Genomic DNA, 139,653 nt, shown 5'->3' with positions numbered 1-139,653 from the left:
ACTTTATTTGTATAAGTGTCGAGAGCTAACCCTTCCTCTTGCACCACAAGAGGAAACTTCCAGGAGTAATGTCTCCGGCAGGGTAACTCGGAGTAGGTCCAGGAACAAAGCCACTACCTCATAATATTAGCCCCCGCAGTCCCAGCACATCATGCAGCAGATGTACCAGGCAGGGTGGCTTCCAGATGGGCAGATGCCAGGTTTTACACCTGGGTATCAGCCAGGTTGGGACCAACCTCCACAGCCGCATGAAGCTGGAGGCTCGGGCTGACAGAACGCAAGCAACGCAGAGTGAGAGCAGGGCCGACAAGGACATGACACTTCATCTAGCTCCAGCGGTCCGGCCCCACTGTTCGGTGCACGCCAATCCTTTTCAGCAAGGTGACACCGTGACCTCATAGATCTCAGTCACCATATGAATGATCTAGAAGTCCAGACAAGTGAAATTCAGAACACTCTTAACACACATGTCCATGACTTCGCCACATGGCAGCAGCAGGTCGACACGCGGTTCAACACCATCAACACCACGCTGCAGCAAAGCCATGATGACCTATAGGCCTACTTCCGCTCCCAGGGGCACAACCCCCATCTAGGTCAATAAGCAAAGAACAAGCTTGGGGGAGGACACCTACCAAGAGAGGTAACATGTATCTTGTATGTTTTTCATTTCCTACATTTGCATTTAAAAAATCTGCTTATGACAAAAAGAACAAAATATTTACTTGCTTTCATATGTGTAGTAAGATTGTTTTAGTTCTTCCTTGTTGAGATGATGAATAGGTGCCCTGCCCTATTTTCTTCATGTGCCTTGTTTACAGCTTAGTATTCTCACAAGTTTTGAGTTTGTTGGCTTTCGTTCATCCTAGAAGCTTGAAACTGGTGGGTTGCAGGTGCATAATCTAAGTCAAAGTTGTTGCATGATATGATATGGTATAATAGAGTTTGTTATGATCTTGTTCCAAGTGAAACTTGACATCCAAAGTTTTATTTTTCAAAAATCATAAAATAAAGTTCCTCAATGATGATGATATGTCCTACCAAAGCCATATGATGTTACATTGCGCAAACCATACACATATGCTGCTTGTTATCATATTGAGCATTGTTAAATTGCTGTGACCCTTGAAAGATTCTCATCATGCTTTCATAATCAAGATCACGTATACTCTACATATAGTCATGCTGACTTCTAAACTGGAAGTTACGCAAAAACATGTCTTCCACCCACATAAAAATACTTCATCCCTATGACATGACTCCCCTCTATTCATCATGCAAAAAGATATGGGCTATGCAAAAAGAAGGAAAAGAGAAAGGAAATAAATATACATGCTCAAAAGCATAAGAGAAAAAAAGGGAAAAAAGAAAAGAAGAAAGTGTTCCCATCCATTACCGTTCACTATAGAAATGACACCCATGCGTTTAACGCTGCATGGACAGTGCAACAACTGTGGAAATAGGCCCCTTTGAATAGGACCCTATAACCGTTCGCATACTCGTGATGCGGAATCATGCGCACGTATCATAAATGTGGGCGAACAACCGTGATGATAGGCTCGTTGGAATCGAACCATACCACCCTTCACATGAATCATTATACGGAATCTTGCGCACGTATAATAAATGTGGGCGAAACAACCGCGATGATAGGTTCTTTTGAATAGAATTCCTATCACCCCTCGTATACTCGCGATGCGGAACTCTGCGCACGTAGGATAAATGTGGGCAAAAAGTGCTGGAAGTTAATAAAATAACCAATAGCTAATAGCCACCTTAAATAACCCAAAATTCCCCTAGGGCTTCTCGCACAAAGTTCATCCTTAACAATCGCACGAGATTTTTCAAATACATTTCTTGCAAGTTTTATTTAGAAAAAGGTGTTTAGGATCTATTGTTTTCTCAGTCCTGCTAACCTGCTCTGGTACCAGCTGTGGTGGAACCGCTCAAATTAACTTAGTTAAAGCACATTTAAGTCGCCTAACACGCAATCATGTACTTTAATCAAGTTAACTCGGCAGTCCGTCGGATTTCATCCGACAAACCACTTCACAGGACCGAGAAAGCATAGCTCACCCGAAGGTGAGTGGTTCCAAAGAATACAATAGATCATCCAAATTAACCAAGTGCATTAATTTATTACAGTATCAGGTTCAAAATTCAAACATAGTTTGTAGAGTTCTTAAGCAGCGGAAATGAATAAATGGAAGCTAACGCCGTTGCCGAACATCATGACGAAGCCGATCATGACATCATTGATCCCAGTCCTCGTCGTCCAAGGAAGGATCCCACTCGACCGTCCACCCAGGAGGAAGCTGGGGAAGCCAAGTGCCACTTGCAGCAAACTCAGGGGCGTCAACATCACCTAAAAGAGATATGCCAGAACAAGGCTGAGCGACTACGCTCAACAAGACTTAACTGACTGGTGGTCCTAATCCACCAACACCTAGACATGCAAGCTTTTTGGCTCTGGGGTTTGTTTTGCAAAAAGCGACTAGAGTAGGTCCTTACCTTCAATATTTTAGCCACAGATTCTAAGTTCATTTACTTATCTAAGTTAGCAACTTACACTAAACAAACATAACTTCTCAAACAATTAATGACAAGCATGAATATTAAAATCATCATCAGATCTATTCTTACTTAGTGTAGCATAGCGATCCAGTAGTCTCAATTTGTAAGAGGCAGATGAATCGATTCGAATTTCTTAACCATGCATGGCGAACCTAATCTCACGACATCCGCGCACCACGAGGGGTCGCTCCACATGCGGCTGCAAGGGAACTCCGTTCCAAAGACAGTGGAACGAACCGTCGTCCTGGTTCAATCAGGTACTAGGCTTCCCCATCCCATACTAGGTATGAGATTAGTACTTTCAAATACTTGATTACGAACACTATCACATCTCGACCTTAATCCAATTTCATGTAGACAGACGGGCCAATCCACCGACCACAAAAATAGTTCACAGAGCCCTACCCCATCCATCGTCCTTATAGTTGTAACAAAAAGGAGAACAAACAACTCCTATAACTCGCGAGTGACAGGCGATCACTCAACTTTTACCGAGTCCTATTAAGCATTGCAACTACTCGACTCAAATACTAGTGTTCATATCAAAAGGGAACTAATTCATGCTACGGTTTCAAGCAATTCCTAAAAACGTAAATACACAATCAAACAACCAAATATATTGCAAGTAGTTAAAGATAGGAATTTATGCTCCGGGGCTTGCCTTCAAGCGGGGTGGTAGCGAACTGGTCTTCGGTGTGCTCGGGCTCGACTCCTGCAGGCGGCGGCTCAGCTACGGCTCCTTCTGGCGCCGGGTAAAGCTCGTAGGTTCCGTCTGTGAGGTTCAGCTCTACATGAAATGCATTCTATCAAGTTAACTTCTCAACTTTTTATAGGATGTACACACGAGTTAGTGCTGAAGAATAAGAAGTTACATTAGGCTATATTCACCTAAACAAGATTCTGAACTTTCTTTATTTACAGAAAGAAGGTGGGGTGTGGTATAAGCCAGGGGTTTGTTTGATGGCGATTGTGTACATATATACATCTCCACTTTATTAAGCTTTAGATTGGAAAGTTATCCTATTTCTGAATGTTCATTTGTATCTCTTCCAATATAGCCTTTATTACCTTAAGGTAGCTTGGATTTAACAATTTTTGCAAAAGGTATCTTTTTCTATACCTTTACCTTATTTATTCTTCTCTAAACAGGAAAGTGGTTCACCTATTTATTCTGGTGGTTTCCATATTTTTCCCATAAATTGAGTTACATCACTGATTTTATTCAGAAGGTTTCATATTTTTCTCGGTTCCACATTAATTGTTATGCAAAAAGATGAAAACACCCTTAGATTTCCATGGCACAACTTAAACAGATGATTAAACTTCTGAGCTGGGCTCTAAAACATTTTTCCTAGCTTTTGCTGCTTGAAACAAACATATGAGAGTTGGATTTATCTTTTTATCATATTTCTAAGATTTGTTATGATTTAAATGGCTTAAATAAGAATTAAAACATATCACATAATTCCAACAGTGACATATGCCAAAAGCATTTTTATTAAAAACTAACCTTTATTCTGAACCTAGCTAAAGTGGTTTGACATTTTTCTGAATTTTCTATGAATTTTGGTGATTTTCCAAAGTTAAACACATTTTCTACCAATTAAAACATTTAAACCGAGGTAAACTTGCAGGACCAACCCCTAGGTCTAGGGTTTAATCATGTAAAGGTCCTGGGTTTTAACACTAAGGCCCCTAATGCAACTTTCCCAAAAGCAATTGGGTCCTCAGCGGGCGGGTTGGGGGTGACGGGGAGGCTCGGTCGGGGCGGAACGGCGGAAAGCTTCGGTGGCGGAGGAGTCCGGCGGCGTTCCGGCAGCGGTGGCGCTTCTCACGGGCAACAAGCAAGCTCTAGAGCTGCGCGAGAGGATGGAGAAGCGGCTGGTGGTGTCGGCAAGGTGCGGGGTTGGGCGGAAGGGGGAGCTCCACGGTGAGCTCAGGCGGCGGCGCGTGAGCGCGGAGCAGAGGAGCTTGCGGCGGCGGAGCTTAGACGAGCGGGGAGGTTCTGGACGGCTTAGAGGGAGCGGAGAGGGAGGCAAAGGGGAGCGCGGTAGCGCTGGCGGGGTTTTTATAGGCGTCGGGGGCTTGCGGCTGGCCGGTGGGCCGGAGAAGGGCGGGCGCGTGCTGTTACGGCCATTAATGGCGACGGCGCCATTGGCAGACAGAAGGGACGGGCAGACGCGGCAGGCGAGTTGACAGGGTGAGCGAAACGACGCAAGCGTGTGCGGGACGAGCGGCTCTGCCGGGGCACGCAACTGGCGAGATGGGGGAGGAGCTGTTGCAGTCTGCGCGACGGTTGGCGGAGGTGGCAGCGTTGCGGGACGCGAGCGGCAGCGCGACCGGGGGGGTTTGATGGGAGGGTCAGAAGGCATTGGGCGCGTGGCCGGAGATCCGGGTGGGACGGATGCGCGCGGGAGGCGAGGCGGCACCGGCGCGACAACAGCCGGCTTCAGTCACGGAGTGGCCAGGACGATAGCGGAGCCGCGGGTAGCGCACCTGGCGCGGCCGGCAAGGCCTCGGGCAAGACGAGACGGGGTAGAGGAGCTGCAAGCGTCGTCGCATGGTACTGGGAAGCGAGGCGCGTCGATCCATCTTGTCGCGGCCGACGACTGGGCGAGAAGGCTTCGCCAGTGAGGTCAAGCCACGTGGTGGTGGCGCTCTGGATCGCGACGCACACGTGCTCGGGCGCGCTCTGGCCGAGGGATCCGCGGATCATTTCACCGGGCCGGTCTTCAAGCGCCCAGATCTTTCGATTTTCAAACCGCACCACGTTGACTCCCTTTACAAAAGTTGTAGTACACAGACCAAAGTCCAACTTTTGTAATTTAACCGAGTTCAAAATCATGGTGGATTTGGAGATTCAAAACTTCAAAGTTTGGAGGAACGCCGGGTTTTTGGGACTTAGGCAAAAACGGCGGTTTTGACTGGTTTTCAGGGTTCTGGGCTGACTTGAGCTGCAGTTTTGAAAAGCTTTGGAAGCGAATTGGACCAAGGTCCAATTAACAAAGTTGTTGTAGAAACTTAGTTCTCAAACTCTCATAAAGAGATTTTCTGATGTTTCGTTCAACTTTTATGAGATAAAGCCGCCCTAAGGTTCCAAGTCGGGCTGATTTCTAGACTTGGCCGGGATTGTCGAAGAGGCTGAGTTGACCAAACTAGGGGGCTTTAACCTCGATTCCGAAGGTTTTCGGGGCAGATTTCAAACATGCGCCTTAAAGAAAAGTTGTTAAGATTTCGAAGCTCTAAAACTTTGGTACAAGGCAGCTCAAGTTGACATTAGAAATTTCGAAATAGAGAGACCCAAAGTTTGAACTTTGCCTATTTTTAAAACAAACAACACATATTGGTATCTCGGGTTTTTGAAGGGCTTCTGCTCAGATCCAAGCAAAACACCAAAAACAAAAGTTGTTCTGAAAGTTGAGTTATACAACTCTTAGTTGAACAGATTTTTAAGTTCTTAAGCAAAAATTTAAGTTACTATTTGGACAGCGTTTTAACCTTGTGAAGGCAAAAGGGTACTTTCACTTGCCTTTAATGTTGACAAAGTTCTTCCTTAAGCTCTAATGACTAGTTTAAAATTCTAAACATGGCTTACTTAAGTTGGGTTGTTACAAAAACCCCACAAAAAAACCTTTATAGTAGTAGAATGAAAAGAGGCAACTCATGCCTTGGTAAGGACTATACACATTGAGCGATCGAGAGCATCATTTGAGGAACTTGTTTACAATATAAAAACTTATCAAAAATCTTCAGAAATATAGTTGAATAAGGAGTAAGAGAACGGTGACTTTATATAACCGTTCTATCTTACAACCGCCCAAGACAAGGAAAAAGCCAAAAGTCCCACGGAACTAAGGTAAAAAGGGTGGACAATGCCAACTTATTCAATTCAAGGAAGAATCATTTTTCATACACATGGTACCCGGAAGAAAGAAGGCATTGTAGCAACTCCTGATCAACAACCTAAGCCTTAGCTTTTGCTTGGGATGAGCAAAGGGCGAGTTTGGGGGAGTTTGTTGACGTCCATATATCAAAAATCCTAACATTTCTTACTCGCATATCAATAACCTAGTTCCACATGTATTGGTAAATAAGTTATTTCAGGGATACAAGTATGTACAAGAGGGAAACATGCGCAAATGTGGACAAAACACACTGAAAAACACATAACGCATACACAATAGATTAGAGGGCCCACATGCCAGGAAAACCAGCCCAATCTAGTAGGAGTCCATAAGGAAAAGGACTAAGGCCCAACAAGCAGCCCACTAGACAAAGGCGATGGCAAGGCGGCCCAGTCAAGGGTCGGCCGAACCCTAAGTTCGGTTGAACCTGGATAGGCCCCGCTCGTCCTTATCTTCCACATGGCGGTCGCTGGTTGACTCCTGGAGGCGGTGGGAGAAGATTCCTCGGAGATACCTCCCGGGAACTTTCCTCAACCACCTGTAGAAGGAGGAGGAGACCCTCTCTCGCACACACCACACTTGAAGCCTCTCTCTCTCTCTAGTTACTCTTGTACTCCTTAGGCTAGTGGAGTTAGGCTAGAGCTGAATTCTTGTACTGCTAAGCTAGTCCTCAGGTCGGTTGGGGATGTAACCTCCATCTCTCGGTATGGCTTTGTACTCAACTTGTCGGTATTCTATCTATAAAAAGTATGGTTGTTATGCTATTTCGGTAGTATACTATGCCATGTTGTATGCTTTACTACGTTATACTCATATGCTTAGGCTGAATATATGTTACCGCATCAGTTCGTTGTGCCTTCAGGCTTGCTCTAGTTTTATGCCTGTCGATCATCATGGTCGGGTTCCGGAGGGGCTAGAGTAGTCATCACGTGTACGAGCGTGGTGCTCGAGCGTGTTGGGATCCATCGAATATGAATGTACCCCACGGTCTGAGGCGTAGGCAGCAGGTGGTGACAGTTATGTCCGTTCCTTGTAGTCCCTCACGTTCAGGTATGGGTTAGGAGTTTTGAAAGATATCTTGCTTGGCATATCAGGGTAGGGTATTCTCCCCATAATGTTGAATGCCTAGAATTAGTTCTAATCATGTGCTTGTATGGCCCTTGCTAGTATAGATGCGTGCCACTAGGACCTCTTGTATGCCTTTCCCGCTAACCTTAGGCTTATTCTTTTATTCTTTATTCATGAGATTGGCTTGTGTGTGTCACATTACCCTAATATATTTATCATGGCTTAGCCCTGTATGAACTTTGATTTATTACTTAAGCATATTGTCCTGAATATCTATCCGATAAAATATTTTACACCAATGTCATCCTTTAGGAAAAATATAAATAATGATAATCTGAATACTTTCCGAGTGAAATGCTACAACGGTATATCCGTGCGTGAGTGAATTTATCCGTGATATTAAAAAATACAAAAAGGCGGTGGGGAGGCGCGCGGAGGCCGACAGCGGAGGGAGAGCAGGGCACACGGCCAGGCTGGCGGCGTGCGTGGGAAGGCTTGGTTGCGTGGAGAGGCGCCGGGACTGGCAGTGCACGCTAGGGTCGTAAGATATGGATCAGCATCCGACGGTTCAAAATCACGTGCACGAATCTCAAATACCGGATACGGACTTCCGGAAGTTATATTGGTTTGCCGGATTTCTATATCTCCAAACGAACGAGCAGATGAATCTATGTATAAATGGCCCCGGCCCACTCGAGCCCGTTAATGAAATGGTCCAGAAAGCTTGCAGTCAGGCCCTCTTGGATGGCGCGGACACAACAGTCCTAAGAGCCCAACAAGACACATTGTTTTTGCAGTCCATACATGCTTCCTCTGTTTTGTTTTTCCTGACACCATCAGTGGCACGGGTAATATTCACCCAAGTACAGGAATCATCATGTCATCATATTAAGTGTATATATGTATATAACCTTGACTGTTATTAATGGTACATGGCAGAGACACTTCAACACATACAACCATTAGAATTCTGAATCCAGAACAAGATGCCGGCCATGGAGGTAGGCAGGCCAGCAGCATGATGAAGAAAGCAAATCAAGCAAAAGTACATGCACCAAGAAGACGACGACGACGGCGACGACCATCTCATCTCTCATCAACCGCAACTGGCACAGAGCTATACATTCACTTGGTGAACTCGATGGCCCATGCGTTGGCGTAGATGTAGGTGGCCTTGAACCCGGTGAACCCCGCGCCCTTGGCGAGCTCCCTGAACTCCCTCTCGTACCTCTCCTTGCCGCCGGGGTTGTGCGCGAGCATGATCATGTCGACGTGGAACACGCCCTGCGCCTTGGGGGTAGCCTCCGGGTTCACCGGCAGGACGCACTCGACGATGATGACCTTGCCGTTCGCCGGCAGCGCGTCGTAGCAGTTCTTGAGGATCGTCGCGCAGTGGGCGTCGCTCCAGTCGTGGAGGATCCACTTCATGAGGATGGCGTCGCCGGCGGGGACCGACTTGAACATGTCGCCGCCGACGTGCTGCACGCCGGGGAACGGCGGCGCCTCGGAGATCACATGGGGGAGGTCGAAGTTGACGCCCTTGATCTGCGGATGGCAGGAGGTGATGGCGTGGAGGGTGGCGCCAATGCCGCCGCCGACGTCGACCAGGGTGCCCACGCCCTCGAAGCCCGTGTAGAACTCGAGGAGCTTCTTGGTGATGATCACCGAGTGGTTCTTCATGCCCTCGTTGAACACGCGGTTGAAGCGAGGATCCGTGCCGTGGTACTCGAACGCCGTCATGCCGTACGCCTTGTTGAACGGGATGCCGCCGTCCAGAACAGCGTCCTTCAGGTAGTACCTGATTCATGATAAAGATAGAAATTATATAGTCTGAAGAATGAATTTGACGGATTTTTCATTCATATGGATTTCTGGTTCGATGCGATGTGCCTTCGGTCTGCCTATGTTTCATTTTAGTAACTGCTACTTGTAGCAATGCATACAGTGCTATCCAGAGCAATGACCAATTGGGGTGTACTCTGTACTGCCATAGTGCCCTGTAAAAGGTCTGAAGCCACTGACCAGTATGAACATTTTGAAAGATTTGCCAAACTGAAGATACTGCTACTGATGTCTAGAAGGAACAGGGCAAGAATCTATCAGCATCAGCCGATATGCCAAATGCTACTAGTCAGTGGCGTGTGGTCCATATCACACACACCAACCAGTTTGGCTGTCTGAAAATTCAGCTGCAGTTGGTGGCCCAGAGGCTCAGTCCATAACAGCACGGACCTGATTTTATCCTTTTTTTATTTTAAAAAATAACAGCAGGGATCATTTTCCAATCCTCGTGGTGGGATTGGGAGAATTTCTTGAACCATCTGAGCCGTCAAATAATCCAGATTTTAGAAAGGGATGGAGCTGGTCCATGATGTTCCTTCTCCAAGGTTCCCAAAAGTCTCACCTAATGGAGAGTGGAGACACAACTTTGGCGCCTGCTTACTTTTCTTTCCTATTTTTTTAAAGAAAAACTTGATTCTCCTTTCTTTCAGAAAATATTTTTGTATTCAGAGAAATATTAAGGATAACCTAACTATCATATGCATGCTTGTACTCGAAATTTACAACAACTACCATATTATGTGTTAAAAAGTGAAGAAAACAAAACTAAATCGATTGTTCGATCAGCTCATGCATCAACAAAAAAGTTAATCGAACAGCAATGATCAATTAACCAAGGCACACTCACCAGCTCTCCATGAGGACCTTGTCCTGGTTCATGAGCGCGAGCGCGGCCATGGAGACGCCGTCCTCGTTGGGGGTGAGCCACTTGCCCACCGGCGCGGCGGCGTACCGGCGGGAGTACTTGCCGTCCTTGTCCTCCATCTGGCACCTCACGACGTCGTAGGAGGCGAGCAGCCGCAGCATGCGGTCCACCATCACCGGCGCGTCGGGGTTGGTCGGCGCCACGGGGAGCCGCGCCACCACCTCCTCCGGCGACAGCGCCGCCGCGGGGTCCTTCTGGAGCACCTCCAGCAGGCCCAGCTCGATGGCGTTCTTGAGCGTCATCGGCAGGATGGACGACGACACCAGCTGCAGCGCGTACATGCACGCCTCCTCGTCGGCGACCGCGGCCACGTCGGCGGCGGTGGAGCCCATGGCTGGCTGGCTGGCTTCTGGAGCTGCTGCAGCAGGTGGCGAGGGGAGAGAGGAGAGGGGGGGGTGCGCTTCTCGCCGGCGGTGAGCTGAGACCGTGAGAGGCAAGTGGTGGCGTGTGCTCAGTACTGGGAGGTGGTTATATGGGGTCGGAGGCTTCACCAACCACCTCACCAACCCCTTTTTCTTCTTTCATTTTCTTCACCATGGCACTGAGAAAAAGCAGGTAGCTTATTAGCAAGGCGTAATGATGTTAAGATAAGTAGGGCCCATTATTTTGTTGGTGTTGGTGTTGGTGTTGGCGTTGGCGATGATTAACCATTTAATCTGTACTGTACCTTTAGGTTTTTGCGTGCGTGTCAAGTGCGTGGAAGATTTTGGAGATCGATCAATGTGCTCGGCCAACCACAGGTGAAGTGGTTGAGTTTGTGGGACTGAATGGTCACCACTGGTGTTGTTGCGTGGAGTGAGAAAACTCAGTGCACTCGGGTACAAAGTAGGATCAATGACAGTGATGCAGGGGTGTTTGGATCTTTAGTCCTGACTAAAATTTATGTCACATCAAATATTCGGAGGCTAATTAGGAGGACTAAATATAAACTAATTATAAAATTAATTACACAGATGGAGGCTAATTCACGAGACGAATCTATTAAGTCTAATTAATCCATCATTAGCACATGTTTACTGTAGCATCACATTGTCAAATCATGGACTAATTAGATTTAATAGATTCGTCTCGCAAATTAGTCTCTATTTATACAATTAGTTTTGTAGTTAGCCTATATTTAATACTCCTAATTAGTATCTAAACATTCAATGTGATAGGAATTTTAGGAGGTGCTAAAGAAACGAACACCTCGTAGCTATGGAGTGTGGACGTACATGCAATTGATTTTTCGAGGATGAAGAATAAAAGGAAGAATTTGACTGGATCCTTTTATTTGGTTGTGGAGATTTGGGTGAATTTTATGTGGGGAAATGAGTTTGGTTTGGCGGGTGGGGAAGGGTGGGGTGAGTGGACCCGGCGGTACGTAGGTCTGGAGTGACTGACAATGATTGCCGTGCATTGGCGCATGGAGCGAGTAGTTTGGTCAAGGATGGCGGTGGCAGGTGCGGTGGGTTATTTTATTTGGAAAAAAAGCATTGATTCTATTTCTTTATTTATATCTATATCTGCATCCCTACTTATATATCTATATCTACATCCCTACTTATATATCTACATCTATCTATATATACTATTTGAAAAATCCATACAGAGCAAGTAGCGACGGAGGGAGTACACGATAGATCATCCATGTAGCTAATTTTGGAATATAGTCCTTATTTAGTCCACCCCCAACTCCCAACTTTGGCACTATGCAAAAAGAAGATTTCCCATCACATCAAACTTGCAGTACATGCATGGAGTACTAAATGTAGACAAAATTAAAAACTAATTGCACAATTTTGTTGTACTTTGCGAGACGAATCTTTTAAGCCTAATTAGTCAATATTTGGACAATAATTCACAAATACAAACGAAACGCTACATTGTGCTACAGTGCTGTAGCACCTCCAAACTTTGGCACCTAAACAAGGCCTGTAAAAGTTTAGCTCATAGATTGAAGCCCGCACACTCGTTCAAATTAAAGGCACTCGGTCTATAAACATGTCGGTCGAGTCATGGAAAAGCTAGATTGGTTTCTAGCTTAAAATTACCGTCCATGTCTGTCCACTAGATGTGATCAGCCCCCTATTTTAGGTTAGACCAAAGTCGGGTTCGGACCACCCTCTACATTTACACTATACTCCCTCTGTCCAAAAAAATGACCTCAATTGCTCCTATTTATTAGCCATATTTAGTGCTAATTGACTTTTGTATGACTACGTGCAACATGCACATCTGCTAAATTGAGTATAATGATATGGTTTTTAGATAAATTTTGAATTCTAGAATGACATGTTTTTTTTAAGAGGAAGAAGTAAAAAAAATGCTCTTTGTACTATGTCTGAGCTAGGCCAAGGTTTTTTAGGGATTGCTTGGCACGTCCCAATCCGTCCGATAACTCAATCGGGTCTACTTTTTTGAGCATTTTCGGATAGGGCCTCAGTTGGGCTTCGGGCCACGGGCTGGGCAGACTCGAAATGCTCAAATATATTTTATTATGCACAAATTTTTATAAAAGAGAAAACTTACTGCTGATTTTCTTTTTTACAGGTGCGTAGGGCCCACCTTCTGCTCCGCCATCTCGTTCGCTCTCTCCCGGGCCGGTGTCGGTGGGCTACCCGTGCGCCGAAGGGAGACCTATTTTTTGTCCGACCCCAAATGGGCTGGATCGCGAGTGCTGCAGTGCGGAGAATGATTGCCACGCACGCACGTCACTTCTTTCACCCAACTCCATCCACCACACGCACACACCCAGCACCTAATTTTTCACTGGCGATATAACTTCTTTTTTAGTGCTCGTGCTTGTGGCTGGGGATGAAATCTTGCTCCCCTCTGGCCCTTTCGGTCAAATGCGTTGGGAAAAGTCGGCAAAAGGACCTGCAGGACGCTGCTGTTACTTTTCTTCAGTACTGTTATTTTCATAACGGCGACGACAGCTTCCCAACCTAGGCCTGATTTAGTTCCCAAATTAAGATGCGCAACTGTAGCATTTCGTTTGTATTTGTGAATTATTATCCAAACATTGACTAATTAGGCTCAAAAGATTTGTCTCGCAAAGTACAACAAAACTGTGCAATTAGTTTTTGATTTCATCTACATTTAGTACTTCATACATGTACCGCAAGTTTGATGTGATGGGGAATCTTCTTTTTGCATAGTGCCAAAGTTAGGAGAAGAGAAACTAAATAAGGATATAGCTAGTCCACACTCCACCTACATGGGATGTGAACGGCTCAGCGTGCATGACATATTCGTGCTCCTACTTCTCTATCTAGTTTTGCTTTTTCTTCAGAAAAACATAGTACTGGTGAAGTGAATATAGCTTACGTACATAACAGAAAGTGTTGAATTACACAGCTAGTTAGGTTGAGAGTGGTCTGTGGTGGAACCAAAATCCTCGACTTCGGTGTGTAAGCTTGCAGTTTACATTTTCTTGGGTTTATTTTAGAAAAAATAACTATGTTATGCTTTCGGTGGTAGATGGCATATTCATCGATGGTGAGACACCTACGATGATTTCCAAAATCTCAAGATACGCCGGTTCAATCTCTCGAAGGTGCTCGGAATAAATTTTACTAGGTCTATGATTTGCAAAGATAAAAAGTGTGAATTAGAATGAAACTGAAGAGTATTACTGAGCAGCGCTGACTATTGGGCAAGACCATCCAAGTGGCGAGTGACCTTCTTTTTTTTCTTGGTACTATTAACTAACTGCTTCATAAAAATATCTAACTACTCCGTTCCAAATTGTAGGTTATTATTATGCAAAAAAATAGTAAAAAAGTTGAAACAGCTTACAATTTAGAACGGAGGGAGTGAATCAGACATTTCAGTTGCTTTCTACACATCACAGTCCTCCTAATCTACGCCGCCTTGTTTAGTTGCCAAAGTTGGGAGATGCCAAATTACTGTTACAGCACTGTAGCACACTGTAGCGTTTCGTTTGTATTTGTGAATTATTGTCCAAACATTGACTAATTAGGCTCAAAAGATTCGTCTCGCAAAGTACAACAAAACTGTGCAATTAGTTTTTAATTTCGTCTACATTTAGTACTCCATGCATGCATCGTAAGTTTGATGTGATGGGGAATCTTCTTTTTGCATAGTGCCAAAGTTAGAAGTGGGGGTGAAGTAAACATGGACTTACCTCGCTGCAGTTGTTGAGTACGAGGACCTATCACGAACACGCTTCTAGAAGAAGCAATCAACTGCAGCAAAAGTTAGAAAAGCTTTCGCGATCCATCCACCATCTCATCTGTGAGGGAAGCATGACGTGTGGCAGACCGGCAGACATGGAGCTTCAGAAAAATTTATATACTAAAAGCACGATGATCCAGTCGCTTGACAACTGACCACCACACGATGATCAGCTTCGATCAGAATCCAAATCTTTGCGGTCGACGACGACATGGAGATGCGTGACGATGCATCATCATCAGACGGTGGTAATGGCCGACAAGGTGGCATGGAGATTGATTGAATTAGCAGAGCAAGCTTAATGAGTGGTGTGTGACCTACTGACCTCTAGGGTTAAAATCAGCATGTCTTTGCGTTAGTTTTGCTTCGACCCCAAGTCGTCGTCGTACTGACGTGGTGATGGCGTGGAACTGTGAACCTGATTGGTTCCGATTCTTGTCAAGTCAAAATAAGGACATGTCAAAATTGGGGTACGCCAAAATTAGAGCATGAAAATTTGGTATCCATCTAGTTTGGTGCCAATGTATGGCAATCAATATTTTCCACCCTTTTGAGTTCTTTCTATTGACTTGTCTTAATTTTGGCTACAAACATTGGCATGCCAATTTTTGGTAATGGACCAATTAATAGCTAAAATTTTTAAGCATGCTATGATTTTGGGTGGGCAAAAATTGGAATCCTTGTGTATCCAAGACGTAGATGGCGTTGGTTGGAGCTCCAATTCAGCCGTCATCGTCGTTGTCGACGTCGATCAGCCGTCGTCGACGTCGATCGCTGTTTGTTGCTTGCTGCAGGTCACCTGTCGCCAGTGACCCCTCAGATCACACTCCACTCCTTTCATCCTATGCCTGCATTCACCTAATCCGATCCCCTCTGCAGCTGCTGATGGTGCATTCACCGTTAATTCAGAGACATGCGTTGCGAGTTGTTATCATGCATGGCGTAAGCATTTGGACATCTGGTGCCGGCTCTCCGTTTGTTGGGTGTCAAAGCTAGTAAAGGGCCCTTTGGTGGATCAAATAAAGTACATAACGGAACTGGAGATCTGCGAGTTGCGATGGTGCACGCGGGCTAGCTTTTCGTGCATGCAGATCAGGTTTCCCTTTTTTTTTTCTTTCCAGATTCTTCCCAGTCCCATTCTTTTTAACGTGTTCACGTACCAAGTAGAGAACTCATCTTCCATGCGCCCCTTTTTATCCCGGTTTAAAGTTAGCCTGGGATAAAAGGTGCACCAACCGGGACTAAAGCTCGGTCATTGGCGGGGGGCTCACCAACCGGAACCTTTTATCCCGGTTGCAAAAGCTAGTGGAAAAAAAAACCTAAGAGGCCTTTTATCCCGGTTTGTGTTTCAAACCGGGATAAAAGGGTCCCCCACGGGGTGGCTGATAGAGGACTAAATCCCTCGAACCCTTTTATTCAGGTTTGTTCTTTTATCCCGGTTGGTGTTTCCAACAGGGATAAAAGGTTCCCCACGAGTTAATACAAAAGGATTGCATCCCCTAGATAGTCAGATGTGCTGTGTATGTGGGATGGCAAGGAAGCTACGTGCGAGGCTGGAGGTCGTGGGTTCGAATCCCACGCACCGCGCACACGCATATTTCGCGTGAAAAATCGCGTGACTTGTGAATTGCGACGAGGGTTAAAATAAAAGGGGTCTTTCGGGTCTTTTGTCTCGATTAGTTTATCCCGGATGGATTTTTGGAAAATTTGCTCCCTACCAACGGGGACTAAATGCGAGTTTTCTACCAGTGACGCCACGCTCATATGCATGGGGGTTTGGCCGACCTATCCAATATATATAACTTCATTTTAATTTATCCTTAGTCAAACCTTATCTTTTTTACTTTGTGATAGTAATACCATCTCCGTTCCAAATTGTTGGTCGTTTTGATATTTTTAGATCATAGCTTTTGCTATGTCTATAAACATAATATATATGCATAGCAAAAGTTATGAACTAAAAATACCAAAATAATTCACAATTTGGAACGGATGAAGTACCTACTAAAATACTTTTATAATGCAACTTTTTTATTTCAAATAATGTATTTTTATATATATTATTAGTCAATTTGTATTGAAAACCACAAACAGTGTTTCCAAAACCTTATACGACGACTGGTGTCGTACGGAAAAATTCTACTGTTTATGTGTGAGGTACATGTATGGAATTTAATACTCACTCTGTTGTAAATTGTAGGTCATTTTAGCTTTTCCACGATCGTTAGTATTATTATGCATCTAGATATAAATTATATCTAGGTGCTATAATACCAAAACGATCTACAATTCGGAACGGAGGGAGTAGTATATTTCCATCCTAAGTCAGCCAGTTTAGTTAATGATGGGGTTCTTCGCATGAATCTTTTTTTCTTGAGCGGCATCTCCATTGCACAATTAAGAAATTCTGTTGGGTCATTTCATTCACCTTCAGTTGCCGTAGTGTAGGGGTGTTTGGATGCCAGGGGCTAAACTTTAGCCCTGTCACATCACACGTTCGGATGCTAATTAGGAGGATTAAATATAAGCTAATTATAAAACTAATAGCAGAACCCCTAGGCTAAATCGCGAGACGAATCTACTAAGCCTAATTAATCCATCATTAGCGAATGGTTACTGTAGCACCACATTATCAAATCATGGACTAATTAGGCTTAATAGATTCGTCTCGCGATTTAGCCTAGGGGTTGTGCAATTAGTTTTGTAATTAGACTATGTTTAATACTCCTAATTAGTGTTCAAACATCCGATGTGACAGGGGCTAAAATTTAACCCCTCCTTGCCAAACGACTTAGGAAGTCAGACTTGACTGGGAGAGTGTGGAAGAGGTGCATCCAGAAAAACTGCATATTATTCAACTACTACTACTACTCTAATGACATTGACAGGAAAAATAAGGAAAAAAAGAGTTGGGCAATTTTTTCGGACCTAATATTTGATCACTTTAATTCAGTCATTGAAGCAACTTATTCTTGGTGACTATATACGGCGTTACATTACATATTCAATACTCCCTCCATTCCAAATTGTAGGTTGTTTTGATTTTTCTAGGTACATAAATTTTACTATGTATGTAGATATAGTATATGTCTAAATGCATAATAGCATCTATGCATCTACAGAAACTAAAAACGAAGGACGAATGGAGTATTTAACTGGTTTGTTGGTTCAGAAAGGATATTTAACTGGTTTGGTTGCCCCTGACCCATTCCTGCCTTTTTGACAGGTTACCTACTCCAACAGATTGCACGCAAGACCTATTGCGTTGATGTTAAAAAATTTCTCCAATCGAAGAAGAAGATGTCCTTGGCCGTCGTCAAGTCTCAAATCATGATGGGAGTGGCGAGAGGTGAAAGCAGGTCGGAGCAACGTCTTCTTCAGGAGGTTTGGTGAGATGCGTAGTAGTAGGTGAACCTAAGATGTCAAAGGTACTCCAATACTCATTAATTAAGCAAACAGAACAGGTAAACCGAAAGTCGCTGTAGCAGCTGGTCTGGTGTGAGACCGATGGAAAAAAGCACTTGATCCTTTCGATGTGTGCAAGCAGCAGCAGGCTGATTCCCTTGTCGACAACTTGGGCTTGACTTTGGGTGCAAATCCGCTGTATACTTTTTGCGTCCATTCGTCACTCAAGATGATCGGCATCAGTGGAAAACCCTCTCTGATCAACCTTTAGGTCATACAGTTGCAAGGAGAATTTCGCTTGGGATCATAGCAAAATGAGGCAACAAAACCGGTTTCGGTTTCAAAACGCCACTAGACAAAGGGAAGAGACAACACTCAATCGAGCATTTTAGCATGCTCAGGCTGCTCGATGCTACAATCCGCACATAAGGATGCTTCGTCTTCATCACCGGTGAGCTTAGGTCAACGTTTGGGTTGGAGGGGGGTTGTTTTTGGTGAAATTTAGAAAATTTAAATTTTGGTACGTAAAGAAATAACCCAATTCCGGTCTAAAATTTTTTCGTCCAGTATCTCGAGAGCAAGCCCAAATTGTTCAAAACGTGCTGATCTTGTTCAAATTTTGGTGAAATTTCATGAATATTTTACGGGATGGTTAACACCTTGATTTGAATTTCTAAATGGATTTCTGCCGAAATTTCGGTATTTTGATTGGTGTCGAACTTTTATGCTACTATGAGAAAAAAGAATAACTCTATTTTTAGCGGGAGAGGCACCGGCCTTAGTGGGATGCTTCGAGGATTCAGGTTCGACCCGATCAGTACAGGCTCGTTGCACCGTATTACCATATGTTCTATGTTCTATTCGTGTGGACCAATCACCTTGATGGATGAAAAATATAAAAAAATTATTTACTTTTCTTTCTAAATAGTTATTTATACATTATTTTTGTTACGAGTAATTTGCGTATAAATAGACCCTCAGGCATTACAGGTATTTTTTACGTAGCCTACAGTTTCACGATTGCTCTAATCAAACGGCATTCTGCTTTTCCCACAGCTGCTTTCTCACAGCTGCTTTTCTACAGCCCACAGCTCATAACAGTTTTTCCAAAAGCCACAACCTAACCAAACAGGGCGTGAATGACCCTGATAGATGGATGTATGCTCCAAGAAATTTTAGAGTGCTTGGAAAAAATAAGAGCCGTCCATCCGACGAAATCGAACGGTGAAAACAAAGAAAGTATCATGAAGTACCTAAAGAGAAGTACCAATTTGGTGGGACTGAGTGATGCCACTTTAATTATATGTAAATCTATTTAATTCTTTTTTAAAATACTTGTACTTTAAAAAGCAATGTAACGAGCTAGCATTGTAACAAAGCTCGTATGTTCCATCTCTTTCTCAAGGGAAAAAATCGAACGAGTGCTGGTCGCCCCAGAAATGTCTGTAGGCTTTTTTTTTCCCGAAGGTCCGTAGCCAAAACTTGCTACTCTCTCTGAAACCGCGAATGCGACAGTGAACTTGTCCAAAAAGTTGAGGTTGGACGCTTTGCTCTGTCGCATTGATCGGCAGTTTAGCGTTGCGCATACCGTGTGCGTCCCCGTGAGACCCGAAGAACAATGAATGCTCCCTCGCATCGCAGGCACGGCCCATCTCTTTTTGTCTGGGCTTAAAGTGGGCCAACTGGCAATTTTCTTAAAAATTCGGTTTAAAATGGGCCAACTTTGGCGTCTTGGGTGCTCCAACAGCGCTAACTTTCTTTCGCCGGCAGTATGTTTGGGCCGCTGCGGCCTTGCAGCAGAAGATGCCAGCCAGGGCCGGCCACTCTCAATCAAGTAAAAATTCCAGGGCCGCCGCGTTCGGTGGTTCTTAGGCGCTCATTATGTCTGGGCTTTCTTGAATGGCGCCCCGGGCCTCTGCCCGTTCGCACTGGCTGGGCCAGTGGAGAGAAAGTAGGCAGGCAGGCGCGAGCGAGCGCATTTGGCGCTGGGCCTCGTTCTCACGTCCCAACTCGATTGTTGGGTTGCGTCTGCCGCCGATTGCATTCCGAATTTCCGACCACGCCGGCCCGCTCAAGAACGGCTACAGATGCTGCTGGTTTGGTCATTTCAACGGCGGCTTCAACTCAAACAGGTCGTTTTAGCTTTTATAGATATATGAATATTGCTATGCATCTAAGTATAAGATTATATCTAAACAATTAACAAAATTTACATATCATATATTTTGAAACAGAGGAAGTAATTTGTGCCAGCTTAAGGAGGAAGGTAGCCTTGGCATCATCGACATCGAGGTTCAGAACACCTGTCTCCTCCTCTAAACGGTGAACAAGCTCCAGCAGGGCAGCGACAACCCCTGAGCAAACTAGGTTCGGTTATGGTACACGCCAGAACATGCACCACGCCCCACGTCCTACTGGCAGACGTTCCAGCATTTGCTGCCCATGAACAGGGGTGCTACCACCGTCGTCCTCAACAGTGGTGCAATGACCTCCTTTTGCCTCAACAATTGGACCTCACTTGGCCCCTTCAATCGAGCATTGCCTGCCCTGTTCTCCCACTGCCTCGAGCCTTGCATCACGGTCGCTGCCACCTTTACTGCAGGAGCCCTCATATTGCCGATGCAGGAGCGCCTCTCTCCCGCAGCCAGCGATGAGCTCGCGACCCTCGTCTCCAGGATGAGCGGTCTGCGCCTTGGTGTTGCCCTCGACACCCGCTACCTGGCTTGGGGGGATGAGGTTGACATACGCTCCGGCGCCCTCTACTCCATGCTGAAGCGGACGGGCTACACGGTGCCGCACTCCGACGTCAACTGGGGGAACTTCGCCCCGATCAAGGTTCGGGTCTTCTTTTGGATCTTCCGATAGGGGAACACGCGCACGCGGGACTTTCTCCACCGTCACGGCGCCACGAGCAGCTCCACTTGCCCCTTCTGCACTGACGATGAGGACGTCGTCCACCTCTTCTTCACTTGTCCACGCATCGCCAGCTTCTGGAGGTCGGCGTGCCCTCACGCCACTGTCACCTACCTCGACGGCGCGCTTGAAGCTCTACCGCTGCTGGCAGGGGCGACCCTCCACACCGCGACGCTACTCCTCTTGTGAGTGATTTGGAAAAGCCGCAACAGGATGATCTTCGACACCGTCGACCAGCCCGTCGCTGCCATCGCCCAAGCCGCCATGGAACACCTCGCCCTCTAGGTCCATCACGCTCCCCGCCGCCTAGACACTCTCCCGCTCGAGTCCTGCGCCTATGCTGCTTACATCTCCCCCTCTTTCTGGAAATTTTGGCCCCCGCACTGGATTGTAAAATGGAAACCCACCGGCTTCAGCCCAGCTTTTGAATGAGCATGCTCTGCCCCCATTGCTCCTTAAAAAAACAGAGGAAGTAGGCTGCAGCCACACAGCTTTGGCAAGCATCCTTACCTAGTTACCTTCCTTCGTTAGAGTGAGCCTCATATGTACTTTACGCTGGGAAATAGAGCGTGTCCTAGCCCTACTCGAGGACCTACACCACGCATGTCTGATTTTTGATCGTACGGTACGGCATGCATCATCATGTATCACATGTATCGTCGATCGGATATGTTTGCGACACCTACCATCTTCTTTTGTACTCGAACTGGGCATGCATGTTTAAATTGCATGCAGAACCTAATGAGAGAATATGAGATAAGCGCATCACATGATCGAGGGCGTAATGGTCGTCGGTTCTCATTCCACTTGCCTACGACTACGAGGGCAGCAACGGCCGAATGGGAATGGAAAAGGGCAAAGCTAACCTGAGCCACAAACCCAAAAAAAAAAACAAAAAAAAAACGTCCTCGACAGGCTTCGCTAGCTGCTGCGTGCGCTCGGCTGACCTGTCTCTCTTCCGGTCTTGCTCCACCTGGAGAACCCGACGCCACAAGATCCGCCAACAGTCGTGAGCGCACGATAACCACAAGTTCCTACTACTATACTACACGCATGTACAGTTCTTTTAGGGAAACGGTTGTGGTTCCCTTCGGCTGTTGTCCAACCAACCAATCTACTTTTCCGCTGCAGGGTAATTGCCATCCCGGGTCCAAATTAAGACCGAGCCCAAAAAACAATTGTTCTAGAACATCCTTCAAATTGCTAGTGTTTTGCGGTCTAGAATTGTATGGGCGCTATTCTACGTGCCGACAGCGTTCGTATGGGTGGGGGCGCGAGCGTTTGTAAGTAATGTGTAATTTGAAAAAAAAATAGTAGTGTTTTTTTAAAAAAATACGCCCTAAAAGCATCTTATATTAAGAAAAAATATAAAACAGTATAGAGTAGACAATATCAAAAGAAAAATACAATCAAATGTGAAAATAAGATCGGATTATAACTGCCTAGGCTCATCCATAATTTCAACGTAAAGACACATGTGCCACGTACCGGCGCCATGGCATCCTCGTAGCTCATGCATCCTCAAGCAATCTTCATATTTGCATTATTTCTGAACAGCTAGGAGTAGTTAAATTATTGTGTTTGAGTCAATTTCTCATGTTCCTCTCGCCCCGCTTCCAAATAGAGAGGGTCAAGGAAGGAGTCGTCAACAAAGTGGCACGCAAATAGAGAAATGAGTATATCTATAAATATCGACACGAGAACGGTGAAATAGAAAGACATGCACCACAGTTGTTGGAGAAAGCAAGTGACAAAGGGTTAGAGTTATGAATTTCTCAACCTTTGTAAAAGCATTCGACAGTCTAAAACTTTTAGGCCACTCAACAATTGGTACAAGCAAAAGGCCATGTAGGCATGCTTTCGTAGAAGAGCTTTTATCGTTTGGAGCTCTCCGACTAAAAATTAGTTCAATTAAGATAACTAAATATGAGCTAATTGTAAAACTAATTGCATAAGTCACAGCTAATTGATAAGTAGAATCCACAACATGAGCTAATGAAGATCTAATTAGGATCAAGCAATTAGTTTTGCAATTAGCTCATATTTAATTATCTTAATTAGCATCCTAAAATTAAACTCATTTTTAGTCCAGGGTCTCCAAAAGCTAAGGGTCTACCCATGCATAGGCGCCTCAAGATGCATAGGTGCCCTAAAACATATACTATAGGGCGTTTTGGTTCCCTTTGCTTATTTTTAGCACGTGTCACATCGAATGTTTAGATACTAATTAGGAGTATTAAATGTAGACTATTTACAAAACCCATTACATAAGTGGAGGCTAAACGGCGAGACGAATCTATTAAGCCTAATTAATCCATCATTAGCAAATGTTTACTGTAGCAATACATTGTCAAATCATGAACTAATTAGGTTTAATAGATTCGTCTCGCCGTTTAGCCTCCACTTATGTAATGAGTTTTGTAAATAGTCTACGTTTAATACTCCTAATTAGTATCTAAACATTCGATGTGACGGGTACTAAAAATAAGTCGGAGGAACCAAACACCATTAGCTGGTGCTAGCATGTAATAGAGTCCTAACAAAGTAAAATAATAGAGTCCAGAGTATCATGATATTTGTTGGAGACGTCTCTCCTGCATTTGAAGACCTTGTCCTAGAAGCCCGGGGTACTCCCGAAACCCCTGGTGACGTGATACTCTGGAAGTCCTGAAGTACCAGTGTCTCGAAGCCCTAAGACTTCGGCCAGACTACGCGCGGGCCCACACACGGGGATCTGCTGAAACTGGACATACGTACGATGATTACTAGCTAGAACGGCGCGCTTCGCCGCGCCCGTAGAGCACGTGCGCCGGTGATGTGGGTATGGCATGTGTACCACAGAATAGCATAACACACATCACACGGATACAATGCACAGTGAAAAAATAGATTACTGAAATGAAGCATCACATTTCAATGTATGGATGTGTGGAACTTTGCAATTTTGAATAAAAAAACAACCTGATGGGGTGGAACCTGGTGTGCATAAAGGCATACAGGAAGATAATGACTCATCATAGTAAATTTAATAGAGAATAAGAAATCTTAGTTTTTTTCACAATAACTTAACTAAGAAGATGGAGAATATAGCACCATGATTTTGAACAGTGTATGCCTCATCAGCGCGGGAAGCGACAGCCGTGAGGCTAAGTAGACGGCGACGATTTCGTTGCCACACAAGGACGACACATAGCTTAGATGGTAAGGTTCCTTGTGTGAAACTTGCCCACCAGAGTTGGAGTCTTCGACTCGGCACTGGTGCTCGCATTTTTCTAGATTTATTTCAGGATATAAGCGACACTATTCTTTCAGTGGTAGGTGACGTGCCCGTCGACAGTGAGGCACCAATGGTGACTTCATCAATCTCGAGAATTTGCCGGCTTAGTTTTTCAGAGGTGCTCATAGGGGTAGGGTTGCGTGCGTGTGTTCGTAGGGACGAGTGTGCGTACATGTACGTGAGTATCTGCGTCTATACTGTGTGATTTGTAAAAAAAAATAAAAAAGAATGAACAATAGTAGGATCGTTGGGAGGGCGCCAATCCTTCCAACGATATACATATCATTATATAATGTAGATTTTGTATAGGATCATTTTACCCCTGGTTAACCATTGGTCAACATTATGTACCTAGGGGAAGACCATCTTTTGTACTAGGCCTCTCTTGAGCTATAATACCACCATGTACCTTACATGGAATTGTCTGACCTGGAGAATTCATTAGACACATTGGGAGCTTACCGACCGAACGTAGGGAGCCTTGCGGCTTCAAACCAGGATAAATCTTATGCCAGTTCAACTCTCGGATGCAAGGCTCGTAAAAACATCCGACCATTCTCTCCGAACTCGTGTTGTTTTCTCACAACAATATTGAATGAAATAAAATATCTCTAGAGATGAAATAAATTGTGAAAAACAGTTTCATATATACAATATTTTTTTTTATACGAGGAGATTTAATGAGACGGACCCATCTGGATGGTCTACAAGCCCGAATGTCATCATGTGGGACATTTTTTTTAAGTGCTAAAGTGCTGGTTGCTGTGGGACGTACAGTAGCATACTGGTAATAGTAAAATAAAGTTTCACATCGTAGATCACGCAGGTGTTCATGTCCGGATTGATATTCGTGGTTAGAGAAAATATCGAATTTATATGGAGTGTCGCGTCAATTTACGTTATTTGCTAAACTGAAAAAACAAGAAAGAAAAAGAGAGAGAGAGAGAGCGCCCCGAGGCCCCTGGCTCCCGGTCCCACCCACTCCCGACACCTGGCATCTCCCCCGGTGCGCTGCTGCGCTCGCGCGCGTCGCGGACCGCGAATAAAAGAAAGTGCCCCGCCACGTCACGTCCTACCGGGCACCACAAAAGATAAGACCCCAGCGGGCCCCACAGGTTAACGCATCCCCTGCTCCCCCAGCGGCCCACCAGCGTTCCTCCCACACGTCGCGGCGCCACGTGCACAGGGTGCCAGGGCCGCACGCAGGCCTCCCCCCGCGGGCCCCACCTCCCGATGCGCTTTTCCACCACAGCCGCAAAGCCCCCGGCTTGCATAGCCTGCATACACCGCACGATGCGGCGGGGCGGGGCATCGGGGCCGTCCACGCGCCGGCGCGACGCTGGCCACGAGTTTCCCGCGGGGGCGATCGGACGGCGCGGGAAGGAGGAGGGGCGGGGCGGACGGCCGGGATGGCGTCTCCGTTAGAAGGGGTGGAGCGGGTGGAGGAACGGCGGCCACAGGTCCTTGGCGATCGTGGGTGCCCTGGAAAAAGCGCAAGGCGAGCCACTAGATCGCTCCCAGTTGGCCGCCAGGTGGGCCCCGAGAGGGGCGCGGGGCTGCTCCGGGCGCTCCCAGCCGCAAATTATTCATTATTGGGTGTGACCTTTTGGGATTTGCGGATGGGTCCCTGCGGAAGCCAGGTTTTGCGGGTGGCTCCCGTGGAAGTTTCCTGGCTGCGGATTTAACTGACGGGAGGAACACCGAAACAGTGTGGTAAAATTTGTGTCTACTGTTTATTCTGACAGGGAAATGCTTCTGGAAATGGAAACTACCACGAATATTGCTGCTGCTGCTGCTTCGATTCTGAAGGGCAACTGTTCGTCTAGCTGTTTGCGTGTTAACTGAATTAGTGTTCACTTGTACCGCTGATGCTTTGTGATCTGTTTCCCCGTGCTTTTTCCCTACCCGTTAGCACACCTATTTAAATTCTAACAAATATCTTTACCAAATTTGTGTATTTTGGATCTCTGATTCTAGTGCCAAACATGTTTCACTGCTGCATATGCTTCACAGTTACAATAGCTGCAGTCACTCATATTGTGCACATGCTTTTAAAATTTGTTACATACGGTTACATCTTTTTTTAAAGAAGTGTTACAGTTACATTAGAATTTCTCTTAAAAGACTCTTGGATCAATCTAGGTTTTTGTTTCTTCCTAGTAGTAGTCAATTTAAGGACAGAAGTTTAATGTCAAAGTTTAATAATGGAGGTTGATGTGATCTCCAATTTTTATCTAATTTACAACGGAGGTATATTATAGCTCGTACAATACTAGCAAAACATGATTCAATCAAGCAGGTAAAGAAAAGAAGGGCACCACTTCGCTCTTTTATAGGTCAAAATCTGCCTTATTTAGAACTATCCCAAAATGATGCAATGAGACAACATTCCACAAAAGAAAGGGTGGTAAGAAATCTTGATCTTTTCCTGTATAGATGCATAAGGTAGCAGCTAGCACAACACCCTCCATGTGTGGTGCACCAGGATATGCTGTCAGTGGACTCTCATTTTCTTTCATTAGATACTGCATGTATACAATCATATATTCAGAGTGACCACTGATCATGATCATAATAAGTACTACACGCACTTTCCAAAAGCTGACCAGTAGGACGACCCTGGCCACCCTCCCAGCTCCTTGCCAAATCGAGACAGGGACAGATAGGGAACGGTCAGCCAGCAGCAGTCCCTGGTCTGCTTATAAATAAAATAAATAAATAAAATAAGCAACTCTCCTGCAGCGGCTGCAATTCCGAGGATGCTGGAGGGCGTGCGCGCAAGATCGCGGGGTCCGGAGCGCGAGAAATCCACAAGAAAAGATAGTGGCTGAGATTTCTCGCGGCGCCCGCGGCGATCGCGACCCCCGCCCCCTTCCTCCCCCCCGCGCAGCAGCGCACAGCATACAGCACGCAGCACAGCCGCGGCCGCGCGGGCGCACCACCACACCGCAGCGAACAGCAAAGCACACCACCACCTCGAGAGGCTTCCCATTCGTCTCCCTCCACTGCCTCGCTCTGCTCTCGCTCACGCTCCCGTCCAGCTAGATCCCCCCGGGGCAGCCGATCGGTGAGGTTCCTGGCGGTGGTGGTTGTGGAGGCGGCGGAGAGGGAAGCGGGGGCCGGGAGGGTTGTGCTGGCGCGGATGCCCCTGCTGCGCCGGCGCCGGCGGGGCCGGTGATGCCCGCCGTGGCGGTCGCCTGAGGTGAGCGGGACGGGGATCGGGGTTCGTGCTTGCTCTTGTTCGTTTTTTTTCCGTGACTGGTGAAATGGTTTGGCTGTGCTGGGTTGTTGGTGCAGACCGCCGTGTGTCGGGGTGGACGGGGGAGCGGAGGCGGCGAGCACGGTTTGGGTTGGATTGGATTAGGTTGCGCTGCGTCTGTCGAGGAGGTACGGCGAGCTGCTTCTGTAGCTGGAATTAGCGGTGCCCTGTTTAAATTAAGCTCGACGCGATGGACCCTGGATTGCTACTTTTTTTTTGTTACCTTGCAGCTTGCACAAACTACTTTTCGAAATGTCTTTGTGGTTTAGCTTTGTGATGACTGGAATCAGGTGGCGGTTTGCTTTATTTTCCCTTTCTTCTTGGGTTATGTGTTTTTTCCCGTTTTTATTAATTGAGCTGTGGAATGGATCATGGTTGCAGAAGTTGGGAATCTGAAAACCTGCAAACGTACTTGTTAATGAATTGTGCCATTTCCCTCCTGTGCTTTTGTTGCAGAGAACGTTGGGAGTTGTTCGTCGTGGTGTGTGCTTGGTAACTTCACGGGGGTGAGTTTTTTCCCTCCTCGGTGAGGCTATCAAGAGGTTGTATTGGCGCTGTGCTTTAGGACGTCAAGAGGATGTTTGTGTTACTGTTCCTGCTGCTGAGCTAGGTTGCTTTAGGTTCTGGACATGCGAGTTATGTTGCCTGCAGATATGGGTCTCTGCTATTGTTGGTCCCAGGAGGCTGATTGCTTCACTCTGATTGGCAGAATTAGGACCCATGAATTCGAACTCGGTAGATTTAGGTAGAAAATTCACACCTTAATTTCTCTCAGAAATTTACACCAGGACCCATACACAAAGAAATAAATAGTTTGCATGATCATAAGCTTAGCATATGAGACAGCAGTGTTGGGATGTGTTTGTGCAATTCATGCTTACTTTGTTAGTTTATTTAACTGGAGTATTTTATTCTGGCACCTGTCAGTCCAGGATGTGTTTTTTTTCTCTAATCAACTTGGAAATTCCTTTATTGCTGTATAAAATGGCCTGTTGATTTTGGTATCATTAGGACAACATGAAGAATGATTTTCTGCTGGTCTAGTTTGAAGCTAGAAGATTGTCAGATCAATTAGTTAATTTAGGCTGAAGCTTTTCTGCCTTCTTGGTTTTTTGGGTGTGTTTTAATCAGATCTAAGGATTTAATAAGGTATTTTAGTGGTAAGAAAAGGAAGAGTGTGATTTATGGTCCTCACCTTTTTCCATGTAGGGAGAAGAGCATCTTGATCAGCTCTTTCAGCAGTTGAGTTGAGGTCCTTACACAAGGTACATCTATTTCTTGCATGTACACCCTCCAATTGCTAAATATGGGATGAGTATAGCCAAACTTTTAAACTTTGAATATATGTAAAAATAACATGTGCCAATTTTTCTTCAAATGAAATTCGTAATGGTATACTTTCTCTATGTTTATAAATATATTATGATAGAAAGCACTAGTCAAAGTTACATGACGGAATGATGAAGAAGTCCAAAATGATACTCGATTGTGCTAGAGGGAGTAATTCCTCTACTTCTGCTTTTATAGTTCTACTGCACTACATTCTTGGTTTATTTTGGTTGAAACGAGCAATAGCTTGGTTGATAGAGCCACAAGTTGTGAGGCTACTCACCTAGGCTCAAATCTAGGTGCTCGCAAGTTGTGTGAGTACCCCTAAAGGGTCCGATAGTCTACTCTCTTAAACAAAGCTAGAGAGAGTCTTCTCTCTACGTTTGAGTTTTTTTCCAAGATAAAAGCTTAGTAGTTACCACAAATGTGTAGAAAATTGTCAGTTTTTGGCATTACTAGTTTCAATAATCTACATCCACGATGTGTCTCCTTAGAGAATGCTCCATTTTTTGGAAAAGTTCATGCATTTCAAAGCAATCAAATGTTAGTATTATCATGGAACTACGAAGGGTTAATCTTCCGTTGAGAGACTGCCATCCAATTTTGGGCGATGAATCTTGGATGGACAAATTCTGATTTTGGAGGTGTTAACCATCACAACTTACAATAGTGATCACCTCCATGGTCGGTTGAAGGAATGTTGAAGAGATAGCGATTTTGGTGGTTCAGAACTGCAACTTCTTGTTTGAATATGGGATGGGTCAACCTAAGGGGCTTTGTTCCGATCCACAACGACCCAGCCGTCATTTGTAGTGTCATGATCAATCCATTTGGTTCGGGCATGATGGTTCTCATAACGAAACGGATTGTGTTGATCGATCCATGCCATAACCCCCACTCTCTCCCTTGGTAGCGGCGTGGCTCTTGCACCGCCCCAATGCTGGGCAAGGGCAACTTGCCGCCTACTCGACTACTTGTGCGAAGCTACGACGCCCGTTGTTCTATCTCCATATGATGGCTTTCGTGAACTGTGAATTCTCTTTCATGCGCGCGAAGGTTCCTCCATGTGGCGCTCCCTGCGTGATCTCCATCACAACTTCTTCCATTGTTGGCCGGTTTGGATTTCTACTAGTTTATATCCACCGCCATGATTTACTAAACTTAATTCATTCTTATCACTCCTGCAGCTCTCAAGTTCAGCAATTCATATCACGTGGTTCCAATTGGTGCAAACCAAATCACCAAAATGACTTTGGGCGTAGGGATAGCTGTTGGGATCAAAAGAGATTGGCGAGGACACATGAATTTGATGTGGGCAAGAGGAAAAGAGATGCACGTCGTCACTGAGGAGCTAAAGAAGAAGATGTTGTGCTATTGTTGCCTGGCATCTGATGGGGACAACAACGTATTAGAGGAGGGCGCGTCGGACCGCGATGGAGTTGAACATCATGTGGCGGCACCGCAGCAGGGTTGATCCATTCGACCCTATGGGTCTTTTGGTTCGAAACCATCGGCCCTCCACAGTTTCATGCGCCGAACCGTTAGGCAATTGACTCGTTTCTATGGAGTGGGCCAATTATCCATTGAGTCAAATTGACCACGCCCATCTTATTTCTTGTTGTTCTCTTATTTATAGCTAGATGGAACTAATACCTGCTAACCCTAATAGCTTGCTTATGAAGACTCTAGACTTGATTCACACCCTAAGGCAAAGATTTGACGTTATTTGACTCATAGTAATTACAGCAAAGATTATACTAACCCTTCTCGTCTTTAACCTTGTGCATCGACTTTGAATTGATTTGGACCGTTCCAAGCCTTGCATGAAGCTTAGGGAATCTTACTTGCCCAAACTTGGTGTTCACTAATTAGCTGAGGCTGCCAAAGTCCTTGCGTTATTGTAGTAGTAGCAACATACTCTGCTTCACATGAATATTGTAAGCAATTGAGATTGCGTGGAATAATGTGTGGGATCTATTGCTTGAGCCCCATGGGCTGATTGTATAGGAGTACATGGCTTGGAAGGCAAGTAGCCTCTCCTAGAGATAAGGAAGGTTATACCGGGATTACAATCAATCCTAAACTAACCATATCTGGAGTTGCCTAATATACTCTAACATCCCCCTGCAGTCACAGCAGGAGCATGTAGACAATGAGACTGGAGAATAAGCCGAAGAGCTAACATCCCCCGCACTCGCAACTGTTGATGTGCCGTAGATGCTGTGGCTGGAGTGGAAGCTGATGAGGCTTGTCAAGCAGATGATAGCCCCTTAGTACCGAAGTAGCCGAGGTCGAGGTGGACGTGGTCGAAGCCGTGGAGGAGGGTGCGGGTCCAAAGCGCCAGCGAAGGCGCCCGATACACAAAATCAACGCTTCTTGCCAACAGGTTCAGCAGGACGATGAGCCGACTGCGATGGTAGATGGAGCAACTAACGAGCGCAAATGCATCTTCCTTCAGCAACATCGGCGCGGTGTCTGCGAGCGTGCGGCAATAGGCGTGGACTCAGACCGAGAACCAACGTGACGAGAACCAGCAGCATGGGTGGTGCCACGGCCTAGAAAGGCGACGACACAGGTGGTGATGGCTTGATTACGAGCGCGTCGCTGCAGCCTTGGAGGGCGCAACGACAACCTCATCCTTGGGAGGGTCGATGAAGGACTAGCGACGAACGGTAGGGTGACGCAAACCTGATCTTTGATTAGGAAAAAAATTAGCAGCAAGAGGAACCGCGGGTACAATCTCAGGTGCACCTAGCTTGAGGCCCTCACCCATAACCTTATCTCTCCCCATCGGCAAAGGAGAGAGAGGCAGAGTGGAGGGATGGGACGGGGTGCAGCCTAAGTGGCGCCTCCGCTCCTGCTGCGCGGCGGGCTGGCGTCCCCATGAGCCTCTTCCGTTGCAGCGTCCTCGCGCTCGACGGTAGCTGCAGAAGCGGCACTGAGGGAGGAAAGGGATGGGCAAGCTCGACGGCGGTGCGGAGGAGAGGGCTAGCGAGGGAGGGACGGAGCCCCCATGCCACTGCGGCCGGCAAGCCATGGCGGTGAAGCGGCGTGATGGAAGGGCGTGGCGGACGGGGCGGGACGAGGAGGCTCGTTCGGCGATGGATCTCGACGAGGGTGCCGCCTGCAACGACGTCTGCAGGCGGCGCGGCAACCCGGCCCGACCCCAGCGACTCCAATGGCATGGCATCCCAGCGCCCCCGCATGCATCCTCCGCAGCCACGCGCTCATGGCAGCGGTGGCAGCGGCGCAGGAGGATAGGATTGGTGCTAGGCCATATACGCCGGAGGGGGTGACGATGATGGCGAAGGCAGCCCCACGAGATCGAATCGGCCACGGGAGAGGTAGGTCCCCTGTTGCTTGACCACGACGGCGCTGCGGATCAGAGGGATCGGCCGCGCATCCTACGAGGGCGTTGCCCGGCGGAGATCGATCTCCCCGAGGCGGCGCGAGGGTAGCAGAAGCCGGAGGCCTAGGGTTAGAACCTAGACTCGTGATACCATGTAAGCAATTGAGATTGCGTGGAATAATGCGTGGGATGTATTGCTTGCCCCATGGGTTGATTATATAGGAGTACATGGCTTGAAGGGCAAGCAGCCTCTCCTAGAGATAAGGAAGGTTATCCCAGGATTACAATCAATCCTAAACTAACCATATCCGGAGTTGCCTAATGTACTCTTAAACAAATATAGAGCCACTACTTGTTGCTTGCTTGACTGCCAACTCACCATGCAGTTCCTGAGGAAGAAGTGTGTGCTGCTTGTGCTCGTGCCGAAGGCGCCGATGAGGTCGCTATCATTGTAGCCGACCACCCGTGCCTCTCCATACTTCCTCTCATAGCGTAGGCCGTAGTGAATCATGTTGGTGACATAGCGGAGGATGCGCTTCACTGCAATCATGAGTTCCTTCATTGGTCGCTCCATGAAGCGATTCACAAACCTGATTGCAAAAGTGAGGTTTGGCCACGCATGGACGAGGTAGCGGAGGCTATTGATGATCAGCCGAGCCGCTCATCTGTTGGTGTGTGCCCAACTGATGTGCCTAGTCATCATAGTGTGCTTAGCTAGGCCTGATGCCACTATCGTCTCGTTGAATGAGAGCAACTTGAGATCACTCATCTGGAACTTGGCCTTCATCTCCTCTTTGAGCTCCTTGATCGCCTCCTTGCATTATCCAATGATGATCAAGTCATCAACATAAACCCTGAGGAGAACATGTGGCAACGGGTGTGGTCGTGCTCGTTGTTGAAGCCAAGTTCCTTGTGCATGCAGTCAAGCTTTGTGTTCCATGCCCGCGTTACCTGGTGCATGGCATAGAGTGCCTTGCGCAATTGCAGGACCTTTTCTTCTTGTTCAGCAATGACGGACGTGGCAGTTGCTTCATGTACACCTTCGCGAAATCTCCATTCTAAAAGGCGGACCTGATGTCCATGTGGTGGTTAGGCCACAAGAAGTAGCCAAATTGACTTCATGCAAGCTATGGGCGCAAAAAAACTTGGTTGAATTCGATGTCGGCTAGCTTGATGAATCCTCATGCTATCTGCTAGGCCTTGTGCTTGATCACCATGCCTGCTTCATCCTCTTTTCAGCTTGAAGACGTACTTGAGCTTGATCCCGCGAGGTAGTTCAACCAGCTCCCAGGTCCTTGATCTCCTTGCATGTCGTGGCTCACCTTAGCCCATTGCATTCGGCCACCGTGAACAAGCATGGCTCACATGCACTTGTCATGTGTAGCTTGGCATTGTCCAACTCCTGCAATGCGAGTCCTAGCATCACAGCTCCATCTCCTACATGGTTGTTGATGCTACGGTAGCGAACAAGCTGAGTCCTATTGCACCGCGTCGAAAGATGGCAACAGGCATATTGCCTGTGGATACAACCTTCGTATGCCCACGTCTATGAACAAAATCTCGCACCCACACCCACGCCCACGCCCGTCACCCGCCATGGGCAGCAAACCATGCCCGGCCGGCTTGACAACAGGGAGTGAGTTGGGAGCCGGCGGCCAGCGAGGGAGTGGGGAAGCGCGGCGCGACATGGATGCAATGAGTTGGGGACTGCCAGAGGACGATGTCGTGGTGGGGATGGGGAAGAGGTAAGGGGCGGAGGCGTGGCGTGGATGGGGAGCGAGGTGCGGCCCTAAAGCAAATGCACATAGTTGGATGCAAGATTTGACTTTTGGCCCCCTAAAGCCAGGATCTATTGTTTTATTTCTTTTTTTTTCCTTCACAAAATGCACATAGTTGTTGACTGTATGTTTTGCCTTGTTATGTTTTAGAGTTGCTATTTAAATTGTTTGACAGTTCCACTGTTGCATCAGCACGATATACACTTGGCTATTCCAACATGCTGTTTCTTGAGTTTGACAAAATTATCGCGGTTCTTCTTACTGCAATGACTTCCAAATGTAGGGACTTCTTAGGGTGGTAATTGATTATTTTGAAGCTGTGAGATTCAGCACTAAACAGTCCACTCTTCGGTTTGGGTCCATCTAAGCAAAGTATCGGAACTTCAAGAACACTTAAACCCAGGTAATTGTGGTATTTTCTTTTATTTTGAGAACCCAATTGTGTCAATATTATAAAACAACTATTAAATTTGGTGCTTTTGATCATGGATTGTGATCGAAAGCTGCAATTTGATTGGGACTAGGCACTTATTATGCCCTGTTTTTCTTCTGTGGTGGCAGGTTACAGTAAGTGTTTGGCCTTAGCAGGTGAGCTTGATCTCTTCTTCTGCTACTGCTTTACTACTTCTCCATGCTTTTGATTGGTTTTATGAATCTAATCCATTTCTTTTCTTGGAATGGTTGCATAATTTGAAAACTTGCGAGTTTTAATATGATTCTAGAGTTGAAGATAAGGAGGCGAGCTAGGTTTAAACTCTGCTGACTTGGTTTTTGCGTGCAACAGATCAACTACAATTTTCAGTAGGTAAGCAGAATGGTGGGTGATCCTGTGATTTTTCAGTTGAAGTAACTCATGTCATTATGGAACCATTTAGTTTTCTCAATTAGTTGTACACTTGTACCTTGTTTTAGGTCCAACATAGTTTCTTCTTAGTGAATATCTCTCTCTATATACGCACGCACGCACGCACTCAAACAAAAGAATTTCTAGACCTCACATGAGTCTTAGGGCTCCAACACTTGAATTTTTGTGCCTCAGATTTGTGCACTAGAGATGGTCGTAGAGGTAAGAAAAAATCATGCTTTTTAAGGCCTCCTAAAACATGATTTTTTACCTCAGTTACAATCAGTTCTTATTGGAATTTAAGTTACTTTACAGTAGAGTTGCATTGACTTTTTGGTGTAATGTTCGAGGAATGATGGTGGGATAAAAATTCGGATGTTAAGAGGCCCCAATACCACCAAATATTTTTGTTAGCACAAAGATCTAATCTGATGTGTAGATCTTAACACTGAATGACTGAAAAATAGGGTGTTAGCCTGTTAGGAGCCTACAAACACCTAGTTATCGTATAAATACCCCCTAAGAAAATTGGAAGCAGAGAGTAGTTTATATTTTTAGATGAGGTTCACGAGTATCTAAATGATGCTGCTCTATGTTGCGTCTTTTGCAGAGTAATGGCAATTGGATCAATTCAAGTAGGTGAGTGGAATTGAACCTTTTGAAGATTCTGATCCAAGTCAATTCACGAGTAGAGTCGTGAATTCTATAGGTTTTATCGTGGAAATTTAACACTAATTTGGCTGCTCTTTTGGGGCCGGGTGCACAAATTTGAAATATTGGGAGTACTGGTGTGATATAGAGGTCTAGGAGGAGATATGAGGTACTACTTGCGTCAGGTCCAGCGTTTGGTTGGAGATATGGAAGGAGGAGCTCTCTTGTTTATAGATGACCTCAACTCCAAGTGACCAAGCGAGCAGCTGTTGGACAATTCCTTTCTATTTCTGTTTCTTTTTCCTGGATTTGGAGATGGAGGTGAATTCCTCTGGTGAGGAAACGGTGGTAAAGGTGAGTTGTTGTGTGATGTGTTTGTTGTTTTCTCATAAAGAAGGAAGATTTTATCACTGTTGTATGTAGGTGAGAAAGCCGTACACGATAACAAAGCAGCGGGAGCGGTGGACTGAGGCAGAGCACAAACGGTTCCTTGAAGCCTTGAAACTTTATGGCAGAGCGTGGCAGCGCATAGAGGGTAAAATCTCCAAAGATATTGTATTCAAGTAGTTTTATGCTATTGTTTCCTGACTTCAACAATCTCCATTTGGTTTATTCATGTAAATTTAGTTTGCTTATTGATATGGATTTGTACTTTTTTCTGTTTGTTGTCTGGCTTCTGAATTATTCCATAGAACATGTTGGGACAAAGACGGCTGTGCAGATCAGAAGTCACGCTCAGAAGTTCTTCACCAAGGTTCTTTCTTTATCTGATTGGCTAGTGCCTTTGTTTGGTTCACCACTGTTTCCCTAGCTTTCTTGTTGCCATCGCCTTTAGATTAGCTGAACAGCATTTGTGTTTGTGTCCTGATTTTTCGGTTCCAAACTTCACTGCATTATTTTCTTGTTTTCTCTCTTTATTTCTTTCGATGTGTGTGCCACAGTGATGGGTTTGAAGAATGCATGATTTATTTCTTTTGATTATAATGACTTGAAAGAAAACATCATCTTGACCGCAGTGCTCTGTTTATTGCGTAATAGATTAAAGTAATGCATATAGAAATTGGGAAAACATGCTAGGAAGTGTACTTTTACCTGATTCATTTATTTGCATATGACATTAAGCTTAATCATCTACATTGTGTAAAATGACTGAAGTGCAAAATAATGGGATGGGGGAACTTGGTAGAGTAACATGGAGATTTTTCATTGTGTATGACAAATATTAAGTTGCAAATAAATTTCTTGAATGCTGGATTTGATGAAGATAAAAGATCAGCATACTACTAAACGCATAACATGATATGAGCCGAAAAGAAGTATTCGCTGTTTCTGTTCATCCCCTACTGCCCTTTCCTCTGTTCCTTTTTCTGCTGGCGACCTGTCTGTCCTGTACCTTGTAGGGGCTGGGCTGCCACCACGGTTATTTAAGAACTCACATCTATCAGCACTTCACGACTTGCCATTTGCCACCCTGCCTCACATCCATTGACATAGGCTATCCCACATGTCAGTGAGATGGGGTGGCAAATCCTGAACCAGGCAATCATAAGATTGGAAAATTTATAGGACAGCCATTGAATTGTTGCCTCAATGAGATTACTCCATCCCTCTCCATGACATCCTTGCCAGATGTATGGAAGAGAGGATGGCAAGGTTGGTATTTTGAGAAATATGATGGTTTTCTGGGCTCTGAAAGCTCATATATTCCAACCAAACATGCCTATCTGATCTTGCTTTTGGTGTTTTTGGTTAGTAGGTGATTAAGGGATGAAAGCACTGCGCCATTGTACTCAACTACTCACCAATATCGGAGATGCTTTCACATTAAATTTAGGGTGACAAGCAACATACTGTTAGCCTAATGAATACATATGGTGCTTATAATTTTACCCTTTTTTTACAAGCGGACTTTTAGGTGGAGCAGGGAAGAGATGGGTGAGTTAAAAAAAATCCACCCTCCACTCAGCTGAAACAATGTTGGAATTTGGAAATCATGGTGAGGCTTCTACGTACAGGCTGAGGGCAATTCTAAGCAGTTAGTGAAGAACAGTCTGCATTCTAGCAGTCACTGTCTTAAATATATTATTATTGGAGAGTGATCATTTGGCCTATCTAGGTTTGTTAGATTAGGTTGCTATGTTGAGAACCTAAAGGGTGAAAGGAACATTTGGAATGTCCACTATTGCTCATGGCATTAACTAGTTCACGGGCCTTCCTCAAACCATCACACTTCAGATGCACTGGTATATCTATATCAATACTTTAGGCAGTAATCACGGCCATATAATGATAGCTGCTGGTTGACTTTTGTGAGCTGAAATTCACTGTGAATGGGCTTCTTTTTGGATCTGATTTGGTGGTGACCAACCTTGTAATGTATTGCGGTTCATTAATCGGTAAACATTGCTGGGAAGATAGTTAGATAGCTGTCAGCTTTGAGGGACAGTAAACTGTAGATTAGAAAGGGGATTTCACTACTTCTTTCTTGGTTCCAAATGGATCCCTGGCCCCTTCTTTTTTTGAAACTGGATGCCGGGCCTCCTGCTTATATAGAGGTCGAGCTAGCCCTAACCTTAACAACCTAACCTCATCCCTACTAACTAACCTGATGGTGACTGGCGGCACTACAATACCACAACAATGCTACAGTACTTGGGCATGCTGCCATGCCATGCTGGGCCAAAGGCCCATGACTCAGCCTGCCCCATAACAAACCCAAACCAAAGATTCAGTTTTATTTGTGGAAACCTGTAAGTAGCAACATGCACACAGAATTCTAATATTTTACTGCTTTTGATATCCCTCAGTTATATTTCTGGTAATGTCACAAAGTGCATCTTGCTGTAATCTCCTCAAATCCAACTGTGCTGCATTCCTGCTTGGTCAATGATGATGGCATTATGGTTGGCGTTCCAAGATCTAACTGAACCGCGCCATGGCAATCTGAGATCAGGAAATAATATTTATGATACATAAATTACTTTAAAGCTTTCTCATATAACCTGCACAGTAGGGATGGCATCTTTTTTATGCAGTTAACGTTGTTTACTTAATTACTGGTCAAGAAAAACTGCCGAAACGACTTTTGGACTACATAACTTTCCATGTTTTTCAGTTAAATTTAATGTTGAAAACCTTTTGTGGTCCATCAGGACAATTTAAGATAACTTGGAGTGTCAGCACCATGATGGCAGGAAGATAGGTTTAAAGTGGTCTCATAGCCAATATATCCATCAGTAAGGGTCTTGAGTGTCTTGCCTTTCATAGAAGTAGCTCAAAAGATCTGGTGCTATCATATGCATGGATATTGTTATGCACAGGTTCAATGTGCCCCAGGTCAGTGTTGGTTGGAAAGTTATCTGTCCTCCCAGTCAAATTATATTGATTTCCACCCAAGTTGAACTAGCTACTTGGTTTTGAAATTATTCAGGGTTGTTTTTAAAGATAAGATGACTCCTCAGGTATGAATTGATGAGTATTTCTATGGATTTGGGTAGAAAATAATGAATCAAGGCTCCATAGGTCCTCTTTCTCCCCAGTCTATTCCTATCCCTCTCCTCTCTAGAATCATGCATGCTTTTCAGCCGGCACCATCTTATTGGAAGGAATAACAAAAACTGATACGGCTAGCTGAAATGATGAAATCTCACTTTTTCTGTAAAATGTTAACATACTGATTTCTTGCCAGAATATTCCAGTTCGACATAGTAACTATATGTTTTCCCAATATACCACTAGACAAGGCCTTCCTGTCTAATCACCATAATTTGTTACTTTATACCTGAACATGTTTGAAAAGATTCTCAATGAAGTCAGAAGATTCTTATTTGTTTTGGCTTTTACTGGTGCCCAATTCATTATTGATAATTAATATTATGATAAGAGTTCATTAATCCAATTATAATGCTTTATATTGGCTGATCAACCTCTGAAGTTAACAACAACAAGAAACAGTAGGAGGGTGAGATCCAGAGGCAACATTCAAATGCGAATTGAGAACCCTATTGAATGATACCTAACCAGCCCCTTTGTCCCAGTAATTAAGGGACTGGCTAGACTGCAAGTCTGTATGTGCTTATTGTGATGATCCAGTCGCAGTTCTCTAGTGGCTCTTTTGATTTAGTCCAAATTTACCAGCAGCTTCAGGTTTGTCAGCAACACTAAAATATATATTTCTTTCTGATGTGATTGGAGGTTTTGAGTAAAGAATCTTTCTTTATTTCCTTAGAAGGTTGTTAAAGAAAGAGAAAATTACATGTTTGTATTTTATTCCATTCACACACGTTCCCCACCATCCAGCTTCATCCTGCAAGTGCAATGTGGGGATAATTAGGAAGATGTAGAAGGAGGCAAAGGTTTTTAACTTTTCTGTGCCCTACTTCTGTCCTTTTTATCAAGCCACATGCCAAGGCAAAAGCTCGCTGCTGAGTGCTGACAAGCCTGCGGGTACCAAGAATGTTTTCCAAAAACTGTTGCCTTTTTCTGTAGTTCTAATCTCTCGTTTTCCATGAGATGGTTTCAGAGTCACATTTTAGTTTTTTTAGGACAGGATTGCCCAGGTGCCACCTAGTGCTGCCCATCATTGTCATCATTGCTAACCCACTTATCAGTTCTGCTCATTGTCCTCGGACAAGCTTGTGGACAGTACCCTTTCCATCCTTCTGGCAGTTGGCAATCTGTAGATCAGCAAAACATAGTGTATTGTCTCTACTTTAGACTTTTAAAGCTATCTAATAGCAACTGTTAATTGCCTCATGATTGAAATATCCTCCCTCCCTTTGTAAATATATGACTAATTAGCTTGTCCTAAATGTCATTTTCTCTAATTTCATAATTTGAACAATCGGGCATAATTTGCAAATGTGGTATGACCTAGATAAAATGTTCACTTCAGGGACTGGGAAATTGCCAAACTTGAAAATTTTCGTAATTTTGGTTGAGCATAACTTGGCTAAAGGGATCAAAAGACTATTGTGCTTATGTTGCATGCTTTGAACATTTTTTCTTCATAAACATACTGTTTATTCATAATATTAAGAAAGAACTGATGCAAACAGAAAATCAACTTGTCACTGCCATTGCCCTTTCCTCCTCTGAGACACACATATTCTCCAACTATTTTCTGATTGGCTTGAATTTGTATATTGGTGCTGAACTCTGCCAGCTAGGAAATGCATGTTCCCAATATTGGTGGCCTCTATAAGCTGACTATGTTTTCAGTTACCTTGTAAGATTCTAGAAATTTACAGACTAATGAAACCCAGTCAGTGGCAACAGTTCAAGTACTCAAAAGATTTTGTTCCTCAAGCATGTTATTTTGTTTCTATGTCTGCACCTAACAAATTAGGAAATTTGCAGTTGGAAAAGGAAGCTATGAACAACGGGACTTCTCCAGGGCAAGCTCATGACATTGACATACCTCCACCACGGCCTAAAAGGAAGCCTAACAGTCCATATCCTCGAAAAAATGGTCTCAGCTCTGAAACACCAACGAAGGAACTTCCAAATGACAAGTCATCAAAATCAAATATTACACTGAGCAGTGGCAATGTACAAATGGTAGGCGATATGTCTCTGCAGGTAAATGCTCCATGGTATTATGTTTTCTTAAGATTTTCCTAATTTAACCTCTGTATTAATATCTTTCATTTTCTTTAAATGTAAACCGGCTTGCATCCAGAAATTTCAGAGGAAAGAGGTGTCTGAAAAAGGAAGTTGCTCGGAAGTTCTTAATCTCTTCCGAGATGCTCCATCTGCATCATTTTCTTCAGTTAACAAAAGCTCTTCGAATAATGGTGTACCCAGGGGGGTTGAACCAACCAAAACAGAAATCCGAGATATGACCACCACAGAAAAGAATTCTATTAATCCCACCATGCAAGAGGATGTAAAAGAGATCGATGTTCCGGAAATTGGAAGGGTTAATGGAATCCACGTCAGCTCTAAATGTGACTATTCTAATGAAGAATATTTGGACTTCTCAATGCAACAAATGAAGCTAAAGCCAAAGTCTTCGGAGACAACATACGTGGACAAACAAACTGCAAGGACCTCACACTCCCTGGCGGAGAGAAATGGGGCAACTAGCATTCCTGTTACTGGAACTGACGGAACTCGTCCTGATCAAACAGGCGATCAAGTGGGAGTCAATGGAAGTATGAACCCATGCATCCATCCAATGCTTTCTACGGATCCAAAATTTGATAGCAGTGCCACACCACAACCTTTTCCTCATAACTATGCTGCCTTTGCTCCGATGATGCAGTGCAACTGCAACCAAGATACCTACAGAACATTCGTCAACATGTCATCCACTTTCTCCAGCATGCTTGTTTCCACATTGTTGTCAAACCCTGCCATCCATGCAGCCGCTAGGCTCGCAGCATCGTACTGGCCAGCAGCAGAAGGTAACACTCCTGTTGATCCAACTCAAGAAAATCCTGCAGAGGGTGTTCAAGGAAGGAACTTAGGCTCTCCTCCAAGCATGGCTTCTATTGTAGCAGCTACAGTTGCTGCAGCATCTGCATGGTGGGCAACACAAGGTCTTCTCCCTTTTTTCACTCCCCCCATGGCTTTTCCATTTGTACCAGCTCCTAGTGCTGCCTTTCCCACAGCAGATGTTCCACGACCTTTAGACAAAGACAGAGATTCCCCAGTTGAAAATGCACAGAAGGGATGCCAAGAGGCTCAGAAACAAGGCCAGTCTGAAGCTTTGAGAGTTGCTGTGTCTTCAGAGTCTGATGGGACTAGAAAAGGCGACATGTCTCTCCATACTGAGTTAAAGATATCTCCTGTCCAGAATACTGATGCTGCACCTACTACAGGAGCTGACATTAGTGATGCATTCAGGAATAAGAAAAAGCAGGATCGCTCTTCATGTGGCTCCAACACACCTTCAAGTAGCGATGTAGAGGCAGGAAATGTTCCTGAGAAAGAAGATAAGGCCAATGACAAGGCAAAGCAAGCCTCCTGCAGTAACTCTTCAGCCGGTGACACTAACCACCGCAAATTTAGAAGCAGTGGAAGCACAAGTGATTCATGGAAGGAAGTTTCTGAAGAGGTTGTAGCCTACCAACAATATGCAAAATCACTTCTATCTAAATATTTGAGCATCCATCATTTTTCTAATTCACATTTTTGTTGACAGGGTCGTATGGCTTTCGATGCGCTGTTCAGTAGAGAAAAGCTTCCACAAAGCTTTTCTCCCCCACAGGCAGAAGAATCAAAGGAGGTTGCCAAGGAGGAGGAAGATGAAGTGACCACAGTGACGGTTGACCTCAACAAGAACGCCACAACAATTGATCATGATCTTGACATGATGGATGAGCCAAGAACTTCCTTCCCCAATGAACTGTCACACCTGAAGCTTAAATCACGCAAAACAGGCTTCAAACCATACAAGAGATGTTCGGTGGAAGCAAAGGAGAATAGGGTGCCGGCTAGCGACGAGGTTGGTACCAAGAGGATTCGTCTTGAGAGCGAAGAATCAACCTGATTTGCTTCTTACATGGTTGCCTGCCGGCCTCTACCTCGAACTTCATGTCAAAAATTATATTTACATCTAAGCTATTATAGGACTTCAGACCTTGCAATGCAATGCTTCACTAAACTCAATTTATTGTGTGCTGTATTTTAATGCTTGCCAAGCAGCCCGTCTAGACTGCTTTTAAACCTTATCTCGTAGACTCTGAATTAAGCATTAAGCGACTATTGAACTTCTTGGTCAAAAGGTTTTTTTAATCCCTTATATGCTTTATATTTTGGGAAAGGAAAATAATTGAAATTTGATTGATTTTGCCTGGTCATGCATTTATGTAGCACACTTGATGTAAAAGTTTATTAAATCAAGTTGTAGAATAGGCTGAGCAGATGAACCTTGTGACTAATCTAGTGGAGACTATATTTTTAACCTCATGTCTGCTGTTGCCAATAGGTTGTTTGTATAGAAAACTTAGAAAGTACTCGCAGAAGTATTTTGCTTCAGCTTTAACTTGCTTTATGCTTTCATGGACTTCCATTATTTAGTCTCCAGCATGCTATATTTCTATTTCAATTTGACTAAATAAATTTATGTTTTTAAATATATGTTGGGCTGCTAGCATTATTCGTATTACAATTAAAAACCAAGATGGCTCACGATCTAACTTGTCTAGTTAAAAACATGTATTATTGCCCAAATTACACTGAGATCAACATGGAGAACATCTGAGATTTGAAGGTTCTACGCTTGACCTTTGGTTATTTCAAAATTTCATGTGTTACTTGTAAGCTGATATGTACTCTAAAAAAAATTGGGTTGCTATGTACTCTAAAAAACGGTAAGCTGCTATGTATGGAACTTATTGCCAATTGGAGTACTTCATTTGGCTTCTGTTTAAGATGCTGAAAGGATTCACACAGATCATTGAAGATGTGATGTTATCCACTTGCCTGCTCGAAGGGCAAAAGGTGTCCGGGGAGTGGAAAGAACGTGTTCAACGCTCGTCCACTTGTAAACTCGTCAACTTCAGTTCAAATGGTTCCTATTTTTCTGACAGGCAGTTCAGATGATTCATAAAACTGGGCATGTTGCATACAAGTTGCAACAAAGATATATTTCTGTAATAGATCAGGCCGTGTAAACATAGTTGCCTGTTACCGAGGGATAATGCTTCATATCAAGAATCAGTTACAGTCAGTATGTTTTTTTTCCTTCAAAAATAGCTTTTGACATGGCATTTGCAATCTAGCCATTTTGGTTTGGCTCAATCAGAGTAAATATCAGAGAAACCAGCATATGAACTTTTTCTGCAGAAGTTACCTTTGTTGTTGTTCTTTGTCAAAATTGAGTAAATAGTTATTACTATATGCACTCCTATATTTTCTCTGGTAATGCCAATACTCTTTCCTTCATAATTTGCAGTTTGCTCCTGCGTGCTACCAAGAGTTTAATTGTGATTCAGGGCGCTGTGGTAAAACTCAGTATGACAACCATTGTATAACTAACTACCTCTGTCTAAGTGACCAACGTACCCGGTGCTGTTACCATTTACCAACGTACTCATAAAGAAGAAGTGTTACGTAGATCCAATTGACCTAGTCTCTTGAGCAGTATTGCCCTATAATTCTATAGCCATGAGCCATCCCACTTGGCATGGCTAACCATTTCATCTACATGTCCAACTCAGATTAAGACGATTGGCCTCATTTTTGACCCTAAAGAAAAAACTAACGAGTCACACACTAAGCATATATAGCAATTATATTAAAAGATTTATCAATTTTCATTAAATCTTATCGAAAGAGATATAATTTCTTCTTTTTTTAGGGATTTTGGGAAAAAGAAGTTGCGTTTGGTCTGTTGTCCAACTAGCACCTAGGCGTATAGTGCATGGAGGTCATTGGCACATAGCTACCTTATCTAACTTGTTATGGTAACACTATAGAAACAAATTCTATAGTGCCAGAATTTGGCTAAACTACTGGCCTGAAGACATTATGAATTCTTTCTTTCAAAGAAAAATGTTTGGAACTTTCTCTTCTTATTTTTGCTTTGTATAATAGTCGCATACGAATTGGACTAAGGACAGAGATTTGGACCAGTTCTTCATGACAAATGTTCTAGTAATTTTGAAATAATGGTCACGCTGAGAGTTGACGTTGACAATAATGAAGATGCAAAAACTATTCAGTTGCATCTGAGGATTCTGAATTTTTACAGTTAAAATTATGAAAACCCATAGGTTTATTCATATAGTAATAAATCACCACATGGAAGCTGACGCTACAAGAGACTAGGCAGATGACATCAGCGGATCAACTTGCCTGACTTGATCAACCAAGTTTAACTATCAAATTCTGTCCACTTATGCACAGTTGTTGACCTTGGGAAACTTCTTGGCTTACATTAAGTATAACCAAAGCGATAAAAAAAACCTAAATAAACATGAATGGGGACCATAGTGGTCAAATAATCAGCATTTTATCCCCCCAAAAAGAAGAAGAAAAAAAGAGAAGATAATATAAGACAACAAGCACACATGTATGTATGATGTCTTATAGGGTTTTACGGTACCTATGTCCTCATCTGTGTTTCTGCTATATATTTTCTTTCAGACTAGCTATGACTTCTTTGTTTGAAACGCGGTGATTATTTCTCCTGATATTCCCCTGGGAATTGAAATGTTCCTGTGAAATTTCCTCAAAGTTCCTGAAATTGGTTGTGCTCCAACAACTAGAACAAAGTATGAACACACATTTATGATTTCAGATAATCTATGCAAAGAAAGGAGCAAACTAAGTCGGCAGCAGGGGCTGGACCAACCTGGTTGCAGTTTTCTAAGACTGCTATATAACTTATCCCACACAACTCACCATAGCACACACACCAAAATATACAAGCACAAGTTGACACAGGGCCAGCAAACTGCATCTGCTGAATTTCCAAGAGGAATCCTTAGTTTGACATGACCTGCCGCAGAAACAAATTGCGAACCATAAAACCATTTGTGCATGTATGTCGATGTGTATTCAGGCAGCACTTAGTGGTGTTGAAGGAATTGTTTAGTTGCTGATTGATTACTAATATTAGTCATACCTTGCTTGCCCCTGCCAATTGCAGAAAAGGACAAACCCACTTGTCCCATAAACACATTTGATTAGTGTATCAAGTAGAGGCCCCTCTTCCCCTCCCTTGCAAAGAAGCTTCTCTTGTCTCCCTCTCTCTCAAGAATCTCTAAACAAGCTCATTCCTCTCTCTAGTCATGCCCCTCTACTCTATAACCCATCAAGAGATCATATGATGGTGATAAGCTAGTCATCAAGCCCTCTTAGCTCTTCAGTTGCATGCACCTATACTCCATCTGCCTTAGATAAAAGTCTCCCTCAGATCCAAGAAACTTCCTTCAAAAACATTTCCAAGATCTTGTGCTAGATAGAGCAACCCAATTTACCCCATGTACATGGACCTGAGCTTGGGCACACTGGTCGAAGACACTCAAGAAGTGCAAGAAGAACACCAAGAAGAAGAGCAAGAAGACGACTTGTACCAGCAGCGAGCTCTAGGTCAAGATCTCCAGCATGGCGGCGGCGAGCCAAGCCACGCGACGGAGCGAGAGCACATGTTCGACAAGGTGCTGACCCCGAGCGACGTCGGCAAGCTCAACCGGCTGGTGGTGCCGAAGCAGCACGCGGAGCGGTTCTTCCCGGCGGCCGGCGCCGGGACGCAGCTGTGCTTCGAGGACCGCGGCGGCGTGCCGTGGCGGTTCCGGTACTCCTACTGGGGGAGCAGCCAGAGCTACGTCATGACCAAGGGGTGGAGCCGCTTCGTCCGCGGCGCGCGGCTCGCCGCCGGGGACACCGTCTCGTTCTCCCGCGTCGCCGCCGGCGGCGGCAGCCGGTACTTCATCGACTACCGCCACTGCCAGCGCCGCCGCCATGATATCAGCTTCGGCGATGCTGCCGCCATGCCGGCGGCGTGGCCGATAGTCACCAGGAGGGGGGCTGCAACGGTGGCCGTGGACACGGCGCCCGTCCCCGTCGCCGGTCATGGCATCGAGGTGGGACCCACAGCAGGAGCGAGGAGCTTCAGGCTCTTCGGGTTCAATGTCGAGTGCAGTGGCGACGACGGCGCAGCAGCATCGGCGGCGTCCGCCGAGTTGGAGTACGTCGACGGCGACAGCTAGCAACGGTGGTAGAGAGGGAGATTTGGTGATTTGGAAACCTTACACCATAGGTAGAGCTAGCAAATCCTATCTATACACAGTGGTTCCTTGAATCTTGATTAGTCATATTTATTTGATTCAAATAGAGATGGTGATTTGATTTTAGGTAATCTCATGAATTAATGGCGATTAGATCCTAGTTTATTCGATCTTGTCTTTTGGTTCCTCGTTCTTGTTCTTGTTTCTGTTTAACTATGTTCCTACACTTCCTAGTGCACTTGACTATGACCAAGAGGGTAATTGACTATAATTTAGTCATCTAGCTGGCTTTGAGATTTATGAATAAGTGATCTTAAGTTTTTGAATCACGATTGAATTATTGGAGTATATCCGAATCACTGCTATTCAAGGCCCTGGTTTATGCTTTATTTTATGCACATTTAGCTGGCATTTAAGCAATTGTGTACATGGGATGAATTTAGATGAATGAGCAAATTGTATTTTCATGGTTTTTTATGCCATATATATAGCATACATGCATGTTCCATGACCATGCATGTGAATCATAGCATAAAGTTAGTCTGCGAGTTGCATTAGTAAGTATGAGCAAACCTTTCCAGCTCGATCATTTCTCCATGCATTGTCCCTTTGCCTTTAAGTTTCCTATGTGTAGTAGATGTCTGAGTGTAAATTTTTGTTGTCTTGTTTATTCTTGAATTAATATCACAATTGTATATTCGCCACCACCTGTGAGCAACGAAGTATTTTTGAGGAATGGGAACTAAATGAATTTGTAACTTTATCAAACACGCTGAGAAGTTTGTTGCCACACACACACACACAAATGCCTTCTGCTTCGCAAACAACAACCGTGTAGAACTGAGATATTGCAAGATAGACAAATAGGACTCTGCCATAAATATATATAGTTGTCATCAGCAAATCATCAAGGTACATGGTGCATATACAGCCATTGTAGCTATCTAGAGATTGCAATGTAACAATGTGACTACACATGTTAATCTGAAGTACTGTGTGTTTCATGTTCTCATTTTTGTTCTACTGTATTAATCACTAATTGCACCTTAATTTATCTATAGAAACACCATTTGCGTATAAACAAATTGCATAGGACTTCACTTAATTGGGCTCGTATTTTATTTTGTTTAAGACATGGCATATCCTAATTTTGCAATGATTTGACCCCACATAACTTATATTAGAAAATCCAATAGGTTGGGAAAAGATGATATGTTGAATGACTTATTGTGGATTTGTGGGGGAGGGGGGACACCGTATTCATTTTTTGAATGGAAAAGGGTTATAGATGGCGAGGTGCAAAAGTGTGTTGGTGACACAATAGGGTATTATATGCGGTTTTTGTAATCACAGAATGACAAAATAAAGTTGATTCATGAAGACACCATCATGACAGGAAAACTGAAACTACCAAGATGTAATGTGAACGCACACCAGCCCAAATGACCAATTCAATGCATCTCTCTCTGGCTTGTACTTTGGCAACACGTTTGAAGTACTGTTCAGGGACTAGGACACGACACGACCTGGCACGATTAAACAAACTAATCCTTGTTTCGAAAAGACAATTAAACAATCTAACACATGCATGGCTACAAGCAAGTTGCAGATTAGTAAAATTGTAAGTCTGTTCAAGTGGATAGGATCATCCTTGCTTTATGTTATCACTTGCACCTTCCAACAAAACCTAAACAATCAACTTTCTCTACTTTATTGTTGCTCTCAGGAACACATAAATTTGAATAATTTTCAACTTGCTTTTGAAAATAGTTTTCATGCATTCATGTATACAAGAACATGTTTTAGTTGGAAACTTTATCTCCCGATGTGGCATGACCAACTCAATTTTTGGATTGTTCATACATTTACAAACATTTGTTTAAGTGCATTCATGTAGCAATATGAATATTGGGAATATGATTAACTTTTCCATTGCACTCCATGTGCATCCAGACTAAAAAAACTCTAACATACTTGTAGACCTAAATTAGTTGTGCATGATCATCTCCAAAGAACCTTGTTCGCAACTCTGCGTCAAATATTTTTTTAGATAAAGGAAAAGTCTCCTGCATCTCAAACGCACAAGCCAAATTTTTACAATATTCTCGGCTCACAAGCTTATCACGGATAAAGAAAAGGTAAAGATTGTGCAAACGAGAGTAAGAAATTAAAAGCAAAGTTGAACATGCATGAATCAATATTTCATTTATAGCACAGATGTTGTGGTCTAAGGCCATTCTCAGTACAAGATTTCATTGCGTGATTTCAAAGAGTGTCATGTGATCTATTAAGTCATTGAGTTGATGAATGAAACTAGATCTCTCAATGCAATGTTTTACTTCATGGTTTCATATGTTAGCATCTCATTTAAATGTTTCATCTAAGTAAATCATAGGAGTTGATGAATTTGTGTGGATGAAACTCAAAATCCTCTCAGTGGAGTTTCATTCTAGTTTCATGGCTCTTGGTAACCGTGTACACCAAGTTTCATCCCCATGAAACTCTATTCTTCTCTCTCCTCATAAATTGTATGCCATGTCAGATGTCACCACTTTTGCATATGTGGCATGTCATTTAAGACCAATCTCAGTGCATAGTTTCATCGCACTGAGACCAAGACTGCCATGTCATCTTTTTAATGAAATAAAACTGTCACTCTCAGTGCATAGTTTCATCACAGTTTCATAGACAACATGTAGCATTTAATTTTTGCGTTGAGTTATGATCAAATGTGTCTTGCGATAAAACTATACCATCCTCAGTGCAAGTTTCATTGGGTTTCATGGGACTAGGTAACCGTGCCAGATAGGTTTCATGGGGATGAAACTCCAATCTCCTCTCTCCTCATAAATAGATTGCCATGTTAGCAAAACTGCTGATGTGGCATAGGATTTAATGCATGAAATCCTTCGTGACACCCCACTGAGACTGGCCTAATGAAAATAAAACTCATATGACACTTATTTGAGAATGGCCTAACAACCAGTCGACAAACTTCAACCACCAATACTATTATTAGTGATGATCTGAAGTCATACCTTTTTTGAGAAAAATACTAGAGTTGCCAGAATTGTTATTTCATACCAGAAATTTTATGCTGTTTACGATACGAGGCATTTTAATTGTTCAGTTGGCTATTTTTTATCTAGTTCAGTAAGGCATTCATTATTTGGTTAATCATTCAACTGGATACATTAAATAACTTGTTTCCAGTTTATCAAAATCAAGTAGTTATCCTGTTAACAATGCCTTCGTAGATCCCTGCACTAAATTCCTCATATAAATCAACTGTAATGTCAAACTGAATTAAATTAATCCTTAATGTTGTAGTGAATGAAACTTTGAATCATGATTGCTCAACTACACAAATAGCAGTACTGCTGTGAGATTTGACTGAGTATATCATAGCATTTTTAAACCTTCTACTCCCTCTGTTTCTTTCTATAAAGTCTATTAGGAATTTAGGATTTGGGGAAGTCTTTAGAAGTATACTTTGACCATCAGTTACCCAATCAATAATTCAATATACTATCAACCGCTACAATATCAATTCGCAATAAAAGATGTGTGAAGTGTGAATCTATTCATATAACTTTTATATACTAATCATGCATATAATTGACAAATTGTCGGTCAAAATTTACAAAGTTTGATTATTTTTTTCAACCCTAGTATGCCTTGTATTTTTTACAAACTGTCTATTGCTACTTGCTACCTTTGGAGCTGTTACCTGCTGGAACCAACTTCGAAATTTCTATCCTAGCTAGCTTGGTGCATATATATGTCAATCTTAGTATATACCAGAATCAGCAAACTGAATAATATTAATCACGTGCCAACATAGCATTAGCACCTAGTGGCATAGACAATTAGCATACTCATCCAAGTTATGGTTTATAAATGTTGTTCCTAATTTTCTGCAGGCTGGAGCAGCACCGTTTTGCGCAGCGGTGCCCATTCATCAGCCTTGTCAAGCAAAATATACACCCAGAGGCCCTGAATTCCTCACTTCCTCAGCGTCCATGGTCACTCATGTACAGTAGCTATATATGCATCTGGCTGCCATATCTTTTCAGGTTGAGCCGATTTCTTCCTTCAGCACATGCTCCCAATCTGAAGATCCAAACCCACAACTGCCACACGAAATGCCGTCTCTTCCAGTGATATGTGAGAGTGATCGCATTCCATCAGAAGTGCTTGCGTCCAATCCTCTGTGAGCCCTATTTGATGCCATTTGTAGACCAGAATGCGCATGGAGGTGGACGCCAGTTTCTTCCAAGCCTGACAGGAAATATTCATCCTCAGTATTCTTGGGCACAGTTATGTGACCTTTTGAACTTGATAGAACACTGCTCTCTCCTGACTGAATGTGGTCGGCATAAAGGAGGTTATGACTATTTCTTCCTCCAGGACAGTCCTCGAGCATCAGGGGGCTAGTTATGGCAGATCCATTGGAACTACATGGGTGTGCACCCGTATCACATACATGGAAAGAAGGGATTCTTGAACCACCACCAATATGAGCCCTGCTAGACTCTAGGTCAATTTCCATACAAGTTTGTTTCAGTTGATACTTCAACACACAATTTGCACGTTCGGCATCGATCCACAAATTCTTATAGATAATAGCCTGTGAGTGATCCTCCTCACAAGAGAGATCCTTTGGAAAATTGTTGAGTGAAGGCTGCTCAATAGAATAATAAAATTAGCTTGCTGGAAAGTGTACAAAAGGTAATAATTTAACTGCATTTGCATGTGAGTTCAGTGATCAAATCCTACTGATTCTGATCACAATGTTACAGAAGAAATAGGAAAAAAATCGTAAGATATTTTCTAAGAGAGTGCTAACAGCAAATTGTTTTATACAATTATCCTAAAAGTTGCCAGGAGAACTTTCACCACATATCTTGTAATTTGGACTTACTGGGAGACAAAATGTGTATCAAGAAACTCTGCATGTTCATAAACAACAAAACTGTCTTACAATGTGTAGAAAATGTTACCTGGTACCCTATCATGCACTTTTTCCTTAAGTCACCGAGCAAACGACTAGAATCAGCAAGATTAGAGATAATTATGCCTTTTCCATTATCAGCAGTGTAACTACCACTGTAGTTTCCTGTGACAGATTTTGAAACTGCATTCTGAGGATAGCAAGCCTTTAGTCCTCTTGCCTTGTCAAAAGCACCCTTAAAAGGAACCTAGTAAGAACCAAAAACAAAAGGTTTATTGCTTCACTGAATCAAATTGCACAACTAAATTGCAAGTCTTTCCAGTTTAAAAGTTCTTGTGACAAGTGGCAACACTGAGAATTTTGAAGGATTTATTTCCAGATCATGAAGTGTAAAATTTCTTAGAAGCAGAAATCTCATAGTTCACTAATCTTACACAGAATTACACAAATATGGTTAAATAAAGATTCGTGGCTATTCCTTCTAAGAGGACATTGGATAAACAACATTGGAAAATGTGGTCCACATTAAAGCAAAAGGAAGAATAAACTTGAATAGTTTAGCTTAACCCTGCCCCCTCATTTGAAAATAAACAAGCTGGAGATGGAGGTATTTCCCATTGACTGATTGACAGAATGCACATTGTGTCTACTGTCAACAAAATGTATTTCCCATTGACTGATTGACAGAATGTTGAGCTGACAAGACTTCACGAAATTACAAAAACAGTGCACCTTTCTTGCTTTATGAAGACAGCTCTGAAGATTCTCAATTACTGATTGGAGGAGGTTGTAGTCATGCTCCTTCATCTCAATTTCATCAGAATAATTACCACATAGCACCTCCGACATACTCTTGATGGCCTTCAGAATTCCTGATATGTTCAATCCAGATGAGGAACAGGAACCTGTAACTGCACCAAGTACATGCATAAGCCAAAGAAGGAAAAAGATAATATAATATAGAGAGCAGCAGGTGAATCATATAGAACATTTTGATTGAGTTAGAGTGTTAGACGGACCATTGCTGGTATTTGATTTCCTAACTGAGAAGGGAATAAAATCAGGAGCAGCAGAGTTTAGGCCAGATCGTTTTATGAGATCATCTATCACTTCTGAACACTGCTTCTCTGCATTGCATTTTGCTGCACCATGTTTCACAAACTCGAGCTCCTTCCCATGGGAATCTTGTATCAGGTTTGTACCAATGTCTCCAGGTGCTTTGGACAGACCCGATTCAACATGGGGTTGGGAATGGTTTTGCTTACTCTTGCTAGTGACAAAATTCTGAAGATAATCAATGCTAGAGCTTTGTTCCTGCCCTGCATCAGAAGCCACTGATTCTTGTTTCACAGATTGGGCAACTAATGTTTGATGAATGTCAAAAGGAGAGAGACGAGAAGCTGTCCCTCGCCAGCACGGTGAATCCACAGAGCACTCTGATGGATCAGGATTCACATCATCAGCCACTGTAACACATGGGCTAGAACATGCAGATGATCCATGAGGCTTCACACTGAATTCAGGATTTAGCTCTTTCGAGAAAACCAAGGTGCCCTGTGAAGTACCATTTCCATTAACAGGATTACTGAATTCTAAGTTTCCACGAAAGGGGACATCTTTCCCGGTCTCTTTATTGGATTCATCATTTTGCCTCATAGCCAATTTGTTAATAGAACCAATACTGGTGTTGTCAGTTTCTGAAGTTTTATTCGGGGGGCTTCTGATCGTCACCTTTACCTTCCCTGAGGTCAAGGGAATTCGGTGCTGCTTGAAATCGGAAACTATGGTAACAGATGGCTCTGAAACTATCGCAACTGAGGAACTTGGAGATGGATAGACACTGGCAGGAATTCCACATGACGAGCTTGGCTGACTTTTGTGAATGCCATATACACAGCTTGGATAAACATCGTCACTCGGCTTCATCCCAAAGCGGGTTGCCAACAACACCGAGTACGAATCGTTGTCCTCTCCATTCAACACAAAGTTATCATCAATCAAACTCGAAGCATCACCTAGATATCCATAGGACACAATATTGACATCAACGTGTAAGAAATAAATGGGAACGTATGTATCAAACTGGACCGTACTATAAAACCACCAATGCCCATCTACATTATTGAGCTGGTGATTCAGTTCAAACCATCCAAGGATAGACTGATCTAAATGGCAAGTAAGTAGGTAACTGAAAGGGAGAAGTTGAAACTACAGAACAACAAAAGAAAATTATAATCAATGGTGCGTGGCAGATGGTACTACTTCAACCTAGGGCCAGCCACTGCAAACCTTAGTAAAGTGCAAGAACCAACAAAAAGGGTAAATCTTTCGTGACGCCACCGCGCCAAATCGCGACATGCCAGTACAACAAAGCTACAGGGGAGCGCGTGAAGACGTGAGCTACTAGCCTAGAAAAAAAACTAGGCATAGCTCCGGAGGCGATAGCTAGAAGTGGTTGGGGACGGGAGAGGAGGAAAGTTACCGTCCTGGAGGCGCCCGGGAGGGGCGCGGGCCTGGCGCGCGAGGAGGGTGTAGGGAGCGGCGTTCGGGGAGAGCGTAGAAGACGGACCGCTGGGAATGGCGCCGCCGCCGCCGGCTGCGACGGCGGCGAAGGAAGAGGAGGAGGAGGAGGAGGGCATCGCCGGCGAGGCCGGTGGGTTCAGTTGGTCAAGGCAGGGGTGGCCGGGTGGGATGGGGTGGCGAGGGGCGAGGGGCGGAATGGTAATTCCGGGGAAGTGAGGGGGCGTGGCCGCGTGGGTGTTGGACTCTCCGCCTCTTCGATTCCGAAGCGTAGGCTTCGTCAGGAAGCAATGAAGGTTACTGTTCGCGGGGACTAATAAGAAATTTGAATTATTAGGCCTGGTTTGGTTCCACGACTTGTTTTTAAGTACCCGTCACATCGAATGTTTAAATACTAATTAGGAGTATTAAATGTAGACTATTTACAAAACTCATTACATAAGTGGAGGCTAAACGGCGAGACAAATCTATTAAACTTAATTAGTCCATGATTTGACAATGTGTTGCTACAGTAAACGTTTGCTAATGATGAATTAATTAGGCTTAATAGATTCGTCTTGCCGTTTAGCCTCCACTTATGTAATAGGTTTTGTAAATAGTCTCCGTTTAATACTCCTAATTAGTATATAAACATTCGATGTGACACGTGCTAAAAATAAGCAAAAGAACCAAACGCCAGCTTAATGGTCGCGAAAGATCAGGTTCGAACTTCTAGAAAATCCACTGACTTGGTTCCTCGAAAGAATGGAGCGAGAAAAAGCTATTGACTTTGTTACTTTCACTTCTCATCTCTAAACATGCATAACTGTAAGCTATTAGAGATGTACCCGTCGATAACGCTGCAAGCATTTGCGCTGGGATTGCATAATTCGTAGGAATTACAAATTCCCTGTGGAATTCGCAACATAATTCGTATACGTCCCAATCAATTTGAAGCAAGTCCTCCATTTTATTATTTTAGATGTTTTGGTTAAAAACAAAGTTTGGGAGCAAATGAACCAAGCTGGTTGCAGTGAATCAGTGAGCACTGGAGGCTTGGTTGCAATTGCAGGCTGCCACCAACACCAAGGGCGCGCACGCTCATCAACCACAAATCCTTCACATCGCATGGAAACCATATAATAGATTCAGCAGAAAATGAAATGCCGTTTTGTTTTGGGTTAGAATTCGCAGCAAATGATTTCCGATTACCAGAGTCAACTAGCCAACTAGACCTCCTGCTTGTAAAGGAAGAACATGATTGCAAGAACAAGGATCTTCAGCCATGTTCTGCCTTTTCGACTATCGATTTACTTTGGGTTCCACCTCTTCTTGTTCATTTATTAAAGTACTGTAACAGAAACAGCCGGCCCACAAAACCCCTCAAAGTGCCCACCCAAACATGTTACAGGAAACTTCAGCTGCAACCTCGTCAGATCCTCACCCACCAGTCACCGCACGTGCGCAAGGCAGCAGCAAATTTCATAAGCAACCCAACGCATTCAGACATCTGTACCCAAACAGCGACAGATGCTGGCATTTCTTCACCCCGAATACAAAACTCATCTGAACCCTTCTCGTTAGATACAAACATATAGCAACACAAAATCATGACCAGCAAGATACCAGCATCAGGAACTAAGTTTAGCACGGACTATCTTCATGAAAAAGAAACATCAGATATTACCAAGGTTCAGAATCGCCCCCATCTAAGAGGGTATTGCTACATTACATCAGGAACTAAAGCCAGCAGCCGAGGGCATACCTTACAACTACACAACAGCTACCGCATCGAGTTACCAGCATCTGCGTTCAACAGCAGAAGAAAAACTAAGGATGTAATACTATGCCTCTAGTAAAGGTTACTTTTTTTTCTTTTTCTTTTTTTTTTTTTGCTCCTCCTAACATGCTACTTCTTTTTTTGATTTGCAGCTGCCTCGGCTTGCTGGAGGGAGAACAGACATCGGATGTCATACAGCCCTATAAACCCATGCTGTATGACAGACTATGTACACATGACTAAACACCACCAGGTCGATGCCAGGAACCTGTGTGCGCAAAACATAACACCTCATACCGCACCAGGACAGCTTTCACATCCAACCATATACCCCAACAGAGAGGAGCAGTAGCAGAACCACCGAAAGAACCAGCCAGGCGGTGTATGATTGGAAGCCTCCCTTCTGCGCTGGTGCTCTCACCAGAGACTCAAGACCACTCTCCTGCTTGATAGTATCCTTGTCACTCTTCTCAGAAGCCTTCCGCAGCCTTGGAACAGGTTTGGCTTCTGGAACAGCCATTTCAGCAACTGCAGGTTGGCAACATATTGAATCAGCTTAACAAAAGCATAACTTAGCAATCACAAAGCTACACAATATACGGAAGTTCCAAAGCCTTCTTACCATGTTGAGGCATGGTCTTTTGCTCATTATCATCCCAATTGACTGACAGATCATCAACACTTCCAGCAAAGTTTTTACTTGCATCCTCTGCAATCTGGCAGAACACCAAAACAAATTAGATTACATTATTTGCTAAAACAGGTCAGCCGTGATCAAAAGAGTCCATTAGAAAACGCTGCCCAACAGATGCCACACATTTAGTAACAAAAATATCAATTGATCCTCCTGGGTAAAACTCATTACTGAAAAAAAAAACACGGATTTAATTTCAGAGTAACAAAAGGACCCTCACCTCAGATTTCTCTGCTTTGTGGTGACTTTCTGTTTCGTTTATGATGCAGCTCGAAGTATCATCAGTACTAGGACATGGTCCTGTCTTGAGGTCTGACTGCAGCCGTAGCCTTCGCACTGCAGTCCCCTGTTGGGTGAATGAACTCTCCGAGCTTGAACTTGGAGCAGGGCGGCTTCTAATAACAATCCCTGTTGACTCAGCCTCATCTCCATCAGAAACCACATCCCTGTCTGCAGTTACAACACATGACACTTCATCTTCACTCTCATCTCTAGTTATGCTCTCACTCTCAAAATCAGCAGGCAAATGTAGCCGGAGCCTCCTTGATGCAGTGCCCTGGTTAGTAAGCACATAGTTTGGCTGCGCAGAGGACTGTAACTGCCGGGGCATAAGAGAAATCCCAGTTCCCTGAAGGCCATATTCAATGTTCATTCCAGCCCTCCTTGCATTTGAATCTTCCATGTTATTGAAAAGTTCATGCAAGGAATCAGCGCCGGAGTCCACTGAAAGTACATCCTGGTCATTGGCGTCATAAGGCAGCAACGGTGTATTCTCATATGCTGAATTCAGAGGGTTCGGCTCATCTGACAAGAAATCTAGATTTGCCCACCAGCTTTGATCATCTTCACCCTGCACAGATAGCAAAAGATAAGGACTCCAGCATTTACCAAGACCTAAACATCTGGTGCCAAACTCAGTAAGAGTAGAAACCATTACCTGTGCAACCCCATTGTTCTCAAATTCTGTAGGAATGTCTGAATCATAATGAACTCTTGATGTTGTTGATGAATGTTCATCAGGATCAACAAGTGCTTGGTTCAAGAAAACATCCAGGGCATCAGGAGGATTCATGTTGCCATCAAAACCAAAAGCTATTTCCTGGAGATCAGGGACGAATGCATTTCCATGCTGTAGATTGGGGGCAATATCAGGCGCAAAATTGGTGAGATTATCATTCCCATTCTGTGGATTAATGAGCTGAGCTGAAGCACCAGCAGAAGGATTGACCTGCTTGCAAAAATAAAGATGATATAAGTCTCTAGAAGAAATTTGGTACCTAGGATTGTAACATGACATGTATTGTCCATGGAAATGTTGAATGCAAGGTTAATAGGCTTTTTACTGTGTTGTGCTCACCTCAGGTACATCAGCATGTCCATTGAAAGGCATATGGGAAACATCCGCTGCAGTAGGCACTAAGTTATCATTTCTGCCCGCCAGCCACCTTGTCATTGGCATAGCATGAGTTTCAACAGACTTGGGCAGCTCAATTGGACTTTCATGCAGACCAGATTCTGGAGATTCCCTATTTAACGGCGTGTTTGCTTCCTCATTTGCCTCTATGTTGTCAGGTGACGAGCGAGAAGGAGTAGGTGAGTAGCCACTCCTATCCACTTCCTCTGGGCTAGCACGCTCAGGTTTCTCCTCTTGCTTCCGGAAGAGGCGATAAAGAACATAACCACCCTGCAGAAGATACATTGCATAACCATCAGGAAATGAAACAACGATTGGACATCAGAAGCAAAACACCAATTTCCTATACTCTTAAGCTGTACAGAACTAACTGCAACGGAAGTTAGAACTCTCTTTACCAGCTGAAATCAAAGTATCTTTGAGGGATTTGTTCCTCTGTGAACAGAATACTCTGTTATATTTCTCATACACAAACTGAACTACATGAAGCATACATATGCACCAACATTTCCACTACAGATCCTGACAACCATAAGCTGCAGCGAGAAGAAAAGCAACCAGATACTGTAGGTTTACCTGCTCACCGGAGTCGAACTCCGGCTCAGTGGTGCGGTACTCATGCATGATCCACCCTGTCCGCTCACCCTTGGGTGCGCGTCCACGGTGGAACACAAGGGTCTTCTTCATGCCGATGACATGCTGCTTGCGCTTGTCACCCTTGGACTTGATGATCCTGTCCTTGCCAGTGGCCTTCCAGTAGCCAGCCTCCGTGGCCCTGTTCGACCTGCTCCCGTTCGGGTACTTGCGGTCCTTGGGCGCGAAGAAGAACCATTCGGGATCATCTGACCGGATCAGCGATTTATCTGCGCAAACACACACAATCATCACGTCATCAGTACTCCAGATCAGGAAACGGGAATCATCTTTCACTACGAGTTTGTTGGACACGTAGGTAAACAAAATGAATCGGCGCCGTCGTCAACGATTTTGTTCAACCGCATCGAACAAAATCAAAATCGCATCTCGGAAAAGGGGGAGCGCACGGGATTAAAGAAAGGATTTAGCGGAGTTCGAGGGAATCGCATCGAACCCGCACAGCGCAGCGCCCACAGAGAACTGTGTCTCAAGAAACTACTAGTGCAAGAAATCCCCAAAACAAATGCTACGGCTGGCAATCTGCTCGGCTTTTCAGCACACGAGCATCGGAACCCTGCAGCAGAAGGAAGGTTCGCGGGGTAGGTGGCGACGGGAACACTGGGGAGGAAGGGGGGATCGCGTGGATGGGAACAGGTTGACCGAAATGCCACGATTCCAATCCGGCGAGCAAAAATCAGGGGAATGGGGGAACTCTGTGACAACATCTGACAAAATCCCCCCAAATTGGACACGGGCCGAAAGCGAATCCTCATCGAAAACTGCAAACGAATCGACCACCCGAAGAGCCGTCTAAAACCTGAGCGGAGCTCTCACCCGTCTAAGAAGAACAGCCGAAAAATCGAAACAAAATCGGAAGCGGAAGCAACGGGAGCGGACGATCGAAGCGGTGACGGAGAAGGAGCGGGAGAGTACCATACCTGGGAGGTCCCATGGTTCGCACTTGCAGACGTCGATCTCGGGGATGACCTCGACCTCGGAGTTGATCTGGCCGGTGATCTTGCCCTTGAGGTAGTGGCGGACGAGCTCCTCGTCGGTGGGGTGGAAGCGGAAGCCGAGCGGCAGCGCCTTGAGCTCCATCACCGTCATCCTCGCCGAGATCCAGGCGTGCGGGGGGGGGGGGGGGGGCGTTCGCGGCTTCGCGCTCCGCGGCGGGGGTGGGGGAATATGCTTAGCGGCGAAGGAAGCGCGGGGGAGGGAGAGGGGGAGAGGGGGAGAAGGGGGAGAGCGGAATTGGACAAGGATTTGGGCCGATTGGATATGGGAGGGGGATTTTAGGGGGGGATAGAGAGATGGGTGTGGGAGGCGGGGAGGAGACGTGGTTGCGAAGAAAGCGAGTGGCTGGCTGGCTGCTTTACCGCGTCGAGGAATTTCCTTGCATATACCCCACCCCGGCCGCGGCCGCGTAGGCGCGTACCAGATGGGCCCCCCGCCCAACCGCCGTATTACGACTCTGCCACTGCCGCTGGGGCCACCCGCGCTCCCTTCCCATTTGTTTCCTTTTTTTTTCCTAGGGAGAATTCCTTTTCCTTTTGTTGAAATTTGTCAGATCAGGTTCCTCAACCTGTAGTTCTGTTCCTGAGAAATTTTGCGGAGATCTGGTCGCAACAAGGACTATTTCATTTTAGTTTTGGGAGGGTTTCTTCATGCTTTTCATCCTGTTTTAATTTGGCCGCAGCACGGTCTAGTAGCGGCGCGATTCCGTGGCATGTGAGCTTTCCTCTGGAGCCCGTTTGCTTTTCCTTCCCAGTGCGTTGCACCATGCTGCCACTGTGCAGTAATTCCCTGCACAGTGCGTTCAGCTTGTCCTCCTTTATTTTTGCCGTCTACAGAGACCGCCAGAGACATTCTCAGGCACGATCTGCACAAACCTGAAGCCAGCAATGCAAGGTTGCTCCTTTGGAAAATTAGCAAATTTTCAGTTTTTTTTTTCTTTTTGCTGGAGCCAATGCGAGTGCTCGTACAAGTCTCTGAAAGCTTTACATACCACCTGCTTCGATCGGTAGTCTTCAGTGTGCAGTGTGCTGTTGCTGGCACGGTCTTCGCTAATGGCGGATCAAGAAACTTGTCAATTCTCAACTGCCCAAGCCTGCAGCTATCAACTGCTAGCATCGCCAGGCTTTTCTTTAGGAAAATTAGAAATCTCCATGATTTCTTTTTTTTTGCGGAACCTTTTTTTTTCCAAGCTTTCTTTTTCCTGAACCAAAGACATGGTCATGAAAAATAATGCGAGTATCAATACAGCATTTGACAATATACTAATGTTCTCGAGCAGCCGCGCGAAGAACACCACACCACCCACCTACTATACTTCGGTCTTCATTCTTCGGTGCTGTAGCTGGCACGGTCTTCGCTAATGACGGGTTGGGAAAAAAAACATGTTTTAAAATTGGAAAGCACCAGTGGTGGCAGGGGTTTCAAACCTATAGAACTAGCGAGTTGCTGTCAGCATGTTAGAAGCTTGGGGTAGCAATCCAGGGGGAAGATTCTGACGGCAGTAGCTTCCAGTTCCAGTTCCAGTTCCAGTGCCACAGGCTCATCCATGGCTGGAATTACATCGACGTCGCGACGCCGTGGTAAGAACGATTCCAAAGGCACGATCTCCACGTTACCATCAGGCATCAGCCAAGGAAGGAAGCTATCACTTCACTTTGCTTCGAGATTGCGACGTGCGCGCGCGTCTGTGTGGTGACTAAAGTGAAAAGAGGCTTTGATGTTCTGCTGTCAAATGCCGAAACATGGCCAAATTTTTCGACGAGTTTGGCAGTGTCAAAATTTTGAAATGGTACGATCCCTTATCGAGGAGCAAAAGCCGAATTCGTATGGAGGCCACTTGGGGTCGGACCATGGATCAGAAAAATGCACGATCATCACCCAAATATTTTCTAAAAAATGAGGGAGGGAAATGACTTTAGGACGTGTTTGGATCATTGGACTAAAATTTAGTCCTTGTCACATCGAATGTTTAGATGTTAATAGGAGGACTAAACGTACTAATTATAAAACTAATTGCAGAAGCCCTGAGCTAATTCGCGAGATGAATCTATTAAGCCTAATTAATCCATCATTAGCAAATGGTTATGTAGTATTACATTATCAAATTATGAACTAATTAGGCTTAATAGATTCGTCTCGCGAATTAACCTCCATTTGTACAATTAATTTTGTAATTAGCTTATATTTAATACTTGTAATTGGACGTAGCTGCCCTCCGACTTCTTCTCGTCTCGCGGAAAAACCTGCACGTATCTGCGAGTGGCTGTAGTACAATGCACATGGCAGAGTGACTTTGGAACGGCAAGGAACAGTGCTTCTAGAAGGTTTGGAAGACTGCACGCGCTGATGCATGGAGGCTTGGAGCGTGAAGCCGCGTTAAGAATGCCCGTGCAGTCGTGCCACCCTACTTCAGTCTCCAGTGCTGTGCCTGCTGCTAATATAAGAACAGACAAATGCACTTGTCTCTTGTCTGGTCAATAATTGAGAACGATCTGAAGCGTACGGGTCAGTGGTCAGACCGTCATTCAATCCGACAGACTCAGGAATGTGGTTGCTTTCGAAGGTGTCAACACGTAATAGGTGGGTGATCTCAGGCAGCCTCTTCCCCATTCTTGCTCTTACTCGGATTCGGATCGTTTTCACAGGACGCACGGCACGGCACGGCACCACCGGCCCACAAAATTCAAACGCCGCCCCTTGCCATCACCCAAGCTTTTGCTTTGGGGACTTACCCCTGATAATCCACCGTGAATTTGTTCCTGCAAAACATTGCCAAACACTGACCAAAACTGCTGCTGCACAAAACACAGGGCCTGATTTATAAGCCGGCTGAAAAGCTAAAACGGTTGATTTGTTGTGAGAGAAAAATACTGTTTCGATGGCTGATAAGCCAGCTAAATAAGCTGAAGCGAACAGACCCACAAATGGATCTCCTATCTCTGCAGGAATATTAACTATTTTTTTCCCGTATACGAAACTTGTGCGTTCTGACTGCAAGACGCGCCCTCAGTTGCAAAGACAAATCTGCATGACTCCGCTAGGAGGTGGGGCGTTCTTCTTCTTGGCATGAGGAACGCTAGCCCCGTATGTTGCCAACATCCTCAGGATTCAGAAAAAGAAAAAAGATGGCGTAGAGATTGAAGTGAGAGAAAAGCCTGTGCTTTATGAGGCATCAACGTCGCAGAGGCAGAGCTAGCAAGCATTCTACTCCTGATGCGTATATGGTCTCTGCGCCCTGCTTTTGAGCTTTCCATTTCTTTTTCGCTTCGGGCTCTCTTTTCTGACCCCAATTATTAGCACCGAGGAAAGCTGTAGCACTGGCGTGAGGTAACGCGACGTGCACCAAGCCTACACATGCAATGCACATCCAACCATCTCCGATCCTGTGATGTCTTCGCATCTCTCATGTTGAGTTTTTACATGACTTTCAATATTATTCTATATTATCCTTTGATTCCGCATCAATAATTTCCTATATATTATAGGGAATTATTGATGCGGAATCTAACTCGAGAAATTTGTACTCAAGGTGTCGAGAACGTTTGTACTGGAATACAGTAGATGAATAAGTTGAGATCGACTCTCTTGAAATGTTTATTATGTACGTACATGCTGACCCGGGTACAGCACGGCGGAAGAGCTGGGTTTGTTTTGTAGGATCAGCTTTGCATACTTTTAATCCACATGATCAGATTGGAATTGGTCTTATATATACAACTGATCATGGCACATGACTCACACATGTGTGCTAGGGACTAATATGTTTTAGACTCGTTTACACCGACCTGTCTGATCGTGGTTGGTGATATGGTTCATGAGTCATACGAATTTTTTCGGAACACAGATGGAATATTTGTTACATCTGAAAGTGGAGTCTATAAATAAGTTCCTACCCTCTAACCTCATTAAGCATTGTGAGCGGCACCACGAATAAGGCAAATGAATAGAGGGTAGACCGTCTAGATTCACAAAACCCTACATCTCATGCATGTGTATGTTCATATGTTATGCCCACTAAAATCACAAAAGGGTACTGTAGTATATAGGATCATAGTAACCCTTTTAAATAAAAGCCGGAAATATAAACTTGCATGGCTCGACTAACCTATTTGTTTGTGGCATCAGAAAATGCTCGGTACAACAGTACAAAACGTCCCCAAGGGGGAAAAAAAGAGAGAGATCAAAGATAATGGTAATAGGAGATGTCTCTGCTTTACATGGTAGGCCATTCTTAGTGCACAATTTCATTGCACAGTTAACAAGATTGGAAGGTAACTGTGCATAATGAGTGTTATGAGGATGAAACTCATCTCTCATATGACGAAACTCCCCCTCCTCTCTCTTCGTAACGACCTTACCAAACCAAGTAAGTAAAATTTCTAACATGGCATAGAATTTAGTGTCCATGAAACTCCTATGAAATCTTCCATTCAGAATGGCCTTATACATTAGCCTCCAAAGGCACAATGTGTTTGTAATTTATTTCGTGAAACATATCATCAACGTCGTCGACGGATGCATGGTTTGGACCCTGCGAGATAGGAGTATATACCAGCAGTAGTAGCTAGCTCACGATGTTGTCATCAGCGGGCTCGATATGATCCCTTTTCGTCTCGGCATTTCTTTACCTTTTAAACCAAAACTTGATTATTGTTAGCAGCATGAAACAAAAGCCATGGCATTTGCTTTTTGACACCGTGATGTGCACCGATGATAATAAAAAGGAGAAAGGAAAACATGTGTGGCTAGCTCTCGCTTGAGTTCCTCGTGCCATTGTGGGGTTGCTTGCTGATAGAACTGTGAAACTTTACTCCGTACTAGTGAAGATACCCGTGCCACATGCACGGGCTTAGAAAAAATAAATTTGATTGGAACTATTATTATTTATGATTTATGATATCAAATACATCATAAACACATAAAGCTATTATTATTTATATACTAAACATGTCAAAAAAAATAACATGGTAGACTTTCTTGAACGTTTGAAATGGCCAGGAAGAAAACTGCTACCGGAAGGTTTGGAAAATTGTGCACGCTGATGGATCGAGCATGCAGCCGCGTTAAGAATGCTCGCGCCACCTAGGCCTTGTTTAGTTCCCAATTTGGAAGTGTTAAAGTTGGGAGTTTGCCATAAATGCGCAACTGTAGCATTTCGTTTGTATTTGTGAATTATTGTCCAAACATTAACTAATTAGGCTCAAAAGATTCGTCTCGCAAAGTACAACAAAACTGTGCAATTAGTTTTTGATTTCATCTACATTTAGTACTCCATGCATGTATCGCAAGTTTGATATGACGGGGAATCTTCTTTTTGCATAGTGTCAAATTTGAAATTTTGAGGAAACTAAACATGGCCCTACTCGAGTCGATCTCCAGTGCTGTGCGTGGCACGGTGCTTGCTGCTAGCTAACAACAGACGAAAACACTTGTTGGTTGCTTGGACTCATTCCCAAGCAAAGGGTCAGTCAGAGGCGTCGGTCCCTGTCGCTTGTCAACACGTAACGGGTGCATGGGTGAGCGCACTAGTCTCCCTCTTCATTCTACTGCGTCTGCGTGCGTGCGTCCTGGGCTCGTTCCCTTTTTGTCACAGGACACCACCAGGCCACAAATAAAATTCCAACGCGCGCACCGCATGTACGTACGTTGCCATCAGCCAGGTTTGCGTGCTTGCACGGGGACTTTCGGCAGAGACACTGGGATCGGATCGCGATTGTTCCTGCAAAACATTGGCCGGATCTGACCAAAGCTGTTGCTGCAAACACATGCATGCGTTTTGGCTGCACGATGCCCGCCGATCGAGTTGCAAACAAAGGCAAATTCGTATGGCCCTCCACTGGGCCTTTTTTCGTACACCGTATGTGGAACTCGAGCTCCACGAGACCATGACCAACATCCTCAGGGTTCAGCAAGAAACTTTTTTAAAAAACAAACAGACTTTTTTCTCTCTGAACATTGATACGGGCAATACATTACGCCGTTCGAGAACCCTGCCGCCGCTGATGCAGTGATGCTACAAGCTTGGACGATTACACGCGGAAAATCTAGAAGAAGCTAGGTCCGCCCATTGCCCGTTGGATAAAACACCGGTCCGGTCTCTTCGCTTACAGTGGCCGTAAGTTGAACCATGCATCTCCTTTTGATGCCTTTGCATCTCACCACTGTAGTAGGATTCAAACATCCTCAGGAAAAAAAAAAGATGAAATAAAAAAAAGGAGCTCCTCTGCTTTACAGCTTACAACTACCATTTCCAAAATCCAAAGGCACCAAATTAAATCATGGCCCAGATTTATGCTACACCAGCAGTAGCTAATCCGTGCTAGCTCTCCTGATGTTGACGCATCATCGTCAGCGGCGGGGTCGATCTCCCCTTTGATTCCCAGCTCTAGTTTAAGGCTTCCCTTTTCGTCCCGGCGTTTCTTTAGGTTTAACCCAAATTGATTATTAGCAGCGTGAAAGCCATGTCGTTTGTTTTTGACACCGTGATGGCGGCATGATATGTTCACCGGTGATAGGAAAACAAAGGAAAGAATAGCATGCGCGGCTAGCTCCTGCGCGCGAGTTCCTCGTGCCATCGTGTGGGTTGTTGCCGCCGAGCGCCAAGGATTGTGAACGTTACTCCCTACTGCTGCTGCCGATCAGTACATGTCGTTGCCAATGCCAACCGAGCTGCAGATTGAACCTGCACGTCAATGACTACTCGTTACGAGTAGGGTTTTCTTTTTCTCTCTCTCTTTTGGAGTACAGTGGTTGCAGACGTTGCGGCTCCAACTGGCGAAAAGGTGCGTTGGCGCGAGGCAGGAACCGTCGACACGGAGGAGAGGAGCAAACGGGAAAGCAAGGCGACGAAGCGAAAGGTGGTGGATGATTGGTGCCGGCCAAGTGCGCCGGCCGTGGTCACCCATCCCCGACCGACGGCGTGTACGGCGCCCCGGCCTCGAAGCCGTCGGATGCGCGATCCACGGCCGGGGGCAGCGCTCTCGCCTCGTGGACCGACCGGCCGAATCCGATGGCGACGCCGCCGCCGCTTTGGCGCGGAGCACAAGGGTCTACATATTTTTAGTTGCTGCTGTTTGCCTAAGTGCATTAGTCGAGTAACAGTGTCCAACACCTATATAATTAGACAAGCATAGGTAGCATAATTTTTTTTTATATAGGGGTTAAGTTGAAATCCTGGCTCCGCCTCTGGACACCGGTACAGGTCCCTCTTCTCTTCTCTCGTCGCAGCCTCACGTGCTGTCAAAAAGCTCATCGCGACGCAAAGCGGAAAAAGCTAGGCGGGGGCGAGGCGAAAGAGACGCGCAGGTAAAACCAGACGAGACATGAGCAGGCAGGCGTCTTCCACAAGCCTCTTCTTCCATCGCCACCACCTTTTAAGCTTTCCTTCCACAGAGAGCTTTACCACTCGCCGATCGCTTCAGCACGATCCATGATCGCGGCGTCGCTTTCGAGGCTTGGCGCGGCGCGCACAGTGACGCCCACTACTTTATTACAGGAAACGGATGCAATGTACAGTATGGTAAATTCCTACAGAGAGATGCTGTGCGGCGGTAAAAATCCTAAGCGATTTGACTAGGGAAAGTTGGAGTATACAGTACACACTACGCACAGAGTTACAGCGTGGTACAACCGGCATTCGGCCCAAGCCCACACACACGGAAGCAATACCCCGCGGCCCAGACCGCTCCAGCCCAGTTACATACTCCCCCCACATTCCCAACCACCAAAAACATAGGCGCCAATCGTTTGGTGGGCCGGCCCATTTAGTTGTGGACTCTCCAGACACAAACTACAGGAGTCCGATCCGACAAGCAGATTTCTGATTCCATTTCCAGAAGCTGCTCAACTTCTTGTTCTTTCTTACATGGCCTCTTTTTTCCAGACACAGAAGATTGGGGGGAGCAAGCACAAGTGAGTTTTCAAAAGCCACGGTGATTCCGATCTTCTAGAGCACCCGAGCGCCTGCACCTGCGGCGTCCTATCCTGCTGAAGCTGCCGTCTAGGAACAACCCTGAATTGGGGGGCACAACTTCGATTCCAAAGTGCCAATGGAAGAGGCTTCAATTTACAAGCTGCTGACAGAAGAAAAAACAAGCCAATAGCTTGAAATACGGAAGGCTGAAAGCTACGGCCATGTCAAGCCATACTGCATCCCAAGCCATACGGCCATGACAGAAGCTCTTCCAAATGAAGATTCAGATATCAGACAGATTGCCAATTACAGCTTTGAAGGTTACACATTGACCAAAGGAGGAATGCTCTGCGCGTTGTTGAACACGTTCCCGGGGTCGACGGCCGTCTTGGCCCTGACGAGCCGGTCGAAATTGTCCCCGAAGTAGGCGGCGCCCCACGACGCCCGCGCGTGCGCCACCGCCGCCTCCGACGACCCGCCGGCCGCCACCGTCCAGTCGTTGACGCCCAGGTCGAGGTCCAGGTAGTTCACGTACGCGCCCCGGGGGGCCCTCGACACGTGCGGCGCCATGAACGCGTGCAGCGACCGGAGCCACCCGACGGGGGCGGCCTCGCCGGGGTCCTCGTCCCAGTACACCTGGTACTGCACGCCGTAGAGCGTCCCGGCGCGGTGCGGAAACGGCGTGGCGCCGCTCCCGACCCGGGCCATGGCGCCGCCGTAGGGGTCCAGGATCACGCACCCGCCCTCCGGCGGCCCCGTCGCGAGGTACCGGACGATGCCGGCCATGGTGTGGAGCGGGATCGGCGACCGCACGTAGTCGGACTTGCCTTTGGAGTACTGCTTGGACCCCAGTCGCCGGTCCGGGAGGTCGGCGGCCGTGGCGAGGCCGGCGAACTGGGCGGTGGCGTCGAGCCAGCTCGTCTCGGCGAGCTCCGACGCGGCCAGCCCTAGCTCCGGGAAGCTCCGGCGCAGCGCGGCCATGGCGCGGCGCTTCGGTCCCAGCACCTGGCCTGTGAACGAGACGGAGACGTTGCTGTCCGGCGACGACCCGCCGCCGGTCGGGAGGTAGACGGAGAGGTAGAAGTCGTCGGGCAGGTTGGGTCCGACGAACTGCCACCGGTGGACCAGCCCGGCGACGAGCTCGACCGGCCCGGTCCGGCTCGCCGTGAACACGGTGATGGTGTCGGGGACCGGGACGAGCCGGAGCTTCCACGCGTACACCACTCCCCAGCTCCCGCCGCCGCCACCTCGGATCGCCCAGAACACGTCGTCGCCCATGGTGTCTCGTGTCAATATGTTACCGCTCGGATCGATGAGGACGGCGTCGAGGACGTTGTCGGCGGCGAGCCCGTGCTTCCGGGACAGGAGCCCGAACCCTCCGCCGGAGACGATGCCGCCGAGCCCGATGGTGGAGCAGGAACCCGCCGGGAACGCGAGGGTCCGGCTGGACGTTCCCACGGCGTGGTAGAGCTCGCCGAGCGTCGCGCCGGCCTCGGCCCAGGCCGTGGCGGAGCCGCCGTCGACGCGGACCCGGCTCAGGCCGGCGAGGTCGATGACGGCGAAGGGGACGCGGTTCTCCGTGGTGTAGGAGAGGCCCTCGTAGCTGTGCCCGCCGCTGCGGACGCGGACGGCCAGCGCGGCGGCGCGCGCGCAGAGGACGGCGGCGCGGAGGCCGTGCTTCGAGGACGGGAGCACGACGGCGGCCGGCTTGCCGACGCCCGGGAGCGCGAAGCGGAGGTTGCGGATGGAGGAGTTGAGGAGCGCGGCGTAGGTTGGGGACGACGGGAGGGAGAAGGTCGTGACGCCATGGGAGGTGAGGCAGGAGGAGAGGTTTCGTGCTGCGTCGTCACCAGCTCCAACAGCAGAGCATGTGGTTTGGTGGAGTGAGAGGAAGAGGGGGACAAGGAGAGCAAGAGCTGCAATGGAGATGGAGCCCATGGTAGAGAGAGGAAGAGAGTGAGGAGGAAGAGAGTGGGACTGAGAGTGATTTGATGACAAGTTTATTGGATTGCAGAATGTAAGCGTGCGATCGGGGTTAATGGCGAAGACTTGACTTGAGTATTGGAGCTGTCCAACTCGATCGTGAGGCCCAGGAGGTCGCTCTCAGTTTCCTGAGTGATGCGTTCGTGCGTGTTTGTGCTCAGCGGAGTTCAGAAAATGCAGAAGCAGAACGCAAGAAGCTGCATCAACCTGAATTTTGGAGAGAAAGTACTTAGATCATGCATGCAAATTTTGGAGAAAGGTGTCATACGGGAGAGAGAGTTAGAGTGATGTGGCGAGGCGTGCAACAAATATACTGGATCGCAAAAGGTAAAGCGTGTGAACATGGCCGGTCTTAAACGAAGACTTGACTTCAGTATTGGAATTGTCCAACTCCTGACGTCCAGGTCTCCAGGAGGTCGCTCTCGTGAAAGTGGGGTTTCGTCTTTTCCATCTGACTGGTGGCAGTTCAGTTCTCTGAACCACTGAGCCAGTGGTGTGTGTCAGTTTGTGTGTGCGCGCGTGTTCAGTCAGTGGAGTTCAGAAAAAGTTCCAACATGTTCATTTACCAAAAATTCCATTTTTCGACTAGGAGTGTGCTATACGTGTAGGAGACATAGATGTTCAAGTTCTGATTTGTGCATCGTCCAACATGTCCACTAAGGCTATATTTATCTTAAATTAGCCTTTTATTCCTCATGTTGATGGCATTTCTCTTAAATTAGTTTTGCAGCACTTAATTTTCTTTCTCAAGCTGACAACATTTGGATTGGAGTATCTGGCCACTAGTATGTAAGATTGTTTTCCAACATGTTATTGTTTTCCTCATGTTATACGATTTTCATGTGTTGAATGTATTCAGTGCAGGATCAGCATGGTAGCACATAGCCCTTCGAGTGCCGGAAAACAGAAAATAAGAACAACTTCGACAATCTGGTTTTGTGGAGAATTTATATACTACTATAAAAGAAGAAGATTTATTGCCCATAATTACATGCCATTACAAGTTCAAGCCTCTCGTCCTCTTTCAGCTCCTAATGTGAAGGAGGGATGCTCTGAGCATTGTTGAACACATTCCTGGGATCAATCTTAGATTTTTGCCCTAACCAACCGATCAAAGTTATGAAGAAAATATCGCTGGCCCCACGACGCCGCGTGGCTGACGGCGTTAGCGGACCCTCCCCACCGGTCGCGTCCGTCCAGTTGTTGGTGCCCAGGTCCAGATCCACGTAGTTGACGTAGGCGCCACGTGGGTTCTTGGACACGTAGGGCCATGAACGCGTAGAACTCCCGGAGCCACCCCCATGAACTCGCCGGCGCGGCCGTTCTCCGCCGCCTTCCAGTCGACGGCGTACTGGACGCTGTACAGGAACCCGGCGCGGTGCGGGAATGGCACCTCGCCGCTCCCGATCCGCGCCATGGCAGCGCCGTAGGGGTTCAGCTGGATGGACCCCTCCGTCGGCGCCGCCGTCATGTACCGTGCGATCTTGACCATGTCGGGCTTCGAGATCGGTGCCTGCACGTAGTCGGACTTCCTCTTGGCGTACTCTCCGACGCCGATCTACCGGCTGGTGAGGTCGGCGACGGAGTAGAGGCCGGCGAACTTCGCCGTCGACTCGACCCAGCTCACCTCGGCTAGCTCCGACTCGGCGAGGCGGAGCTCGGGGTAGGCCTTGTTCAGCACTGACAGGGCCAGGTGCTTGGGTACGAGGACCTGGCCGGTGAATGACATGGTGAGGTTACCGCCGTTCGTCGGCTTTGGCTTGAAGTAGATCCTCGTGGAGATGTAGAACTCGTCGGGGAGGTGTGGCCCGACGTACTGCCACTTGTGGATGAGCCCGGCGATGAGGTCGGCCGGGCCGCGGCGTTCGATGTCGAACACGGTGATGGTGGCGGGGACGTGGACGAGCCGGAGCTTCCACGAGTACACCACGCCCCAGCTCCCGCCGCCGCCGCCGCGGATGGCCCAGAACACGTCGGCGTCCATGGTGGCGCGGGTGAGGGCGCGGCCGCCGGCGTCGACCAGGGTCTCGTCCAGGACGTTGTCGGCGGCGAGCCCGTGCTTCCTCGACAGCAGCCCGAAGCCGCCGCCCGAGACGAAGCCGCCGAGGCCGAGGGTCGAGCACGTCCCGCCGGGGAACGCGAGGGTGCTCGCCCAGCGTCGCGCCGGACTCGGCCCAGACCGTCGCCGAGGCCGGGTCGACGCGGACACGGTACAGGCGACGTCTATGTCGACGAAGGGGACGTGGTTCTCCGTCGTGTACGAGAGGCCCTCGTAGCTGTGCCCGCCGGCGCGGACGCGGATCGCCAGCGAAGCGTTGCGGGCGCAGAGGACGGCGCGCTGGATGTCGCGCTGGGGACGCCTGGATAATGATCGCCGATGGCTTGCCGACGGTAGGGACGTCGAAGCGGAGGTACCGGAGGGAGGAGTGGAGGAGCGGGCTGAAGCTTGGGGACGACGGGAGGGAGAAGTTCTTCACGCCATTGGAGACGAGGCAGGCGGCGACGGCAGCGGGTGAGCTCCGGCGGCTGGCGTCGTCGCTGAGGTTGCAACCAGGCAGAGCGCAAGCGCTGCGGTGGCGGCTACTATGGTGTGTATCGCCATGGTGCAGTGGAGACTGGAGAGGGGTGGATGGAGCAGGAGATTGTACATGTGTGTGTGTGTGTGTAGTGCCTTGCTGTCTGAAGAAATCTGGTCGGATGCTCACTTCGTTAATGCTAACTAATTGTGGCTTTACGTTTCTATGGCAAAGATTCATAGGAGATCTCAAATATTCAATTTCTAGGTGTTAGCCAGATTGCGTTACAGCTGCAAGATTAATGTCTCTGGTGAAATTTTACGAAAACGTTTCCAATATGCCATTTTGACCACTGAATTTTTTTTTGGAGTAAGTAGATAAATGTTGGCCTAATAAGAAATAAAGGAGAAATTTCATGTGAATGTCATGTATAGGTGACTTTTTTTTTGTTTGTACCATCCATATCATGTCTAGGCGGCTTGTTTAAATAATAACAATTTTAGATGTGACTGTTTGACAATATTCCCTATGTAAGCATTCACAATCTTAGGCATTACTCCTAGACATTCCGCGGTATGTGGGTGGGATTCTTACGTCGATGAACAAAACCGAGGATCATGGAATCTCATTGCCAAATCTCCATTTGGCGTGTACTGTCCGTACATATCCAAGAGCTAGCATGACATGAGTAGTAGGTTAAAGAGGAACGCAGATCGCTCGTACCTTTCCCTAGCACCCGCCATGCCAAAAATCGTAGTCTGCTTTTTTAGGCCTAGTTTGGTTCACTGACTTAAATTTAAGCACCCGTCACATCAAATGTTTAGATACTAATTAGGAGTATTAAACGTAGACTATTTACAAAACTGATTACATAAGTGGAGGCTAAACGGCGAGACGAATCTATTAAGCCTAATTAGTCCATGATTTGACAATATGTTACTACAGTAAACATTTGCTAATGATGGATTAATTAGGCTTAATAGATTCGTCCCGCCGTTTAGCCTCCACTTATGTAATGAGTTTTGTAAATAGTCTACGTTTAATACCCCTAATTAGTATCTAAACATTCGATGTGACACGTGCTAAAAATAAGCAAAGGGAACCAAACGCCACCTTATTTTGCTTGCTCGATGATGGTGGCGAATACGACAAAGGCGCGCGTGGGTGGCAGATCCCCAACACACCGAAGAGCTAGGTCTAGCCGTCCACTTTCTTTTTACCTTTTTGCCCACAATATTTTTATTTAAAAAGTTACTTAAATAAAACCTTTTCTCTGAAATTAAATAAATTGTTCCATGAAATTATTTACAGGTTCACCAAAAATTATAGGTAACTTATTTCAGATAAGTTATTTAAATATTTTTTGAATATGTTTTGGATAGGTGACATGCGAGACATAGTGCAAGGGCTGCTGCAAGTCTGCAACCACTATTGCGTGCATCATCTTAGCAGATAAGCAGAGTAATGGAGAAGGACTGCAGGAGATGGATACGTGGATGTGTCCATATAATAATGTCTGTCCGTGTGAAGAAAGCTGTGTTCCGATATAGAGTTTGTTAATGCTAAGAAAAAGTTATTAGATCATCATGGGAAACTTCCAAATTAGTAATGGTTTTGTGGCTTACGTTTCTATGCCAAAGATTCACAGGAGATATCAATATTCAATTTGTAGCTGTTAGCTAGAATGCATTCAAGTGTAAAATTGATGTCTCTTGTGAAATTTTAGCAAAACGATTTCCAATACCCCATTTTGATCATTGAATTATGAGCATACTTTTAATATGAGACTCATAAAGATCAATGAAATAGAGGAGGTAGATGAATGTGTTTGCCTTAAAAAAGAAGAAATTACATGTGGATATCATCTCTAGGTGGCCTTGTTCTATTTATACCAAAATAATTTATCCATAACATGTCTAGGCAGCCTATGTAGATATTCGTAATTATTATTTCGTATGTAAATATCCACAATCTTGGACGTTACTACTAGACATTCCACATTATGTGTGGTTTTTACGTCAATGGATAACATAGGTACAAATCTGAACATGATGTGTACACATTTGTACAAATCTGAACATGACGTTTGTGGCTCATAGAACGACCCACTGCAAATGTTTTCCTAAGCACTTAGACTTTTCCCATATTTTCATTTTTTTTCTCATTCCTGTTCACACTTTTCCCTACCATTCCTAAATTCAAATCCAATTTTTTTTGTTGGCACGATGATGGTGGCTGAATAGAGTGAATGAGCATGCGGGTGGCTGAGCTCGGACCTCACCACAATGCACGGAGGTGCCCGTGTGGTGGTGCGAACTCAACACTGATGCTGCGGATCCCGACAACAGATTGAAGAGCTGGGCACAAACTTTTTTTTCCTTTCTCTTTTTCTCACCATGATTTTATAAAAAAAATTATTTATATAACTTTTCAAAATAATATTAACAAACTATCCCATAAAGTATTTAAAAGATTTTTCCCAATAACTTATTTAGATAACTTAATTTGAAAAGGTCATGAAGTATTGTTTGTCTATTTTTTTCTTAGAAATTTTTAGAACTATGAAGGTAAACAAGAACACCATTAACAACACAAGAACTCCTCCAAACACCAGATTATCCATTCATTTATTGTTTGTAGTTACATGCCACTTATAAATTAGTGCTCTCTATCATAATGTAATAGAGGAATGCTTTGTGCATTGTTGAACACATTTTCAGGATCAACCTTAGACTTGGCCCGAACCAGCCGATCAAAGTTGGTGAAGAAATAACGTTCGCCCCATGATGCTGCATGGGCCACGGACGTTCCACCAGTTGCATTCTTCCAGCCATTGGTGCCCAAATCGAGATCCAAGTAGTTGACATACGCGGCTCGTGGATTTTTCGACACATAGGGCGCCATGAACGTGTAGAACGACCGGAGCCATCCGATGTACTCATCTGCACGGTCGATTTCCGACGCCTTCCAGGAGACACCGTACTGGATGCTGTACAAGTACCCAGCACGGTGAGGGAAAGGCGTCACCGTGCTCCCTATCCGCGCCATGGCCCCACCATAGGGGTCCAGTTGGATGGACCCCTCTGGCCCAGCCGACATGTACCGGAGGATCTTGATCGCGTCTTGCTTTGAGATTGGTGCTCGCACGTAGTCAGACTTGCTCTTCGAGTACTGTCTCACCCCAGGTTGACGGTTTGTGAGGTCGGCGACTGAGCTGAGCCCGGCGAACTTCACCGCCGACTCGAGCCAGCTCACCTCAGACAGCTCCGACTCGGCCAGGCCCAGCTCGGGGAAGGTCTGGCTCAGCACTGCCATGGCGTGATGCTTTGTACCAAGAACTTGGCCAGTGAATGACATGGAGAGATTACCGTTCGATGACCTCGTCGGAATGTACGTCGAGAGGTAGAACTCGTCAGGGAGACTTGGACCGACGTACTGCCACCTGTGCATCAAGCCGGCGATGAGCTCGACCGGACCGGTCCGGCCGATGCTGAACACGGTGATGTTGTCCGGGACCGGGACGAGCCGGAGCTTCCAGGCATACACCACGCCGAAGCTCCCGCCGCCGCCGCCTCGGATCGCCCAGAACACGTCGTCGTCCATGGTGGCGCGGGTGAGGGCACGGCCGCTCGGATCGATCAGGACGGCGTCGATGACGTTGTCGGCGGCGAGCGCGTACTTCCTCGACAGCAGGCCGAAGCCGCCGCCGGCGGTGTGCCCGCCCATGCCGACCGTCGAGCAGGACCCGGCGGAGAACGCCAGGTTCCGGCCGCCGGACAGCCCCACGGCGTGGTAGACCTCGCCGAGCGTCGCGCCGGACTCGGCCCACGCCGTGGCGGAGCGCCGGTCGACGCGGACGCGGTTCAGGCCGGCGAGGTCGATGACGACGAAGGGGACGTGGTTCTCCGTGGTGTAGGAGAGGCCCTCGTAGCTGTGCCCGCCGCTGCGGACGCGGATCGCCAGCGAGGCGGCTCGCGCGCAGACGACGGCGCTCTGCAGGTCGCGCTTGGACGCCGGGAGGATGACGGCGGCCGGCTTGCCGACGCCCGGGAGCTCGAAGCGGAGGTTCCGGATGGAGGAGTCGAGGAGCGGCGTGTAGCTTGGGGACGACGGGAGGGAGAAGTTGCTGACGCCATTGGAGAGGAGGCAGGAGGAGATGTCGTGTGCTGCTGCTGCTGGCGCCAGCGCCGGCGGCTGAGCACCGGCGTGTTTATCTGCGGCTGCAGCTGCAAAGAGACAGAGAGCAAGGGCTGCTGCAGCTACCATGGTGTGCGTCGCCATGGATGATGGATGCTATGCTATATGAGATGGATATATGGATGTATATATAATAATGTTTGATAGTGTGTGAAGAAATTTGTTGGCCATGAGGCATCGACGATGTCAACGTCAATAATTGTGCCTGACATTTCTACGCCGATGATTAATTCACCGGAGACATCTGCTATCCAAGGTGTATAGCTGTTCACCGGAACGGATGGCAAGTCAGAAAAGCTTCCAAGATGCCATTTTGACCGCTGAATTTGTGAGTGTGCTTTTGACAAGAGACTTGTCAAGAACCATGCATGTGAGAAGTCTAGATGAATCTTGGCCAAAGAAGAAGAAATTACATCTTTATTTTATTTATTTATATGCCGAAACCAGCCCATATCATGTTCAGGCGACCTTGTTGTGTGAAAGTGGAACTGTGAATGTCCAGAAAGAAACTAAAGCCGCCGTTTAAAAAAAAAAGGAAAGGAAGGAAGAAACTAAATCCTTTGGTTTGAAACTCCAGTTCGTGTGTTGTCAGTTGTCATCACGTATACTAAGGCCCCGTTTGGTAGAGCTTCGGCTTCTCATTAAACGGCTTCGGCTTCGGCTTCTTCGGTGGAGTGGCTTTTTTAGTGAAGCTGAAGCCGTTTTGCAAAACGTTTGGTAAAACGGCTTCTCAATGGCAATATATGTAATTTTATGATCACTTAATGCTTGGAGAGAGAGAAGAAGCCGGTGAAGCCACTTTTTTCGGCTTCTCCTCTCTAGTGTAAGCCGTTTTGCGGCTTCTCCCCGGCTTTGGTGGTGAAGCCGTTTTGAAATTAGCCCTTTGGTAGGGCTTCATCAAAAGCCGGTGGAGAAGCACTTTGAGAAGCCCTACCAAACGGGGCCTAAGACTTAAGCATAGATGCAAGTGTTGTGCACGGTTGAACATCGAATTTACGCACATGTTTGTCCTCGCTAATCCCAAATAGGCGTACGATCGTCTATTGATTGAGATCATCATGACAAAAAAAACTCCATGCACCATGCATGGGATGTTGAAGATCACAACGGGTGAAGAATGGCCAGAGAGCTGGAAGAAGACTGAGGAGGGCTCGCAAGATTTCTACGTGTTTTTTTTTTCCTCCAAGCTAGAGGCTAGCTATGCCAAACCTAAAGTCAACTTGGAAAATGTCGATTTTGCTCGTACAACTGAAATCGATATCGCGGGGTGGTAGAGTCCGATTTCCCTTTGGTACAGTCGAAGTTGCAGATCAGTATGTCTTATTATTTTTTTTAAACACCAGGCAGGAGAGCTGCCGGTTAACTGGAGAGCTGCCGGTTATATTAAAAAAAAGATGAGAGCCCAAACTAGACAGTACAATAACCAAACAAACCAATCAATTTAACAAACACGTGTTGCACCGCACCACTCAACATACTACAATGCCAAGCCACTAGTGCCACCACTCCAACACTACGCATCACTTAGTCACCGCAACTCCATAATTTAGTATCACCGCCTGCCACTTGACATAGATGGAACTCGCCTCAAACCGCTACCTATCATGTTGCCTCTGGTAGGTTATCGACACCATCCCCAACCATGCTGATTAGGGTGTTGTCCATCGCCCCAGCTTCATCATCGTCGAGGTTGAACATCTCGTTTAGAGCAACGTTCACATATGGTAGGGGGCCATTGAACATGGCATGAAACTCTTGCAATACAGCCTCGATTGGGTTATGCACATCATTCAAAACGGTATGTCTTATATGCTAATCAAGGCCTCTTGGACTCTGTAGAGTTGAGCAAGATGGCTATAGCTGTGTTGTATGATTGTCTCGCTGCAGAAGATACAAATATCAGAGTAGGAGCATAATGTGTTTCAAATGGAACGCTACACTACTCCTACGAGTATATCCAAAAAGATTAGGCCAGTATATCCCTATATTAACGGAGTCATCGCAAGCATCTCAATGTCGGATACATTGACCACCAATAAAAAATTAGTTAGTAGTAAATTTGAGTGGGTAGTTTCCAGCACAACAAACTTAACTGTCTGAGGTAGGCACCTTATTAAGCCTTCATGGTCTAAAAAAAAAACCCTTCATGGCCAATCCAATGAAGCCCAATGCCAATGGGCATGTGTAGTGGGCCTCCCAAACTTCTGCTCATCAAAGGCAAGGAAAGTAAGTTACAAAATGCAACAGCCATCAGATTTTTGAGGGGACGGATAGTCAGGTTTGTCCTTTTAAGTTTACATAATACTTCTGCTTATGATCATTATCAACAAGAACACTAGCACCGGCCAACTGCCAACCGTCCTGATCAAGAGATTGGCGTGACCATGGTCACCTCACCAATACCCAACAGGCCAACAAAAATCCTCTCGTTTTCTCCTACGTCTAGCACTTGCAATCCAAACCACCTTCCTCCAACAAAAGAAAATGCAACTCGCCCTTCTCGGACGGCACCGTGAAAGCAACACGCCAAAATTGAAAAACACAGCACCGTACCCCCCACATTTGTCTGCATCTATCTGTATGCATGCATGATTTGCTCTAGCTGTCGTTTGTGCTCCCATTACATGTCACCTTGGGTGAGATGGCAGCAGGAGGCAGACTCCTAGTCATGCCGGGGCCTCCAAGTGGCGGGATACTCTGCGCGTTGCGGAACACGTTGTCCGGGTCGATCATCGTCTTTGCGCGGACAAGCCGGTCGTAGTTGCCCAAGAAGTACCTCTCGCCCCATGCTCGTGCCGCCTCGACTTCCGGGTTAGGGCTCTTGCTGATGATGTTGGATCGGCGGTCGGACGACCAATTGTTGGTGCCGAGATCGAGGTCCATGTAGTTTATGTATGCGGTTCGTGGATTCTTCGGCACATACGCTCCCATCAAGTCGTAGAAATGGCGCAACCAATCCATGTACTCGTCTCTGCGGCCATCTTCATCGGCCGTCCATTCGATTAGATATTGGATGCCATGGATGTTACCTTCGCGATGCGGGAATGGCAGATCGCTGGACTTGAACCCATCCATGGCGCCACCGTACGGGTCCAAGATGACATACGCCTTGGGCTGCTTGGACAAGACCTCAACGGCTCTGATCAGTTGATCTAACGGCATCGGACGGTGCACGTAGTCCGACTTGGCCTTGAAGTAGTTCTTCTTGTGGAGCACCCGGTCGGTGAGATCCGAAACCGAGCTCCCTTCGGGCAGACCCGAGAAGAACACCACGGATTCGATCCAGCTCATCTCTCTCGGGTTCAGATCCGACAGCCCGATCTCGGGGAACCTTGCCGTCAGTATCTGCAACGCTTCGTGTCTCGGCCCGAGGTAGAGCCCTTTGAACGTGACGGAGATGCCGGTCCGGTCGGACTCCGGCAAGCCGGCGCCGACGAACGCCGAGACGTAGAACTCGTCGGGCAGCCACGGCGCGACGTGCTGCCACGTGGAGACGAGCCGGGCCACCGACTCGACGGTGCCGCGGCGGTTGGCGACGAACGCGGTGACGCGCTCGGGGACCGGACGGAGCTGGACGCGCCACGCGTAGACGGCGCCCCAGGTGCCGCCGCCGCCGCCGCGGATGGCCCAGAACACGTCCTCGCCCATGGCGGCGCGGTCCAGGACGCGGCCGCCGGCGTCGACCAGCACGGCGTCGACCACGTTGTCGCCGGCGAGCCCGTACTTGCGGGACAGCAAGCCGAACCCGCCGCCGGCGATGTGGCCACCGGACCCGACCGTCGGGCACGACCCCGCCGAGAACGCGAGCGTCGGGTTCGACGCGGCGACGGCGTAGTACACCTGGCCGAGCGTTGCGCCGGACTCGACCCACGCCGTGGCGCCGCCGCCGTCGGCGTCGGCGTCCACGCGGACGCGGCCGAGCGCGGCGAGGTCGACGACGGCGAAGGCGTTCCGGTCCTCGGTCGTGTAGGAGAGGCCCTCGTAGCTGTGGCCCCCGCTGCGGATGCGCACCACGAGCCCCGCCGCCCGCGCGCACCGCACGGCGGCGCGGAGCTCGCCGAGCGACGCCGGGACGACGACGGCGGCGGGCTTGGGCGCGCCGGCGCCCGCGAAGCGGAGGTTCTGGATGGAGACGCGCAGCGCGGCGTCGTACGCCGGGGACCCGCGCGCCGTCACGTTCCGCACGCCGGCCGCCGCGAGGCACGCCGTGAGGGAGCTCCCACTCCCGCTCCCGTCGCCGCCGCCGACGGCTTGCACGGCGAAGAGGCGGAGCACGAGGGAGAAAAGCGCGAGGGCGGCCATGATGAGCTAGAGGAGTGTGGAAGTGATCAAGTGACGAGGCGCGCGCGTGGGGTTTTATGCACGTCACAAGTACATATTTGATCACTGGGGTTTTTGTTGGCATGCGATCGAGTTGGTTTCATCGAGGAGGTGAGGTCGGTCGGAGAGAGCGACGGCTGATTAGGAGCATTAACAAAGTATAATTAACCGTGGTGTTTCGGTAGCGATTAGTCTGTGTGGCCGGCCAGAGCACAAGACGGCCTTGCTGGATTCTCTACACGCTCGTATTTCATGGCGCTGCTCACCTGGCCGGCATCTTGATAGAGCTAAGACAAGCATATGAGACAACGCGGTTGCTTAGTGACCTATATGTAACAAGTTGATTGTCACCAAGTATACTAATGTGATTCTGTCATCAGTCACAATTTTGTTATAATGTTGCATCAATTTTGTTATAACGTTGCATGGTACCGGCTTAACCGTGCATCAGTATGTTCTTTTCCAAAGTTAGCTAGAGAGGGTGTGAAGATTGTAGCAGAGCTTTGCCAGGATCTCGAACCGTATCGCTGAATTCCAGTTGTTCGTCAGAAACGAGAAGCAGCGACGAATTCGCAGCAAGTGTGCCTACGTTGGCGAGACAACAGACAAGGACGGCAAGGGAGAGGGATTTCCGCTGGGTTTCCAGGGCGGCGCCGCGCCGGTCGGATAACTCTCCGCAGGCCGTCGATCGCCTTCTTTTTCCCTATAAGCCGGCTGGCCACAAGCCAATCACTTCCTGCTCATCCCATTCCTCTAGTGCGTTTGTTTTTGTTTTGATTTTTCTTTTCGTAAACAGCTATGGGGTTTGATCTATGAGAACTATGAACCATCATAGATCAAACCCCCAAGTAGCTATTGTATACTAATCCAACAGTCAAGACTCAATATTGGGCTAACTCTACGTTAGTTTTTCTTGTTGTCCACGGATTCAGCCCAGCCCAAGAGTCGCACCTAGACACTATCACAAGACAAGATGTTTCTTTTCAATGGTGAACGGATGGAAAGTTTTAAACCCTCAAGGGTATTCGTCAAGGCGATCCAATCTCATCCTACCTCTTTTTGTTAGCAGTAGAGGGTCTTTCGTGCCTGTTAAAATCACAAGTTCAGTCAACACAACTTAATGGCATCAAGGTGGCTTCATCGACTCCGGTGGTGAGTCACTTACTTTTTGCGGATGATAGCCTGTTGTTCTTCAAAGCGAATAGGGAGAGTGCGGAGGAAGTTATGAATGTGTTACAAGTGTACTACAAGGCGTCAGGGCAGCAAGTAAATGTGGACAAGTCATCTATACACTTTGCTAAGGGGTGCTCAGGAAGCTTAATAACAGAAATAAAGAATATTCTGGAGGTTAGTAATGAAGCTCTAAGTGAGAAACATCTAGGGATGCTTACCAATGTAGGCAGTTCAACAAATGGTGCATTTAAGTACCTAAAGGATCAAGTGTGGAAGCGAGTGCATGGCTAGATGGAGAAGACATTATCATCAGGAGGGAAAGAAGTGTTGATCAAAGCAGTAGCCCAAGCTGTATCGACCTACTCCATGTCTTGCTTCAAGCTCCCGAGAGGATTGTGCAAATATATTGATGGGTTTCTTCGAAGCTTTTGGTGGGGGAGTAAGAAGGGAAACATAGAACATGCTGGGTAGCATGGGATGACATAACTAAACCTAAATGTGCATGTGGACATTGAAATGTTTAATCTAGCATTGCTAGTGAGGCAAGATTGGAGAATTATGCAAGAGCTAGGTTCACTTAATGCACGAATCCTTAAAGTAGTCTACTTTCCTTATGGAGATTTCTTGGATGCTGAAGTACGTGAGTCACCATCAAGGGTGTGACAAGCAATTGTTGATGGCAAAGAGGTACTCAAGCAAGGAATCATTCGTAGCATTGGCAATGGCGAGGAAACACATATATGGAGCATGAATTAGCTGCCAAGGGACTGCATGTTACGTCTTGTGTGTTGCATAATCCTCCGCAGCTAGTCAGTGATCTCATTGATCAGACATCAGGGACTTGGAACTGCCACAAGCTAAATCTTTTCTTCACTCCGATGGATATAGAAGTTATCACAAATATCCCTCTTAGCTCAGATGGAAGGGATGATTTCTGGGCATGGCATTATGAGCGGACTGGCGTTTTCTTTGTCAGATTAGCCTATAGAATGCTGGTACGCAACAAAGGAGCTACAACAGCTTGGTTGGATACCACAGCTAGAGGTCGAATACACACCCAATGAAGAAGAAATGGACTGACCTGTGGAAGGTCAAGGTGCCATCAAAGATTCGCATGTTCTTGCGGATGCTTGCTCACCATTCTATCCCAACATGTGATGTGCGCCACCACAGGAACATGGCTCCGAATAGCTGTTGTGAATTTTGTGGAGCCTCGGACTCATGGAGACATTCATTTCTAGAGTGCAACATGTCCAGGTGTGTCTGGGCACTGGAACACGATGACATTACAGAAGCTTTGGGTCAGGTTCAGAATCAAGACGCCCGAGGTTGGCTAAAGGAGGTGATGGAGGTACTACCACATGATAAACTTATATGGGTGGTCGTGAGATTGTGGGCAGTGTGGCATGCACGACACAAGGCAATTCATGAGAATATATTCCAAAGTCTGTTGTCGACACATTGTTTTGTGGAACGGTTTATAACATAATTGGAGATGTTGAAATCAAGTCCAAAGTTGCAACAACAACTGGGACAGATTCAGATTCCGAAGTGGATACCCCCTCCGTATGGTTTTGCTAAAATCAATGTTGATGCGGCCATGTCCAAAAACTCGAACACGGCAGCAGTGGCGCGAAGTACTTTTGGTGCTTTTGTTGGAGCATCAGCTGTGGTACTCAAGGGGGTCACAGACACCGAGACAACAGAAACGCTGGCATGCAGGGAAGGCCTAGCACTAGCAAGCGACCTACTCATTCAAAAATTCAGGCTGGCGAGTGATTGTGCTAGTGTCGTCAAGAATCTCGCAGGAGCTAGCATAGGCAGCTATGGACACATCATCCGGGAGATCAATGCAGGGAGAGGAAGATTCGAAGGTGTTGAGGTTATGCACGAAAGCAGAAGATCCAATATTAGTGCACATGCGCTGGCTAGGAGCTCCATTTATAGTCAGGTCGGTAGACATGTGTGGTTTCTAACACCACCGGATGGTGTTTATAATTCGTACTCCATAACTTTGAATTAATAAAAGATGGGGAGGTCTAAAAAAACAAGACAAGATGTTTTTTTTGTTTTGTTCTTTCTTCTTCTTTTTAGATAAAGGATCTAGACGTGGTGTTTGGATTGCCTGATGATCTTGTACGTAATGTTGTTTGATGATCATGTTTTGTTGAACAAACGTACGTCGACTGTCATCATTGGTGGACAAGTGTGGCCAATCGGAGAGCATGGATCGCCGAGGACTAAGGCAGTGCTCGGAACAGCGGCAGCAGCTGCGGCTGCAGCAGCCGCTGCACGCAGCCGGCTGTTGCCGCAAGAGTTGCAGCTAGTACACAGCAAACCGGACAGCAGCAGCCGAGCGGCTGGGCTGCCAGCGCAGCTGTAGCTGCAGCCGCTCAACAGCTATTCCGGAAATTTGGAAGGAGCGCAATGTCATCGGCCCAACATATTACGCAAATCATCAAGGATAAGGCATCAATGTGGATGGCGGCAGGGGCGAAACATCTTGCCGCACTATTGCGCTGTACCTAGTTTTGTTCTTTCATCGACATGTTGCTTCACCTGTGTGCCCCCCTTCTATATGTTCCCCTTGCGGCCTGGTTGTCCCATTTTTGTATTTGATTTACTCCTTCCTTTTGATATAATAGGCAGCTCCCCTGCCAATTCATTTTAAAAAAAAACCGTACTGAGTGTCTAGCGATGGTTTGGCTGGTAATTTGTTGACGATTGAGATTAAACATTTCAATTTCTTGTGGCTGCTAGTTTGGTCAAACGCCTGCTATATGGTTAGCTTTATGATTTCCGTATATTCTTGTTGTCTCTCGATCGGTATGCTGCTGGACGATCCACCTCTGCTACCGGTTAGAAACCCCCCTTTAATACTGGGCACCCACCTGGTACCGTTTGTTCTGTACTAAATGCCACTTCATTTAGTATTGGTCAGCTCAACCGGTACTAAATAGCGATTGGTGACACCAACCAGAACTAAACTGTGAGTCACGTTGCGCTGTTGCGGATGGCAGTTTAGTACTGGTTGGTTTTACTAATCGGTACTAAATGTTATTCTTTTTTCCCTTCGTTTTCCTTTTATTTTATAATTCATATTCATATCCGATTGAGATTTTACTAATAATATTACTTTAATATATCAACCCATTCAAATCCAAGTATCACAAGTATCAACCCATTCAAATCATGAACTCTCAGAGAAGATTGTATATGCAATGAAATATATATACCAATACTTAAGGTCCTAGAGAGAACAAGTTCTAACCATGAGAGGAGGGAGTTGCTAACCTTTACCTCCCCTAGGTCGAGTGAAGAAGAAGCCCGAGCTCTCGGTCAAATGGTTGAGCTCGGGCTCGGGGAGGAAGAAGCAGCTCATTTTATATGCATTAACACCATTTAGTACCGGCTCCACCCGCCTGCTGGTACTAAATGGCTTCCTGGAATATCTAGCCGTTGGTTACGTGATCCACATACTGCCATTTAGTACCGACTGAGACTCCAAATTAAATTAGTACTACTGGGACCCCGGTAGTACTATGCGTGATGACCGGTACTAATACCGCGTGTTAGTACTAGACAAAAAGCTGTCTGGTACTGACGTGTTGGACGAATGCTCAATTTTTTAATAATGGTAGCTCATACTTCTCGCTCAAGCTAAACGAGAAGCTAAACTTCTCATGTACATCGTTGTACTCCTCGGACTGGACTGGAATTTCCATCAACCTCACACCCATTTTTGCTCTTCTCAAGACGGCTACGAGTCACATTTTCGTTGGAAAGGAAAAAAAATGACCGAGACATAGTAACCAAAACAGAATCGATTTTCGCGTAGCCAATAAACTCAAAATAAGAAAACAGCTCGAGAAATATACTTGTTGAAACGGGCTGGATCTTGTAAGGAAGCTCGCGAAACTTTCTTGGTTAGTAAGAGTTAGAGACGAGCACTTTCTTGGGCAGCAGTCTTTGCTTGGAACCTGAGTTGAGTCCAACACGAGTTGATCGGCTACGTAACTGGTAGAGACACGGGAAAGCCTCCGGCCCTTTATTACCCTCCCGACGCGCCACCTTTCCGTTTGAAACCCAAGCCTTTCTTCCTGCCGTGCGGATCCAGGGCCCGGGCTGCCCGGGCTGCAGCCCGGGGCGAGCTCATGTAACCCCTTTTACATATGTGGTGTTTAACTAAAAAACTATGGTCTCAATTAGAGAAAAGGAAGCTCAGAAGACGTGAATCAACAACTTAGCCTGGGGCGCAGCCTCGTTTTGAATCCGCCCGTGCTGCCGACGACATGGCGAGCCTCCTCCGGCGATCCGCCGCCCCCGTGAGCCAGCTCGCACTCTTCTCGCGCTCGCGCCACCTCGCCGCCGCCGGCTCCGTCCCCGCCGCCTCGACCCGCTCCTTCTCCCGCTACTCCCGCGACGACAACGCTCGGTAACAAAACGCTATCCCCATCCTCACTCACTCTAAGCCGATTTCGAAGCCCAAGCGACGCCGCCTCAAGGAGAGGCTTGTTGCTTTCAGGTTCGAGCGGCCGCCGAGCACGCCGATAAACTGCGGCGTGAGCATCGTCCCGGAGAAGAACGCTTTCGTGGTGGAGAGGTTCGGCAAGTACATCAAGACGCTGGGCGCCGGCATCCACCTGCTGATCCCCGGGGTCGACCGCGTCGCCTACGTGCACTCGCTCAAGGAGGAGGCCATCCCCATCACCGACCAGTCCGCCATCACCAAGGATAACGTCCTCATACAGATCGACGGCGTCATCTACGTCAAGGTAGTATGGCCTTCATTCTCGAATCTCTCGTGATCCATCACCATGTATGATTGCTGATCATCAATTCGTGATTTTTTGCTGAATTCTGCAGATCGTCGACCCCTACCTTGCTTCCTATGGCGCGGCGAATCCAATCTTTGCAGTCATACAACTTGCACAAACAACAATGAGGAGTGAGCTTGGGAAAATGACATTGGACAAGACTTTTGAGGAGAGAGATGCGTTAAACGAGAACATTGTGGTACGTCATCTTACTTCAAAGCTCGAACGAACAATAGAATATCTTTATATTCCGACTGTAGAAGCCATTATGGACATATGGAGAAATCACTATTTCATTTGCTTAGTCCAATTATCTGCCAGCCCATTGTAAATATGTTATGCGTTGCGCAGATTCTCTTGATAGTAGAGTGAAAGCCGATGGGTTAGAGAAACTTCATGAGTCCCATAGGATCATAGAAGGGTGATGCGGAAAGAACATTTGAAACACATGGAAACCTACTTTGTTTATGTGCTTACTGTTCTCTGCTATTTTTTTCTGCAGAGGGCCATCAATGAGGCAGCATCAGATTGGGGCCTGAAGTGTCTCCGTTATGAAATCAGTATGTCTTTTTTTTTCACTTAATCTTTGAGTTATGGTGAGGGCCATCAAATTTTCTAGTTCTCATGTTTTAAAATTGACGATGCAGAGGACATATCTCCTCCACATGGTGTTAAGGTGGCTATGGAGATGCAAGTTGAAGCAGAAAGGAAAAAACGTGCCCAAATCCTTGAATCAGAAGGGAAAAAACGTGCCCAAATCCTTGAATCAGAAGGTGATGACTGCACATTACTTTTCATCTTTTGATTGATAAATGCTTTTCTTTTAACGTAACCTGTATGCAAGAGCAAGTTATGACTATGTTGGAGTACAGAATACTGTTTGCATTTCTTACAAAAATCTATCATGTTCTCCTTTACTTTAAAAGATTTTGTTCACTTTTGCCTTTTTTTTTTGTAAATGCTTGTCCTTATCTGTTCTGAAAATGCCTAAAATATTTTGATTTTCATGGCCATGAGAATTTATTTACTTATATTTGATAACGAACACCAGGTGAGGCCGGCGCGGTTCTCGCCTTGTCAGAAGCTTCAGCTCGTGGAATTAGAATGGTTTCAGAGGCTATGACAACTAAAGGCAGTACTAAGGTGTCATGATTTCTTAGATTACTACCATATGTCCCGTAGTGAAGTTATGAATCAAAATGGTTTATTTGAGAGCTAACAATTTATATCACTGATAGGCTGCCAACCTGAGAGTCGCAGAGCAATACGTCAGAGCTTTCTCTCAAGTGGCCAAAAAGGTGAGAAGTGAGATGATGCTTTCTGTTACCACTGCTTTATTTACACCCCATTGTGTGAATTTCAAGGTGCTGATGATTTGCTGTTATAAATCCAGGGCACCACTGTTCTGCTTCCAAGTGACGGTGGCAATCCGTCATCTTTCGTGGCCCAGGCTACCAGGATCTTCCAGCATCTCCAGGCCAACAGCCCACAGATGGAAGATCTGGAGGAAGCAGAAGGAGAGACCGTTCCTGCTGAAACAAGAGAGATGCCACCACTCATCCCGGATGCAGATCCTGGGAAGGTCTTCTCGCTCCAACGCCTCAAGAAGCAGCCTTGAGTTGTGCTCGAGTGCCTGAAGGAAGTCCCTTTTTTTTTTGTCTCCATTGTTCTGCAAACATGGATGGCCGTATAATCATAGGATCTGCATATAGTTTTCCCTTATCATCGATCTTTTTTAATCATAACATTGTAATAAATTTGAAGGCTTTATACATAACAATGTAAAAAGGCGGAACCGTGTTCCTTTATTAAAAAAAAGTTGTTCTGCAAACATGGTGCTGTCAGTGATTACACCAGTAGCATTAGTTTTCTGAGTCTGAGAGAGTTACCGTGTGACAGAGAAGTTATTGGATAGGCACCTAGGCATTAGTTAGACTTTGGGTTCGTTTTTTATTCTGATGGTAGCTTGTAAATATGCAAGGTTGAGTTAACGTTAGTGAAACAAAGTACACATGATGGCAGTGCCTTCGTTCATGGCTTCTGTTACGCTGGTTTTGTTGTGTTCTCCTTTCTCAGTTTACCCAACCTGTAGGTTGCTTGCTGAACGGTAGTCAGGTTGATGAATAGATGATTCCTGTTCAGCTGAGAAACCAGATTTGTTCAGTAATTCCCATATGGTTCAGGTTCGGATTGTGTGCTCCAGGTTTCTGTAGCTCGACATGGGAAAGGGCAAATGATGGAAAGTGATCTCGAACTATTTCCAGTGGATCGGAGCTAACAACAGCAGTAAAATGTGATGCGTACTATGCCTTCACATCTGGCGTCTGTCTTGCAGCTGCCAAAGGTAACTGAAAAGATGCGCATTTGTTCAGCCTGGGTTGCTAAAAGTTGCCTATGGGAAAGAAGATGGAACCCGGTGGTGGTTATGAGCATGAAGAGACAAGTTTCTTGCGAAAGAAGAAGATAGACATAGACGACCAAACTTGGGGAAGAAGCACAGGTCGGTCGTGGTCCGGATGTAGGTTTGACTAAGACCTAGCAAGGTTGTCTAGGTGTCCTCGGCGATACGATATTATTGCAATGCAATCTAATAGAAAATCTAATAATTCATGTTGCTACAAGATGTGATGATCATTTGGGACATATTGACAAAACCCATTGATTCCATCAAAGTGGTGGAGAATGCGCGTTAGCGCAACGGTTTGAGCAACTATTTGTCACGGGTTGTCGATTGGAGAAACGTATCATTAGGGTCGATCGGAGAAATGTATCATTAGGTTGTTTGAGCTTGCACATCGTGGAATAGCAATCCACGGGAAAAAATTCGGTGGGGACGATCCCCAATTCGGGAAAAAAATCCGCTCTATGTTCGTACAGCATGGCTACTCAAGCAATCCGACGACTGCTCGAGCGCATGCTCCTCCACCTAGGGAAGGCTATCTCGGCTCTCTTTGTTAGCCCAGCGTGCGGCTCGGCTCACATGCAAGATTGAACACGCTCGCTTCCGTCGTCCGCCGTCGCATCCTCCATCATCCAACACTGCACCGCTCGTCCGCCGGCTACGCTGCTTCCGTCGTCCTTCACCGTCTCCCTCGTCCGCCAATGCAATTGCCTCGTTTGGAGCCTCCATCTGCCTCAACCGGCGGCACAGCCGTCTTTTCTGTCGTCGACTTGTCATCCCAATCATCCGCCTGAGATTGAATTAATATTCTTTGTTTTCCTGATTTGATTCAATTGGTTTCTTTGCTTCAGACTATAAATGAATCATAGTGTATGCTAAGTCATTTGGACCTGAGGCCTGTGAGGGATGCATATTTGTCTAATTCAATTGTAGGAACTGTGCTGGCCAAAATCAGAGAACAATGGCCGGGAAATGAGCAGCTCTGATAATGCAGTAATGCTAATTTATTTCTCAACAGAAGGTGCAGTTTGAGCCATAGAGTCAATGCTGAATGCTGGGCTCCCTCGTGGAACTCGATTGCACGAAGATAAGAAGGGCAAGCAGGTTGTGGGTGAATCTGTGAAATCCAAGACGGCCGCACGGAGCAAAATGGCACAAGTTTCTCGGCCAATTCAGGCATGGCTGCCACCGGAAAAAGACTGGTGAAACTGAATTGCAGGATGGTCAGATTGCATTCCAGGGTTGATGGGTCATCTTGTATCTTTTGTAATGGATTCAGAAACTCCCGATGGAATGATGGCTCATCTTTCATTGCTCAACATTCCTGATGAAAAAGGATAATATTTCAAGATTGATCGCGCAGAGGGAGTGCTGCCGGTGGAGGCGGCGGCATCGCAGGCAGATGAGGGAGGCAGAGGAGTTGCAGCAGCCTGATTAGACCATCAAAGAGAACAACATCCACGTCACCGCGCCGGAGCAAAATTGTGAACGCTCTCATCTGCACTTGGAGCCGAGCCGCAAGGAAGAGGAACCATCACCTTTGCCTGGAGTCGAGCAAGCCACGTCCGTCCAAGCGCTTTAGCCGAGTCCTTCACGAGCGTCTTATCGCGGGAATGCTCATGTGTCGGCTATCCGATGCATGTCCGCACGGAAGGAACTAGGATGGTTCCCACTGAATTATTTTCCCAATCCACATGCTTGGGGGAGCATATTTATTGACGGATTGCTAGCTGCCGTCAATTTCAGTGCAATCCGAAACAAACAAGGCCTCGTTGATTTTAAAAAAGAAAGTCGATTTAAAAAAAGAAAGGAAAAGGAAAAAAAAGTACATTTTGCCCCTCCACCCGAGTTTGTCCAATTTTTTAACTCCTCAAATCGTTAGCTAAACTGCTTATACCATTCAATTTTAGCATTATGCAGTGCTTTGCTCTTTTTTTTTTTGGCTAATTCAGCTATGATGTAGTTGGGCCCACTAATATACTGTGGCTATGAGTTGCCGAGCCCCTTTCTACACATCGGATTTAGGTGGTGGTGGCGGGCGCTCAGCGGGTGTAATATTAGACCCGGCCGTTTGGACTGCATCCGCTGTCAAAGTGCATGGTCTGGACCAGCCACAATGTTACCTTATCCTCCACGACAACAATATTCACCGCCGTTGGCTCTCGATGGTGGGAAGAGGTGACGATAGCTCCCCTTATCGGCGGCACTATGGGCAGTGAGATAAGTGGAGTGGATACTAGCATTGACTCCAAACGCTAGATGGACGATAGCGTGACACATCGACTATTGTCATCGCCTACAGTGACAGACTATTCTCATGGCTTTGGCCATCCCCATTTGGTGTGTGTGGGTGGGGGTGGGGAGGGGGGGGGGGGGGGTGGCAGGGGGTTGTGGATGAGGGGGGCCAAAGGAACGAGTAAGGAGCAAAAGCGTGATGCCCATATTGTAAAAGCTCGCTTTGAATAGGGGAAAGAGGAAGCAACTGGGCAGGGCCGTCTCCAGGAATTTGGGCCCGCGTGCGAATACAAAATGGTCTTTTTGTGACTGATTAACTGCTAGGGATGGCAACGGGGCGGGTCGGGGTTGGGTGGAGCTTCCGCGGACCCGCCTCCGAAATCCCAGAATAAAACCCGCCCCAAACCCAAACCGCATTTCAGATGACAATGAGCACCCGCCCCCGAAACCCGCGGGTGACCGAAACCCGACGGGGCCTCCGAAACCCGAGCAAGACAATGATGGTGGGCGGCGCTCGTGGGCGAGGTGCGGGCCCGACGGTGGCGTGGGCGGCCAGTGGTGGCAACGTGGGCAGCCGGCGGCTCGCAGGCAATGGTCAGCTAGATGGTGGATGGGTGGGAGAGATAGGGTTGGGAGAGTTATATACCTAGGGTTTCCAATTGTTTGTTGGGCTAGGCTACCTCTAGTTTTGGGGCTACAATGTAAACTTTGGAGCCCCGTGGGTCACCCGCGGGGGATATAAACCCACCCCGCCCCGCCCAATTTCGGGTCCCTGAACCCGCAAATCCGCGGGGGGAAAACAGACCCGCCCCACCCCCATCAAGTCTAAAACCCGCAGGTTTCGGGTCCAAACCCGCTCGACCGCCATTCCTATCAACTGCTTCTCGTCTATGTTTAAAGGCTCACCATCGGCGGCAGCCATGGTAGATAGGATTGCAGATCGCAAATCGCAATTTCCTGAGATTGCAAGGAAATTGCGACTCGCAAGTTTGCAATGGGAAGAACGCAAGGGATGTGGTCACGATGGCGATGCAGGCAATAAGTTGACGTGTTTGCATTGGGTAGAGACAGAACACGATGGATTGAAATACAAAATCTTTAGCTATTAAAATTTGGAGGCCCTTCATTTTTTGGGCCATGAGCGGTCGCTCACCCCACTCTTGCCCATCAACAGGCTGCAACCGAGAGGCAGAGATGAGGCTAAACACGTCATAGCCCATCTAGCGGAATGGATTCCAAAATTACTTTTATGTTATCTTCAAACCACTTTAGACTACAATCAGAAGTAGGTCAAAATTGAACCGTACTCCATCCGTTTCAAATTGTAGGTTGTTTTATCTTTTCTAGATTCATAAATATTATTATGCATCTAGATATACACTATATTTAAAGTCAAAACGACCTATAATTTGGAACGGAGAAAACATCGCTTTACATGGTTTTTATTATGGTTACAGCTCAAATTGACAAACTTGAAAGAAATGACTTTTCTTTTCCCTTTAAAAAAAGACCACATCGCAGGACAAAGTGGCAGCCAAACTATTAGAGTATATTAGGCAACTCCGGATATGGTTAGCTTAGGATTGGTTGTAATCCCGGGATAACCTTCCTTATCTCTAGGAGAGGCTACTTGCCCTCCAAGCCATGTACTCCTATATAATCAATCCAAGGAGCTCGAGCCATACATCCCACGCATTATACACAATCTTACATGGTATGACAAGTCTAGGTTCTAACCCTAGGCCTCCGGCTTCCGCTGCCCTCGCGCCGCCCCAGGGAGATCAATTTCCACCGGGCAGCACCCTCGTAGGATGCGCGGTCGATCCCTCTGATCTGTCGCGCTGTCGTGGTCAAGTAGCAGGGAACCTACCTCTCCCCTAGCCGATCGATCTCGTTGGGTTGCCTCCACCGTCCTCATCACCCCCTCCGGCGTATATGGACCAGCACCGCTCCTTGGTGTTGCCTTATCGGATTCAACTTGGACAGGGACTCGCGACTGATGCAGATGGAATTGCCCATGATCCAATTGTTTCCCCAAGCTTCTCGACTCTGCTTCGAATTGGAAATCGGCGACTTGCTTCTTATCGAGTAACTTGATTTTGAAGATGAGGTCCTTCAAGCTCGCCCGATGATCTCGACGATCACCCCTGTCTGGCACACCAAATGTCGGTGTTTTATACTGGCAACCTACCGAGGGGTACCCGAGGTAGTGGACTGGTTGGTGGGGAATCACCGAACCTGAAACTCGAAGGTAAAAGCGAGGACATAAGACACGGATTTTTACAGATTCGAGCCGCCATAGTAGCGTAATATCCTACGTCCTGTTTGGGGTGTTGTATATTGCGCCCAGCACTTGGGTGTTGTTTGGTGTTGAACCTCTTGGTGGTTCTGAGGGTTCTCTGTTGTCTCTAAGCTTCCGATCTAGGTACCCTTGTCCTCCTTTGTATACTCCAGGGGGCGGGATTACTAGTCGGTTACAAGGAGGAGTCCTAGTAGGATTACATGCTATGAGTCTTAATAGGATTACAGAGGAATCCTAGTAGGAATCCACCATCTCCCTTCCTTGCGTGTACTGGAAATCTATCCCCAACAAGCCCCGAGCATTTCATAGTCGAATGCATGTGTTGGATTTTGGAAGTGTTTGACAGTTGTGCCGTGAGCTACCACGGACGGGGAGTCCGGTAGCATTAAAATTTGGATCCTTTGTGTAGAATCAACCCCACTTAATTATTCGGTTACTAGACAAATACTTTGTGAAAATCTTTTTGAAATGAACCCAACTTTATTGCAAATGAACCTTAGCCTATTCTTGATATGACTTGTGCATATTCTTGTTATATCCCCTCCGTGGATGGGGTTGGACTTATTGAGTACTTTTGTACTCACCCTTGTTGCTTCAGAGGAAGACCCGGACTTCGTTGCTGAGGACCTCGAGCAGGTGGTTGCTTCCGCACCCAATGTTGCCTGTGGCATTGGCCCTTTGCAGGATGCTTCCGCTGGCACATAGTCCCGAGTGCTGTCTAGGGTTCATCTGGACAGTAGCTTGGATCGTTACCGTTGTTGTTTTACCTATCCTTTCGGCACGGCTTTTGCGTCCGCTCCCTCGGGAGTTGTACGGTTCATGAACAATCTGTTGAATAAATGTGTTATCAGTCTCCTATGACTAATATTTGTATCACATTTAGTCTCTACTTATGTAGGGACGCTTCAGCCGTGCAACGCCCCTCCCTTGCCAGTCCAGCCACGCCGCCTGCGGCCGCTGTTGGAGCCGTCGGGGCGGCGGCCCAGCCACACTATCTGATGTCGTCGTCGCCAGGTTGTGGTCCCTCGCCTGGCCCACTCCACCTCGCGCCCACCATTGCGCTGCTCCTCCACCTCGTTGGCGGGTTGCCGCGCCGTGGGGGCTTCGCCCCATCTCGCTGCCCTCTTGCTGCTCGCCGTTGGACACCTCGCGATCCGCAAGCGGGCAACGTCGCTCCCCCTCACCGCCGATGCCTTGTTGCTGACCTGAGCGTGGGCCTCGCATCAGTCGAGGGCGAGCGGGTGCGCCGCCATGGAGTCCGAGAGGGCAGAACGGCTGGTTCCTCCTCTTCCTGCTTTCTATTCCCCTTTGTTCGTGCTGATCAGGGAAGAGATAAGGGAGGGGACGGGGCACTGCTAGGGCACCCAAGATTGTACCCCAAAGTTCGTCTTGCTGTTGTTGTTTTTCTTTTTCCCGATCAGAAATCAGGTTGCGTTGCCCTACCATTCGTCGTCGCTTCATCCTCGACACTCCCGAGGATGAGGTTGTCGTTGCGCCCTTCAGGCTGCAGCGGCAACGCTCGTGGTCAAGCCATCATCGTCGGTGTCGTTGGCACCACCTATGCTGATAGTCCTCGTCACGCTGGCTCTCGATCCGAGTCCGTGCCTATTGCTGCACGCTCGCGGACACCGCCGCCGATGTTGCTGAAGAAAGATGCATTTGCGCTCTTTAGCTGCACCATCTACCATCGCAGTCGGCTCATCGTCCTGTTAAACCTGTCGGCAAGAAGCTGCTGATTTTGTGTATTTAGGCGCCTTCGCTGATGCTTCGGACCCGTGCCCTTCTCCACGGCTTCAACCACGTCCACCTCAACCTCGGCTACTTTGGCATTAAGGGACTACCATATGCTTGACAAGTTCTTCGGCTCCCATTCCAGCCATAACATCTGTGACGCATCGACGATTGTGACTGCGGGAATGTCCTCTCTTCGGCTTATTCTCCAATCTCATCGTTTGCGTGCTCCCATTGTGACTGCCAGGGGATGTTAAAGTATATTATGCAATTTTGGATATGGTTAGTTTGGGATTGAGATAACCTTCTCATCTCCAGGAGAGACTACTTAGCCCTTCAACGCATATACTCCTACGTAATCAGGTGAAGGGGTTCAAGAACTGCATCCCACGTTATACACAATCTTACCACAAACAGCCTCAAACCTTTCTCCTTCCAGCCTCAAACCCGATAACAAAAGCGCCTCTCCGCCGCCGCCGCCGACGATGGCGAGCCTCCTCCGGCGATCCGCCTCCCCGGCGCTCCAGATCCTCCTCCTCCCGCGCCACCTCGCCGCCGCCGGTTCCGCCCCCGCCTCGTCCCGCGCGTTCTCCGGCTACTACTCTCGCGACGACAGCGCTAGGTAAAAACCCCCCACCTTTCTTCCTCGCTTCTTTTCGGAACCTTCGAGAAGACGATATCGAAGTCCCAGCGTGCTTGTTGCTTCCAGGTACGACCCGCCGGGCACGCCGGTGAACTGGGGCGTGGCCATAGTCCCGGAGAAGAAGGCTTTCGTGGTGGAAAGATTCGGGAAGTACATCAGGACGCTTGGCTCCGGGATCCACCTGCTGATCCCTGCGGTTGACCGCATCTCCTACGTGCACTCGCTCAAGGAGGAGGCCATCCCCATCCCCAACCAGTCCGCCATCACCAAGGACAACGTCCTCATACAGATCGACGGCGTGATCTATCTCAAGGTATGCGAACAACTCTCCACCTCCCCTTCTCGAATCTCGTGATTCGTTACCATGATTGGGTGATGCCGTTAGTTGCTGGTGCTCTGGTGCTACCCTATCGATTAATGTGATGCGTTAAGGTGGAGAATTTTGGGAACTGAATTGGCTGGTATAGACTTTGTTTGAGTGCCTTTGACTTTGGTTGGTACTGGTAGGGACCACATGATACATGAACAGGGCCTTAAGAAATGAATTAAAGTTGTTTAAAAGTTCAGGATTTGTAAGGCTGTAGATTCCTGTATAAGCTGAATTTACTGCTTCCTATTCCAAATACCAGTGGAGAAGATAGATGCTTTCAAGAATTCTTAGTTGCACAGCAAGCAGTTGTATGAAATATGCACATCTTTTTTGCGATCTAGTATTGAAATCAGATCTTTTTCATGGGGTCAATCCAAACTTAAGCTCCAAATTGTACATTTTACTTCTAGCTTGGCTGGTGCGGAGGGTATCTTGCAGAAGTTGTACTGACACGTTATTGTTAGTCTAATAGACTGTTATGCCCTTGCGATGTAAGCTTTGTGAGATGCGAGGGTTGTTCTGTTTTTGGATAGGATAGAAAGCATTTCATTAGTTACAGGGCTTCTGGAATGCTATGTAATTTAGATATCCCATCTTTGCCTGTTGAAGATGCTTGCTGAAGAAAAGAGATGGCTGCTTGTTGTTTGTCAGTATATCTGGAGATCCCATTCGAAGTTGTGATACTGCTTTTAAAACTTCATTTTCAATGTGCTTATTTGTTGAGTGGTGTTACTCGGTGTTTTTAGTTGATGGTATTTTTAGTACATTCAGGTTTGCAGCCCTGTGTGCTGCAACTCGGCTACAATAGTCGCTGTAGTAGAAGTAACTACTGGTACTGAGCTTGCTGTGATTTCGTTGATATATAATGAAATTTGGGTTCACCCATTGTGGGAGAATGTAATATAGATTATATATCTATGTTTTCAGAGTTGACGGCCAGGGAATGTCATTGTCTGTGTTGAGTTCTTTCTGTGCTTGATCCTCTTCCCTTTTGCCATTTCAGACTATTTAATGCCTTGGTCATTTTAGCTGATCGGGTTAATAATACTGTGGTTGATGAAGTTGATACCAGCACTGACTTGCAAATGTACCAAGTCATATTTGAGAAAAAAATTTATTCTAGAAAACAAATGTTCGTGCTTCCAATTGCTGAACACTAATTCATGATTTTGTTGAATTCTGCAGATCGTTGACCCCTACCTTGCTTCCTATGGTGCGGAAAATCCAATTTTTGCAGTCATTCAACTTGCACAAACAACCATGAGGAGTGAGCTTGGGAAAATGACATTGGACAAGACTTTTGAGGAGAGAGATGCATTGAATGAGAACATTGTGGTATGTTATCTTATTTCCAATCTCGAGTTGTTTGTTGTACTTTCCATATGACCATACCACCGGATTTGGCATGGAGAAAATGCATAAGCTATACTTATAAGCAATAGGCTATGTTTAATCCTGATTGCATTACCATACTAGAAGACATTATGAGCATATCGAGAAATCAATATTTTGTTTGTTTAGTCCAATCTGCCAGCCCACTGGAAATATGTTATGCACTGCATGGATTCTCTAGATAGTAAAATGAAAGCCAATGTATTAGGAAACCTTTATGAGGCCCCATAGATCATGGAAGGGTGATGCGGGAAGAACATATGAAACACATGGAAACCTACTTTTTCTCTATGTGCTTACCGTTTTCTGCTAATTTTTCTGCAGAGGGCCATCAATGAGGCCGCAACAGATTGGGGCCTGAAGTGTCTCCGTTATGAAATCAGTATGCCTTTTTTTTGCCTCATCTTTGAATCATGGAGAGGACCATAAAATTTTCTACTTCTCATGTTTTAAAATTGACAATGCAGGGGACATATCTCCTCCACATGGTGTTAAGGTGGCTATGGAGATGCAAGTTGAAGCAGAAAGGAAAAAACGTGCCCAGATCCTTGAAGCAGAAGGGAAAAAACGTGCCCAAATCCTTGAATCAGAAGGTGATGACTGCACAATCCTTTTCTTCTTCTGATTGATATGTGGTTCTAATTCTTACTCTGGACAAAGTATACTCTGACACAATCTGTTAGTTTAACAAGCAAATTCACTCCAAATGCTTTTCTTTTGACTTGACCTTTATGCAAAAGCATGTTATGACTTTGTTGGAGCACATAATACTGTTTGACAATTTATTTTTAATGTTATCATGTTCTCCTTTTCTTTAGATCAGTTCAGCATGTGTCATCCCACAACAATTTTGCTCACTTTTGCCCTTTTTGTAAATGACTTCCTTTTTTTCTTCTCATATGTGAGGAATTTACTTATATTTGTTAATAAACACCAGGTGAGGCTGGAGCGGTTCTTGCCTTATCAGAAGCTTCAGCTCGTGGAATTAGAATGGTTTCAGAGGCTATGACAACTAAAGGCAGTACTAAGGTATCATGGTTTCTTAGATTACTACTGTACCATTGTAGTTATGAATCAAAATGGTTCCTTGCTGATTTGAATGCTAACAATTTATATCTCACTATTAGGCTGCGAACCTGAGAGTTGCAGAGCAATACGTCAGAGCCTTCTCTCAAGTGGCCAAAAAGGTGAGATGATTAAGTACCCCTGTTTGACACTTTCTGTTACCGCTGCTTTACACCCCTTGTGTGAATTTCAATGTGCTGATATTTTGCTACTATATCCAGGGCACCACTGTTCTGCTTCCAAGTGACGGTGGCAATCCATCATCTTTCGTGGCCCAGGCTATCAGGATCTTCCAGCACCTCCAGGCCAACACCCCCCAGATAGAAGATCTGGAGGAATCAGAAGGAGAGACTGGCCCTGCTGAAACAAGCGAGATGCCACCACTCATCCCAGATGCAGATCCTGGGGCAAACTTCTCGCTCCAACGCCACAAGAACAAGATTTGAGTTGCACTCGAGTGCATGAAGGAAGTCCGTTTTTTGTCTCTATTGTTCTGCAAACATGGAAGTGCCACTGATAACACCTGTAGCATTAGTTTTCTGAGTGAGAGAAAGTTAATGCGCAACTGAGAAGTTAGGGGATAGATGCCTAGGCAATTGGTTTCTAGGGAGGCAAATGCAAGAAGTTTGGTGACTGGAGAGAGAGATTCCTGTTCTGGGGAAGGTTAAACTTTTGCTCGTCTTCAATCTGATGGGAATGAATGCAAGGTTGGGATATGGATGGTGAAGCAAGTACACATGATGGCAAATGTTTTCGTTCATGGCTTCTGTTATCTGGTTTTGCTGTGTTTCTCCTTTCTCAGTTTACCCAGTTCGCTTAACCTGTGGCTTGCTTGCTGAACATAGCTCAGATTGATGACCAGATGGTTGGTGTTTAGCTGATAAACCAGCTTTGTTCAGTGCTGCATATGGTGGTGGCAAATAATGGAAGGCGATCTTGATGTATGCCGTGGCAGACTCGTACTGTTCCTGATTTCATCACATCTGCTGAATGTCTTGCACCTGCCAAACCAAAGGCAACTTGTTCACTGTATAGCTTCTTGCTGCGAGGACACTGAACACACAGCAGCCCCGTCTGCTTCTCGTCAAAACCATGGTACATGGCCACCGTTTACACCTTTTCAAAATGGAAACATAAATGCTTATAAACATGGCTGAAAGTCTGAAAATTAGAACTGACTCGAATCGAAATCACAATTGGTATGCCGCAGCAGTCTCTACTGTTCCTCGTTTCAATTTGTAGTGAAAATTTAGACGGTTTTCTGGTTAAACCATAATTCTAAGTAAAAAAGGCCTCCTTGCAATTCAAAGTCAAAACTTCAAGTTTAGACGGTTTCTGATTAGGATTGAAATTAGACAAACACGGGAAAAAATTGGTCTTCGTTTTCTTTTCCCAAAAAATCCTCGTTGCAATTCTAAGCGGCAGCCAAACAGCTTGCTGAGCTTCTAAGCGGCAGCCAAACAACTTGCTAAGCTGAGAGCACCTATTTCCCGTTCCTATTTCTTTTTTAAGTCTCAAACCCGATAACAATAGGGGCTCTCCGCCGCCGCCACCGACAATGGCAAGCCTCCTCCGGCGCTCCGCCACCCCGGGGCACCAGCTCCTCCTCCTCCCGCGCCACCTCGCCGCTGCCGGTGCCGCTCCCGCCTCGTCTGGCTCCCTCTCCCAGTACCACCCCCGCGACGGCAGCCCTCGGTAAAACCCTACCCCCGCTACCTCTCTCTCGCTTCTCGCTTGCTTCGGGAGCCTTCTGGAAGCCGAGATTGAGCTCCCTGCGCTCGTGTTGCTTCCAGGTGCGACCCGCTGGGCACGCTGGTGAACTGGGGAGTGACCATTGTCTCGGAAAGGAAGGCCTTCGTGGTGGAGAGGCTGGGCAAGTACCACCGGATGCTCACCCCCAGAATCCACCTGCTGGTGCCCGGAGTCGACAGAATCGTCTTCGTCCACTCGCTCAAGGAGCAGGTGATTCCCATTTCCGATCAGTCCGTCCTCACCAGAAACAGCGTCTGCCTGCAGATCGACGACGGACTCTTCGTGAAGGTAATAGCAACAGTCGACCATAATCTCTGGCACCGAGCGATTGCGAATCTAAATTGAGATTGAACCAACCTTTTGCGTGTTTTTCTTTCTTGCTCTAGGAGTAGCTCTATTCTTATCCGTTTCACTGCATTTCCTTTACAATTGCAGCATATTAGTGTAGTGGTAGTGTAGCAGATTTGGTGCTAATTATAACATATGCTGAGTTTTGCAGATTTTTGATCCATACCTCGCTTCCTATGGTGTGGAGAATCCGATTTCTGCTGTCATACAACTTGCACAAACAACAATGAGTGAGCTAGGGAAAATGACATTGGATAAGGCTTTTAAGGAGAGAAATGCATTGAATGAGAACATTGTGGTACATTATCTTAATTCCAAAATCTCGAGCTGTTTGTTTTTCCATATGAGCTATGTACTCGAGCAAGCAATAGGCTATGATTGCTTCGATGCCATTCCTCTCTTTTTTGGTCTTGCTGTCAAATGTTTTTGTTTATCAGTTCATCAGGGTTTACATGTAGTGTTTGTTTCTAGTGATCTAGTCTTGGCCATTAGTAGATCAAGATCTATAAGTAGTTCTGAGGGCTACCTGCTACTTCCAATCTCCGAGTGTGAATAGCTTTTGCTGTCAATTGGTCTCTTGCTTTGTTTGCTATGTGAATAACGTTTTCTGTCAATCTTCTGCAGAGATTGATCAATGAGGCAGCAATGGATTGGGGCGTGGAGTGTATCTGTTTTGAGATCAGTATGTCTCTCTCCAGATTAATCTCCAAGTTATACCTGTGTTTGTTTCTTATGTTTCAAAATTGACAATGCAGGGGACATATCTCCTCCACTTGTGATTAAAGTAGCAATGGAGATGGAAGTAGAGGCAGAATTGGAAAAGCATGTCCAAATCCATGAATCAGAAGGTGATGATTCCTTTCAATTTGAGGTTGATCTAATTCTTTTTCTGGAAAAAGAGAGATAAGTTGGAGACAGAGTTCTATGTTAAACTAATTTAGTTCGTCTCTAATGCTTTCTCCAAGAGAAGGATATAACTCTGTTTGCTATGTTTTTCATTTGTTGTACCAGCTGCTGTGAGAAGCCAGGCTAATCTTGCAAAGGTTATGTGAATATTTTATCCTAAACCTATTCAGCTCGTTCGCTTGGCTGCTGCATTCGGCTGGCTGGCTGCTGCGGCAGAGAGCCGAGCAGCAGCAGCTAGCTGCAAAGCAGCCAGCCGAACGAGCTGACAGCAGCCGCGTCAAAACCATGGTACATGGCCGCCGTTTACACCTTTTCAAAATGGAAACATAAATGCTTATAAACATGGCTGAAAGCCTGAAAATTAGAACTGACTCGAATCGAAACCACAATTGGTATGCCGCAGCAGTCTCTACTATTCCTCGTTTCAATTTGTAGTGAAAATTTAGAGAGTTTTCTGGTTAAACCATAATTCTATGTAAAAAAGGCCTCGTTGCAATTCAAAGTCAAAACTTCAAGTTTAGATGGTTTCCTGATTAGGATTGAAATTAGACAAACTCGGGAAAAAATTGGTCTTCATTTTCTTCTCCCAAAAAATCCTCGTTGCAATTCTAAGCGGCAGCCAAACAGCTTGCTGAGCTTCTAAGCGGCAGCCAAACAGCTTGCTGAGCTGAGAGCACCTATTTCTCGTTCCCATTTCTTTTTTAAGCCTCAAACCCGATAACAAAAGGGGCTCTCCGCCGCCACCGCCGCCGCCGCTGACAATGGCAAGCATCCTCCGGCGCTCCGCCACCCCGGCGCGCCAGCTCCTCCTCCTCCCGCGCCACCTCGCCGCTGCCGGCGCCGCTCCCGCCTCGTCCCGCTCCCTCTCCCAGTACCACCCCCGCGACGGCAGCCCTCGGTAAAACCCTACCCCCGCTCCCTCTCTCTCGCTTATCGCTTGCTTCGGGAGCCGTCTGGAAGCCGAGATTGAGCACCCTGTGCTCGTGTTGCTTCCAGGTGCGACCCGCTGGGCACGTCGGTGAACTGGGGAGTGACCATTGTCCCGGAAAGGAAGGCCTTCGTGGTGGAGAGGCTGGGCAAGTACCACCGGATGCTCACTCCTAGAATCCACCTGCTGGTGCCCGGAGTCGACAGAATCATCTTCGTCCACTCGCTCAAGGAGCAGGTGATTCCCATTTCCGACCAGTCCGTCCTCACCAGAAATAGCGTCTGCCTGCAGATCGACGGCGGACTCTTCGTGAAGGTAATAGCAACAGTCGACCATAATCTCTGGCACCGAGCGATTGCGAATCTAAATTGAGATTGAACCTACCTTTTGCGTGTTTTTCTTTCTTGCTCTAGGAGTAGCCCTATTCTTATCCGTTTCACTGCATTTCCTTTACAATTGCAGCATATTAGTGTAGTGGTACTGTAGCAGATTTGGTGCTAATTATAACATTTGCTGAGTTTTGCAGATTTTTGATCCATACCTCGCTTCCTATGGTGTGGAGAATCCAATTTCTGCTGTCATACAACTTGCACAAACAACAATGAGTGAGCTTGGGAAAATGACATTGGACAAGGCTTTTAAGGAGAGAGATGCATTGAATGAGAACATTGTGGTACATTATCTTAATTCCAAAATCTTGAGCTGTTTGTTTTTCCATATGAGCTATGTACTCGAGCAAGCAATAGGCTATGATTGCTTCGATGCCATTCCTCTCTTTTTTGGTCTTGCTGTCAAATGTTTTTGTTTATCAGTTCATCAGGGTTTTTATGTAGTGTTTGTTTCTAGTGATCTAGTCTTGGCCATCAGTAGATCAAGATCTATAAGTAGTTCTGAGGGCTACCTGCTACTTCCAATCTCCGAGTGTGAATAGCTTTGCTGTCAATTGGTGTCTTGCTTTGTTTGCTATGTGAATAACGTTTTCTGTCAATCTTCTGCAGAGATTGATCAATGAGGCAGCAATGGATTGGGGCGTGGAGTGTATCTGTTTTGAGATTAGTATGTCTTTCTCCAGATTAATCTCCAAGTTATACCTGTGTTTGTTTCTTAGGTTTCAAAATTGACAATGCAGGGGACATATCTCCTCCACATGTGATTAAAGTAGCAATGGAGATGGAAGTAGAGGCAGAATTGGAAAAGCGTGTCCAAATCCATGAATCAGAAGGTGATGATTCCTTTCAATTTGAGGTTGATCTAATTCTTTTTCTGGAAAAAGAGAGATAAGTTTGAGACAGAGTTCTATCTTAAACTAATTTAGTTCATCCCTAATGCTTTTTCCAAGAGAAGGATATAACTCTGTTTGGTATTTTTTTCATTTGTTGTAACAGCTGCTGTGACAAGCCAGGCTAATCTTGCAAAGGGTATGTGAATATTTTATTCTAAACTTATTCAGCTCGTTCGCTTGGCTGCTGTGTTCGACTGGCTGCCTGCTGCTGCAGAGAGTTGCTGCGTGCTGCAGCTGCTGCGGCAGAGAGCCGAGCAGCAGCAGGCAGCTGCAAAGCAGCCAACCGAACAAGCTGACAGCAGCCGCGTCTCCTTCTCGTCAAAACCATGGTACCTGGCCCCGTTTACACCTTTTCAGAATGGAAACATAAATGCTTATAAACATGGCTGAAAGCCTGACAATTTGAACTGACTCGAATCGAAACCACAATTCGTATGCCGCAACAGTCTCTACTACTCCTCGTTTCAATTTGTAGTGAAAATTTAGACGGTTTTCTGGTTAAACCATAATTCTAAGTAAAAAAGGTCTCGTTGCAATTCAAAGTCAAAACTTCAAGTTTAGATGGTTTCCTGATTAGGATTGAAATTAGACAAACTCGGGAAAAAATTGGTCTTCGTTTTCTTCTCCCAAAAAATCCTCGTTGCAATTCTAAGCGGCAGCCAAACAGCTTGCTGAGCTTCTAAGCGGCAGCCAAACAACTTGCTGAGCTTAGAGCACCTATTTCTCGTCCCCATTTCTTTTTTAAGCCTCAAACCCAATAACAAAAGGGGGCTCTCCGCCACCGCCGCAGCCGCCGCCGACAATGGCAAGCATCCTCCGGCACTCCGCCACCCCGGCGCGCCAGCTCCTCCTCCTCCCGCGCCACCACGCCGCTGCCGGCGCCGCTCTCGCGTCGTCCCGCTCCCTCTCCTAGCACCACCCCCGCGACGGCAGCCCTCGGTAAAACCCTACCTCCGCTCCCTCTCTCTCGCTTCTCGCTTGCTTCGGGAGCCTTTTGGAAGCCGAGATTGAGCTCCCAGCGCTCGTGTTGCTTCCAGGTGCGACCCGCTGGGCACGCCGGTGAACTGGGGAGTGACCATTGTCCCGAAAAGGAAGGCCTTCGTGGTGGAGAGGTTGGGCAAGTACCACCGGATGCTCACCCCCAGAATCCACCTGCTGGTGCCCGGAGTCGACAGAATCGTCTTCGTCCACTCGCTCAAGGAGCAGGTGATTCCCATTTCCGACCAGTCCGTCCTCACCAGAAATGGCGTCTGCCTGCAGATCGACGGCGGACTCTTCGTGAAGGTAATAGCAACAGTTGACCATAACCTCTGGCACCGAGGGATTGCGAATCTAAATTGAGATTGAACCTACCTTTTGCGTGTTTTTCTTTCTTGCTCTAGGAGTAGCTCTATTCTTATCCGTTTCACTGCATTTCCTTTACAATTGCATCATATTAGTGTAGTGGTAGTGTAGCAGATTTGGTGCTAATTATAACATTTGCTGAGTTTTGCAGATTTTTGATCCATACCTCGCTTCCTATGGTGTGGAGAATCCGATTTCTGCTGTCATACAACTTGCACAAACAACAATGAGTGAGCTAGGGAAAATGACATTGGACAAGGCTTCTAAGGAGAGAGATGCATTGAATGAGAACAATGTGGTACATTATCTTAATTCCAAAATCTCGAGCTGTTTGTTTTTCCATATGAGCTATGTACTCGAGCAAGCAATAGGCTATGATTGCTTCGATGCCATTCCTCTCTTTTTTGGTCTTGCTGTCAAATGTTTTTGTTTATCAGGTCATCAAGGTTTACATGTAGTGTTTGTTTCTAGTGAGCTAGTCTTGGCCATCAGTAGATCAAGATCTATAAGTAGTTCTGAGGGCTACCTGCTACTTCCAATCTCCGAGTGTGAATAGCTTTGCTGTCAATTGGTCTCTTGCTTTGTTTGCTATGTGAATAACGTTTTCTGTCAATCTTCTGCAGAGATTGATCAGTGAGGCAGCAATGGATTGGGGCGTGGAGTGTATCTGTTTTGAGATCAGTATGTCTTTCTCCAGATTAATCTCCAAGTTATACCTGTGTTTGTTTCTTATGTTTCAAAATTGACAATGCAGGGGACATATCTCCTCCACTTGTGATTAAAGTAGCAATGGAGATGGAAGTAGAGGCAGAATTGGAAAAGCATGTCCAAATCCATGAATCAGAAGGTGATGATTCCTTTCAATTTGAGGTTGATCTAATTCTTTTTCTGGAAAAAGAGAGATAAGTTGGAGACAGAGTTCTATGTTAAACTAATTTAGTTCGTCTCTAATGCTTTCTCCAAGAGAAGGATATAACTCTGTTTGCTATGTTTTTCATTTGTTGTACCAGCTGCTGTGAGAAGCCAGGCTAATCTTGCAAAGGTTATGTGAATATTTTATCCTAAACCTATTCAGCTCGTTCGCTTGGCTGCTGCATTCGGCTGGCTGGCTGCTGCGGCAGAGAGCCGAGCAGCAGCAGCTAGCTGCAAAGCAGCCAGCCGAACGAGCTGACAGCAGCCGCGTCAAAACCATGGTACATGGCCGCCGTTTACACCTTTTCACAATGGAAACATAAATGCTTATAAACATGGCTGAAAGCCTGAAAATTAGAACTGACTCGAATCGAAACCACAATTGGTATGCCGCAGCAGTCTCTACTATTCCTCGTTTCAATTTGTAGTGAAAATTTAGAGAGTTTTCTGGTTAAACCATAATTCTATGTAAAAAAGGCCTCGTTGCAATTCAAAGTCAAAACTTCAAGTTTAGATGGTTTCCTGATTAGGATTGAAATTAGACAAACTCGGGAAAAAATTGGTCTTCATTTTCTTCTCCCAAAAAATCCTCGTTGCAATTCTAAGCGGCAGCCAAACAGCTTGCTGAGCTTCTAAGCGGCAGCCAAACAGCTTGCTGAGCTGAGAGCACCTATTTCTCGTTCCCATTTCTTTTTTAAGCCTCAAACCCGATAACAAAAGGGGCTCTCCGCCGCCACCGCCGCCGCCGCTGACAATGGCAAGCATCCTCCGGCGCTCCGCCACCCCGGCGCGCCAGCTCCTCCTCCTCCCGCGCCACCTCGCCGCTGCCGGCGCCGCTCCCGCCTCGTCCCGCTCCCTCTCCCAGTACCACCCCCGCGACGGCAGCCCTCGGTAAAACCCTACCCCCGCTCCCTCTCTCTCGCTTATCGCTTGCTTCGGGAGCCGTCTGGAAGCCGAGATTGAGCACCCTGTGCTCGTGTTGCTTCCAGGTGCGACCCGCTGGGCACGTCGGTGAACTGGGGAGTGACCATTGTCCCGGAAAGGAAGGCCTTCGTGGTGGAGAGGCTGGGCAAGTACCACCGGATGCTCACTCCTAGAATCCACCTGCTGGTGCCCGGAGTCGACAGAATCATCTTCGTCCACTCGCTCAAGGAGCAGGTGATTCCCATTTCCGACCAGTCCGTCCTCACCAGAAATAGCGTCTGCCTGCAGATCGACGGCGGACTCTTCGTGAAGGTAATAGCAACAGTCGACCATAATCTCTGGCACCGAGCGATTGCGAATCTAAATTGAGATTGAACCTACCTTTTGCGTGTTTTTCTTTCTTGCTCTAGGAGTAGCCCTATTCTTATCCGTTTCACTGCATTTCCTTTACAATTGCAGCATATTAGTGTAGTGGTACTGTAGCAGATTTGGTGCTAATTATAACATTTGCTGAGTTTTGCAGATTTTTGATCCATACCTCGCTTCCTATGGTGTGGAGAATCCAATTTCTGCTGTCATACAACTTGCACAAACAACAATGAGTGAGCTTGGGAAAATGACATTGGACAAGGCTTTTAAGGAGAGAGATGCATTGAATGAGAACATTGTGGTACATTATCTTAATTCCAAAATCTTGAGCTGTTTGTTTTTCCATATGAGCTATGTACTCGAGCAAGCAATAGGCTATGATTGCTTCGATGCCATTCCTCTCTTTTTTGGTCTTGCTGTCAAATGTTTTTGTTTATCAGTTCATCAGGGTTTTTATGTAGTGTTTGTTTCTAGTGATCTAGTCTTGGCCATCAGTAGATCAAGATCTATAAGTAGTTCTGAGGGCTACCTGCTACTTCCAATCTCCGAGTGTGAATAGCTTTGCTGTCAATTGGTGTCTTGCTTTGTTTGCTATGTGAATAACGTTTTCTGTCAATCTTCTGCAGAGATTGATCAATGAGGCAGCAATGGATTGGGGCGTGGAGTGTATCTGTTTTGAGATTAGTATGTCTTTCTCCAGATTAATCTCCAAGTTATACCTGTGTTTGTTTCTTAGGTTTCAAAATTGACAATGCAGGGGACATATCTCCTCCACATGTGATTAAAGTAGCAATGGAGATGGAAGTAGAGGCAGAATTGGAAAAGCGTGTCCAAATCCATGAATCAGAAGGTGATGATTCCTTTCAATTTGAGGTTGATCTAATTCTTTTTCTGGAAAAAGAGAGATAAGTTTGAGACAGAGTTCTATCTTAAACTAATTTAGTTCATCCCTAATGCTTTTTCCAAGAGAAGGATATAACTCTGTTTGGTATTTTTTTCATTTGTTGTAACAGCTGCTGTGACAAGCCAGGCTAATCTTGCAAAGGGTATGTGAATATTTTATTCTAAACTTATTCAGCTCGTTCGCTTGGCTGCTGTGTTCGACTGGCTGCCTGCTGCTGCAGAGAGTTGCTGCGTGCTGCAGCTGCTGCGGCAGAGAGCCGAGCAGCAGCAGGCAGCTGCAAAGCAGCCAACCGAACAAGCTGACAGCAGCCGCGTCTCCTTCTCGTCAAAACCATGGTACCTGGCCCCGTTTACACCTTTTCAGAATGGAAACATAAATGCTTATAAACATGGCTGAAAGCCTGACAATTTGAACTGACTCGAATCGAAACCACAATTCGTATGCCGCAGCAGTCTCTACTACTCCTCGTTTCAATTTGTAGTGAAAATTTAGACGGTTTTCTGGTTAAACCATAATTCTAAGTAAAAAAGGTCTCGTTGCAATTCAAAGTCAAAACTTCAAGTTTAGATGGTTTCCTGATTAGGATTGAAATTAGACAAACTCGGGAAAAAATTGGTCTTCGTTTTCTTCTCCCAAAAAATCCTCGTTGCAATTCTAAGCGGCAGCCAAACAGCTTGCTGAGCTTCTAAGCGGCAGCCAAACAACTTGCTGAGCTTAGAGCACCTATTTCTCGTCCCCATTTCTTTTTTAAGCCTCAAACCCAATAACAAAAGGGGGCTCTCCGCCACCGCCGCAGCCGCCGCCGACAATGGCAAGCATCCTCCGGCACTCCGCCACCCCGGCGCGCCAGCTCCTCCTCCTCCCGCGCCACCACGCCGCTGCCGGCGCCGCTCTCGCGTCGTCCCGCTCCCTCTCCTAGCACCACCCCCGCGACGGCAGCCCTCGGTAAAACCCTACCTCCGCTCCCTCTCTCTCGCTTCTCGCTTGCTTCGGGAGCCTTTTGGAAGCCGAGATTGAGCTCCCAGCGCTCGTGTTGCTTCCAGGTGCGACCCGCTGGGCACGCCGGTGAACTGGGGAGTGACCATTGTCCCGAAAAGGAAGGCCTTCGTGGTGGAGAGGTTGGGCAAGTACCACCGGATGCTCACCCCCAGAATCCACCTGCTGGTGCCCGGAGTCGACAGAATCGTCTTCGTCCACTCGCTCAAGGAGCAGGTGATTCCCATTTCCGACCAGTCCGTCCTCACCAGAAACGGCGTCTGCCTGCAGATCGACGGCGGACTCTTCGTGAAGGTAATAGCAACAGTTGACCATAACCTCTGGCACCGAGGGATTGCGAATCTAAATTGAGATTGAACCTACCTTTTGCGTGTTTTTCTTTCTTGCTCTAGGAGTAGCTCTATTCTTATCCGTTTCACTGCATTTCCTTTACAATTGCATCATATTAGTGTAGTGGTAGTGTAGCAGATTTGGTGCTAATTATAACATTTGCTGAGTTTTGCAGATTTTTGATCCATACCTCGCTTCCTATGGTGTGGAGAATCCGATTTCTGCTGTCATACAACTTGCACAAACAACAATGAGTGAGCTAGGGAAAATGACATTGGACAAGGCTTCTAAGGAGAGAGATGCATTGAATGAGAACAATGTGGTACATTATCTTAATTCCAAAATCTCGAGCTGTTTGTTTTTCCATATGAGCTATGTACTCGAGCAAGCAATAGGCTATGATTGCTTCGATGCCATTCCTCTCTTTTTTGGTCTTGCTGTCAAATGTTTTTGTTTATCAGGTCATCAAGGTTTACATGTAGTGTTTGTTTCTAGTGAGCTAGTCTTGGCCATCAGTAGATCAAGATCTATAAGTAGTTCTGAGGGCTACCTGCTACTTCCAATCTCCGAGTGTGAATAGCTTTGCTGTCAATTGGTCTCTTGCTTTGTTTGCTATGTGAATAACGTTTTCTGTCAATCTTCTGCAGAGATTGATCAGTGAGGCAGCAATGGATTGGGGCGTGGAGTGTATCTGTTTTGAGATCAGTATGTCTTTCTCCAGATTAATCTCCAAGTTATACCTGTGTTTGTTTCTTATGTTTCAAAATTGACAATGCAGGGGACATATCTCCTCCACTTGTGATTAAAGTAGCAATGGAGATGGAAGTAGAGGCAGAATTGGAAAAGCATGTCCAAATCCATGAATCAGAAGGTGATGATTCCTTTCAATTTGAGGTTGATCTAATTCTTTTTCTGGAAAAAGAGAGATAAGTTGGAGACAGAGTTCTATGTTAAACTAATTTAGTTCGTCTCTAATGCTTTCTCCAAGAGAAGGATATAACTCTGTTTGCTATGTTTTTCATTTGTTGTACCAGCTGCTGTGAGAAGCCAGGCTAATCTTGCAAAGGTTATGTGAATATTTTATCCTAAACCTATTCAGCTCGTTCGCTTGGCTGCTGCATTCGGCTGGCTGGCTGCTGCGGCAGAGAGCCGAGCAGCAGCAGCTAGCTGCAAAGCAGCCAGCCGAACGAGCTGACAGCAGCCGCGTCAAAACCATGGTACATGGCCGCCGTTTACACCTTTTCACAATGGAAACATAAATGCTTATAAACATGGCTGAAAGCCTGAAAATTAGAACTGACTCGAATCGAAACCACAATTGGTATGCCGCAGCAGTCTCTACTATTCCTCGTTTCAATTTGTAGTGAAAATTTAGAGAGTTTTCTGGTTAAACCATAATTCTATGTAAAAAAGGCCTCGTTGCAATTCAAAGTCAAAACTTCAAGTTTAGATGGTTTCCTGATTAGGATTGAAATTAGACAAACTCGGGAAAAAATTGGTCTTCATTTTCTTCTCCCAGAAAATCCTCGTTGCAATTCTAAGCGGCAGCCAAACAGCTTGCTGAGCTTCTAAGCGGCAGCCAAACAGCTTGCTGAGCTGAGAGCACCTATTTCTCGTTCCCATTTCTTTTTTAAGCCTCAAACCCGATAACAAAAGGGGCTCTCCGCCACCACCGCCGCCGCCGCTGACAATGGCAAGCATCCTCCGGCGCTCCGCCACCCCGGCGCGCCAGCTCCTCCTCCTCCCGCGCCACCTCGCCGCTGCCGGCGCCGCTCCCGCCTCGTCCCGCTCCCTCTCCCAGTACCACCCCCGCGACGGCAGCCCTCGGTAAAACCCTACCCCCGCTCCCTCTCTCTCGCTTATCGCTTGCTTCGGGAGCCGTCTGGAAGCCGAGATTGAGCACCCTGTGCTCGTGTTGCTTCCAGGTGCGACCCGCTGGGCACGTCGGTGAACTGGGGAGTGACCATTGTCCCGGAAAGGAAGGCCTTCGTGGTGGAGAGGCTGGGCAAGTACCACCGGATGCTCACTCCTAGAATCCACCTGATGACATTGGACAAGGCTTTTAAGGAGAGAGATGCAGTGAATGAGAACATTGTGGTACATTATCTTAATTCCAAAATCTTGAGCTGTTTGTTTTTCCATATGAGCTATGTACTCGAGCAAGCAATAGGCTATGATTGCTTCGATGCCATTCCTCTCTTTTTTGGTCTTGCTGTCAAATGTTTTTGTTTATCAGTTCATCAGGGTTTTTATGTAGTGTTTGTTTCTAGTGATCTAGTCTTGGCCATCAGTAGATCAAGATCTATAAGTAGTTCTGAGGGCTACCTGCTACTTCCAATCTCCGAGTGTGAATAGCTTTGCTGTCAATTGGTCTCTTGCTTTGTTTGCTATGTGAATAACGTTTTCTGTCAATCTTCTGCAGAGATTGATCAATGAGGCAGCAATGGATTGGGGCGTGTGTTGGAGGTATGCCCTAGAGGCAATCATAGAGATGATGATATTCCATTTGTATCCATGATTTATATATTGTGTTCATTGAATATCCATTAAAGGCTACTTGAATTGATTTGTAATTATGTGAATTGTATGTGAAACTCTTTACTTGTATGGTTATTCTAAAGTTGTCCCTAGTCGGAGTTCATGTGAGGACACACATGAATATTAGACTAGCACATGTATTAGTTGATGACTATGTTTCACAAGTCATGGACATCAAGATGTTGAACTAATAATGTGGACACATGTGGAGACATGTGTTAGGACTGACCCAACACGAGAAGTAGTTCTCTCTTTAAACAACATATACGCTTTGTCCTTAGACCTGAGATTGTCGCATGTATTCTAGATGTGGATTGACCTACTTAGGGGCTATCAAACGCTACACCGTAACAGGGTAGTTATAAAGGTAGCTTTCGGGTTTGTCAAGAAGCATGCTATGAGACATGGTCAATCAAGATGGGATTTGCCCCTCTCTGATTGAGAGTGATATCTCTGGGCCCCTCGAGTGATCGGATCAGAAAATGCATGGCCATGCTACGTACGGTTAAGAGTTAACCTACAAAGGGATTCCGAATCACAGGATCGAGAAAGAGCGGTCGGCTTGAAGCTAGACCAAATATCGTGAGGCAAAGGGAATAGCATGTATATTATGTTGTGATGGTTCGTCTGATATGATCTTCGTGTGCGTATAGGAGTTGGCACGTCTTGCTAGAGGCCGCTACCGACTATTGGGCCGAGTAGGAGTACTCGGGCCATGTCTATACGTATCTGAACCCATAGGGTCACACACTTAAGGGGCTGGAAGCCCAATTCGGATCTGATCCGAGTTGGATTAGGTTTAGGAGTACTAATGGGCCTCGGATCCAGAGGCCCATCAGGAACCCCTATAAATAGAGGGGTGGGGGCGCCCTAGGGTTTACACCTTTTTGGCTGAACACTCTTGCCGCGCCTCCCATGCCCTCGCCTGTTGCAACTCGCGGATCTAGCAATCCGGTTTGCGACGCTTCCTCCCTGCACGTGTGGATACCTTGGAGGTGTTGCACCTGCAGCACTTGGACGAGCCGCCGACGAGCCGCCGACGAGCCGCGACGAGCCGACGACGAGCCGCGGTACCGGAGGCGATCTTGCTGTGCACGTGGACGAGCTGCTGAGGAGCTGCTGGACGTGATCGACTACGTACGACTACGTGATCGTCTTCACTGCACCGACGCATATCTACATCTTCCGCACCAGTAGTGCGTCGAGTGGTAATCCCGTGATCCTTATACGGCAGTTCTTCCTGGTTATACGCGGTAGAAATTTTGATTTACGCTAGCGTAGCCTACCTCGTATCCCAACAGTGGTATCAGAGCTAGGTTGCTTAGTTTTGGATTCGGGATGTGTGCATATGGAGATATGCGAGTTCTCTGTTTGATCTATGTCCTGATTTCGTGCCCTTGCTGCAATGGTAGTGTAACGACATACTCCTACCGGTCGGTTTCCGCCATCGGAGTTAAGTGATACACGTAAATCCAGTTGCAGTGAGGGAAGATCAATATGATTGGTCGAATCGAGATCCAGGGTCATACGCCAGGCGCATTAGATGTGCTATAGTAGATGGGATCTACTGCCGGGGTCGGGATTTTGCCGTATGCGCATGCTTCGGTAAATCAGCCGTAACTTTTCGGTACGATCTCGGATCGGGGCGATTTCTATACGAAAATTGATCTACAGAAAAAGTTACACATGAAATTCAACCGCTTCGCCGTTTTCGGCGAAATTAGATTTCCCAAATTCGGCTTGGAAGATGGAGTTTCGGGCCTCCGAAGTTTGGAACGTTAGGACGCCTAACTCTGTTTTGCAGGATGTATGTATGTATCTTGTGATCAGTATGGCCCCCTTGTGTATGTGATGCATGTGTGTAACTTATTCGTGACCTGCGTGTCGCGCGTACGGCAACACGGCAGGAGCCATATGTGTTGTCACCTTATTGTATTTAATGGTCTGCGTACCAATCTGTGATGATCCAAGCAACTATGTAATCTTCATTACTAGATTCTTTACTAGCTATTAGGCGTAATAGCATAGTTCTTGGAGGACTCATCACCAGGAGGATGGCGCACATGGAACATGGAGATGGAGATCACCATGGTGAACAGGTTCTATGGAGATGGAGATCACCATATGAAAAACGGGCCATACTGTGTCACAACTGTGTGAATGCTATTCTGTTTATGTTTTACTTTCTGCATGCTGTGATGTTAGAAGTAGAACGATCCCTCACAAAGTTTAAGTTAGTATGCCCTCCCAACTAAAACTTGCACCGTCCCATGTCTTGTACAATTAGTGGTGGGTCTATGAAATTAGGGTGCCACTAGTTTTCCTTGACTAGACGGGTTTGTGTCGGACACTTACACGCATAAGGGTTGGTTTGCTTAACAAGGTTATCTTAACGGTTAAGGACCTTGGGGCATAAAGGTTGGGCGCCGAGACATAGAGATGTCACCCAACAACAGGAGTCATATATGATATGATTAGCAAAAGTTGCTTACCGATCTACCTCGTTTGCTAGCGGTGATGCTAAAGCTCACTAGTAGACTTGTTAGTTGTGGATCCTGAATCACTAAGTTTCAATAGAGGGATATTGATTTTAGTGGGAGTAGATTCTGTTAAAATAGTTTAATGTAATTTGCTCTATCATGGATACGTTTGTCTTAGTATATTTTGCATTACTTTTGTTGTAGATTAAATGGCACCTAGCAACACCACCACATCGTTTGCTTTGCGTTCGGTCCTTGAGAAGGACAAGTTGAATGGAACAAACTACTCGGATTGGATCCGCAACCTGAGAATTGTTCTCAGGGCTGAGAAAAAGGAAGATGTTCTAGACAACCCACTACCAGAAGAACCTGCTGAGGATGCACCCGCTGCTGCTAAGAATGCTTACAAGAAAGCATGTGATGCTAACCTCGAAGTAAGCTGCCTTATGCTTGCTTGCATGGAACCCGAGCTGCAGATGTAGTTCGAAACAAACCATGAGGCGCACGATATGATCGTGGCGCTTAGAGACATGTTCCAAACACAGGCCAGGACTGAAAGGTTCAATGTGTCTAAGGCCTTTGTTGAGAGCAAGCTAGCAGAAGGCGCAGCAGTAGGACCACACGTGATCAAGATGGTTGGTTACACTCAACGGTTGGAGAAGCTAGGCTTCCCACTGGGCCAAGAGTTGGCCACGGATTTCATTCTTTCGTCTCTTCCGCCTAGCTATGGGAACTTCATCTCGAACTACCATATGCATGGGACGGAGAAGGGTCTGAATGAGCTGTGTGGTATGCTCAAGACAGCAGAGGCTGACATTAAGAAAAGCGCTAGTACCAGCCATGTGATGGCGATACAGAACAAGCCCAGCTTTAAGAAGAAGGGCAATTCTTGGAAGAAGAAGGGCAAGGCTGGAACGTCCAAGCCAAACCCACCGCCCAAGGTTAAAGCTGGACCTGGACCTGCTCCAGATAAAGAGTGCTTTTACTGTCATGAACTTGGTCACTGGAAGAGAAACTGCAAGCAGTACCTAGCTTCCTTGAAGAACGGCGGAAGTAAGAGTACTTCTACCTCAGGTACGCTTGTTGTTTATGTTATAGACAACATATTTCTCGCTGATACAGTTATTAATTCTTGGGTATTTGATACCGGATCGGTTGCTCATATTTGCAATTCGATGCAGGGAATGATAAGAAGTAGAAGCGTGGAAAGAGGAGAAGTTGATTTCCGCGTGGGCAATAATGCAAGAGTTGCTGCTTTGACCGTCGGGACGATGCAACTCCACCTCCCGTCAGGATTTATTATGGACTTGAATAATTGTTATTTTGTTCCTAGTTTAAGTCGAAACATTTTATCTCCTTCATGTTTGATGAAGGATGGTTATTCATTTGCGAGTGAAAACAATGGTTGTGTGATCTCTAAGAATAATATGTTTATGGCTTTTGCACCCATTGTGAATGGATTATTTGTTTTAAATCTTGATGGTTCACCTGTCTATAATGTAAGTGCTAAAAGGCCTCGGCCTAATGATTTGAGTCCTACCTACTTGTGGCATTGTCGTTTGGGTCATATAAGTGATAAGCGCATGAAGAAGCTCCATTCTGATGGACTTCTAACTTCGTTTGATTTTGAATCATACGAGACATGTGAGGCTTGCTTGCTAGGCAAGATGACCAAGACGCCTTTCACAGGATTTCCTGAGAGAGCAGTAGACTTGTTGGAACTCGTACATAGTGATGTATGTGGACCAATGAGCACGACGGCTAGAGGAGGATTCCAATACTTCATAACTTTCACTGATGATTTTAGTAGATATGGCTATGTCTACTTGATGAGGCACAAGTCTGAGACCTTTGAAAAGTTCAAGGAATTTCAGAATGAAGTTGAAAATCAGCGTGGCAAGAAAATTAAGGCCTTACGATCTGATCGTGGAGGCGAGTATTTGAGCCACGAGTTTAGCAATCATCTAAAGAGTTGCGGAATTGTTCCACAACTTACGCCGCCTGGAACACCTCAGAGAAACGGTGTGTCCGAGCGACGTAATCGAACTTTGTTAGACATGGTTCGATCAATGATGAGCCAGTCGGACCTACCGTTGTCATTTTGGGGATACGCTCTAGAAACAGCAGCTTTCACACTTAATAGGGTACCATCTAAATCCGTAGTTAAGACACCATATGAGATGTGGACTGGAAAGGTTCCTAGTTTGTCTTTTCTAAAGATTTGGGGATATGAAGTGTTTGTCAAGCGACTTCAGTCGGACAAGATCACACCCAAGTCGGATAAGTGCATTTTCGTGGGATATCCAAAGGAAACTTTGGGATATTATTTCTACAACCGATCAGAAGGCAAAGTGTTTGTCGCTCGGAACGGGGTTTTCCTAGAGAAAGAGTTTCTCAAAGGAGAAAAGAGTGGAAAGACAGTGCATCTTGAAGAAGTTCAAGATGAGCCAATCGGGCAAGAATCAATGAGTGATGCTAACGTAGCAGAACAAGTTGAGATACCCATGGCAAGAGAAGCACCGCCACAACCACGAAGGTCGGCAAGGCTCCGCGAAATGCGGGAAATATTATTGTTGGACAATGATGAGCCTGCGACATATGCAGAAGCAATGATGGACCCAGACTCCGAAAAATGGCAGAGTGCCATGCAATCCGAAATAGAGTCCATGGGTGACAATCAAGTTTGGAACTTGGTTGACCCGCCTGATGGTGTTAAAGCCATAGAGTGCAAGTGGATCTATAAGAAGAAAAAGGACATGGATGGAAATGTTCACATCTATAAAGCACGACTTGTCGCAAAAGGTTTTCGACAAGTTCAAGGAGTTGACTACGACGAGACCTTCTCGCCCGTAGTGATGCTTAAGTCCATTCGGATTATTCTAGCTATAGCTGCATATTTCGATTATGAGATATGGCAAATGGATGTCAAGACAGCTTTCCTGAATGGAAACCTAGCTGAGGACGTGTATATGATACAGCCCGAGGGTTTTGTCGATCCGAAAAATGCTGGAAAGGTATGCAAGCTTCAGAGATCCATTTATGGATTGAAGCAAGCATCTAGGAGTTGGAACATTCGTTTTGATGAAGTGGTCAAAGGGTTTGACTTCACCAAGAACGAAGAAGAGTCTTGTGTTTACAAGAAGGTTAGTGGGAGCTCTGTAGTATTTCTAATCTTATATGTGGATGACATATTGCTGATTGGAAATAACATTCCTATGCTTGAGTCCGTAAAGACTTCACTGAAAAATAGTTTTTCGATGAAGGACTTAGGGGAAGCGGCATATATTCTGGGCATTAAGATCTATAGAGATAGATCAAGAAGGCTTATAGGTTTGAGCCAAGATACTTATATTGACAAAGTGTTGAAGCGGTTCAGCATGGAAGAGGCAAAGAAAGGGTTCTTGCCTATGTCACATGGCATACATCTCAGCAAGACTCAGTGTCCTTCGACTGCTGATGAGCGGGATCGCATGAGTAGAGTGCCATATGCCTCGGCTATTGGATCTATCATGTATGCAATGATAAGTACTCGCCCAGATGTTTCATATGCGCTAAGTATGACAAGCAGACACCAATCTGATCCAGGTGAGAGTCACTGGACAGCGGTGAAAAACATTCTTAAGTACTTGAGAAGGACTAAAGATATGTTCCTCGTCTATGGAGGTCAGGAGGAGCTCGTTGTAACAGGTTACACCGATGCTAGTTTCCAAACCGACAGAGATGATTCAAAGTCACAATCAGGATTTGTGTTCACGCTAAATGGTGGTGCTGTTAGTTGGAAGAGTTCCAAGCAGGAGACGGTGGCCGATTCAACGACAGAAGCCGAGTACATCGCGGCTTCGGAAGCCGCGAAGGAAGGTGTTTGGATAAGGAATTTCCTCATTGAGCTTGGTGTGTTCCCGAATGCGTCCAGCCCATTGAATCTCTACTGTGATAACAATGGGGCAATTGCGCAAGCAAAGGAGCCAAGGAACCACCAGAAGAACAAACACGTAATGCGGCGATTTCATCTCATTCGAGACTTCGTTAACCGGGGTGAGATCAAGATATGCAAAATACACACGGATCTGAACATTTCTGATCCGTTGACAAAACCACTCCCGCAGGCTAAGCATGATGCGCATGTAAGAGCTATGGGTATTAGGTACCTTCTAGATTGACTTTAGTGCAAGTGGGAGACTGTTGAAGGTATGCCCTAGAGGCAATCATAGAGATGATGATATTCCATTTGTATCCATGATTTATATATTGTGTTCATTGAATATCCATTAAAGGCTACTTGAATTGATTTGCAATTATGTGAATTGTATGTGAAACTCTTTACTTGTATGGTTATTCTAAAGTTGTCCCTAGTCGGAGTTCATGTGAGGACACACATGAATATTAGACTAGCACATGTATTAGTTGATGACTATGTTTCACAAGTCATGGACATCAAGATGTTGAACTAATAATGTGGACACATGTGGAGACATGTGTTAGGACTGACCCAACACGAGAAGTAGTTCTCTCTTTAAACAACATATACGCTTTGTCCTTAGACCTGAGATTGTCGCATGTATTCTAGATGTGGATTGACCTACTTAGGGGCTATCAAACGCTACACCGTAACAGGGTAGTTATAAAGGTAGCTTTCGGGTTTGTCAAGAAGCATGCTATGAGACATGGTCAATCAAGATGGGATTTGCCCCTCTCTGATTGAGAGTGATATCTCTGGGCCCCTCGAGTGATCGGATCAGAAAATGCATGGCCATGCTACGTACGGTTAAGAGTTAACCTACAAAGGGATTCCGAATCACAGGATCGAGAAAGAGCGGTCGGCTTGAAGCTAGACCAAATATCGTGAGGCAAAGGGAATAGCATGTATATTATGTTGTGATGGTTCGTCTGATATGATCTTCGTGTGCGTATAGGAGTTGGCACGTCTTGCTAGAGGCCGCTACCGACTATTGGGCCGAGTAGGAGTACTCGGGCCATGTCTATACGTATCCGAACCCATAGGGTCACACACTTAAGGGGCTGGAAGCCCAATTCGGATCTGATCCGAGTTGGATTAGGTTTAGGAGTACTAATGGGCCTCGGATCCAGAGGCCCATCAGGAACCCCTATAAATAGAGGGGTGGGGGCGCCCTAGGGTTTACACCTTTTTGGCTGAACACTCTTGCCACGCCTCCCACGCCCTCGCCTGTTGCAACTCGCGGATCTAGCAATCCGGCTTGCGACGCTTCCTCCCTGCACGTGTGGATACCTTGGAGGTGTTGCACCTGCAGCACTTGGACGAGCCGCCGACGAGCCGCGACGAGCCGACGACGAGCCGCGGTACCGGAGGCGATCTTGCTGTGCACGTGGACGAGCTGCTGAGGAGCTGCTGGACGTGATCGACTACGTACGACTACGTACGACTACGTGATCGTCTTCACTGCACCGACGCATATCTACATCTTCCGCACCAGTAGTGCGTCGAGTGGTAATCCCGTGATCCTTATACGGCAGTTCTTCCTGGTTATACGCGGTAGAAATTTTGATTTATGCTAGCGTAGCCTATCTCGTATCCCAACAGCGTGGAGTGTATCTGTTTTGAGATTAGTATGTCTTTCTCCAAATTAATCTCCATGTTATACCTGTGTTTGTTTCTTATGTTTCAAAATTGACAATGCAGGGGACATATCTCCTCCACATGTGATTAAAGTAGCAATGGAGATGGAAGTAGAGGCAGAATTGGAAAAGCGTGTCCAAATCCATGAATCAGAAGGTGATGATTCCTTTCAATTTGAGGTTGATCTAATTCTTTTTCTGGAAAAAGAGAGATAAGTTGGAGACAGAGTTCTATCTTAAACTAATTTAGTTCATCCCTAATGCTTTTTCCAAGAGAAGGATATAACTCTGTTTGGTATTTTTTTCATTTGTTGTAACAGCTGCTGTGACAAGCCAGGCTAATCTTGCAAAGGGTATGTGAATATTTTATTCTAAACTTATTCAGCTCGTTCGCTTGGCTGCTGCGTTCGACTGGCTGGCTGCTGCTGCAGAGAGTTGCTGCGTGCTGCAGCTGCTGCGGCAGAGAGCCGAGCAGCAGCAGGCAGCTGCAAAGCAGCCAGCCGAACAAGCTGACAGCAGCCGCGTCTCCTTCTCGTCAAAACCATGGTACATGGCCACCATTTACACCTTTTCAAAATGGAAACATAAATGCTTATAAACATGGCTGAAAGCCTGAAAATTTGAACTGACTCGAATCGAAACCACAATTCGTATGCCGCAGCAGTCTCTACTACTCCTCGTTTCAATTTGTAGTGAAAATTTAGACGGTTTTCTGGTTAAACCATAATTCTAAGTAAAAAAGGCCTCCTTGCAATTCAAAGTCAAAACTTCAAGTTTAGACGGTTTCGTGATTAGGATTGAAATTAGACAAACTCGGGAAAAAATTGGTCTTCATTTTCTTCTCCCAAAAAATCCTCGTTGCAATTCTAAGCGGCAGCCAAACAGCTTGCTGAGCTGAGAGCACCTATTTCTCGTTCCCATTTCTTTTTTAAACCTCAAACCCGATAACAAAAGGGGCTCTCCGCCGCCGCCACCGACAATGGCAACCCTCCTCCGGCGCTCCGCCACCCCGGCGCGCCAGCTCCTCCTCCTCCCGTGCCACCTCGCCGCTACCGGCGCTGCCCCCGCCTCGTCCCGCTCCCTCTCCCAGTACCACCCCCGCGACGGCAGCCCTCGGTAAAACCGTACCCCCTCTCCCTCTCTCTCGCTTCTCGCTTGCTTCGGGAGCCTTCTGGAAGCCGAGATTGAGCTCCCTACACTCGTGTTGCTTCCAGGTGCGACCCGCTGGGCACGCCGGTGAACTGGGGAGTGACCATTGTCCCGGAAAGGAAGGCCTTCGTGGTGGAGAGGCTGGGCAAGTACCACAGGATCCTCACCCCCAGAATCCACCTGCTGGTGCCCAGAGTCGACAGAATCGTCTTCGTCCACTCGCTCAAGGAGCAGGTGATTCCCATTTCTGACCAATCCATCCTCACCAGAAACGGCGTCTGCCTGCAGATCGATGGCGGACTCTTCGTGAAGGTAATAGCAACAGTTGAGCATAATCTTTGGCACCAAGTGATTGCGAATCTAAATTGAGATTGAACCTACCTTTTGCGTGTTTTTCTTTCTTGCTCTAGGAGTAGCTCTATTCTTATCCGTTTCACTGCATTTCCTTTACAATTGCAGCATATTAGTGTAGTGGTAGTGTAGCAGATTTGGTGCTAATTTTAACATTTGCTGAGTTTTGCAGATTGTCGATCCATACCTCGCTTCCTATGGTGTGGAGAATCCGATTTCTGCTGTCATACAACTTGCACAAACAACAATGAGTGAGCTTGGGAAAATGACATTGGACAAGGCTTTTAAGGAGAGAGATGCATTTAATGAGAACATTGTGGTACATTACCTTAATTCCAATCTCGAGCTGTTTGTTTTTCCATATGAGCTATGTACTCGAGCAAGCAATAGGCTATGATTGCTTCGATGCCATTCCTCTCTTGTTTGGTCTTGCTGTCAAATGTTTTTGTTTATCAGTTCATCAGGGTTTACATGTAGTGTTTGTTTCTAGTGATCTAGTCTTGGCCATCAGTAGATCAAGATCTATAAGTAGTTCTGAGGGCTACCTGCTACTTCCAATCTCCGAGTATGAATAGCTTTTGCTGTCAATTGGTCTCTTGCTTTATAGGTGAAGCCTTTTGGGGCGGAAGGTCTTAAGCACTAAGGCTTTGGTGGCGGCGATATCCGGGCGGAAGGTCTTAAGCACTAAGGCTTTGGTGGCGGCGATATCCGGGCGGAAGGTCTTAAGCACTAAGGCTTTGGTGGCAGCGATATCCGGCGGTGCTCCGGCGGCGACGGAGCTTCTTGTGAACAACAAGGAAGCTCTAGCACAGTGCGGAGGAGCAGGCGGATGGGTGGATTGGGGAGGTGCGGGTGTTGAGCGGGAAAGAGAGTTTCTCAGGAACTTAGGTGGCGGTGCTCAAGCACGAAACAGGGGAAACAAGGCAGCGAGGCAACAGTGACAAAGGGGACTCCAGTAGGATTCTAGCATTCCCTTTTATAGCTGCGCGGAGAGAGAGGGAGTTGGAGTAGCACGCAGACCAGAAGAAAAGGATGGAGTGCACTGCCATGGCGGCGACTAGGCGGCGATCGGCGGCGGAACAGGTTTTCGGAGATAGCGTCCTCGGCTATTGGGCACTGGAGACAAGGTGGCGCAGGTGCGGTTTTGCCGGTGGTTGAGATTTGGCGGAGGTGGGCGTCGTCGTGCGGCGGATCTGATGGGTGTGACAGGGGGAACGGCGCGGCAAGCAAGGTTGCACAGGTGACAAGACAGGCAGGCTGCGGGTGCGCAGGCGAGTGCGAAGCAGCGGTTTGCCGGGCACAGTTCTGGCAAGGTGGAAAAGAATTGTCGCGGCCGGAGTCGGGGTTGGTGATGGAGGAATCATCGCGTAGCGCATTCGGGGCGGCGCGACTGTGGAGAGGCGGCGGAAAAGCCGGAAGGCATCGGGCTTTGCAGCAGGGGATCCGGCAAGGTGGTGATGGGCGCGAGCTGCGAGGCAGTTTGGACGCAGCAAGCGGCAAAGCTCTGCCATAGTAGCGTTGGAGCTTCAAGGCACGGTTGGCGAGGGCGCGAGCGAGACGAGGCGCTGCAGAAAGGGTGCAGAGGGGCTTCTGCAGCGATTGGGGAGAACGGTGTGGGAAACCATTCGGTCATGGCCGGTGACTGGGCGAAGCGGCGAGCGTCGGAGAAGCTGCGCCACGCGGCGGGAGAGCTCTGAAGCGATGCAGGCCGCTCGAGTGCGTCTGCCTCGGGAGATCTGGGAAAAAGATTTGCGGGTTCACCCGTCCATCCACCGGTCATTCTCGGTTTCTCCTCTGCTTAAGACTGAAGGGACACTGCCTTGGGGAACTCAGAAGGAACCGACGGGGTGGGTCGGGGTCTCAGGGGTCGGGACATAGGACCGGAGGTGGAGCACTCCTGCTCGGGAAGAGCTGAGACAGAGGAAATTGGGGGACTCGGATTAAGATTTACTCGAAGGGATTGCCCAGGGTCGTTACAGCCTACCCCCCTTAAAACAAATGGGGGTGGGCAGTCCTTACCTCCTTGGCTGGGAAGAATGTTGGGATACGAGGTAGGCTACACTAGCGCAAAACAAAATTTTCTACCGCGTAAACCAGGAAAACTGCCGTATAAGGATCACGGGATTACCACTCGACGCACTACTGGTGCGGAAGATGTAGATTCGCATCGGTGCAGCGAAGTGGATCAGTGTAGTCGTACGTATTCGATCACGTCGACGTCCAGCAGCTCCTCAGCAGCTCGTCCACGTGCAGCAAGATCTCCCTCGTGCCGCGGCTCGTCGTCGGCTCGTCGTGGCTCGTCGACGGCTCGTCCAAGTGCTACAGGTGCAACACCTCCAAGGTATCCACACATGCAGGGAGGAAGCATCGCAAGCCGGACTGCTAGATCCGAGAGTTGCAACAGGCAAGGGCGTGGGAGGCGCGGCAGATGTGTTTCGCCAAAAAGATGTAAACCCTAGGGCGCCCCCACCCCTATATTTATAGAGGTTCCTAACGGGCCTCTGGGTCCGAGGCCATTAGTACTTCTAAACCTAATCCAACTCGGATCACATCCGAATTGGGCTTCCAGCCCCTTAAGTGTGTGACCCTATGGGTTCGGATACGTATAGACATGGCCCGAATACTCCTACTCGGCCCAATAGTCGGTAGCGGCCTCTAGCAAGACGTGCCAACTCCTATACGCACACGAAGATCATATCAGACGAACCATCACAACATAATATACATGCTATTCCCTTTGCCTCACGATATTTGGTCTAGCTTCAAGCCGACCGCTCTTTCTCGATCCTGTGATTCGGAATCCCTTTGTAGGTTAACTCTTAACCGTACGTAGCATGGCCATGCATTTTCGGATCCGATCACTCGAGGGGCCCAGAGATATCACTCTCAATCAGAGAGGGGAAAATCCCATCTTGATTGACCATGTCTCATAGCATGCTTCTTGACAAACCCGAAAACTACCTTTATAACTACCCTGTTACGGCGTAGCGTTTGATAGCCCCTAAGTAGGTCGATCCACATCTTGAATACATGCGACAATCTCAGGTCTAAGGACAAAGTGTATATGTTGTTTAAAGAGAGAACTACTTCTCGTGTTGGGTCAGTCCTAGCACATGTCTCCACATGTGCCCACATTATTAGTTCAACATCTCCATGTCCATGACTTGTGAAACATAGTCATCAACTAATACATGTGCTAGTCTAATATTCATGTGTGTCCTCACATGAACTCCGACTAGGGACAACTTTAGAATAACCATACAAGTAAAGAGTTTCACACACAATTCATATAATTGCAAATCAATTCAAGTATTAATAATTGTATCAGCGAGAAAAATGTTGTCTATAACATTAACAACAAGCGTACGTGAGGTAGAAGTACTCTTACTTCCGCCATTCTTCAACGAAGCTAGGTACTGCTTGCAGTTTCTCTTCCAGTGACCAGGTTCGTGACAATAAAAGCACTCTTTATCTGGAGCAGGTCCAGCTTTAGCCTTGGGCGCTGGGTTTGGCTTGGACACTCCAGCCTTACCCTTCTTCTTCCAAGAATTGCCCTTCTTCTTGAAGGTAGGCTTGTTCTGTACAGCCATCACATGGCTGGTACTAGCGCTTTTCTTAATGTCTACCTCTGCTGTCTTGAGTATACCATACAGTTCATTCAGACCCTTCTCCGTCCCATGCATATGGTAGTTCGAGATGAAGTTCCCATAGCTAGGTGGAAGAGATGAAAGAATGAAGTCAGTAGCCAACTCTTTGCCCATTGGGAAGCCCAGCTTCTCCAATCGCTGAGTGTAACCAACCATCTTGATTACATGTGGTCCTATTGCTGCGCCTTCTGCTAGCTTGCACTCCAGAAAGGCTTTGGACACGTTGAACCTTTCAGTCCTAGCCTGTGTCTGGAACATGTCCTTGAGCACCACGATCATATCGTGTGCCTCATAATTTGTTTCGAACTGCATCTGCAGCTCGGGTTCCATGCAAGCAAGCATAAGACAGCTTACCTCAAGATTAGCATCAAATGCCTTCTTGTAAGCAGTCTTAACGGCAGCAGATGCATCATCAGCAGGTACTGGTGGTAGTGGGGTGTCTAGAACATCTTCCTTTTTATCGGCCCTGAGAACAATTCCCAGGTTACGGATCCAATCCGAGTAGTTTGTTCCATTCAACTTGTCCTTCTCAAGGACCGAACGCAAAGCAAACGGTGTGGTGTTGCTAGGTGCCATTTAATCTACAACAAAAGTAATGCAAAATACACTAAGACAAACGTATCCATGATAGAGCAAATCACATTAAACTATTTTAACAGAATCTACTCCCACTAAAATCAATATCCCTCTATTGACACTTAGTGATTCAAAATCCACAACTAACAAGTCTACTAGTGAGCTTTAGTATCACCGCTAGCAAAACAAGATAGATCGGTAAGCAACTTTTGCTAATCATATCACATATGACTCCTGTTGTTGGGTGACATCTCCATGTCCCGGCGCCCAATCTTTATGCCCCAAGGTCCTTAACCGTTAAGTTAACCTTGTTAAGCAAACCAACCCTTATGCGTGTAAGTGTCCGACACAAACCCGTCTAATCAAGGAAAACTAGTGGCACCCTATTTTCATAGACCCACCACTAATTGTACAAGACATGGGACGGTGCAAGTTTTAGTTGGGAGGGCATACTAACTTAAACTTTGTGAGGGGTCGTTCTACTTCTAACATCACAGCATGCAGAAAGTAAAACATAAACAGAATAGCATTCACACAGTTGTGACAAAGTATGACCCGTTTTCATATGGTGATCTCCACCTCCATAGAACCTGTTCACCATGGTGATCTCCATTTCCATGTTCCATGTGCACCATCCTTCTGGTGATGAGTCCTCCAAGAACTAGAACATGCTATTACTGTTGGAATACTAGGTAGGCTACACTAGCGTAATTCAAAAATCTACCACGTATAACCAGGAAGAACTGCCGTATAAGAATCACGGGATTACCACTCGACGCACTACTGGTGCGGAAGATGTAGATATGCGTCGATGCAGTGAAGACGATCACGTAGTCGTACGTAGTCGATCACGTCCAGCGGCTCCTCAGCAGCTCGTCTACGTGCAGCAAGATCGCCTCCGGTACCGCGGCTCGTCGTCGGCTCGTCGGCGGCTCGTCGGCGGCTCGTCCAAGTGCTGCAGGCGCAACACCTCCAAGGTATCCACATGTGCAGGGAGGAAGCGTCGCAAGCCGGACTGCTAGATCCGCGAGTTGCAACAGGCGAGGGCGTGGGAGGCGCGGCAGGTGTGTTTCGCCAAAAGGTGTAAACCCTAGGGCGCCCCCACCCCTCTATTTATAGAGGTTCCTGACGGGCCTCTGGATCCGAGGCCCATTAGTACTTCTAAACCTAATCCAACTCGGATCAGATCCGAATTGGGCTTCCAGCCCCTTAAGTGTGTGACCCTATGGGTTCGGATACGCATAGACATGGCCCGAGTACTCCTACTCGGCCCAATAGTCGGTAGCGGCCTCTAGCAAGACGTGCCAACTCCTATACGCACACGAAGATCATATCAGACGAACCATCACAACATAATATACATGCTATTCCCTTTGCCTCACGATATTTGGTCTAGCTTCAAGCCGACCGCTCTTTCTCGATCCTGTGATTCGGAATCCCTTTGTAGGTTAACTCTTAACCGTACGTAGCATGGCTATGCATTTTCAGATCCGATCACTCGAGGGGCCCAGAGGTATCACTCTCAATCAGAGAGGGGCAAATCCCATCTTGATTGACCATGTCTCATAGCATGCTTCTTGACAAACCCGAAAACTACCTTTATAACTACCCTGTTACGGCGTAGCGTTTGATAGCCCCTAAGTAGGTCGATCCACATCTAGAATACATGCGACAATCTCAGGTCTAAGGACAAAGCGTATATCTTGTTTTAAAGAGAGAACTACTTCTCGTGTTGGGTCAGTCCTAACACATGTCTCCACATGTGTCCACATTATTAGTTCAACATCTCCATGTCCATGACTTGTGAAACATAGTCATCAACTAATACATGTGCTAGTCTAATATTCATGTGTGTCCTCACATGAACTCCGACTAGGGACAACTTTAGAATAACCATACAAGTAAAGAGTTTCACATACAATTCACATAATTGCAAATCAATTCAAGTAGCCTTCAATGGATATTCAATGAACACAACATACAAATCATGGATACAAATGGAATATCATCATCTCTATGATTGCCTCTAGGGCATACCTCCAACAGTTACACCTAATAGCTAGTAAGGAAGCTAGTAATGAAGATTACATAGTTGCTTGGATCATCACAGATTGGTATGCAGACCATTAAATACATTAAGGTGACAACACATATGGCTCCTGCCATGTTCCGTACGCGCGACGTGCAGGTCACGAATGAGTTACACACATGCATCACATACACAAAGGGGCCATACTGATCACAAGATACATACATACATCCTACAAAACAGAGTTAAGCGTCCTAACGTTCCAAACTTCGGATGCCCGAAACTCCATCTTTCAAGCCGAATTTGGAAAATCTAATTTCGCCGAAAACGGCAAAGCCATTGAATTTCATGTGTAACTTTTTCTGTAGATCAATTTTCATATAAAATTCGCCCCAATCCGAGATCGTACCGAAAAGTTACGGCTGATTTACCGAAGCATATGCACACGGCAAAAATCCCGACCCCGGTAGTAGATCCCATCTACTATTGCACATCTCATGCGCCTGGCGTATGAACCTGGATTTCGATTCGACCAATCACATTGATCTTCGCTCACTGCAACTGGAACTACGTGTATCACTTAACTCCAATGGCGGAAACCGACCGGTAGTAGTATGTCGTTACACTACCATTGCAGCAAGAACACGAAACCAGAACATAGATCAAACTGAAACTCGCATATCTCCATATGCACACATCCCGAATCCAAAACAAAGCAGCTATGGCTCTGATACCACTGTTGGGATACGAGGTAGGCTACACTAGCGCAAAACAAAATTTTCTACCGCGTAAACCAGGAAAACTGTTGTATAAGGATCACGGGATTACCACTTGACGCACTACTCGTGCGGAAGATGTAGATTCGCGTCGGTGCAGCGAAGTGGATCAGCTTAGTCGTACGTAGTCGATCACGTCGACGTCCAGCAGCTCCTCAGCAGCTCGTCCATGTGCAGCAAGATCTCCCTCGTGCCGCGGCTCGTCATCAGCTCGTCGGCGGCTCGTCGGCGGCTCATCGTGGCTCGTCGGCGGCTCGTCCAAGTGCTACAGGTGCAACACCTCCAAGGTATCCACATGTGCAGGGAGGAAGCGTCACAAGCCGGATTGCTAGATCCGCGAGTTGCAACAGGCGAGGGCGTGGGAGGCGCGGCAGATGTGTTTCACCAAAAAGGTGTAAACCCTAGGGCGTACCCACCCCTATATTTATAGAGGTTCCTAACGGGCCTCTGGGTCCGAGGCCCATTAGTACTTCTAAACCTAATCCAACTCGGATCACATCCGAATTGGGCTTCCAGCCCCTTAAGTGTGTGACCCTATGGGTTCGGATACGTATAGACATGGCCCGAGTACTCCTACTCGGCCCAATAGTCTGTAGCGGCCTCTAGCAAGACGTGCCAACTCCTATACGCACACGAAGATCATATCAGACGAACCATCACAACATAATATACATGCTATTCCCTTTGCCTCACGATATTTGGTCTAGCTTCAAGCCGACCGCTCTTTCTCGATCCTGTGATTCGGAATCCCTTTGTAGGTTAACTCTTAACCGTACGTAGCATGGCCATGCATTTTCGGATCCGATCACTCGAGGGGCCCAGAGATATCACTCTCAATTAGAGAGGGGCAAATCCCATCTTGATTGACCATGTCTCATAGCATGCTTCTTGACAAACCCGAAAGCTACCTTTATAACTACCCTGTTACGGCGTAGCGTTTGATAGCCCCTAAGTAGGTCGATCCACATCTTGAATACATGCGACAATCTCAGGTCTAAGGACAAAGCGTATATGTTGTTTAAAGAGAGAACTACTTCTCGTGTTGGGTCAGTCCTAGCACATGTCTCCACATGTGCCCACATTATTAGTTCAACATCTCCATGTCCATGACTTGTGAAACATAGTCATCAACTAATACATGTGCTAGTCTAATATTCATGTATGTCCTCACATGAACTCCGACTAGGGACAACTTTAGAATAACTATACAAGTAAAGAGTTTCACACACAATTCACATAATTGCAAATCAATTCAAGTAGCCTTTAATGGATATTCAAGGAACACAATATAAATCATGGATACAAATGGAATACCATCATCTCTATGATTGCCTCTAGGGCATACCTCCAACAAAGAAAACCTTGGTATAGCTTGTTCAGATATTCTTCTGTTTCCCATGTTGCTTCATCCTCTGTGTGGTTATTCCATAGGATTTTGTACATTTTCACCACTTGTCGTCGGGTGCGTCTCTCCTTGTGGTCAAGAATTTTGGCCGGGTACTCAGCATAGGTCAAGTCGGGTTCAACCTGAAGTTGCCCTTGCTCTAAGATCTCGGTTGGGACTTGGACACATTTCTTCAGTTGGGCGACATGGAAAATATCATGTATGGCCGAAAGCTGTTCTGGGAGTTGGATCCGGTAAGCAACGGGTCCGCAGATTTCCACAATCTCATAAGGGCCAATGTAACGGGGAGCCAATTTCCCTTTTACTCCAAACCGTTGCACTCCTTTGGTCGGGGAGACTCGAAGATACACATGATCACCAATATCAAACTGCAGGGGTCTTCTTCTCCGGTCAGAGTAACTCTTCTGTCGAGACTGGGCGGCTTTGAGATTCGCTTGAATTATCTTTACTTGTTCTTCTGCTTCTACTACTAAGTCAGGGCCATAGGTCTGTCTTTCGCCAACTTGCGACCAATTCAACAGCGTCTGACATTTCCGACCATATAGGGCTTCAAATGGTGCCATCTTCAAGCTAGTCTAGTAGCTATTGTTATAGGAGAACTCTGCCAATGGTAAGCACTTATCCCAATTTTTGTCATAATGGATGACACAAGCTCTCAACATGTCTTCAAGGATCTGATTTACCCTTTCGGTTTGACCATCGGTTTGAGGGTGATAGGTCGAGCTACGAATGAGCTTGGTGCTCATTGATGCTTGCAGCTGTTCCCAAAAACGCGCTACAAACTGAGCTCCTCGATCAGATATGATCATCCTAGGCACACCGTGCAGGGAAACAATGCGGTCAAGATACAACTCTGCATATTTCTTGGCCGTGTAAGTGGTGTGAACCGGGAGAAAGTGGGCAGTCTTGGTAAGACGATCCATGATCACCCAAATGGAATCATGCCGTTGAGATGTAAGGGGCAGTCCAACAATGAAGTCCATGCTGATGTCTTCCCATTTCCAAGACGGAATGGGTAGGGGCTGCAGGGTACCTGCTACCTTTAAACGACTGGCCTTGACACGTTGACAGGTGTCGCATTCTGAAACATATCGTGCAATCTCTGGTTTCATTCCACTCTACCAGAAGATTTGACGGAGATCATGATACATCTTATTGCTGCCGGGGTGGATTGAGAACTTGGAGAGATGGGCTTCATCTAGGATTTGCTTTCTCAGATTGGGGTCAGATGGTACAACCAGTTGATTTCCATAATACACTCTCCCATTCTCGTCCTGTCGGAATTGCTTATGCCCTTCATCTTTCAAGGAAATCTTCCTTTTGATCCGCCTTACTTCCTCATCCTCTAACTGTGCCGTCCCAATTTGGTCATCCAAAGCAGACTCAAGGGAGACGTGTCCGAGGGTTCCATGGGAAACAATTTCCAAATTAAGTTTTCCCACCTCATGGCACAGAGTTTCTGTAAAGTTGGTTGCCGACAAACAATTGCAATGGGTCTTGTGGCTAAGAGCATCTGCTACTACGTTGGCCTTGCCGGGGTGATAGTGTACTTCCAAATCATAATCCTTAATCAGCTCTAACCATCTTCTTTGTCGCATATTGAGGTCGGCTTGAGTGAAGATGTATTTGAGGCTCTTGTGATCAATGTAGATGTTGTAGTGGGTGCTTATCAAATAGTGTCTCCATATTTTTAAGGCATGTATCAATGCTGCCAACTCAAGATCGTGGGTTGGGTAGTTTAGCTCATGAGATCGTAACGCTCGTGAGGCATAAGCAATGACTCGGTTGTCTGGCATAAGAACACACCCAAGTCTAGTGCTAGAGGCGTCACAGTACACGTCAAGCGGACTAGAAGGGTTAGGTTGAGCCAAAACCAAGGCTGAGGTCAGCAAGTGTTTCAGAGTATTGAAGGCTTCTTCACACTTGTTGTTTCACACAAATGTGACCTCTTTCCTCAGCAGCTCAGTCATTGGCTTAGCTATCTTGGAGAAATCCGGAATGAAGCGCCGATAGTAGCCTGCCAGTCCAAGAAAACTTCGGATCTGGTGAACTGAAGTGGGAGGCTTCCAATCCATGACCTCCTGTACCTTGCTGGGGTCAATGGCTATGCCATTCCGAGAGATAGTGTGTCCCAAGAACTTGACACTATCTAGCCAAAACTCACACTTTGAGAACTTGGCATAAAGCTGATGATCCTTCAACCGTTGAAGAACCACATGAAGATGATCAGCATGTTCTTCTTCGTTCTTCGAGTACACTAGGATATCATCAATGAACACCACCACAAACTTGTCCAACTCGGGCATGAACACCGAGTTCATGAGATACATGAAGTAAGCGGGGGCATTGGTGAGTCCAAAAGATATAACCAGGTACTCATAGAGTCCATATCTTGTGGAGAAGGCAGTCTTGGGAATGTCACAGGGTTTGATCTTGATTTGGCGATAACCGGAACGAAGATCAATCTTGGAGAATACTCTTGCTCCAGCTAACTGATCAAACAGGTCATCAATGCGGGGAAGGGGATACTTGTTCTTGATAGTCACCGCATTGAGGGGTCGGTAGTCAACACACATGCGTAGACTCCCATCCTTCTTCTTCACAAACAGGGCTGGGCAACCCCAAGGTGAAGTGTTGGGTCGGATAAAGCCTTTTTCCAACAGATCCTTCAGCTAGTCCTTTAACTCGGCCAGCTCAGCGGGTGGCATCCGATAAGGTCTTTTGGAGATAGGGGCGGTGCCAGGAATCAACTCTATGGAAAACTCCACATCTCTATCGGGAGGCATGCCCGGCAAAACATCGGGAAACACGTCAGGGTACTCACAGACTACAGGGATGTCCTTCAGTCGGGTTTCCATTGCAGGATACGCACAAGAAGTTACATCTTCTTGGCGAGGCAAAAGGACAACAGAGGGGCTTTGGTGGGGTGAGTTGACATGGATAGCTCGGGCTGGGATATCTAACACAACCTGGTGCCTAGTCATCCAATCCATTCCTAGGATGACATCAATTCCCTCCAGATTGAGAATAACAAGATTTTCCTTAAAAAGGGTTAGGCCTAGCTGGATAGGCACATTGACACTCATCCTATCAGATGTGATTACCCCACCCGGGGTGGATATCCTAAAAGATCCTCTTGTTTGGCATTCCTTTAGCCCATTTTTGTCACTAGTCTTTTTTCCAATAAAACTACGTGAGGCTCCTGAGTCAAACAAAACTAAAGCTGGAAGACTGTGAATAAGAAAGGTACCCGTCATTATCGGTGCACCTTCAGGAAGCTCTGCTACGGTGGTGAAGTTCAGCCAACCGTGGCAAACTTGCATCTTGGGCCTCTTCCCTTTGTTGAGCATCGCATTGCTCTGCCCCGGGCGCTGATTCTGATTCCTGGGGCAGTCCTTGGCGAAATGCCCCACATCACCATAGGTAAAGCAGCGGCTACCATTTACTGGGCGCGGTGGCGGCGGTAGGGTCGGCCGTGGTGCCTGAGGTTGATAACCCTGAAAACGAAGTGCTGCCAAAGGCGGGGATCGGGCAACCCATCTTCTCGGCTGCTGGGGTCGGCTGGGTGCCTGTGGTGGAACCATTCTGAAACGTTGTGGAGGTGGGCTGGGCGTTGGCAGTGGAGCCTTTCTCTTCCTCTCGGCTGCCAGAGCCTTCATGCAGTCCTCTTGTGAGATGGCCAAGTTGACCAACTCGTTGTACGTATTCACCCTTATCGGGTTTAACCTTTCCCTGAGCTCCAAGCTTAGCCCTCTGCGGAACCTATCCTGCTTCTTCTCATCTGTGTCCGCATGGTATCCAACGTACCGGCACAGATCATTGAAGGCCTGTGCATAGTGCAAGACATCTCGATTTCCCTGGGTAAGGGCCAGGAATTCGTTGAGCTTGCGTTCCAGGAGACCTTCAGGGATATGATGGCTCCTGAATGCCGTCTTAAACTCTTCCCAGTTGACGACGTGGTCGGCCGGCTGCATGGCGTGGTAGTGATCCCACCAAAGAAGGGCAGAACCACGCAGTTGCTGCGCGGCGAACCGAGCCTTGTTCTCCTCCAGGCAATGGGCGGTGAGGAGGGAGAATTTGGATTCGATGGCACGAATCCAGGCGACAGCATCGAGCGGGTCTTGTGTCTTCTGGAACAGAGGGGGTTGCGTGCTCAAGAAGTCCTCGTAACGAGCAACTTGGGGTGGTTGATGGGCTCTTCCCCCATGGGGCTGCTGTTGTTGTCCTTGTACAATGTGCCTTAGCAGCTCCGTTTGACCCGCTAGGAGGGCTTCCAGCGAAGCTGGGGGCGGAGGCGGAGGTAGATCCTGCCTCTGCTCGCTACCACTGGGCACCGAGCCAAATCGGGTGCGATGCGCCATCTACAAGAGTCAACGTTCCATTAATTCCATATCCTCAGAAGTATTCCAATTAGGTGGGAACGTATAAGTTAAATCCTCGAATGCGACCCTTGCTGTCAAGGCAACACAACAACATGTCTTGACTAAAGAGATACACACTTTCTCTTGTCATCTTTAATTAGCAACTATCTTAGTTCTGCACACACTTCGGGCGAACCATAACCATGTTCCAGGAGTTCCATTATATCCGATCTTAGGCCAAGGGGTCGGCTAAGCGAGATAGTGAAACCAGTGGTCGGCGAAGCGGACTGTTCCACACAGGGTCGGGCGAGGCGGAGGGCTGCCTCGAGGAGTCGAGCGCATCCGACCTTGTGACTCGGGGTCGGCCAAACTTGAACAGACCCACCGAAAGGGGTGTGTGGTTACAGCAAAAACTCCCACAACTTGGCTTCGAAGGCGTGTCGCAAAAAGGGTCAAAAGTCAAGTCAAGATCTGATTTCACTAAGAGCATTTCATTGTTGTTCCCCAAAACACAGGAGGAATACTCAACTCAAGGCTAACCTATTACATCACGATCCAAAACTTAGGTTGCCGAGGAGTACAACAAAAGATTAGCTCCCTACAACTCTCAATCTATGAGGGTACACTGTGAGTCGGAGAAGGGGCGTCGCCATCCTCAATGTCCATGCTGGCCGCTCCTATTACTTCCTCGGGATCTTCTTATTCGTCCAGCTGCATCTCAAGGGCGTGTATAGCATCAAGTTCCACGTGGTGCTCGTCCAGATGAGCATTAGCAATTGCTAGCTCCATCTCGACCTCCATTTTCTCTTCGGAAAGCTCGATCATGCCATCCACAAGATCCGTCACTTCTCCCTCGAGTTCAGAGATTCGGTCTTGCATGTCATAGATCTGGATGCCTCTCTAGATGAGTTGATATGTCTGTCCCGCCAAGTCTCTCTTGGCGACGTTGAAGAGCCCTTGGGTATCTATGGCTATTCGAGCCAAGATAGCCATTGCTCGGCCCTGGAGCTCAATCAGCCGATACAAGGCTGACATGCATCTGGTGGTGGTAGAGATGGTAACCAGCGAATGGGAGGCTGCCAACACTTCCATGTTGTTGACACGATCCAGCCACGCTGGGTCTAGCCGATCCCTGGAGGGGAACAAGCCGATTGGGTCCAAGGTGACCTCCAGCGGGTCTAGTTGACAGAACTGGGTGAGGATCTACAGAGCAGCTGATTCCCACGTATCCTCCAGAGTGTGCCCGCAAGTCGAGACTCCGAGCTGGGGCCACTCGGGCTGCACAGGGGGTGGAGGCACCACCACCTGCACGTTGCACCTCTGTACTCCGTGCTCCTGGTACATCCGTCCCACGTACAAAGGCGGGGACTGATACCCGAACCACCTTAAGGTGTCCCACAGAATAGCAGGAAAGCCCTCAAAGTGTAAGCACGTCGAATGGGAAATGCCGTCAGCGCCGTACAGCACGTGTCCTGGAGCAGCCATCTGGAACCAAAACCGAACCGACGTGAGATAGAAACTCTAAGAAGAACAGGTCGAACAGAAAAGTACTCGGATTTGACCAAGCACAAGCTGGAAGGAAGCTAGAAATCCTTAAAACCGAAGAAGGGCTTTAGCCAAGGCAAGGTTGCTTAGAGAGGTGGGTTCACAGATTTCGGCTCATGTCGCATGCACGACCTACTTCACCCTCTCAACCCAAACAACTGCCAAAACCTTGGCCTTACGAAGTCAGTGTCGGTGGCAAGGCAACCAGTACGTCTCTCCCTATAATACTTAGTCGATTTCTAGTAGCGTCTCCTAGCGAGCGCAGTTAGTGTACCTGCAGAAAACACAACCACATGAACCTTTCGTGCCAGCACCCACGAAAGCGTCCCCAAGCATTACCGTTCACTATAGAAATGGCACACATGCGTTTAAGGCTGCATGGACAGCGCAACAACCGTGGAAATAGGTCCCTTTTGAATGAAACCGTATAACCCTTCGCATACTCGAGATGCGGAATCAGCGCACGTTTAATAGACGTGGGCGAACAACCGTGATGATAGGCTCGTTGGAATCAAACCATACCACCCTACGTATGAATTAACACACGGAACCTGCACACGTGTGATAGATGTGGGCGAAACAACCGCGATGATAGGGTTCTTTGAATAGAACTCCCCATCAACCCTCGCATACTCGTGATGCGGAACTCGGCACACGTATGATACATGTGGCGAAGTGCTGGGGGGTTAGAAAGATAACCAATAAGTATTAGCCACCTAAAAATAACCCTAAAATCCCCTAGGGCCTCTCGTACTAAAGACATCCTTAATGATCATACGAGATTTTTCAACATTTTTCTTGCAACTTTTATTTAAAAGAAAGTGTTTAGAACCTATTGTTTTCTCTGTGCTAAACCTGCTCTAGTACCAGCTGTGGCGGATCCACTTCGGATTACCTTGATTAAAGCACAGTTCGGTTGCCTGACACACGACACTTATGCCTTAGTCAAGATAATTCGAAGTGCCATCGGATTTCATCCGATTAAACCACTTAACAGGACCGAGTTTAGCAAACTCACACGTAGGTGAGTGGTTCCAGAGAATGCAATAGATCCACTGAGTTAAACAAGTTTGATCATTTAGTTCGACAACACAATGAAAATCAGAGTTTTACAAGATTCAAAAGCAGCGGAAAGGTAAAGTAGCGGAAGCTAGCGCCGGGGTCGGATGTCCCTGATGAGGCCGATCGGGACATCAGAGATCCCTCTCCTCGCCGTCCGAGGAAGGGTCCCACTCAACCGTCGGAGCTGGGGTGGCCAAGTGCTAACGGGAGCAAACTCAGGAGCTGCGGCTTCACCTGAAAAAAGCCACAAACAAGGCTGAGCTGCTAAGCTCAACAAGACTTAACCGACCGGTAGTAAAACTACTCCACCGCGCCTAGACATGCAAGGCTCTTTGGCTGTGGGGGTTTATTTGCCAAAAGCGACTACGTTAGATCCTTGCTTTCAAGTTTTAGCTCAAATTCTTCGTTCATTAACCAGTCTACGTTGGCATCTTATTCTAAGCAAACATGGATCCAACCTTATGTATATAAACTCATCATCAAGACCATGTCATCATCAGACTCCTTCATTACTCACTGTAGCATAGCGATCAAGCAGTCTCAAACTGTGAGAGGCAGACAAATCGATTCGGGTTTCTTAACCATGCATGGTGAACCTAACCTCACGACATCCACGCACCACAAGGGTCGCTTCCTGTGTCGGCCGTCCCCATCAATTCCCAGGCACGTGTCAGGTCCAAACTTCCCTTGGCATGCAACGCTCCACAGTCCCGGCCTCTACCGTACTGTGACCGCACTTGCACCCACATGATGCACCATGGGAACCTCGTTCCAGGGACAGCAGGGGTATAAGCCACGTCCTAGTTCAATCAGGTACTAGGCTTCCCCATCCCATAATAGGTATGAGAGTAGTACTTTCAAACACTTGATCATGAACACCACCACTGTCGGGCCTTAACAAGTTCCATAGATAGATGGGACGATCAGCCGACCACCAAAGAGTTAACCAAAACCCTGCCCCGTCCATCGTCCTTATAGTTGTAACAAAAGGGAAACAAACAATTCCTATAACTCGCGAGTGACAGGAAATCACTCGACTTTTACCGCTTTCCTATTTAAGCATAGCGACTACTCGGTCCAACAGCTAGTGTTCAGATCAGGGAACTATGTCATGCATCTAAGGTTGCAAACAACTCCTATACGTAAATGCACAACCACAAGAAAGAAGGCATGCGCAAGTTTGGGGAAAACTTTGGGATTCATGCTCCGGGGCTTGCCTTCAAGCGGAGGGGAGGGAAGCGGGTCTTCAGCTGGTGCGACTTCGGCTTATGGAACTGGTAGCTCAGCTACAGCTTCGTCTTCTGGCACCGGGTGTAGTTCGTAGACGTCGTCAGCAAGACGAAACTCTACACGCATGCAATGTAGGGATTAGTGTTTAGACGGTTATTTCAACAGCAACACTTGCAAGTCTTAGCCCAAAAACTTGTAGCAAAGCTACAGAAAGAGTGTGGGGTTTCAAGCTTCAGTGGAGAGAGAACAAGATCAAGGGTCAGATTGGGAGAAACTTATGATCTGACCCTTAAACCTTAAGGAATAACTGTGTTTGGGGTCCTCAGATCTATTACTGAGAAGTCCCCGAAATCTTACACAGATACCCTCGGGTCAAGGAAAAAGCTACATCCGAGTCCTCGGGCGAGGCAGATAGGGGTCGGCTAACAGACAGGGTCGGGCGAGATGGAAAGAGGGGTCGGGCGAACAGCTAGGGTCGGGCGAGCCGGTAAGGGGTCGGTAGCTTACCTTCGGTTTATAGGTGAAGCCTTTTGGGGTCGGGAAGGAGTAGACGTGGGCGGAAGGTCTTAAGCACTAAGGCTTTGGTGGCGGCGATATCCGGCGGTGCTCCGGTGGCGGCGGAGCTTCTTGTGAACAACAAGGAAGCTCTAGCACAGCGTGGAGGAGCAGGCGGCTGGGTGGATTGGGAAGGTGCGGGTGTTGAGCAGGAAAGAGAGTTTCTCAAGAACTTAGGTGGCGGCGCTCAAGCACGAAACAGGGGAAACAAGGCAGCGAGGCAACAGTGATGAAGGGGACTCCAGTAGGATTCTAGCATTCCCTTTTATAGCTGCGCGGAGAGAGAGAGAGAGTTGGAGTAGCACGCAGACCGAAAGAAAAGGATGGAGTGC

At 46.6% G+C, this 139,653-nt stretch overlaps 14 protein-coding genes and 3 pseudogenes across 21 annotated transcripts; 10 read left to right on the top strand and 7 right to left on the bottom strand.

Moving 5' to 3' along the window:
• Positions 1-8,427: 8,427 nt before the first annotated feature.
• On the bottom strand, positions 8,428-10,773 carry LOC117861177 (caffeic acid 3-O-methyltransferase). Its single transcript, XM_034744694.2, has 2 exons — positions 10,237-10,773; positions 8,428-9,345 (listed from the first exon to the last, which is right to left on the bottom strand). The coding sequence occupies exons 1-2, from the start codon at positions 10,644-10,646 to the stop codon at positions 8,673-8,675; spliced, it is 1,083 nt and encodes a 360-aa protein (XP_034600585.1). The 5' UTR covers positions 10,647-10,773; the 3' UTR covers positions 8,428-8,672.
• A 16,200-nt stretch (positions 10,774-26,973) lies between these two features.
• On the top strand, positions 26,974-42,974 carry LOC117861503 (protein CCA1). Of its 7 annotated transcripts, none has more exons than XM_034745075.2 (14): positions 26,974-27,290; positions 27,386-27,475; positions 27,804-27,853; positions 28,557-28,612; positions 34,087-34,206; positions 34,365-34,391; positions 34,588-34,608; positions 35,258-35,286; positions 35,447-35,652; positions 35,722-35,833; positions 35,991-36,052; positions 40,657-40,878; positions 40,979-42,358; positions 42,446-42,974. In XM_034745075.2, exons 9-14 carry the CDS (start codon positions 35,533-35,535, stop codon positions 42,791-42,793), a joined length of 2,244 nt encoding a protein of 747 aa, XP_034600966.1. In that variant the 5' UTR covers positions 26,974-27,290; positions 27,386-27,475; positions 27,804-27,853; positions 28,557-28,612; positions 34,087-34,206; positions 34,365-34,391; positions 34,588-34,608; positions 35,258-35,286; positions 35,447-35,532; the 3' UTR covers positions 42,794-42,974. The 7 variants fall into 7 exon arrangements, with proteins under 7 accessions (XP_034600966.1, XP_034600962.1, XP_034600965.1 ...); XM_034745071.2 differs by having other exon boundaries at positions 34,526-34,608; XM_034745074.2 differs by having other exon boundaries at positions 35,258-35,652.
• Positions 42,975-45,813: 2,839 nt separating this feature from the next.
• Positions 45,814-47,319, top strand: LOC117860818 (putative B3 domain-containing protein Os08g0157700). Its single transcript, XM_034744199.2, has one exon. It carries the CDS (start codon positions 46,233-46,235, stop codon positions 46,959-46,961), a length of 729 nt encoding a protein of 242 aa, XP_034600090.1. The 5' UTR covers positions 45,814-46,232; the 3' UTR covers positions 46,962-47,319.
• A 3,456-nt stretch (positions 47,320-50,775) lies between these two features.
• On the bottom strand, positions 50,776-54,665 carry LOC117862042 (uncharacterized). Of its 2 annotated transcripts, none has more exons than XM_034745548.2 (5): positions 54,416-54,665; positions 52,953-53,948; positions 52,666-52,838; positions 51,983-52,180; positions 50,776-51,663 (listed from the first exon to the last, which is right to left on the bottom strand). In XM_034745548.2, the coding sequence occupies exons 1-5, from the start codon at positions 54,570-54,572 to the stop codon at positions 51,052-51,054; spliced, it is 2,136 nt and encodes a 711-aa protein (XP_034601439.1). In that variant the 5' UTR covers positions 54,573-54,665; the 3' UTR covers positions 50,776-51,051. The 2 variants fall into 2 exon arrangements, with proteins under 2 accessions (XP_034601439.1, XP_034601438.1); XM_034745547.2 differs by having other exon boundaries at positions 52,666-52,844; positions 54,416-54,664.
• Positions 54,666-56,091: 1,426 nt separating this feature from the next.
• Positions 56,092-60,099, bottom strand: LOC117860936 (uncharacterized). The gene is made up of 7 exons (XM_034744370.2): positions 59,895-60,099; positions 58,897-59,183; positions 58,264-58,590; positions 57,844-58,134; positions 57,127-57,756; positions 56,835-56,928; positions 56,092-56,740 (listed from the first exon to the last, which is right to left on the bottom strand). The coding sequence occupies exons 1-7, from the start codon at positions 60,061-60,063 to the stop codon at positions 56,526-56,528; spliced, it is 2,013 nt and encodes a 670-aa protein (XP_034600261.1). The 5' UTR covers positions 60,064-60,099; the 3' UTR covers positions 56,092-56,525.
• Positions 60,100-67,970: 7,871 nt separating this feature from the next.
• On the bottom strand, positions 67,971-70,118 carry LOC117860937 (berberine bridge enzyme-like D-2). Its single transcript, XM_034744371.1, has one exon. It carries the CDS (start codon positions 69,818-69,820, stop codon positions 68,204-68,206), a length of 1,617 nt encoding a protein of 538 aa, XP_034600262.1. The 5' UTR covers positions 69,821-70,118; the 3' UTR covers positions 67,971-68,203.
• Positions 70,119-70,896: 778 nt separating this feature from the next.
• LOC117860816 (berberine bridge enzyme-like D-2) lies at positions 70,897-72,621 on the bottom strand (annotated as a pseudogene).
• A 2,343-nt stretch (positions 72,622-74,964) lies between these two features.
• On the bottom strand, positions 74,965-76,653 carry LOC117861755 (berberine bridge enzyme-like D-2). Its single transcript, XM_034745299.1, has one exon. The coding sequence runs from the start codon at positions 76,645-76,647 to the stop codon at positions 75,040-75,042; it is 1,608 nt and encodes a 535-aa protein (XP_034601190.1). The 5' UTR covers positions 76,648-76,653; the 3' UTR covers positions 74,965-75,039.
• A 2,334-nt stretch (positions 76,654-78,987) lies between these two features.
• LOC117860815 (berberine bridge enzyme-like A) lies at positions 78,988-80,880 on the bottom strand. The gene has a single exon (XM_034744198.2). The coding sequence runs from the start codon at positions 80,878-80,880 to the stop codon at positions 79,177-79,179; it is 1,704 nt and encodes a 567-aa protein (XP_034600089.1). The 3' UTR covers positions 78,988-79,176.
• Positions 80,881-86,233: 5,353 nt separating this feature from the next.
• LOC117861552 (uncharacterized) lies at positions 86,234-88,822 on the top strand. The gene is given in 8 exon segments (XM_072294482.1): positions 86,234-86,506; positions 86,597-86,846; positions 86,938-87,087; positions 87,391-87,448; positions 87,536-87,665; positions 87,878-88,031; positions 88,127-88,186; positions 88,282-88,822. Coding segments are annotated over 8 exon segments (1,170 nt in total). The 5' UTR covers positions 86,234-86,363; the 3' UTR covers positions 88,507-88,822.
• A 7,114-nt stretch (positions 88,823-95,936) lies between these two features.
• On the top strand, positions 95,937-99,787 carry LOC117862167 (uncharacterized). Its single transcript, XM_034745690.2, has 8 exons — positions 95,937-96,179; positions 96,267-96,513; positions 97,756-97,905; positions 98,287-98,344; positions 98,430-98,555; positions 98,900-98,991; positions 99,090-99,149; positions 99,249-99,787. The coding sequence occupies exons 1-8, from the start codon at positions 96,043-96,045 to the stop codon at positions 99,471-99,473; spliced, it is 1,095 nt and encodes a 364-aa protein (XP_034601581.1). The 5' UTR covers positions 95,937-96,042; the 3' UTR covers positions 99,474-99,787.
• Positions 99,788-100,585: 798 nt separating this feature from the next.
• Positions 100,586-102,268, top strand: LOC117860814 (uncharacterized). Its single transcript, XM_072294563.1, has 5 exons — positions 100,586-100,722; positions 100,821-101,067; positions 101,279-101,425; positions 101,752-101,809; positions 101,883-102,268. Exons 1-5 carry the CDS (start codon positions 100,586-100,588, stop codon positions 102,032-102,034), a joined length of 741 nt encoding a protein of 246 aa, XP_072150664.1. The 3' UTR covers positions 102,035-102,268.
• Positions 102,269-102,794: 526 nt separating this feature from the next.
• LOC117860813 (uncharacterized) lies at positions 102,795-104,387 on the top strand. Its single transcript, XM_034744196.1, has 6 exons — positions 102,795-102,931; positions 103,030-103,276; positions 103,488-103,634; positions 103,960-104,017; positions 104,091-104,183; positions 104,347-104,387. The coding sequence occupies exons 1-6, from the start codon at positions 102,795-102,797 to the stop codon at positions 104,385-104,387; spliced, it is 723 nt and encodes a 240-aa protein (XP_034600087.1).
• A 658-nt stretch (positions 104,388-105,045) lies between these two features.
• Positions 105,046-106,866, top strand: LOC117860812 (uncharacterized; annotated as a pseudogene).
• Positions 106,867-107,253: 387 nt separating this feature from the next.
• On the top strand, positions 107,254-108,846 carry LOC117860811 (uncharacterized). The gene is made up of 6 exons (XM_034744195.1): positions 107,254-107,390; positions 107,489-107,735; positions 107,947-108,093; positions 108,419-108,476; positions 108,550-108,642; positions 108,806-108,846. The coding sequence occupies exons 1-6, from the start codon at positions 107,254-107,256 to the stop codon at positions 108,844-108,846; spliced, it is 723 nt and encodes a 240-aa protein (XP_034600086.1).
• A 658-nt stretch (positions 108,847-109,504) lies between these two features.
• LOC117860808 (uncharacterized) lies at positions 109,505-111,323 on the top strand (annotated as a pseudogene).
• Positions 111,324-121,614: 10,291 nt separating this feature from the next.
• LOC117860807 (uncharacterized) lies at positions 121,615-122,778 on the top strand. Its single transcript, XM_034744191.1, has 4 exons — positions 121,615-121,751; positions 121,850-122,096; positions 122,308-122,454; positions 122,743-122,778. The coding sequence occupies exons 1-4, from the start codon at positions 121,615-121,617 to the stop codon at positions 122,776-122,778; spliced, it is 567 nt and encodes a 188-aa protein (XP_034600082.1).
• Positions 122,779-139,653: the final 16,875 nt, after the last annotated feature.

Source organism: Setaria viridis, chromosome 6 (genome assembly GCF_005286985.2).
Source record: "Setaria viridis chromosome 6, Setaria_viridis_v4.0, whole genome shotgun sequence".
NCBI lineage: Eukaryota > Viridiplantae > Streptophyta > Magnoliopsida > Poales > Poaceae > Setaria > Setaria viridis.
Note: the sequence above shows the minus strand (reverse complement) of the source record. Positions and strands in the feature narration are given on the sequence as shown.

Bases quoted from the DNA above. Each gene is read 5' to 3' on its own strand.
- LOC117861177 (XM_034744694.2), bottom strand. From the start codon at position 10,646: ATGGGCTCCACCGCCGCCGACGTGGCCGCGGTCGCCGACGAGGAGGCG. The intron at 9,346-10,236 runs GTGAGTGTGCCT...ATCATGAATCAG, and splicing joins AAGGTCCTCATGGAGAGCTG to GTACTACCTGAAGGACGCTG.
- LOC117861503 (XM_034745073.2), top strand. From the start codon at position 35,533: ATGACCTCAACTCCAAGTGACCAAGCGAGCAGCTGTTGGACAATTCCT. The intron at 36,053-40,656 runs GTTCTTTCTTTA...GGAAATTTGCAG, and splicing joins CTCAGAAGTTCTTCACCAAG to TTGGAAAAGGAAGCTATGAA. The intron at 40,879-40,978 runs GTAAATGCTCCA...GCTTGCATCCAG, and splicing joins TAGGCGATATGTCTCTGCAG to AAATTTCAGAGGAAAGAGGT.
- LOC117860818 (XM_034744199.2), top strand. From the start codon at position 46,233: ATGTACATGGACCTGAGCTTGGGCACACTGGTCGAAGACACTCAAGAA.
- LOC117862042 (XM_034745547.2), bottom strand. From the start codon at position 54,572: ATGCCCTCCTCCTCCTCCTCCTCTTCCTTCGCCGCCGTCGCAGCCGGC. The intron at 53,949-54,415 runs GTAACTTTCCTC...ATGGATATCTAG, and splicing joins TCCCGGGCGCCTCCAGGACG to GTGATGCTTCGAGTTTGATT. The intron at 51,664-51,982 runs GTAACATTTTCT...TCTATTGAGCAG, and splicing joins AGTGCATGATAGGGTACCAG to CCTTCACTCAACAATTTTCC.
- LOC117860936 (XM_034744370.2), bottom strand. From the start codon at position 60,063: ATGACGGTGATGGAGCTCAAGGCGCTGCCGCTCGGCTTCCGCTTCCAC. The intron at 57,757-57,843 runs GTAATGGTTTCT...CTATCTGTGCAG, and splicing joins AGAACAATGGGGTTGCACAG to GGTGAAGATGATCAAAGCTG. The intron at 56,741-56,834 runs GTAAGAAGGCTT...GCCAACCTGCAG, and splicing joins AAAGACCATGCCTCAACATG to TTGCTGAAATGGCTGTTCCA.
- LOC117860937 (XM_034744371.1), bottom strand. From the start codon at position 69,820: ATGGGCTCCATCTCCATTGCAGCTCTTGCTCTCCTTGTCCCCCTCTTC.
- LOC117861755 (XM_034745299.1), bottom strand. From the start codon at position 76,647: ATGGTAGCTGCAGCAGCCCTTGCTCTCTGTCTCTTTGCAGCTGCAGCC.
- LOC117860815 (XM_034744198.2), bottom strand. From the start codon at position 80,880: ATGGCCGCCCTCGCGCTTTTCTCCCTCGTGCTCCGCCTCTTCGCCGTG.
- LOC117862167 (XM_034745690.2), top strand. From the start codon at position 96,043: ATGGCGAGCCTCCTCCGGCGATCCGCCTCCCCGGCGCTCCAGATCCTC. The intron at 96,514-97,755 runs GTATGCGAACAA...TGAATTCTGCAG, and splicing joins ACGGCGTGATCTATCTCAAG to ATCGTTGACCCCTACCTTGC. The intron at 99,150-99,248 runs GTGAGATGATTA...TACTATATCCAG, and splicing joins TCTCTCAAGTGGCCAAAAAG to GGCACCACTGTTCTGCTTCC.
- LOC117860814 (XM_072294563.1), top strand. From the start codon at position 100,586: ATGGCAAGCCTCCTCCGGCGCTCCGCCACCCCGGGGCACCAGCTCCTC. The intron at 100,723-100,820 runs GTAAAACCCTAC...TGTTGCTTCCAG, and splicing joins CCCCGCGACGGCAGCCCTCG to GTGCGACCCGCTGGGCACGC. The intron at 101,810-101,882 runs GTATGTCTCTCT...TTGACAATGCAG, and splicing joins GTGTATCTGTTTTGAGATCA to GGGACATATCTCCTCCACTT.
- LOC117860813 (XM_034744196.1), top strand. From the start codon at position 102,795: ATGGCAAGCATCCTCCGGCGCTCCGCCACCCCGGCGCGCCAGCTCCTC. The intron at 102,932-103,029 runs GTAAAACCCTAC...TGTTGCTTCCAG, and splicing joins CCCCGCGACGGCAGCCCTCG to GTGCGACCCGCTGGGCACGT. The intron at 103,635-103,959 runs GTACATTATCTT...AATCTTCTGCAG, and splicing joins CATTGAATGAGAACATTGTG to AGATTGATCAATGAGGCAGC.
- LOC117860811 (XM_034744195.1), top strand. From the start codon at position 107,254: ATGGCAAGCATCCTCCGGCGCTCCGCCACCCCGGCGCGCCAGCTCCTC. The intron at 107,736-107,946 runs GTAATAGCAACA...TGAGTTTTGCAG, and splicing joins ACGGCGGACTCTTCGTGAAG to ATTTTTGATCCATACCTCGC. The intron at 108,094-108,418 runs GTACATTATCTT...AATCTTCTGCAG, and splicing joins CATTGAATGAGAACATTGTG to AGATTGATCAATGAGGCAGC.
- LOC117860807 (XM_034744191.1), top strand. From the start codon at position 121,615: ATGGCAACCCTCCTCCGGCGCTCCGCCACCCCGGCGCGCCAGCTCCTC. The intron at 122,097-122,307 runs GTAATAGCAACA...TGAGTTTTGCAG, and splicing joins ATGGCGGACTCTTCGTGAAG to ATTGTCGATCCATACCTCGC. The intron at 122,455-122,742 runs GTACATTACCTT...CTTGCTTTATAG, and splicing joins CATTTAATGAGAACATTGTG to GTGAAGCCTTTTGGGGCGGA.